This window comes from Eleginops maclovinus, chromosome 8 (genome assembly GCF_036324505.1).
Source record: "Eleginops maclovinus isolate JMC-PN-2008 ecotype Puerto Natales chromosome 8, JC_Emac_rtc_rv5, whole genome shotgun sequence".
In the NCBI taxonomy this organism is placed as follows: Eukaryota; Metazoa; Chordata; class Actinopteri; order Perciformes; family Eleginopidae; genus Eleginops; species Eleginops maclovinus.
This window is the reverse complement of record NC_086356.1, coordinates 19,286,112-19,412,567: the sequence shown is the minus strand read 5'-3', so window position 1 is coordinate 19,412,567 and position 126,456 is coordinate 19,286,112. Positions and strand designations below refer to the sequence as shown.

General features: G+C 39.8%; 11 protein-coding genes, 4 non-coding genes and 2 pseudogenes across 28 annotated transcripts in view; 4 read left to right on the top strand and 13 right to left on the bottom strand.

Moving 5' to 3' along the window:
- Positions 1 to 15,609: 15,609 nt before the first annotated feature.
- On the bottom strand, positions 15,610 to 21,715 carry dolpp1 (dolichyldiphosphatase 1). The gene is made up of 8 exons (XM_063890190.1): positions 21,509 to 21,715; positions 19,767 to 19,867; positions 19,535 to 19,619; positions 19,148 to 19,247; positions 18,735 to 18,833; positions 18,152 to 18,280; positions 17,943 to 18,032; positions 15,610 to 16,858 (listed from the first exon to the last, which is right to left on the bottom strand). The coding sequence occupies exons 1-8, from the start codon at positions 21,582 to 21,584 to the stop codon at positions 16,822 to 16,824; spliced, it is 717 nt and encodes a 238-aa protein (XP_063746260.1). The 5' UTR covers positions 21,585 to 21,715; the 3' UTR covers positions 15,610 to 16,821.
- A 1,097-nt stretch (positions 21,716 to 22,812) lies between these two features.
- On the bottom strand, positions 22,813 to 37,202 carry miga2 (mitoguardin 2). 2 transcript variants are annotated; one of them, XM_063889262.1, is made up of 16 exons: positions 37,107 to 37,202; positions 35,823 to 36,101; positions 35,466 to 35,676; positions 35,245 to 35,360; positions 35,017 to 35,137; positions 32,151 to 32,278; positions 31,799 to 31,916; positions 31,432 to 31,565; positions 31,227 to 31,339; positions 30,554 to 30,626; positions 29,749 to 29,835; positions 29,540 to 29,638; positions 27,222 to 27,356; positions 27,027 to 27,080; positions 26,816 to 26,932; positions 22,813 to 26,471 (listed from the first exon to the last, which is right to left on the bottom strand). In XM_063889262.1, exons 2-16 carry the CDS (start codon positions 35,916 to 35,918, stop codon positions 26,262 to 26,264), a joined length of 1,812 nt encoding a protein of 603 aa, XP_063745332.1. In that variant the 5' UTR covers positions 35,919 to 36,101; positions 37,107 to 37,202; the 3' UTR covers positions 22,813 to 26,261. The 2 variants fall into 2 exon arrangements, with proteins under 2 accessions (XP_063745332.1, XP_063745333.1); XM_063889263.1 differs by having other exon boundaries at positions 31,432 to 31,538.
- A 790-nt stretch (positions 37,203 to 37,992) lies between these two features.
- st6galnac4 (ST6 (alpha-N-acetyl-neuraminyl-2,3-beta-galactosyl-1,3)-N-acetylgalactosaminide alpha-2,6-sialyltransferase 4) lies at positions 37,993 to 42,884 on the top strand. Of its 2 annotated transcripts, XM_063889266.1 has the most exons (5): positions 37,993 to 38,373; positions 39,016 to 39,162; positions 39,431 to 39,840; positions 40,292 to 40,399; positions 40,491 to 42,884. In XM_063889266.1, exons 1-5 carry the CDS (start codon positions 38,362 to 38,364, stop codon positions 40,675 to 40,677), a joined length of 864 nt encoding a protein of 287 aa, XP_063745336.1. In that variant the 5' UTR covers positions 37,993 to 38,361; the 3' UTR covers positions 40,678 to 42,884. The 2 variants fall into 2 exon arrangements, with proteins under 2 accessions (XP_063745336.1, XP_063745335.1); XM_063889265.1 differs by lacking the exon at positions 37,993 to 38,373 and having other exon boundaries at positions 38,461 to 39,162.
- A 186-nt stretch (positions 42,885 to 43,070) lies between these two features.
- st6galnac6 (ST6 (alpha-N-acetyl-neuraminyl-2,3-beta-galactosyl-1,3)-N-acetylgalactosaminide alpha-2,6-sialyltransferase 6) lies at positions 43,071 to 49,401 on the top strand. 7 transcript variants are annotated; one of them, XM_063889271.1, is made up of 6 exons: positions 43,071 to 43,155; positions 43,556 to 43,634; positions 44,392 to 44,586; positions 45,318 to 45,730; positions 46,383 to 46,490; positions 46,638 to 49,401. In XM_063889271.1, exons 2-6 carry the CDS (start codon positions 43,611 to 43,613, stop codon positions 46,828 to 46,830), a joined length of 933 nt encoding a protein of 310 aa, XP_063745341.1. In that variant the 5' UTR covers positions 43,071 to 43,155; positions 43,556 to 43,610; the 3' UTR covers positions 46,831 to 49,401. The 7 variants fall into 7 exon arrangements, with proteins under 7 accessions (XP_063745341.1, XP_063745342.1, XP_063745346.1 ...); XM_063889272.1 differs by having other exon boundaries at positions 43,085 to 43,155; positions 43,538 to 43,634; XM_063889276.1 differs by having other exon boundaries at positions 43,146 to 43,301.
- On the bottom strand, positions 49,210 to 53,655 carry spout1 (SPOUT domain containing methyltransferase 1). The gene is made up of 12 exons (XM_063889270.1): positions 53,494 to 53,655; positions 53,372 to 53,411; positions 52,466 to 52,579; positions 52,229 to 52,388; positions 51,556 to 51,645; positions 51,429 to 51,478; positions 51,216 to 51,346; positions 50,827 to 50,899; positions 50,619 to 50,717; positions 50,197 to 50,299; positions 49,633 to 49,780; positions 49,210 to 49,505 (listed from the first exon to the last, which is right to left on the bottom strand). The coding sequence occupies exons 1-12, from the start codon at positions 53,539 to 53,541 to the stop codon at positions 49,419 to 49,421; spliced, it is 1,143 nt and encodes a 380-aa protein (XP_063745340.1). The 5' UTR covers positions 53,542 to 53,655; the 3' UTR covers positions 49,210 to 49,418.
- A 256-nt stretch (positions 53,656 to 53,911) lies between these two features.
- Positions 53,912 to 60,156, bottom strand: kyat1 (kynurenine aminotransferase 1). 3 transcript variants are annotated; one of them, XM_063889268.1, is made up of 13 exons: positions 60,061 to 60,156; positions 59,831 to 59,889; positions 58,117 to 58,264; positions 57,851 to 58,000; positions 57,247 to 57,333; positions 56,539 to 56,658; positions 56,338 to 56,458; positions 56,186 to 56,262; positions 55,880 to 55,969; positions 55,246 to 55,432; positions 55,076 to 55,152; positions 54,654 to 54,740; positions 53,912 to 54,567 (listed from the first exon to the last, which is right to left on the bottom strand). In XM_063889268.1, the coding sequence occupies exons 2-13, from the start codon at positions 59,881 to 59,883 to the stop codon at positions 54,508 to 54,510; spliced, it is 1,257 nt and encodes a 418-aa protein (XP_063745338.1). In that variant the 5' UTR covers positions 59,884 to 59,889; positions 60,061 to 60,156; the 3' UTR covers positions 53,912 to 54,507. The 3 variants fall into 3 exon arrangements, with proteins under 3 accessions (XP_063745338.1, XP_063745339.1, XP_063745337.1); XM_063889269.1 differs by having other exon boundaries at positions 58,117 to 58,176; positions 60,061 to 60,076; XM_063889267.1 differs by having other exon boundaries at positions 59,831 to 60,069.
- Positions 60,157 to 60,671: 515 nt separating this feature from the next.
- surf6 (surfeit 6) lies at positions 60,672 to 63,305 on the bottom strand. Its single transcript, XM_063889812.1, has 4 exons — positions 63,081 to 63,305; positions 61,981 to 62,175; positions 61,821 to 61,903; positions 60,672 to 61,522 (listed from the first exon to the last, which is right to left on the bottom strand). Exons 1-4 carry the CDS (start codon positions 63,172 to 63,174, stop codon positions 60,845 to 60,847), a joined length of 1,050 nt encoding a protein of 349 aa, XP_063745882.1. The 5' UTR covers positions 63,175 to 63,305; the 3' UTR covers positions 60,672 to 60,844.
- Positions 63,285 to 66,787, top strand: LOC134868573 (surfeit locus protein 1). Its single transcript, XM_063889813.1, has 9 exons — positions 63,285 to 63,457; positions 63,579 to 63,645; positions 64,279 to 64,406; positions 64,507 to 64,589; positions 65,013 to 65,204; positions 65,289 to 65,361; positions 66,100 to 66,262; positions 66,406 to 66,487; positions 66,568 to 66,787. Exons 1-9 carry the CDS (start codon positions 63,395 to 63,397, stop codon positions 66,632 to 66,634), a joined length of 918 nt encoding a protein of 305 aa, XP_063745883.1. The 5' UTR covers positions 63,285 to 63,394; the 3' UTR covers positions 66,635 to 66,787.
- A 1,236-nt stretch (positions 66,788 to 68,023) lies between these two features.
- On the bottom strand, positions 68,024 to 68,089 carry LOC134868990 (small nucleolar RNA SNORD36). The gene has a single exon (XR_010166356.1). It is a non-coding gene; the product is annotated as a small nucleolar RNA SNORD36 (small nucleolar RNA).
- Positions 68,090 to 68,428: 339 nt separating this feature from the next.
- On the bottom strand, positions 68,429 to 68,499 carry LOC134868999 (small nucleolar RNA SNORD24). The gene has a single exon (XR_010166364.1). It is a non-coding gene; the product is annotated as a small nucleolar RNA SNORD24 (small nucleolar RNA).
- Positions 68,500 to 70,504: 2,005 nt separating this feature from the next.
- Positions 70,505 to 70,574, bottom strand: LOC134869004 (small nucleolar RNA SNORD24; annotated as a pseudogene).
- Positions 70,575 to 70,794: 220 nt separating this feature from the next.
- LOC134868998 (small nucleolar RNA SNORD24) lies at positions 70,795 to 70,865 on the bottom strand. Its single transcript, XR_010166363.1, has one exon. It is a non-coding gene; the product is annotated as a small nucleolar RNA SNORD24 (small nucleolar RNA).
- Positions 70,866 to 72,243: 1,378 nt separating this feature from the next.
- On the bottom strand, positions 72,244 to 72,313 carry LOC134869003 (small nucleolar RNA SNORD24; annotated as a pseudogene).
- A 220-nt stretch (positions 72,314 to 72,533) lies between these two features.
- On the bottom strand, positions 72,534 to 72,604 carry LOC134868997 (small nucleolar RNA SNORD24). Its single transcript, XR_010166362.1, has one exon. It is a non-coding gene; the product is annotated as a small nucleolar RNA SNORD24 (small nucleolar RNA).
- Positions 72,605 to 77,814: 5,210 nt separating this feature from the next.
- On the bottom strand, positions 77,815 to 89,882 carry hexb (hexosaminidase B (beta polypeptide)). Of its 2 annotated transcripts, none has more exons than XM_063889542.1 (14): positions 89,564 to 89,882; positions 88,682 to 88,833; positions 87,804 to 87,869; positions 87,069 to 87,115; positions 86,854 to 86,964; positions 86,660 to 86,761; positions 83,354 to 83,486; positions 82,954 to 83,134; positions 82,773 to 82,859; positions 82,604 to 82,676; positions 81,191 to 81,371; positions 78,834 to 78,924; positions 78,638 to 78,742; positions 77,815 to 78,135 (listed from the first exon to the last, which is right to left on the bottom strand). In XM_063889542.1, exons 1-14 carry the CDS (start codon positions 89,830 to 89,832, stop codon positions 78,072 to 78,074), a joined length of 1,662 nt encoding a protein of 553 aa, XP_063745612.1. In that variant the 5' UTR covers positions 89,833 to 89,882; the 3' UTR covers positions 77,815 to 78,071. The 2 variants fall into 2 exon arrangements, with proteins under 2 accessions (XP_063745612.1, XP_063745613.1); XM_063889543.1 differs by lacking the exon at positions 81,191 to 81,371 and adding an exon at positions 81,877 to 82,051 and having other exon boundaries at positions 89,564 to 89,879.
- A 14,516-nt stretch (positions 89,883 to 104,398) lies between these two features.
- On the bottom strand, positions 104,399 to 108,006 carry LOC134868826 (52 kDa repressor of the inhibitor of the protein kinase-like). 3 transcript variants are annotated; one of them, XR_010166321.1, is made up of 3 exons: positions 105,188 to 108,006; positions 104,726 to 104,837; positions 104,399 to 104,583 (listed from the first exon to the last, which is right to left on the bottom strand). XR_010166321.1 is itself a non-coding variant. In XM_063890141.1 (2 exons), the coding sequence occupies exon 1, from the start codon at positions 107,696 to 107,698 to the stop codon at positions 105,221 to 105,223; it is 2,478 nt and encodes an 825-aa protein (XP_063746211.1). In that variant the 5' UTR covers positions 107,699 to 108,006; the 3' UTR covers positions 104,399 to 104,837; positions 105,188 to 105,220. The 3 variants fall into 3 exon arrangements, 1 of the variants encoding a protein (XP_063746211.1); XR_010166320.1 differs by having other exon boundaries at positions 104,726 to 108,006; XM_063890141.1 differs by having other exon boundaries at positions 104,399 to 104,837.
- A 10,611-nt stretch (positions 108,007 to 118,617) lies between these two features.
- Positions 118,618 to 126,456, top strand: part of enc1 (ectodermal-neural cortex 1) — an 11,588-nt gene continuing 3,749 nt past the window's right edge. The window contains exons 1-2 of the mRNA XM_063890139.1: positions 118,618 to 118,908; positions 123,608 to 125,424. Of these exons, the coding sequence (XP_063746209.1) occupies positions 123,614 to 125,389 (1,776 nt within the window). The 5' untranslated portion in view covers positions 118,618 to 118,908; positions 123,608 to 123,613 and the 3' untranslated portion in view covers positions 125,390 to 125,424. The remainder of the gene's footprint in view (positions 118,909 to 123,607; positions 125,425 to 126,456) is intronic.

Here is a 126,456-nt window from a genome sequence, read left to right as displayed (position 1 = left end):
AAGTGTATGACTCAGAGTAAACAGCAGCTGCAGCAGGCACATACCTGTATTTAAGTTACCTGAAGATGCAGACATTTGCTTAGAAGAAGAACAGCTAGGTCTCAAAGAAAGTGACACAACACACTGTCTTGTTTTTTGGGGAAGGGAAACAATGCAGTAAAAGTGAGTTGCATGCTTGCTGTAAGCAGGAATACACAGTTAAAGACATCTTAACAGCAATGATCACAATGTTTTCAGAAAATGGATGTAAAGCAGCTAAATATCTAATAATATGACTGCCTTCAATGTGTTTAGTTCCTGTCACTCTAATTTTTCTTTTGGTTCTGGCAAGAATTATATTTATCTTCTCTACACATTCATATCGAAGTAGACCAGCCCCTCAGGCACAGGCCAAGGGGCCCGCAGTATCAGGGGCTCGAGAGACACAAACTTATAATGAAAACTAAAATGACCATAAAAATATTTTAAATGACTTTAAAGAGCTGCACATCAGCTACAAAGATACACCAAATAACTACAAAAAGGGGTGAAATAACTACAGACACTTAAAAACTGCTAAATTGACAAAAAAAAAACACAAATGTTAAAAAGTGGCACATATAGACCAAAGACAAAATGTCCACATAAACCACCATAAAGTGGCACATAACGAACAAAAACACACAGTTAAAGAGACATAAAGCAACTATAGATTTACATATAATGCCAAAAAGGGACACAAAAAGACCATAAAGAGACACAAATTAACTACACAGAGATGCATTACAACTACTTAATGACACAAAACAACCACAAAAACCCATGTAAAGACCACAAAGAGGGACAAAAGCCCACACGAAACCACTACAAAGTCTCATAACTCATAACTACAAAAACAGACACATGACCACAAAAATATACAGAACCACTACAAAGAGACAAAAAACCACAACAAAAATTGCAAAAGCATCCTGCGTCTGTGTGTCTTGCTCCTGTGTTGAAGAGCTGGTTTTGAATGTCTGTGCCCAGAGGCTCTCCGACACACAATCCGCCCATGGCTTCGCTCTGCAGCACAAGAAGAAAATGATAAACTTTCCACCCTTTATGATATCTTGAACTTGTGGGGATTTTCTTTATTTTTTTAAGTTGTGCAAAAGCCTCTCCGGGTCGCTCTCTTTTTGTTCACTCTGCTATGAAGTATATTTTCTGCTCTTTTGCGGCCTTTGTTCTTGTCGGTCTCTCTCAGAAAACTGCCTTTCCTTCATGGATGGCAGAGCACCGTGTCAGCTGCTGTCACACGTCTCAACGTTCGGCCTTCAGTTATCTATTTACTGTAAACTGATGGAAAAAAGAAACTATTTTGGGAAGCAAGGAAACAAAAGATGGGTACTTTCCTCAAAGGTTGTCAGATTTCCAAAACCTGACAGTGAGACGTGCAGCTAGTCATTCAAATTTGACATTTAAAGTAAAAAAAGAAGCTACATTAAAATATGCATATAATGTGGATACATACAGACAAGGAAATGAGATTGAGATGGAAACAGGATTATGAGTCAGGAGATCAACAAATGCTTATAAGGATCCATCCTCTTGGAACCATAATTCATTTTGTATGATAAGTTACATAAGATGCCACACTTTATCATTACTGTTAGTGCATATTTTGCTTAGGTAGTTAACCTTTGACACAATTAATCATTTTCTTTCTGCGTTCCCATGGCGTAGGTCTTCCGGCCTTAAGGAGGGGCAGTTGTTGTTGCCAGTTTCTGACCGAGCACAAGCTGATATGAGATATGAGTTTATTGTTTAGGGACGTCTAGGAACGTGATGAGGAATGTTGATTATATACACTGAACTAGTTAAATCCTTGGACTGCAGTAGAGACCTTCAGAATTGGTCGGGCAACAGCTGTGTGAACTCGTGGCTGCAGCAAATGTCTTGTCAATTTTCCAGCCGTTAACTTCATAATAAACCTTCAGTGTTTGCCATCAAGTTCCAGCTCTCGCCATGTCTCCATTGCTTCAGAAGTTTCCCTCACAATAACAGCCTCGAAAAGAACATCCAACAAACATAACAAGCGTGGATCTCACAACCTGATATCCATTAATTATGACCCCATCCCAATCACATTACAGCAGACCTTCCTGATGATACCCTAAGATCAACTTTGAAATTGTTCCCAGCATTGAGATGGGACATAATCATGTACACTTGTCCTGTAAGGGATCCAATCATTGTTCATCCTGAATGGCTCGTGTCACGTTGACCTGTTCAGCACTGGTAAAGGGAGACAAATTCTCCCACAGTAGCGAAAAGTCATTTCAAATAAACTGACAAAACAATTATGAAACAGACCAACTCTGCCAACAATGACATAATTGCATCGTTTTTTAAAAACTGCACCGCATTTCTCCTAATGGAAGTCAAAGGATCAAACAACTCAGAACGCTCACAAGAAGGATAAATAAACAAAAAGGATCAACTATCTTGAAGAGGTCAAAAATACAACAAAAAGAAGCTATCAAGAAATAACAGAAAATCACTCAGTATGAGGAACAAAAAACATCCACAAAACTCAGGAGCATGGGACAGGTTTTAAACATGAGACAAATGCTGGTACGCTGGCTACTGACGCAAGAAGACGAACTGGCACAAGACAAGGGGAGACTGGACTATTTTATCGTGAGGTAACTGGGAACAGGTGGAAACAATCAGGGGGACAAGGGCAGGGTTGAAATGATGTGGTGTTTTGTTTCTAAGAATTCACCAACATTCTGACACCAGAGAAATAATTGTGCCGGTAGAATAGTAAGGTGGTTAAGATGGCTGCAGAAACAGATTCGCGATTGAGAGCTGCAGGCTTGGAGAAAAGAATAGAAAAAGTGTGCACGCAGGCCAAAATAAAACAAAAGGTCACTTTCTCTGGGTCTGCTGCTTGAACCCCGAGAATTTCAGATACTAGTGGCAGAGTGTTGAAGATATGCAGCCTCTGTCCTCTGTGGAATCGCCGGCTTTTAGAAAGCTTGTCAGCTAACGCTGCCATAGAAACTTGTTCATATACAGCAGGTTACAGGGCCGTGCAGAGGCTCCACTAACATGTTATTAATAACACACAGAGACGTCATGTTATCGGTATCACATATTATTCAGCCCACTTAAACAGAGCATGAGTTTAACTTCTAGCTCTTTTCCTAATTATCAGCATGTACTGCCATAGATAGCTTTAATTAATGAGCTGCAATAAATACATTTTAGCATTTAAAGCCAAACTTTTGCAGTTATTTTGGTGAAAGTAATGCAAAAGTAGTGTTACGCATTACAGTTCAGAGACAGTAATAATGTAATATGTACTGTATTACATTTTGGAAGTAACTTGCCCATCACTGGAGGTGAGTACCGAAACAAAACAGGAAGTGGGAGACACGACAAAAATGACTAGACAAAACATGAAACATGACTAACCATTAACCTGGAGCATGATAGGACAAATAAGAAACATGACGAGGCCAACAAATTTGACGAGACACAACACTGTTTGACTGTTGACTTGCAAAATCATCTCTGAGATTGACAAATATGATACATGAAATTCACGACACAATTCAGAGAAGTAAAAATAATATTTGTCGTACCGTACATATTGTTTTAAATAAAGTCCCATAACGCTAACGATGTCTAAAAACAAAGAAAGGAGGAACAGCAGGCGTTTTCAAATTTCTGTGATGCTAAAGAACGGCAAGGCCTTAGGGAGATCTGCTATAAGCCTCTTTAAGATGTAACGTGGAGCTTTAATGAGATCTGCCAAAAGCATTTTATCACAAGAAGGAGACCGAGATGGAGTCAATAAGGTCATTTAGAAAGAGCAGGAAAGTGAGCCCTCTCACCATCTCCCTGCAGACCTGGGAGCACAAACTCAGGAGTAACAGCACACAGCAATTATCTGTTGCACAAAGGGTTATAGGCTTCTCGATTTTCTATATTTACATGAAATCCTCAGAAAATGGACATAATCTAACCTAGCATTTTTGATCTTTTGTACATGAAAGAATACAAAAATATTTATGAGTCCTATTTTTTTATCCTGTTGTTAGAGTTATTGCATGTACTCCACCTCAGGACATTAAAAACGTGTTCACTACAGTCACAATTGTTTTAAAGTAAAGGAGTAAAATGTGTCAAGTATAGCACCTTTGAAAGAACAAGATCATAAATGCTTGACAAGAATGACACATATATATATACAAATGATAAAAAATGACTTGAAAGATGTTCAAGCAGTGACAGCAAGACTCAAAAACATGCAACAGGCCGTGCATGTGCAGTTACAAAAAGAATATATTAAACACAAGAAAAAGACATAATAAGGGATGTGTTTTAACTGCATCATAAAACTTAATACAATAAACATTTATTATGCAACTTTCATAGAAGAAATGTAGCTCCAGGAGCTTTACATTGAAAAGAAAAAACTAAAACAATAAAAAATATTTCTGAGGAGTTTTTATATTATATCATAAATGTGTTATTACATTTTAAATATGTATAATAGCTCATTGCAATATTGTAAACACAAAAAGGCAAACTAAAAACAAACTTATTTTTAATTTCTCAGAGTTCAAAAACAGTAGTTGTTAGTATTAAGCTTGGTGACTTGTAAATATCAATTTTACACAAAATTCCAAAATAAAACTTGTCACACAAGAAAGCCCTCAACGTTGACATAGTGTGGAGGATTACAGTCCATCATAACATTATCAGGCTTCTTAAAGAAAAACAATGTAGCTCTTTGGGGAAGTAAATTCATTCAGATTAAATAAATAAAATATATACTTTATAGTGCAAATGAAAAATATATGTCTCACTTTTCACACACAGGATGCAGCTTATAAAGAGTGTGTCATGTTTTTACAGGAAGACCTGCCGGAGGTGTTTGCTGGTGAGAGTCTGAAGCGGAAACAGAGGCCTCTTACAGGGTTTTTGCTGTAATGTGTGTGTCCTGTCAGCAGGCAGCCTCTGGGGCGCCTAAGTGTACCATCTGTGACCGGTCCGCATGCCATCATCCTCTGAACCTCTGCCACTGAGGGTGAGGCCACGCTGGGTCACATGACTCCTGCCTCACTGCCAGCAGCTGTGGAGAGGAGCCAACAGGAAGCACGCTCTCTCTTTGTCTTTATCATGTACTGTAGGTCCTGAAATCATAATTATGTACAGCACATATCAATAACAACACAATCCAAAGTGCTTTCAGAAAACACTAAAAGCATTAAGAAGTGGTGCAAAAAACAATTAAACATTGTCTACTGTATATATGTATGTATTTAATGATGTTTCTAAATCATTTAAATAATAATAATAATACATGTTTTATTTGTAAAGCACCTTTCATAGCGAAAATCAATTGTTCTGCCCTGACAAAAAACTAAAGTTTGACTCATCTAACCTAATCCAAACTAATACAATATAATACAAAACAAAATATTACAATATAATATAGAACAATAAGATATCATTAAAAAAAAACCTGAGATCATGTAAATTCAAAGTGTAAAGTATAAAATACTAGAATAAAAATGAAAGTGTAAGCAATGAGTATGCATTTCCTTTAATAAAAAGCAGTAATCAAAAGATCTAAATCTCATTTAAAATAAGAGTTGCAGTTTTCTGGGAGCAACATAAATATAATGAGCATACTAACTCAAAACTGCTTGTCCAAGTTTAGTTTTTACTCTGGGGACAAAAACTACACCTGTATATGTTTATGCAGCAGAACATCAGAAATGTATTTTGGCCCTGAAACATCACACATAAAATATGTTGTTTGCCATTAATAATGCATCTCGACAGAGCTAAGCTAACACATAGAGTAGCAGCTGTGGTGCCAAACAGAGCCAGACACTTCTCTGTAGAGGATGTGTGGAGATTAAATTATTATCGATCTTCTGCTGTAAATCTGTTTAAGACGGCAGACGAGGAGTACTCCTTTAATACAATCAGCTGTGATCCACTGATGTCTGCTGATTATCTGTGAGCTACTCTGCACGTGATGCTATTTTATAGTAATACTGAATAGGAATGTACCTACAATGTAGACTATGGATTTATTTAATAGGAGTGAAAGCATGTGCAGGCCGCACAATCAGACAAAGTATCATGACGAGTTATTACACAAAGAAGATGCGCTGCGAAAAGATAACTATTTGATGAAATCACACCTGTTGAACCAAGTGTAGAATTACATTTTGTTTATAGATGTTGAATATATGTTATTTTTGATGTTTTCTTACTTCTGCAGTGGTCACTGTTTAAAGAGGCCTTATTATGCTTTTGGGGGTTTTCCCTTTCCTGTGGTGTGTTATATAGGTTTTTGACCTTGGAAGTTTGATTAACCATAACTGTAAATGTAAGAGGCACAGGATAATTTGCACGATACTATCATGTTTGTTTTATTAACATTATGTATTATATAAAATGTCAAAGTTATCATCCAAACCTGTATAATGAGACATACTTGTCTACTTGTATCCGTGCATCAATAAATGAGTCTTGCTATAACACATTTTTTGACAACAGCATGAGGATGAACATTTTCTCTTTTTTGATTATTATTTAAAAATAAAATCTTGCCTTCTGCTGCTCAAATATTTTTGCTTAAAAATGTACACACCCTGTGGGTTTTTTTTACAATTTAATGAGAGTCAGGAAACATCCAAAAGGAAAAGAAAACACAGAAATGTTGCAGCAGTGAAGGTTGACAGTGTGGGCAAATATTCATGATGCTGTCAGAAAGCTCAGGAAATCAGAAAAGCATGTGGACTAAACTCCTGCAGCTCTCCGTGGATCCCCGCCGTCCATCACTGCACACTGCATGACACGTCCCATCAGTTAAACACAAAGCATGACAAGCAGCCATTCATGAATAACTTACTGCTAAAAACTGTGTCGCACGTCAGTCACATCATCTGTGTGAGCTCACAAACTCTGTCTGTGCTCACTGACTTTTACTTATCTTATTTAGTTACGTTACTACCTGGAAAAGTGTGTTAAGACTGCACGAAAACACTGATAATATAAACGTTTTATCATGTTCAATATTATTTTCTGTGTACATCAATGGAATGACACTGCACAGCAACACTTTTAGGTTGCTAAATATGCTTATAAAATGGTTTTAGTGTGTTTTTTCCACAAAAAGTATTATTTTGCTCAGGTTATCAAGCTAGACACAAGTTCAGCTCAGTAAATTTGACTAAAATTGAACAACATTTATACTTTAAAAATATAACCTTTGGTCCCAATCTATATAGAGTAAAATCAACTCTTCATTCACTGTTCCTTTTTCAGAGTTCCACTCTAGTGTTTTTATTTTTAACTCTACTTAATGCTAATTTACCCTTACCTCCTGTAAACCTTCTGCCATTTCCCTCACTATAGAATATATGTTTACTCAATTTAGAAGTGCAGGGAACATAGAAGACAAACTAAGTTTTATAGACAGTGTTTATTTTATATGTAAGAAGGCTAGACAGTATCTTTTTATTAGAAGACTGAACACATTTGGGGCTAGACGATGTTTCAGAAGAAGTTTATATAAGCCTCACAGTGAGCATCCTTGTTTTTAATATCTGTGTCTGGAATGGACACTTCAGTAAATAAAGGTGAAGATTGTTACGACAGCAGGAAAGATAGCAGGCTGCAGACAAAGCCATTAGCTTGACCTCTACAGCTGTACACAGGAAACCCCTGTCAATCATTAATGACAGAAACAACCCAAGGAGACAGGATGCTACAGTAAGAAGCTGGCTCAGAAAAAGAAGTACCAGGGGTTCTTGTTTCCCAAATGCAATTAATGGGGTCAGGATAACTACAGAAAACATATATGGTCACAAAAGATCATTTAGAGAAAATGTTTGGAATGTATTAGTTGATTGATTACTTAGTTTTGTGAGTGTACTGACCTATAGTGCCCAGCCATTCTGTGCTTATAAGACCATGCCTTTTAAAAAATACAGTTCTATGAGATTCAAAGTAAGATAGAAAAGGAGGCATATCCGGGTAACCCTGCACTTTACAAAAGGTCTTGCCAAGCCTAACATCTCCTTTCTTCATGAGTATAAGCGTATAACTGAAATGAGTTTTATCTAATATTTGTGTTGCTTTGTACAATCTTTGTAAATGTCAAAGAATATAACATATTCTGTCTCTTGTGAGCGATCAAGTTTATTCTATTCTCGCCTCCCAGAGCAGGATGTAAGATCACAAATCAAGCGACATGCAACAATGCACCTCAGTTGCAGAGTTGACTAAAGGATCCAAGAATCTGTCTAACTAAATTACAGAGTTCTTTGGCTCCTAAAAGAGACTTTTTTCTGGAGAGACAACAGTCTTTGCAGCACTTCACAAATCTGGACTGTGTGGGAGAGTTGCCAGATGGCAGCAGACATCGAGCCTGGAGTTGCAAAAAGGCGGTGAAAGACTTCGTAGTGCACAATGCAAAATGATTAAATGATCACTGAAGACTTCAATCAGAATGCAAACTGATATTTTTGTGTAAAATAAGAATCAGCATCCCTGCTAAGGTGAAGCGATGAAGAAGCATGCAGATGAATCAATAAAACAATATTAATAAAGAGATTCAACATTTTTATAGGTGTATATTCGGTGCCTGTTTACCCATTCAGCAGGCAGTGTATCATTAATGTGGAGTCTGGATACCTAATGAATGAGGCCAATATTTACTCTTCTTTATAGGAATATCTGTCTCTTAGCTCCTAAATTCTCCACTCTCTTTCACTGCTCCATCAATATTACCTGCCAAAACCAGCACCATGATAAGAAGCTGAATAGTGGGGAACATCATCATCCCTATTAAGATGAAGCAGAAGCATAAACAGATGACAACACACCAGAACATTAAGTGAGGATCAGAGGCTTCTCACTCAGACTGTGAGGATTAAACAGATAAGGGAGGCCGTGCAGGAACACCTGCAGCTCCACCTACAGCTCTTCCTGCAGCTCCTCCTGCAGCTCCTCCTGCTGCACCAGAGCTCACAAACACAGCAACATACAACAGCTAAATACTGATTACAAACATTTACCTACAAAGCATGAACAGGAAGGAAAAAGGTCCCTCTTGTGCTTTCTGGGGTTCCTCTTCCACCTCTATTGGACTCCTTTATTTACTTCCTGAACATACTGACATCCTTATATAACACTTCTGCTCCTATTGGCTACCGCTCAAACACATTGTACGTCATAGGCTGTGGGGCGGGACATCTCTAAGTGGTTGACCAATCAGGTTGATCAATCACATCAGAGCAGAATGGGCTGTGGTTTCAGACAGAGGGGGAAAAGAGGTGCTGCAGCACAGGCAGTCTGGTAAGGAGAAGTCGTCAAATATTAAAGATAACGCTACCTGTCTCACTACAAGCATTAAGCAATATTTTCTTAATTTTTTTTTAAATCCAAGAGTCTAAAATCCCACAAAGCTGGATTGACGTTGTTACTATTCAGTTATTAAAGTCAAGGCAACAATTTGGGCTGCAAAAGTTGTTTTGAAACACTTCAAGGATGACTGCAGCACTTGAGTTTTTAGGAACAAAAAGGAAGTTAACCCACCACTTCTCACACAACCGTGTAGACATTCACACACTATGCAAGCTACATAGTGTTAATCATTACAAAAGTTATACCATTATTCCAATTGCATCCAATTGTTGTTTAGAAAATGCACAAAAAATGCAAAATGTCTCTCATGGCCGGAACCACACATACACAATTGTGTGTGAGTGTGTGTGTGTGTGTGTGTGTGTGTGTGTGTGTGTGTGTGTGTGTGTGTGTGTGTGTGTGTGTGTGTGTGTGTGTGTGTGTGTGTGTGTGTGTGTGTGTGGGAGTGTTCACACAGCTTTGTTCATCTAAAGGGTCTTAAGTATGTATTTATATTTATTGAGGGATTTATATTCCTTTGCAGTGTGAATGTAATAATTCCACAAATGTGATCCTGCACCTGATAGAAAATTGATAAAAGATAGCTACAGCAGGAAATGGAAAAGCAGGAGGTTTTATATTTCCACCTTATGAATCTAATCAGAGGATGCAAAAGCACAAACACAGAAACTGTCAGTCATGTGACAGTTTTTATAAACACCACTATACGTGCTGTTTATGCAGCATGTTGCTCTCTCATACTTTAAACTCAGTTCTGCTTCAAATGGTCATTTTGTACGTGAGTTATCCTTCAATTAATGCCTATATAAGTGTGTTATGAACTCTAAACTCTGTACGAAGAAGCGTCCACACCGCAGATTGTATTCCCATCTACAGTGCAAAAGCCAGCTGATCATCTGGGATGACGTTCTTTTATGAAAATATTCATAAAACTATAAATCAACTAATGGCAATTAAACCCTGTGTGAGGCTGGAAGAGACAGCGAGGGATTTTTACCAGAGCAGGTGTACAGAGGCAGATGTTGTGGTTCATCGGTACAGATCTTTGGTATAAATAGTGCCGGGCCACAGCTTGAGAGTTGTTTATGTGTTGTGTTTGTTTGTTTTCTCCTCTGCAATATTGAAATGAGTGCAACATAAGCTCAATATTGTGTAAAAATAGAAGCACGTGTTCACCAGCTGGCCTTGGATCAGGACCTAACAGAGACTATGTTTTCCTCACTGTTCCCTCAGTGTCTAAATAAAGAATAACACTACTGCAGGTGAGAGGCCAGAATTAAAAACATCTCTGTAATCAAAGCTTTAAAACATCTTGTAATTTTAGGATAATAGAGTATAACTATTCTGAGACAGTAGTACAGTTTTTAGAGTTATCAATGGATCAATCTTACTCAAAACAGCCCTTTAAAAAATCAGCTATAAGGAGAGGAAATGTATCAATAGATATTTTATATTTTACATTAGATTCATAAAAACCAAAAATTATTACTATAATTTGACTCAAAAATCATGTCGACCTCTAAATATGAGTTTGTCCTTGAACCAGCCCATGTCACAGGGAACTTCTACGTCTGTAAATCTGATTCCAGGTCAGTGTGTGCTGCCTCCAAGTGGAGAAACTGGAAAAACACAGAGTGACAGTAATAAAGATTAGATTATTTATTGTATTTCATCAGTTGTTGGTCATTTTTTTCCTTTGATTTCTCATTATATTTGTTTTACCTTTTGAGTGCACTTTCTTATTTGATACGTTTTTTTAAAAGTTAATTCATCTTCTATTTTATTTTATTCTAAAACTGACATGTAACTCAATCTCCCCTAGGATAAATAAGGTATATCTGATTCTGTAAGTAGTTAGAAGGAGCATGTTGTTTTCTGTGCCTCTGCTGGTTGTGTTGCTACTTTTGAATCTGTGGAGCTTAGCAGGGTTTCACTCATATACAGAACACATTTGCACAAAAACAAAACAATTTACCGACGTGTGAGAAGGGGTTATTTGACAGAAAGAGACATCTGCTGCCAGAACACCTGAGGATTTGACTCTCAGCTAAAATTCATGCAAATGTAATCAATGTACTGATAGGAATAATGGAAAGTGAAATATATTATGTGTCCTATTAACTCATAAACATAGGTGAAGAAACAAGTTCATTGGAGCTATTTTAGGATTTTGATCAGATCAGGACAATCTTTTGCAAATGAACAATGCCCAGTTTAACTCCAAACGATTAAAGACATGTCCATAAAACAAAAACAAGAATATGAAATCAGCGGCGGGGGGGGGGTTATTTAAATGTGGCGTTTCAGCCAAGACACAAAAAGTGTGCGGGCGGCAGTTTGAACATGCTTAATGCCAGCTCTCTTATATCTGCTGTAACACACGTGTATCTGTTCAACCCTGAGTTTCATGTTTCAGCAGACACTAATTATCATACACTCTTCAGATAAGATCAGCTGCCAGAGTGGATATGAAATGCTCAATTTGTAAAAAAATTCCCTGATTTATTTGGCAATCATTTATATACTGATTTATTTATTTTACTTTTTTGATATTTAAGGTTTTCTTGGTTTATTTCTAAACTCATAAGCCTACTGTAGGTATGTCAACCATTCTGTAAAACTTGAAAAAAATAAATAAAGTAAGATAATAAAATAAATACAGTTGAGCATACATTTGCTTTGGTCTCTGAGAAGGATAACATGTGTATTGTTTGCTTGTTTTACTGTGATCCTAATATTTCAAACACAATTAAATGATTATTTTGTTTATGATAAACGTCAAAAATACTGTCCACATGAAGATTATACATTTCAGTTTTAGTGTTTATTGAGTTTTTTGGTATTAAGTGTTATTATTAATCACAAGGTTTTGTGTTGCTCTGTCTATGGAATTTTTGTTTTTACTTTTGGGGAAGAGCTTTGTTTTTCCTTTTATGTACGGAGCGGTGGTGGCAAAGTCTATATGGACTTGGCTTGGGAACTGGAAGGTCACCAATTCAAGTCCCTGAAAGACCGTCCCCTAGCTCTTCCTAACTCGAGGATGGGTCAAATGCTGAGACCTTGTATATTCCCTGTTGTGGGACATATAAAGGATTTCTGATTTCTGATAAAAAGCGCCATTTAAATAAAGTTTCATTCATAATTAATTGAACAAAGTGATTTCCTGTACTTTAAATATAGGTGACCTGTGTATTTCCATCCTGCATTTCTAACGTCCTTCAGTTAATGAAAACTCAATACTTCATTTCAACCAACCTAACAGTTTTTAAATGTTGATCTTCTGCCAAACACTTGAGGTTTCCATTTACAGCCAAAGTGCATTTTCAACAATCAGCATTGTTTTCCCCTGTTGCAGTGAAATAAAATACTTTCTTTTGAGGGGAAAGAGCAACATGAGAGTTGTCATATTGATAAAGTTTATAACCCTTAAAATGTGTATACCATGGGAAGAAAAGTGTTGAGACTACTTTTAACATTTTTAACTGATTCATCAGACTTCGATGGATTGTATTACTTTATATAATTATGTTCAGTTTAATCACCCCCGAAAAAGAAAAGTATGACCACATATAACCATAAACATGCCATATATTAATGAATTTGTCTATATATATCGTCTTCTCTTTAACATTGTGACAGTTTAAAATCATTCAGATGGGGGCTTCAAACAGGTGGGTTTCCTGCTCCTGAATTGTAAAATATTTGTTATGTATGTGTATTTTAATAACACAAATAGTGCAAGTAAACTAAAACTAAGATAAGATAAACTGATATTGATCCCCATATGGAATTCACCTAGACTATCAGACCACATTAAGTTCAACAAATGTCTCGATCAGGTTAAGTTAGGTTTTAAATAACATAATGCCACATACAGCACTTTGATGAAGACTTAGAGGTAAATGCATGGTGATGCAACGCTGTGTGTGGTGGTCTGAGTTACAGTTAGCCTGCAGTTCTACAAAGAAACTACACAAAGCTGTCACACAGTTTCACTGTACGGTGTGTTGGCGTCATCTAGTGGATCAATAGCAGAGACACTCACACGGACTCAAAGCTACAGACTCTAAACAAGCGAAACATCACTGCTCAGTTAGAGGTGGACTTTAGACCTGTCCAGGCAAAGCTCGGTTTCGATTAATATTGATCAAAGGTCAGGTCAGTGGTTTCACAGAGACAGAGAGGTTCCTCCCTCCTAACTTAAAACAAAACAAGGAGAAAAAATAGTGCCCACGATCGAAAAGTCAAATGAAACCTATTTCATTTCTCATTTATTTACTATAGCTACTGTACATTTTATTGTCAGAGAAAGAAATTCAAATTGTTGTACTTGATTCCCAGAAGTGTAGACCTTTGCATTAAGCTGCGTTTAGTTTAGTTTTTTCTACCTTTTATTCGTACTACACATTTATTTTAATCTATTCATCACATGCTTGTTTTGTTTTTTTTAACCAAATTAGAAACACAATATGTGCAGATTTGATACACTAATGATGCTGTGCACTGATATGTTCCTAAAAAATCATCAAACAGGAAATGATCTGTTTATGACTTCCTCCTGGCTGCTTACATTGAGTTTGACATTGCAATTACAGCCTTCATCCAGTGGATGTCAGCCCTCCTATGTTTATTTCAGAGGACTTTAATATCCCATTAAAGGACACCTCTGTAGAAGTCTGTATGGCCTGTACTTCTTAAAACACAGACAGTTAGAGATAAGGATTAAATACCTGTTCAGTAAACACACATCTGACAGCCAGCTCTAACCGTCTCCGCTAAGAAAGGGAGAAACAGAAGTAGGCTGAGGTCTTTCTCATTTCTTATGTAGGCTACGGCCGTTCCCGACGGGTGTTTGGGGATAGCCTGAGGTTAGACCTGAAAAGTGAATCAAAAATGGAATAGGTCATTTAAATAGGACAGATGTTTCTGTAGGAAAGGCCTGAAGTATTTTCTCCAGCAGTGTTCAGCACAGAGAGACTTTATCCATTGTTTGTATAGTGAACTGAGGAAAATATTTTGTTTACTCCTAGTTTAACCTAAAAATGCATTATTAAATAATGGTGTTTCTGACAAATAAGGCTATATTAACAAATATGCTTTGCATATTTTCCATAAGTAGGCTTTGGATTAAATGGATTGTGCACATTTTGTCACATCAGCACATTTCTATTGGGCACAAAATACTGCCTTTTGTGCTTTTTTAAATGCAGAAAATGATTTATGTTTTTTTGTCTGACATTACATTTTTTTTAGCCTTGTTTGCGTTGTGGCAATGTCAACTTTTGCTCGGTTTACTGTTCTAGAAATAGCTGAACAGATATTGAAAGGACATTAGTTGTTTCGTTGAGGACTATTGCTTAAGATGTGATTTTCTGACGTGAAGTACAAAGACATTGATATTTTTGATTTTGTATGACATTACCCAGGATGGGTTGCGAGACAAAATACGCCCCCAGGCACAAAAAGGCGGTCTAGGAGGAAGAGACAGACCACTCTGAAGTCATTCTGCTTAGCATGCGGTCCATTTGTCTCGTTAGTCAGTTTTTAAATAGTTGTTTTTGTGGTTGTTTGCCCTCTTTGCAAAGTCTTTATGGGTCTTAGCATCTTTTTGTACATGTTTTCATAAAATGTAGTGTAGGCTAACCTCTCAATTCCACCCTAATCCTCAAGATTTTTTTTTTTTGCGTTACAGGATCAAAATGTAAATGTTTAATAGTTGGATTTATTACTAAAATCCTTCAAAATGTATGGCATCCAACCAATCTCAGCTAAACCTTTTTTAGTTCTCAAATTTACAATCAACATTTTAATGTTTTACTGCATATATGATATCTTTCTGCAAGCAATTGTTAGTGCGTTAAACGCTTACTGCACCGCTGTAATATTTCTAAATGGTGGTGACAGGTGCCTCATGCAAATCTTTCCATCACTATTTCTATCACTTTATTTTATCTCCATCCTCACTTTCAGAGACGGTAATCGAGCAGAACCGAGACACTGATGGGATTACAGCCCGCTGCCATCAAACTGACTGATACTGATGCACATCAGAGGAAAACACAGCCAGTAGACGATCAGCAAATCTGATAAAGTGCCACATTTGCTCAACAGCAAACACTCTAAAAAGATAAACAGCATTTGAGAAGATGCAACTGTATTTCAAAGCACCAGACTTGAACCATCTGCTGTACATAAACACATTTTTATTCAGCCCGATATAGGTTACACATGAAAAACAAAAAAGTCAAACTAAGAGAACTACTTCCCTTTGCGGAGCTAATATGACAGTTTTAAATCAGCTTCAGTCCCCACATGACAGCTGTCAACATTAGCTGCCGTGAGCTGTGAGGATTTAAGCATGATCACATGCTAAGACTGACCTGAGGCTTTTTTTTTTTACTCCTTTCTTTAAAAATAATACAAAAAGAAAACATATCCCCTCAGCAGTCTGTATGAATGTTTTGTCACTAAGTGATATGGAATGTAATCTTGGAAAGGTAAAAATAAAACGAGATAAGAAACTGACGGAATAAAAAAAGGAAATCCTGTTTCCAGGCTGCTACTGTGTGCGAGGCGTCAGATACAAAACTCCACCTCAGTCCAAAAGTGTCAGACAAAGGAAAAAGAACTGAACCGCTGTGAATCAGTCTCATAGTCCTCACACGTGGATATGAATAGAAAGCACAAACCTCGATGCTCAATAGTACAAAGGAAATCAGCTTTGGAGTCATAGACACAAAGCAAAGACTGAGGAGGGAGAAGAGGGGGAGGGTCTTAACATTTAACTAGTGTTAGTCAGGGGTTTTCTTAACTTGTAAATTTCACAAAGTGCAAATTTTCATTTATATTACATCTTAACCAATTTTTAGTAATTGGTCATTTTCTATGAAATAACAATGAAAAATGGTTAATTCCACACACTACCAACCTAGTCATAGCCACCCCCCTCCCCACCTGCTATACATCCGAATATATATTTAAAAAAAAGGAAATCACTAAATACATGCTGCAATGACGCCCACCATTTTGAATATTTCTTTTTAGAACCCCTTGAATCTCTTACAGTACACCGTTACTGTCAGCGTGCGCTTATAGTTAAAATATATATATATTAATCTATCATTAAATAGTATGCCTCTTGCACAGTCTTGCATGCATTGAGGAGCATTGTGGGGGCAAGCTGTATAAGAAGGAGGCGTTTGTGGACGGACTCCAGGTCCAGGCACTCTGTCGCCGCCTGGAAACGCTTTCCGCCCTTTTCTCCTCGCACCCACGTCAGTCCAAAGGATGGTTCTCCAGTGTGTTTCTGTCGAGTGAGCATTCTGTTTGTGTATGGGAACATGAGTGTGTGTTTGTATGTGTGGTCCTAAACTCAAGTTTCAAGAGGAGCTGTGCACATCACTGAAGTTTTGTTCCAAGCTTTCGTTGTCTGTTCCTACAGGAAATCAAAAACAAAAAAAGGATTGAGTCACAGAACAAATGCAACAGCCTCAAACATGTTCAAAGCCTGGTCAAATCATAAAGAGACAGAAATTAGGTTAATATCAATCACAGCATACAGTGAATTTGTTAACAGGGACAAACTATACCCACCCAATGTGATGCAGAAAGGGCCTCCCGTGAACTTAACCAGTCTAAAGTGGAGAAAGCTAATGCAGCTTATTCAACCTCCTTTACATAGCCTTTAATGCCATTCATTTTAATTCATGCGACTTGTGCTAATTGTGCAAGTTGCCCAACATATGCAAGTTAGCATTCAGCAGTTTATATTTGCTGGGGACCCCTACTATACATTTCCCTCGTAACACTTTGGGGTCCTCAACATTTTAGGGATCACTATGCTGGCCGCTAGACTAAAAGCTGATATTTGGAACACAGCTACAGTCACAACTTGCAAGGTTAGTTTGTAGCCTGCAAGCTAAGAGCTAACATGTTTAACAATGTACTCTGCATTAACGGCAAACTGCTTATGGACTGAATTAACCATTCATTATGCCAATAACAGCAGACACTATACTATTTTATTTTTATTCAAGAAATAAAACCTGTTTTCACTCTCTGGATCAACCATAACCAGGCTTCCCATAAATTAAATATTACTAACAAATGTAAATAAACGTTACTTTGTCGTCTCAATTTAATATTTTCCATTATTATTTTAAAGTAACTACAATGTATTCATATTGGCTAGTGTTTATCCTGTTTCTATCGTACATTAGCTATTTCCTGCCCTTTTTTCCCTCTTTTTGAAACATGGCATCATTAAATATTATTGTAAACTCCCCCCGGTCCCCCATTGGACAGTCTGGTGAGCTGCAGTGGATTTTTGGGCACTTATGATCACTAATCTCACAGTATTTTTGTATGATATATCTGGGGAATTCAAGCATGCAGATGGAACCAAATACATACTCAATGTTCATTATAGGTAGAATACTTTTGACATTTTTAACAGAACTTGTGTGAGCAGGTTGTGGTGATGGTGATGATGTGGTGTCGGGTGTTTTTAATGATCTTACCTGGCCTCTGATCTGGTCACTGTATACTCAAACCATAAGATGTTGGGGATCAGGCTTGTGTCTCGCACCAGGAAGTACTCTGATATTGGCCTACAAATTGTGAGAGAACAAATGAACAGACCGGTTTCATCTAGTTATTCAGGCTGCAGACGGATCGTCTTCCCCTGTGACAGAAGAAGGAGGCTGAGAGAAATGAGAGCATTACTCACCAGGCTGCTATTTTGGGGAATAATGGTGTCAGCACCTCTTGTGTGAAAAAGAACCACACTATGCCAATTGTACTACCGGCCACTCCGCCATAGAAAACCTGGCTCCAGGAGTGATACAACAGGTAGACCCTGAGGAGGAGCAAGAGGGAAATAATGTTGAGGAAAATACAAATTGTGCCTTGATTGTTAAACTAAACTAAGTCCAGCAGCATGCACTTTAAATAGTTTCACACTTGCATATATATTTGCACAGGAAATAGCACAATTTTGCTTTCACGTGAAATTGTAACACACAAACAATGATAAAGTTATTTTCCACTTGCCCTTACTGGAAATGATCAGCAATGCCATAGTTTGACGAGCTACATAGATTTTTTAAGCTTAAAAAACAAGTTTACTAAATGTAGAAAGTAACATGAATTTGGATAACCCATTAATCATTTAACTGATTGATATATTACAGTTTGTTATGAGTTTTTGTACATTTTTTGAGCCAAAACAAATATCAGGAATATTTGTATATCATAGACAAGAAAATAATAGTTAGTTCACTTGATATTAAAATCATTCGTTGCAGCCTTACCGGCTGTATGAGACTGATAAGGCCACGCCCAACAGGATGATGGAGAGTATGTGTCTCCACAGCAGGTCCACACATCGAGCATTGTTCGTTTGATGCATTCTGGGGAAAAAAGAGTTCAGCATGAGTTCACACCGAACCACCACCAGGGGAACGCACCTAACGAGTGATAATCAAAAACGGCATAATCAAATACATGCCCTGCTGGAATAAACCATATATATATATATACATACACACATGCTCACATCATATTTATTTTTTGATTATTTTTTTTAATTATTAACCTAAATGAAATTCTTCAATTGTCGAAATTAAGCAAAGATATGAGTTTTTGGACATGAATATTAGCAAGTTGCTACACTTTTCACAGCTTTGACCCTTTAAATCTCTCCAAATACAAAGACAAAACTCACCTTAAATAAAGGAAAAGGAAGAAGTAAACAACAAAGAACCACATAAACTGGGAATGATTGGAGGGCATCCCATACTCTGTGTGCAGCGTTGTGTGAGCTCCTGCAGAAAAACCACAACATACATTTTCAACATTGATTACAAATACATATAAAGGAAACACCCAAGTTGAAGCTTAAGTGTGCGTCTCTTACTATTTTACTTTATCCAGCTTGGACACAATTTAATCCATTTGGAAAATATTTGCATATCATTGTGTATTTGAATTATTTTGAATGCCACAAGAGATTGTTTTCTTTGACATTGAACACATTTCACATTTGATTTATGGTTTTCAGTGTTGCCCAACGCTAATAAACAAAAAGTCAACAGCTTGTTCTTCACTTCACCTGCACATGGGCGCGGCTCTCTGAAAATGTGCTTCAGCACCCAGTTCACCCCTTCATTCAGGATGAGCCCACCGAAGAAGGAAATCTGTAGAAAATAAAAACAAGTTCACCACATGACTTCTTACAAATGTTTGGCCTGCCTGACACCATATTTCAGGCTCCTTTGAGACAATTAACAGTGTGACCAAACTATGTTTAAAAGGGATGCTAAAAGTGCATGTGCAGAACTCACCGTGTGCAGCTCCCGTTTAAACACTATGAGTGTGACAAAACCCACAAGGATTGCTATGGGTAAGAGACTGATGTAGGCCAGTATGCGTCCCGTCAGATCACCTTAACAAACAAACAAACAAACAGATGATTATATAATAGCTAACACGTTTTTGGAAATAGTCAGACATTTTTCCTGCAACACAACAGCTCCATTTGCAATATCAACACACAAAATATTTCAGACCCTTCATCGTGCATTTCATCTAGGATTATGGTCCATATTTACTTTTAGGATTGACTGGTATACAAAAAAGTGCCTTAAAGTCTAGGACAAACCCTTGTACCATGAACTTTAATACTGTAAAACACTCATAGGCAAATTTGCAGCAGTGTAAAGTAACAAAGTACATTTACTCAAGTACTCTACTTAAGTACAATTTTGAGGTACTTTTACTTTACTTGAGAAATTAAATTTAGCTACTATATACTTGTACCCGACTTCTATTCAGAGGTTAATATTGTACTTTGGCTTCACATCATTTATTTAATACCATTAGTTACTTTTGAAAAGTTGATTAATTATTTGAATTATTATCAACTCTTTAGATCAGACTTTAGTTCACCTGGAGTAAATCCAGCAGCTACCCTGCAGTATACAAAGCCATTAAAACTAGCTGCACCTTTACCAGCTCTGAGAACACTTTAATGATCAATAATTATAACATAAGAATTACTTCATTAATCCCAGACTGGGACATTTTTGCAATAATATATAATAATAATCATCATCATCATCATCATCAAAACACATCATATCATATATATTATTCTGAAATGAACCAATCTGCACAATGTCTACTTTTACTTTTGGTACTTGAAGTATGTTTTTACTTTTGTACTTGAGGAACATTTTGATTGCAGGACTTTAACTTGTAACCGAGTATTCCTACATTCTGGTACTTCTACCCAAGTACAAGATCTAAGTACTTTTCCCACCTATGCAAATGTGTCTACTCTCCCCCAAAGATTGGTAAAAGTAAATTATCTACTTTGCACTTTTGCAGACAGATTCAGCGTCGTCTCCGAGATGTTAAAGCGTATCATAAACCCCAGTAAAGTGAAATTACACTGGTGGGAGTGACACTTTAAGGCACTCGGTGAACCCGGATGGTTGAAATATTCAGCAGTAGGAAGCTGCTGTGGTTGAAAAGCAAAACCACAATTTAGATTACGAACACACCACATTATTATATTTGCTTAATTCAAACATCCCTGTGCAACGTGGTAAAAGCTAGCTAACGTACTAATCTGTATGAGGCCAAAGAGCTAACTACGTTAGCCGCACTACTGGCTACAATTATATAGGGAGAAATAGGTTATTATTCCAACCACAGTCAGTAATTATATTTTAGCATTTAGTATGCTTGAATTGTGTCAAATAATTCCTACACTACGCGGAATATTCGCCTAATCCTGTGGGAATATATCAAAACCGATATTAGGGCAGCTAACAGGCTAGCTAGCCTTCATTGTGGACATTAGCTCCGATTGCGCATGCGTCGCTGTCTCACAATTTCGCAGTCCGGGTTTACATTCCCCGCTGTGCTCGACGTTCTTCACCGTCTCACTATTTGGCAGTATCACCAACGGCCGTGTTCATTCAATAGCGCGCATAAACACACGAAAATCATGGAAAATTATACAAATTCGCACAGTGGTTAGCATGCCCACTAGTTAAAGAAAGATGTTTAGTTTACTTACCTTCCGCAAACTCTACGTGTGTCAGAGATATGGACCGCCATTGAGATGGTGCCGAGCACTGCTCTTCCAACGCCATCTTACCCGGACACAACCCGGCAAAGTGAAAAAACGCCCCAGACACGTGTCGCACCAATCCGGGAACGGAGCTCTGAGTCCCCGGCAGAGGAGCCGCCGTCCAATCCCCGCAGATCACCGGAGAGGAGATACTTTACCCATAGAGAAGAATTATTGAATGAACCAAAAACATTATAGTCCAGCACTTTTAGAGAACTGTACTCATTCAGAAAAAACTAATATTTATCAAGTTACTGATTTAATCAATATATATTTTTACATTTGTATTATAGTAATCATAATGCAGTTTGATTGACAGATCATTCTATTAAGTGACCCAAAAATAGCAAATTAAATTACAAACAATTGGTAGAAAAAAAAAAGTGGCCTTTATTTTTTCTTTATTTAAGCAGGTTAATTGTGGTGTCTGCATATCACAAACACCACAAACAGACAATAATAAGACAAGATAAGATAAGATATACTTTATTGATCCCAAATTGGGAACAGTTTTCATTGCACATCATAATCAGGGATGTTCAGCCCAAATTCATTATAAGGGATTTTTACAAATAAAAATATACATCTGATAAAATACATGTTTTCAATAAACCAATGATTACTAGTTTACTATATGTAATGCAAGTAGGCGACTATTTAAAAAAATAAAAATAAAGCCATGATCAAGGGGATAGTTTTCTTTTAAACTCTGGGGTGACGGACATTATAGTGTCAAACTCTTCATTTACTGAATTCGTTTGAATATGTATGCTTCAATATGGTCTGTTGTGCATTCATTTATGGTGGAAATGTCTTAAAAAGCCCATGCCACCTGCATGAGTTACAAATAGCAAATAGCCAGTAGAAAAAGTAAAAAGCAGAGACTGATACTGACCCAGGCTTTTTCCAAATCACATTAAATTAGCCAAGAATAGCAGCACACAAACTGACCAAACAGGGCGCACTAAGTCCTGCATGTTTCAAATCGGATCAATACATACTGTTTGAAATCTGATGTATGCATATTTTCCTAGAGATTTAATGTGTTTTTGGTACGTGTATTTAAAATAGGGTGTATATTTTGATTGATCCCCTGGATAAACATGCGCCTTGGCAAATTTAAGGATATTGCATAAAACGATTTCAGAAAATAATTCACAAAAGAGTCGGGCACCCTCCACTGGCCTAACAGTGAATCACTGGAGAATAATCGTATTTTCTCGTGAGACACAAAATACAATGAGTCGCCATCAGTTGGGAAAAGGCATCATAAACATATTGTTTAATAACAAAAAATAACATTTAATAAGGATAATCAAAATCAATTTACAGTTCAGTGTGATGGCATTGTAATTTAACAATAGAAAAGACAAAAGGCATGAATACAACACTTATCATATACAGCAGTGAATTTTGAAAGAGAAAAAAAATATTACTTCCACATTCTGGCCGTCTGATATCCTCGTTTCACTCTATAATCATGAATACACACGAAAGGAGAGCCCATGCCTGCACTTTTGACGTTCAATTGGTTATAAATTAGCTTCTAAAACAACCAGCCTGGCTCTAAATCTTGCAGGGATACAGTGATTGATGCATTTTAAAGAATCTACACTGTTAACATGCAGGGTATTAATTTCTGCAGACCATAATGTGAACACAAGACTAAACATTAGCATTTTCTTTCTGCAATTGCATTTGCATGAATTATATTTGAGGGACTTAAGCATGGGAGAATGGATTGGACGACACGCAGTCAAAATAAAATAAGGAGAATTTAAACATTTTAAAAGATAGAGACTAAGATTAGCACTTTGGAAAGTAAGCTGAAAAAAAAAAACATTTCAATGGTCAAGTTTTCTGGGAAAGATGTTTCTTCTAATACAAAGCATTTATGCTCTTAATAATATGTCAGTTCTATGATGCAATAAATAATGCAGTTTGTACAGTTAAACTCTCAAAGGGATTATTAGAAAAAAGGGTTGTTGGACATTCCTGCATCTTTCTGTTTCTCTGATAAAGTGCAAAATGCTTAAAACACAAAGCTGCACATTTGCAAGAACATAGAACTAAAATAATTTCATTAAAAAGCTCTATATAAAGTTGGAACTAAACCTTATATCAAATATAATCCCACAATGCTTCAACACAAAGCGCCATGTGACATTTCTGAGCTCTGAATTTCAAAGAGGTGTTGCAACAAGAGCAAGATTTGGATTATCAAGACCACGAAACACACATTTATATGATTTTCAATAAAGACTTGCTGATTTGTATGGTAAACTATTAAAGATCTGTGGAACTAATATATTTTCCAACAGGAATGTCTTCCCTTTTATCATTCACGCAGGCAACCATAAGCATACATACTGTGCTTTTACTGCAGATAACAATAAATAACCTTTTCAATCACATTTCATTGAGATCATTTAGTATTTGACGGTTTAAACAAACAATTTAATCTGCATAACACATATCTGCTGTTGCAGGAGTGGAGTTACCCATGTTGGCATCTTATGGCCCCTTCAGTGTCTCTGTTCACAGGAAACAAAGTCAGGGTTATAATCAGTGCACTTATAGCTTACAGTCTGACTGCACAAATCCTGCTTCTTCATGAAACAAACAACTAATGCCTCACTAACACTACAACATGGCACGGATTGATTTACAGCGTGTCGATTTTAAAAACGTGTATAGTGATGGGGAATGCCCACGTGTTCTTAATCAATTACAACAAGGAGAGTGTGTTTTCTTTCCTAAATCTCTGAAGGTGTACTCATGGAGGACCATTTGACATGTCACAGAAGGAAAGGCACTAATGTCAATAGTACAAATATAAGGGAGAGAACCACCAAGCAAGTTGCCTAAATAACCTCTTTTAAAATGCTATTCAATAATGTCTGATTTCCTTTTAACTTCTTCAGTTTCAGCATCTTGATATAATGCATCCTGTGTCTCGGCTAAATAGCACATGTGAATAAAATACAGGTATAGTTACTGTTTTACGTGCTCTCCTCTCTATGACAAGTCAAAATATCTGCTGGGAAAATGAGTCCTAGTGAAACCAGCTGATTGGTTTATAATCTGCTTCCCCTGATCTTATTCACATCCAGTGATCTGAAGAACAACCTTATGCAAGAATAACTATTGTTAGCCATTTCACAATCAAAACATTGATTTATATCTTCATATAACTTCCTAAAGGGAATTACATTTTAGGCCCACATATTTGAGATCAATTAAAAAAATACTTAGATTATAACATTTTAAGAAAATAAATCATAAAGCTATTGAATTTTGATTTGAATTTACAATTTTACTCATTGTTTCCTAAGGTCACCGATGTGTTTGAGACATTTTCTTTCTGGCAACAAAGAGGTCCTGTCACACCCGCTATTGTGTTATTAGTTGTGGGATAGTTTTTTAACCCCTCTGTGGCACGTCAACATTAACAACTATTCATCTGTTGCCAGGTCAAATCTGAGGGTAACACTTTACAAAACCTTTTGTATTTATATGTCCAATTGCATTAGAAGACAGCTTTGATCTGGGGTCACAATAACACTTTGGGATAATTCAACTTAGGGAACACGTTAATGCCCTTAATTATTTTTACATGATGTACTTTTACATGTAACAGTCTCTGGGATATGTGACATCTTAGCCTGCTAGATGAAACCAAATTGGAATAGATATTTATTTTTAAAGAGGGATTCAAGGACTATCCGTGACAACGTTTACATGCACAATAATATTCCCAATTGGATAAGGGTCATGTAAATGCAATTAGGACTTAATTTGAATGTAGATTTTCTCCACAAATTATTGGGAAATGTCGATATTCAGGTTACAGAACCTACATTCCTGGATGGATAAAAGAAACTCACCTACTTTTAAACATGATGAAATCCTTACATACCAACAGGTTTTTCTGAATATGCGCAAATAAACAAAAAGCCTTCCCTTTCAAGAAGGTGGTTGAAGGATTGAAAGACGGAGGCTGCCATCAATTGAAAACGTTGTAATAATCCTTATTAGACAGCTGAGTGTAAATGGGAATACTCCTTTTCTTTAGCCTTGTAACAGCTTTCCAGGAATGTTGTCTTTTAATGAATAAGGGCAAAAGAAATTAATATGTTGTGCATGTAAATGTAGTCAGGATTTATCAGGCTTTTAACAAACATCCTTCCACCTTTAATATAGAAAACACATTTGCGGACAGACTCTCACGGCAATTCTTTAAAAAAAAAAGACGACCATGATATCCCACTAGTCAGATGTATGGAACGTCTAAAAGCAACCACTGGTTCTCCGTGGAGACTCGACCCATGTGGAGTCATTTAGCAAAAGCCCTTGCTCTTCACGTGTTGGGAGCGCTTCATTCTGGTGTTTACAGGAAGTATCCATGTCCCCAAACAAGGCAAAGACACGTCCTCAGACAACTGACATTACTTAAGTACATCTTGAAACGCAACACAGCAGCTGGTAAGGAGGGAATCATGTTATCCAACAGCTCACCCTCATCAGTACTAGTGATCTGTCTATGTGAGATACATCCTCTCACATTAAGGTGGGTTTGATGAGCACAGATGAAAGAATGATGCTGGTTTATCACAGGACAATGATTAATCCTTGATGACAGAATGAGCTGCGAGTTTATGCCATTCCCTATCCGGCCTGCATGAGCCCGGTGAAGCACTTAGTTTTCACAGTTGGGCCCTGAAGACTCCTCCGTGTCTCTGGGCAGGGCCCCATTAAGCTCCACAAGGCTGTTTATTCCTAGGTACCCCAGTAAAATCTCACTCCGGCGGTGGGAAAGGTTCAGGAGGTCCTCGGCCAGACACTGAGCGGAGGTGAAGCGGACCTTGTCGTGATCAAACATGTCCTTCAGGTACTGCACGATTTGTTGCTGCAGAGGCAAGGAGAAATACCAAATACATGTTGAGACTCACTTTTAAACTTCGTTTCAAAAGAGTGGTTGCCCTCACAAGTCAGTTAGGAAAAAAAAGCATGGGAAGATAGGGTCCAAGCTGAAAAATATTCTTCGACTTTAAAGACCCAACTGATTTTAGATATATAGTTTAGTTAAGTTTTCATTGTTCTCACCTAGCCTATGAAAACTTCTGTTTAATACCTAAGCTTGTAATCAAAAAATGAGACTTTATAGAAGTACAATACTGTGCTCTTATAAAGATTTGCACTTGCTATCCAAAATTGTGTGAAAGTGTAAACTTCTTCTTAGTTGTCTCTCACCTTGAAAATAGTGCACACTTCACTTAGGTGTTGCCTCGGTCCCAAAAACCCAAACGCTAAAACTGGGCTCACGTGTTCTGATATGGCATAGAAGTGGGAGATAAAACCATCGGGAACCTATGGAGAGCAGGACAAGATACTCAACTTTTAAAGTGAAAGAAACAGGTATGCATTAAAACATGAAACTATCTTGAAATAAACTCAAACTCACCATTAGAAGACGCCTCTTTGCTTTCAGTACAGACCAACAAGCAGTTGCTAGAGCCTAATGCAAAACGACATTTATGTTACTTGAGTGACTTGAATTAACTGGTGGCATAAGCAAGGAATTGGTGTGTGTGTGTGTGTGTGTGTGTGTGTGTGTGTGTGTGTGTGTGTGTGTGTGTGTGTGTCTGTTTAAATTAACCGTTTCTTTAAAGCTGTCAGAGAGCCAGCGGTTCCTCAACACAGCCACCACAGAGGAGGGGGGGCTCTCCAGGTCTTCAAATGCGTCCATCAGGATGAAATCCAGCACGATGTCGAAAAAGTTCATACACACCACCTGCAGAGACCAACATCAGGACATTGTGTTAATTGTTTGCTCTTAAAATCAAATCAGCCTTACTATATACAGTGGGGCAAAAAAGTATTTAGTCAGCCACCAATTGTGCAAGTTCTCCTATTTAAAAAGATGAGAGAGGCCTGTCATTTTCATCATAGGTACACTTCAACTATGAGAGACAAAATGAGAAAAAAAAATCCAGGAAATCACATTGTAGGATTTTTAAAGAATTAATTATAAATTCCTCGGTAAAATAAGTATTTGGTCACCTACAAACAAGCAAGATTTCTGGCTCTCACAGACCTGTAACTTCTTCTTTAAGAGGCTCCTCTGTCCTCCACTCGTTACCTGTATTAATGGCACCTTTTTGAACTCGTTATCAGTATAAAAGACACCTGTCCACAACCTCAAACAGTCATACTCCAAACTCCACTATGGCCAAGACCAAAGAGCTGTCAAAGGAGACCAGAGACAAAATTGTAGACCTGCACCAGGCTGGGAAAACTGAATCTGCAATAGGTAAGCAGCTTGGTGTGAAGAAATCAACTGTGGGAGCAATTATTAGAAAATGGAAGACATACAAGACCACTGCTAATCTCTCTCGATCTGGGGCTCCACGCAAGATCTCACCCCGTGGGGTCAAAATGATCACAAGAACGGTGAGCAAAAATCCCAGAACCACACGGGGGGACCTAGTGAATGACCTGCAGAGAGCTGGGACCAAAGTAACAGAGGCTACCATCAGTAACACACTACGCCGCCAGGGACTTAAATCCTGCAGTTCCAGACGTGTCCCCCTGCTTAAGCCAGTACATGTCTAGGCCCGTCTGAAGTTTGCTAGAGGGCATTTGGATCCAGAAGAGGATTGGGAGAATGTCATATGGTCAGATGAAACCAAAATAGAACTTTTTGGTAAAAACTCAACTCATCGTGTTTGGAGGAGAAAGAATGCAGAGTTGCATCCAAAGAACACCATACCTACTGTGAAGCATGGGGGGGGAAACATCATGCTTTGGGGCTGTTTTTCTGCAAAGGGACCAGGACGACTGATCCGTGTAAAGGAAAGAATGAATGGGGCCATGTATCGTGAGATTTTGAGTGAAAACCTCCTTCCATCAGCAAGGGCACTGAAGATGAAGCGTGGCTGGGTCTTTCAGCATGACAATGATCCCAAACACACCGCCAGGGCAATGAAGGAGTGGCTTCGTAAGAAGCATTTCAAGGTCCTGGAGTGGCCTAGCCAGTCTCCAGATCTCAACCCCATAGAAAATCTTTGGAGGGAGTTGAAAGTCTGTGTTGCCCAGCGACAGCCCCAAAACATCACTGCTTTAGAGGAGATCTGCATGGAGGAATGGGCCAAAATACCAGCAACAGGGTGTAATAAACCTTGTGAAGACTTACAGAAAACGTTTGACCTCTGTCATTGCCAACAAAGGGTATATAACAAAGTATTGAGATGAACTTTTGTTATTGACCAAATACTTATTTTCCACAATAATTTGAAAATTAATTCTTTAAAAATCCTACAATGTGATTTCCTGGATTTTTTTTTCTCATTTTGTCTCTCATAGTTGAGGTATACCTATGATAAAAATGACAGGCCTCTCATCTTTTTAAATGGGAGAACTTGCACAATTGGTGGCTGACTAAATACTTTTTTGCCCCACTGTATATATATATTATATACAGTTACATAATATACATAAATAAGTCTACCCTGTTTAAAGAAATCCTGAATGTTTTATCAAAGATTTTAACCACAATTTTAACCTGAACTGAACACCCTTTATGCATGACTTCTCATGCATTGCTTCTCTTGTTTAAAAAGGTCCTATTATGCTTTTTCAAATAATTCCTACTAATATGTCTTCTTTAAAAATGGTTATCTGTATGATCGATGTAAAAGAAAATGTACCAAAACAGTAGAGATTCACTCTCTTAAATCAATCCATCTTTGCTAGCCAGAAAATATTGTGCAAAAAAAAGAATGTTCAAGTTGGGTTGGATACCAGCGGCCAGACTCTAACATGAGCTTTACCCTGGGTAAAGTGCAGAGTGATCTCACTGCTGGCTGATCTTCAGTTAAAGTTTGATTCAGGTTAGCCAGTTTACATAAACCCTGTACAAAGTATCCCTGAGTAAACTAATCAATGCACACTGAGATAAATGAAGGGATTACTCACCCCCCGACCCTCCAGCTCCATCTTGGTGACGGGCCATGTTCCCTCTCTCTTTGTGTAGAGCAGCATGTCCTCGTAGCTCTCCAGGAAGCCTTTGGGACTCTGTGTTAACGCAACAAACAACACACGCACTTATTGGTGTGCAAATATGTCCACAGAAGTAGAAGATTGCCCGTTTAATACATGAAGATGTAAAGGAGTAGTCTTTTTACCTTGTTTGCCTTCACCATTAACCCTGCAATCATTTGCTTGCCGGTCTCCATGAAGAATGTGCGGTGAGTTTCATCCAACAACAGGAACTGGAAATAAAAGCGTCATCTGTTTATTTTCTGGGGTCATTTCTATACATCGGTCTATTTATACAATAGATATCTGAGTTCTACATATCTCTGACTTATTTTTAAGTGTAATACATGGAATTTGCTGTAGTTAACAGCTCCACCTCCAACAGATATAAATGCTTGCTTCAACTTCAGCTCTGCAATTGTTAATGCTTGTAAGTGTTTTTTTGTCCTGAGACTTAAAATCAAAAGTTGTAAAGAAAAAAGTATCATGCGTTTATGTTTTCTTTGTATATATCTTTTTTACCTTGCCAAAGCTTTTGTCAACAGATGGGAGAAACCTGACTACCTGCCTGTGGGTGCTAAGATGGTTGCATATTTACAAACTCAGGTATGCTGGAGTCTGTCTACAAGGTTTCTACTAAGGTGTTTTACATTGTGTATGAGATCATAGATGGGGAATCCAGCAAAAAAAAAGACAGAAAAGACAAAGCAATCTACATTAGAACAGGAACTAAAGAATGCTAAGGCTAACCTAGCTTGTGAAGCTCATTTAGAACCACATTGATTGGGAGCACTAGCAGTGCAACAGAGCAGTAGTTGGAGAAGGACCAACTTTTAGAAATGGGTTAAAAAGGCTGAACAAAAGGGGTGGGGATTATGACAATGATTGCAATAATCCAAACAAAGACAATGATCCGTGCAACATGGGTAGGGTTTAGGAACTGAAACAGACCTGGAATGCTTGGCGCACACATTGGAGCTTGGCAAGGAAGTCTTGGTCCCCAAAACATTCAAGTAATTCAGTCCTGGGGAAGAAAAGGCAGACATAGACAAAGAGACGTAAGCTCAATTAAAACCTGTTTTATAAGGTTGAAAGGGCAAATGTGTAAGCAGAGAATCTAGAATACAGATGATGAAGTCGTATTTGACTGTGTTGAAGACTTTTTCTTCCTCTTTTGATTGCTGAAATAACGTTACGAAGACCAAAGACTGACATGTATACAGAGAATGTAAATAAGGAATGTGTGTGTGTGTGTGTGTGTGTGTGTGTGTGTGTGTGTGTGTGTGTGTGTGTGTGTGTGTGTGTGTGTGTGTGTGATACGCAGTGATATGTTCCCATGTTTAGATGTGTTGGCTAGTTGATGTTTGTAGGGTTCATGACTCCTCTTTAGCTCTGTTTTGGCCAGCTGCTCAGGGAAGTATCTGGGTGTTAAGCTGCTAAATGTTCCATTATGTTCTTCACCAGCTAACTTTCTGTGTGGTCAGGGTAGGTATGTGCAGTGGATATTTTATTTAAAAGTGCAGAATAAGTGATAGTGTGAATGAAACATTTAATCCACTAGTATAAAACATGATTTTATACAGCTTTTGATGCAGTATTCAGGTGGATGTTACACGGAAGTTACCTCCGGGACCTATAGGGCACTTTGCCCTCCCGCACCAGACACAAGGCTTCTTCATAGAGAGCTGCAGGCCTCAGGGGCTGGTAGACGCCTTCTAGAGACATGGCATCAAACAGCTGGACAGAAAAAAAACAGGATGTGAATAAGTTTGGTCCAAACATAAGGACAAATCTCTGTCTGAATCTACTCCAGTTATTTGAGAACTGACCTCTGCAGCCGAGAAGAAGGAGTCGTCAGAGGTAACAGTAGTGGCATCATCATCCTGCAGTCTGTGGAAACTCTCCACTTGAGGCAAGATAAGAGTTCCTTCACTCTCTGCCAAAGGAACACCACAAACTCTGACTGATAGGGCAAGAATCGAAACACAGGTCAAAACAGAAATATGAAGAGTGTATCCCCAATGTAAAACCACACACTGTTCCTACTGATACACACCAGGACCGCATCAATCCTATGGGAACACGTTATTTTTTTCATTAAAACTCTGTTATTCTTCACAAGCCTGTAATCCAAATGTGTTCCCCTTGATTAAAGACATTGTTGCTTGTCATATACGAGACCAACATGACTCTTACCGAAATCTGCCAGCACGCTGTCTGTCGGGATACTGCTGCCGAAATCCTCCTGTAGGTGGTACGCCCTGTGCAGAAGTGTCTCTAACTTCTCCGCAAACACGTTATTACGGGATTCATCCTGTAATAAAAAGGGAATAAAGCATATAACATTCTGTATTTGTATGTAAAAAGTGGCTTTAGTCCATGGTCAGTTTAATTTCTGCATTGGTGCTGCGTCACAAACACTATTATGAGTACAGCAGGTGAAATCCCAACTAAACTATAAAATACTGGTCTGTATGCGGGAAAGTAATTCAACCATGTAGAAAAGTTTCAGGCAGTCTATGTTGGTAATAAGTGTTAGCTTGGTTACCATAGGAAGCTCTCCACATGCGGCCCCCTGCAGAGCGAGGCTGTTGTTGCTGGAGGACGAGCTGGGTTGATGGCGGATATTCAGGGCCTGCTCCCACTTTCGTAGAGCTTCCTCAAACAGCTCCATCCCTTCAAGCAAAAGAGTGATAACACATTAGCAAACTGTTTATTTGCGAGCTTGAAAATAAAGGTTTGAGGTAAAAATCACTGCAAGTGGCACAGAAATAGTTACAGAGTTTGGAGTGAAAAATGCAGCTAATTTCAGATTCAATTGAACCGAGTTTGTACATTGTGAAGAGCAAAGAATTCAAACTCTTCATGCAGGCTTATCCAAATACCAACCCACAGCACTATGGCTCCAAGAGGCCAACAATAACCCGATTAGACCCTAGATTTTCTTGACTTGTTCTACATCAACAACAGCAGAAATGTAATGCTGCATTCTATTCATTTGTGGGAAAGCTGTGTTAAATTATCACTATTGTCAGATTAAGACCACATCAAAAAAGACTAACATTATACTCAAGTGTGTGAAAGGAAGACGATATAAACACACACACTGACGCGGTCATTTGCTACATCGGCAAATGCATTGATGACGTCGTACCGCCGATTACTGTACGGACATTCCCAAATGAGAAGCCCTGGATAAACGGCGAGGTCCGAGCTAAACTTAAATTACGGGCCATCGCGCACAGCGGCGGTGATTTGGATGAGTACAGGAATTCCAGGTATGCACTCCGGAGAGCTATTAGCAGTGCGAAAAGACAATACAGGGACAAGGTGGAGTCGAACTACAAGGGCTCCAACGCCAGAAGTATGTGGTCTGGACTAAAAACAATAACAGACTACAAAAGGACAACGAGTGGTGCTGAGGAAGTGTCTGCATCTCTCCCAGATGAACTGAACACATTTTATGCACGCTTTGAGAGGCCCCCGGCTGTTGAGGCACAGAAGGCCCAGGATCCCTGCTCACTGGTTTTAACCAGTGCAGATGTGTGTACATCTCTGAAAAGGATCAACACACACAGGGCTCCTGGACCTGATGGCATCCCTGGCCGTGCTCTCAAGGTGTGTGCAGTTCAGCTGGCAGATGTGTTCACAGACATTTTCAATAGGTCACTGCTCCAGTCTGTAGTCCCCACATGTTTTAAAGAGTCCATCATTGTCCCTGTCCCCAAAAAGACAAAACCCATCTGCCTCAATGACTACCGCCCAGTTGCACTCACCTCCATCATCATGAAGTGCTTTGAGCGGTTAGTCAAAACTTGTATCACCTCCTCCCTCCCTGACTCACTGGACCCCCTGCAGTTTGCCTACAGAGCAAACAGGTCCACGGATGATGCCATCTCCCTCACCCTCTTCACTGCCCTCTCCCACCTGGACCAGAGGAACACTTATGTGAGAATGCTGTTCATTGACTACAGTTCAGCATTCAACACCATTGTGCCCTCCAAGCTCATCATTAAGCCCAGGGACCTTGGGCTCAACAGCGTCCTCTGTGACTGGATCCTGAGCTTCCTGACGGGCAGATCCCAGGCAGTGCGGATGGGGAACATCACATCCTCCACCTTGACCCTCAACACTGGAGCCCCTCAGGGTTGTGTGCTCAGCCCTCTCCTCTACTCTCTGTTCACGCACGACTGCGTGGCCACACACAGCTCCAACACCATCATCAAGTTTGCTGACGACACGACCATCATCAGCCTGATCACAGACGGCGACGAGACGGCGTACAGAGCGGAGGTCAGAGCCCTGACATCTTGGTGCCAGGACAACAACCTCCATCTCAACGTCAGCAAAACAAAGGAGCTGATTGTGGACTACAGGAAGAGGCAGAGAGAGGCACACACACCCATCACCATCGACGGGACTCCTGTGGAGAGAGTCAGCAGCTTCAGGTTCCTCGGGGTAAACATCAGTGAGGACCTGACATGGACACATCACACCAGGGTCATATCCAAGACGGCTCGACAGCGGCTCTTCTTCCTCCGCAGGCTGCAGAAGTTCAACATGGACTCCAGGATACTCTGCAACTTCTATAGGTGCACCATCGAGAGTATCCTGACTGGCTGCATCACCGCCTGGTATGGCAGTTGCACCGCCCTCAACCGTAAGACTCTACAGAGGGTGGTGAAAACTGCTCAGCACATCACCAGGACGGAGCTGCCATCCATGGAGGACCTCTACACCCAGCGGTGTAGGAAGAAGGCCGGTAGGATATTAAAGGACCCCCATCACCCCAGCAACAATCTGTTCTGTCTGCTGCCGTCTGGCAGACGGTACCGCAGCATCCGGACCAAGACCACCAGACTCAGAGACAGTTTTATACCACAGGCTATAAGACTGCTGAACTCCTGAGCTCTGTGAATGTCTACTCACATCTTTTTATAGTACACATATATATATTATACATATCTGCCATACATATCTGTTTATACGTAATATATGCATCTGTCCATACCTCCTCATTCAACAGTGTAAAGTATTTCAATACTCTCAATGTATTCCACATATGTATATATTTCACATCCTCAAATCTTTAGTGTTGTTATTGTAAATATTCTTCTCTCTTTTTACACTATTTTGTTTGTCTTTTTTGCACCATGTATGTTGAGTTGTTGGAGGAGCATGGGATATAAGATTTTCATTGCCAACATATACGTTGTATATGCTGTGCATATGACCAATAAAACCTTGAAACTTTGAAAATATGCAAATGTTCCAAGTCATCTAAACCAACTGCACATTTAAAAAATTGTCCCTCCTAGTGCCAATGCAGCATTTGTTTTTTACCCTAGTCACCAAAAAAAGAAGTAACTTATTAATACTACGAGGTGAAATGGAGCAATTTTGTAAATAGCTACCCATTATATAGAGATTCTCTGCATTTGCATCCTCCATTGCTCCCGACTCTTCCACCACTGGCTCCGCTTCCCAGGGGATGGGCGGATTGGCAGACTGATTTGGAGAGCTTGGGACTCGCGTCTATGACAGAAGCACACAAACAGATAAAAAGCATATTAGAAATATTTAGAAAAAGGGGAAAATTGTCAGCAAAATTTAACAAATATGTTGTAACTGGTTAAACTTACAGATGCCAGGCTGTGTGAGGAGCTTGAGTGTTTGCTGGGGCCCAGGGAAGAAATTCCACTCATGGTGTCGTTGCTCCGATTGCCAGGACTCATCATCTGTCGGCCAGTAAATTGGCCTGTGGAGAGAAAAACATTCTCAATAGATGTTGATACAGTGACCACAAAGCATTTTTTCAAAACTTCTAAAATGACTCTTGGTCCAAACGCTGAGTCATGCAAACCTCTCTTTAATGACGAGGGTCTTCCTGTCTTCATCAGCGCTTCAGGTATTCCCACTGTCTTCTGGCCATCTTTCCCTTGTGTTACCTGCTTCCTTTTTCTCCCCCGCCTTTTCAGCTGATGTGCGGTAAGAGCCAAAGCGACACTGCCCAGCGCCGTAGCAAACAGCACCTTCTTCAAGCTCGGGGTAAGCCTTAGCTGAGAAAATATGGACTGAAAGCAGAAGAGAAAAACATAAGGTGTTGATATAAAGGACTCTACAAAACATTAATTCAGCCATTGTTACTGGAGTTTTAGTTGCAAAAAGATTCTGAATAGTGCTGTGTTTACATTATGCAACTGTGGAAGTGGTGGTTTACCTGCCCAAATGTGGAATAGAGAAACACGGGTATCTCTGCTACAGTCATGGCCAACGCCTGAGCGATGGACATCCCGTCTGCTCGTTTGCATGACATCTTAGAAATGTAAATGCCTTTACGGCACAGCTATCCCAGACTCCTTCAAATTCTCCCTAAAAGAGGTGTCGTCTCTGTTCTGAGATCAGCCAGCTCAGGGCTTGCTGATGAACCGGCTGTCCTCATCCACTCCCCGAGCTATGGCTCCACACTGGTCCAATGTGCGATTGTAGATTTATTACCCTTTAATAGATAAGAAGTGAATTATGGAAATGATTGGGTTGTTTCAGTTTCCTCCTTACAGTTCAGAGCTTAAGACAAGTCATCAAAAGACAGTTTATCATCACAAGACCTTTACTATTGACTCCACGGCAAAACACTCTAGACACATAATCAACATGCAAAAGTCCATGATTAAAGCTGGGGAAATACACGTTGCATTATCTGTAAAGCAACAGAACAACTTGTCAGTCTGCCAGCTACCTAGCTATCTACTGTCTGGTATGCAGACAGTTGACCAGCGTGCCCCACACCTGCTGCACATGAAAAACACCAGGTGTTAAACATGACAGACTGGTTGGCTTTTCTTTCTCTATTTGGTGCAAAACCGACAAATACAATAAGAAAATAGGCTTCTGCTTCTTTTATATAGCACCTTCCATAAGAATCATGCAGCCTCAGAGTGCTTCACAAAGCAATATTAAAACAGAACACACTATATCAATGTAAAATAGACAATAAAACACATTTTGCAACTATAAATTACAATTAAAAAAACTATTAAGAGGTTGAAAATGAATAAAATTCACTATCATAATTTTAAAAAGAGGAGGTTTGCAATGAGAAATAAAGAAAGCTAAATCAACAGAGAGGTTGCTACAGTAGCTGAAAAATACATGAAGCTAGGTAGCATACAGGCAGCTGAGACCAGAAATCAATACAGCCACCACTTTATTCAAATAACACTTCAAATACACAGCAAGTCTGTGATTTGTTTTATCTAAATTGCTAATGACAAGTTAAAAAAGCAAAAGCCTGCAATCTCACAAGCAAGAATGCAAATGTTAGCTAGCATTTAGGCTAGCCTAGCTCAGCCTCATCTGTCACTTCACATCACAGCATCATGATCCGGTCAACCAGACACCGTGGGCTGTGGTGCTTTTAAACTGACACATCGGAGGCTCCACCGGCTCTCTGTACAGCTAACCAGCGGTAACTAACAACATAATCCCTCACACAGGTACATACCGTGAGCATTCAAGGAGCCAGCAGGAAAGGACACTCCTGTGTCACAGTTAGTGAAAGCCGCACACTAGCTTTTTGCTAGGGGGCGGTGTTTTTGGTGCGTAACGATACAGACGCAATTCCCCAGCCAATGGGAGGAGGATTATAGAGGTTCACTTTTTGTATTGGCCAATCGAATAGAAGGTAGGCGGGATAAAGTTATTTAACAGACCAATCAGATCATGGATCAAAGAGCATCGTCCCTGAATGAACAAAAAAATCACAAGGTAAATTGTCAGAAAGTTTACCACACGTATTTGTAAAAACATACAATCAAATGTAATTATTTGAATTGAATGAGATCATAAAACATAACTTTCAATTTAATATAATTAACTATGATATAAAATTCATGTTACACGTGTTTTGAGATGTAAACCCTATATTTACGTAACTTTACATGCAGTTCCTCTGAATGGAATGTGATTATTTGGCTGGTTGTTTTACTTTTAGAGAGTAATGTTTGACAATGCTTATTAAATATGTTTAAAAAGATGATATTATAAAGAAAGTAAAATCGATGTGTTATCTAAACATAGAGTAGATTAAACAAAGGGATACATATATATAACATATTACATCATATGAAATATATACTGTATATAAAGAAACACAACTCATGAAGTTACAGCAAGTTAATAAATTGAATGCAAACGAAAATGTTGTAAATGAAGGATATTTATGTATTTGTGGTTATTAATCAGAGTCTTAAGTTTATTTTAAATAGGTGTATTGAATTTATAATTGTAGTCTACGTTTTGCTTAAAGGTATTTAATATGTTCCGGCCTGAGCGTTTTGTTTTTTTATGGGCTCAGATGGCACTTTTATTTTGAAAAGGTCAGCCCGGAAGCCTTGCACAGAGGAACAGTTTATCAGGCAGGCCCTGTAATGAGAGATCACGGTAAACAACTGGACGCATTTTAAGATAACAATTTATTCCAACATGCAATCGATTAAACAACAACAACAACAACAACAACAACAACAACAGTGAAAACGTTTATCTGCCAGAGGATGAACGTTGTCCTGAAAAGAAAAGGATCCTGTAGTGGAAAACAGACCGGCAGCGGCCATTAAAATCTGTAAATATGAATCCGTTTGATCATGACATTTCCGCGGATGGGCTTGTCTCCTTGGCCGCTTCTGCCTCGAGTTAATCGGCTGCGAAAATGAGTGCAGTGGTGCTCTCTGGAGTGGAGCTTTCTCAGGGGCCTTGATATGAAATATCAGGTACAAGCCGGCTGTAAAACTTCAGTTCACTTACTGAACATATTGCAGATAGTGTACAATTTTAGGGTGTGCCAGTGTTTACTTATATTACACTATATTTTGCATGCAATATTACTTTTTAATGCACTGCATTTATCTGTCATTTTATATACTTGTTTATTATTATTTCCAACAGTAAATTGGGTAATTAGAATGAGCTCCACCTTAACCCGCTGCATTATACTGTATGTGATGCCTTCACACGCATCAATTATAATATCACTACCATAATTAGTTACTTTGTAAATCAGGAAAATTAAAAATAAATTACTTCAGAATAAGCCAAAGGGGCACATGCACTATGCTGGTCTCACTATTGTAAGAGATTCTAAATTATAAAAAAAATATTTTTAAAAAAGCACAAAATTCAAACATCTGTGAAATGTTTTTGCAGGAAAAGTGAAGATTATAATTGTTTTTTTCTGTGGTTTATGTACATTTTGATTACAATACTCTTTGTACATATACTTTTGCTATTGAACAGAGTATTTTCACATTGTGATATTACTACTTTAAGGCCTGCCTCAGTTAAAGATCTGAGTACTTGTATGAAAACATGACATGGATGAGCATCCTCAACACTTTCTCTCTTTTCCCCCTCAGATGCTTTGCTGGCTCGGCCTGCTCAGCCTGAGCCTTCCTCTCTTGTTCTGGTTTGGACATGTGATCACGCGGGATGGTCAGACGGCCATCCTGCAGGGCAGCGTGCTCCAGGGCTACAGGAGGATTGGCCCCAGCCAGAAGGACCAGGTGAGAGGAACCCAATACATACATCCGAAAATTCACCTGTTTTTGGTCTGGGTCCAAGTCATAGCTTGTTTTGTTAGTTCTGAGATGCACATTCACAGACTATTTACTTTTTTTTTTTTTTAAACCCTGCAAAGCTGCTCGTCTCAGCATCAATGCTTTTATTTGATTTTATACTTATTTAGTTTGCCTTTGATATGTGTTGTCTATTTGCTGTTGTCACTGTAAATAGGTTTTCAAATTTTGATTTTCCCTTCCTCGTCCTCAACAGTTCCTGTACATGCACTGCAGCCAGTGTGCCTTGGTCTCCAGCTCGGGTCAGATGATCGGAGCCGGCGCTGGAGAAGAGATCGACAAAGTGGCCTGTGTGATCCGGATGAACAATGCACCCACGGGGGGCTACGAGAGAGACGTGGGGAGTCGCACCAGTGTCCGGGTCGTCTCTCACACCAGTGTGCCCCTGCTGGTAAAAAAAGAGCACTACTATTTCCAGCAGTCAGCCGACACCACGTACGTGTTCTGGGGTCCTGAGAGGAACATGAGGGAGGACGGGAAAGGAAGGGTCTTCAATTCTCTGCTGAAGATGGCCGAGAAGTATCCAAAAGTCAAACTGTACGTTGTGACCAAAGAAAAGATGCAGTACTGCGACAGTGTGTTTCAGAATGAAACCGGGAAAAACAGGTACACATGAGTTTGATGTCTCAGTCCGGGAAATCAATGTTGTTTATTTGTTTCTGTACAATTCATCAAATGTATGTGAGAGCCAGTGGTGGAGGAGTTATTCAGATACTTAAAGTAAAGGTACTATAACCATAATGTACACACCTGGTCTGAATTACCTGAAGTTAAAATTGTATATATCCATCCTGTCCTGTGTCCCCCAAAATTGGGTTTCATACATTTCAAATTGTTTGCCAAGGGGGATATCTTCTTTGATCCACGTTTGCATTTTATTTCTTACAACATTTTTTCATGATTTACACACACGCAATTCAAACATACCTCCTTGAATGATTGTAGAAGTGTTTGAACATTATTTTGAACCGATCATTAATGTTCTCACACCTGCCGGCCTTTGTTTTAGGTTTTTATTTTGGTCATTTTAAGAACAGATGTTTGGTTTCTCACTCAGAATGAAGACCGGGGCGTTTCTCAGCACCGGATTCTTCACCATGATCCTGGCTTTAGATATGTGTGACAGCATCCATGTTTATGGAATGATCGATAACAACTACTGCAGGTGAGACATGTTGCCTTCTTGTATGATCAATACTGGAGCGTAATCTTATTTTACTTATCTTAAATGACCTTCTATGAACTCCTCCCGACAGTCAAGCCAATCACAGCGCTGTTCCTTACCATTACTATGAGAGAAACCGAGTGGATGAGTGTCGGATGTACAAGGTCCACGAGAACACGCAGCGGGGGGGTCATCGCTTCATCACCGAGAAAGCCATCTATGCCAAATGGGCAACACGACACAAAATGGAGTTTAAACACCCCTCCTGGAGCCTCTGAAAGAGGTCTTAAAAATGAATTTTGCTGGCTTTTAATTTCTGTTGCTGAAGATATTTTTGTTAATTTTGGACTCCAGATTACATTTCAAATGTTACTTTTTTCCATGTTTAAGTAGGAATAGCTCCTACTTGATACAAGTATTAGCCATAAATATGAAATAATGGTCAACATGTACCAGCATTCAACTGGTAACCCACTCTCAGTATTACTTATTTATAGCCATATATCAGTATAGATGCTGATAGAAAAAACTAAGCCACTTAACTAAATACTAAAACCAGTTCATACCAAAGCTTACAGTTTTCATTTGGTCATACCTGTGCCTTGACTTTTTATTTCATTTTGCACAATGCTTTTTTTATGCTGCAGCTTCAATTTGCACCTCTACTCTGTGAAACAGGAAGTGTATTGTTTAGGGCTGCAGCTTTTGACTCATTTGGCACTTATTATCTCAATTAATTACATTTTTGTTGTACCAGAGCTCTAGACTTGTTTTTGGTCAATTTACAGTCATAAAAGACAAAGAACACCAGAGAACAATGATAGAGAGTTTGCCTAACTAATGATTTCAATGATTATTGAATCACAAATTATTCACTAACATTATTCAGGGTTTGACAAGTTTAGAAATAGCTGAATTTCCAGGTTCTGTATTTAAAGGCAAGGAATATGCTTGAATTTGAATTTACTTTTTGAAAAAAGGGTGGATTTTAAACTTAATCTGGTGTTTCAACTGCACGATGAGTTGTGTAAATCGTAATGTTACGTTTGAAATTCTGAATTTAAAGAAGAATTCTGTAAACTTGCATTTTTTGTAATGTAAACATGATAACGGCTTTTAGAGTCTGAAAAAATGTTGGTTTTGGTACCTTGAAGGTACACCCAGTTTCAGTGTTTTAAGGCTTTAAGTTGTAAGCTTTTAATTTACCTTGCATTTTGTGAGCAGTGTCTAGATATTTCCACAGTGCCGTTTAACACAAGGAGAGATTTTGCAGTTACCACTGGTGACAGGAAGCAGCGGCTCTATGTAAATGTGAAGGGCAGACAGTATTACATGTTCCTGCCGAGGTTACTCTTCACAGACAGTATACAACAAAAGGCCAACAAACAGTATTAAATGCAGGATAATACACACAAACAGACTTTGTGCTTAGTGTGTATTATCTGTGTTTCAGGGGTATGGAGACCCAGGCTAGTGTCTTTTTAAACTTTGAATGTAATTGGTCCACTACCATTAACACAACATGAGTAACATCCTTTATATATTCCGCTGCTTGTTTACTGTGAAAACAAGGCTGCCTTTTCAGTCACATAATGCTCATTTTGTGACTAATTCCAAAGACTGTAATAATACTACTGAGCAAACTACTGTGTCAAAGTGTTTTCCTGTAATGTACATTTCAGACAGGAGTTGTTTGAATTAAAGCGTATTGTTAATGATTTTATGTTAAGCAAACTTGTGTTGTGAAATGTACAAAGTACAAACTTGAATGTAAACTAAACCACTGGTTACTGCAGATATGAGTGTCAATGTGTGTGAGCTTGACATTTTTAATTGCACATGTGAGTGTTTTCACTGATAAGACCCTGTAGGGTCAACACCTTCTTAAAGTCTGTTTAAAATATAACCCTTGTTATCTGAACATATTCTATCCAGCAAGAATAGGTAGTCATGTATTTTTCAACAATAAAAAAGGGGGTTTGATAGAATAATTAAATGATTTTGTATTACAGTTTTTTCTTTATGTACAATTTGCCAAAATATTGTGATTAATTTTCTAATTCTGATGCAAACCAAGGGTTTAATAGATGTTTGGAAATTAATGTTAATATTCTAAGCCTAAATACACACACATACAGGCTAAAGACATATTTATATATTCTAAAGGTCATGATGGGAAAGAACTTTTTTTTTCAAGTAGTTCATTTTTATTAATAGGGAAATTCAACACCCATAACAATATATGGACTTCAAACCAAATGTTGGAATACATCATAATGGCACCACAAATACAAAAAAATATATATATGAAAAGGAAAACAATATTTTAAAACAATGTCAATAAAAACAATTCCTTTTCATCTGTATGACCTTCTATTCGATTTTTTTCTCGTAATTTGGTTTTAAATATTTGTTTAATTATTCCGTGTACAATTAATGTCAACAGTTAGATAATAATAAAAAAATAAACAACACTTTTTATTTATTTGATCTGTATCACCTTTTGTTAGTCCACCTTTCTTTTCATTTTTTCTCACTTTTGTTATTTTTACTTATTCTGTGTACCCTTAGTGTGAACAGTTCTGCGTGTATATAATAATAATAATGTAAAATGTATATTTTCTTTGATTGAAAATCCACACACTGCTGCAGTGAGATACGTGATGATGACGTCAGCTGGTGGCACAGGAAAATGGGGGCGCGAGAGAGAGCAGAGAGACATCACAAACCGAAACAGACGCAAAGAGCATGAGACGGTAATGTGCGGATTAAAATCAGCTGTACATTAGGACCCTGGGACATGCCACTGTGGATCATATTTTAATCACATCAGCGGGGTTTTGTTTAAAACTGAATTTAATTTCAGTGGATGTACGTCAACAGGGCTGGGAAATATGGCTGCGTACGATGTTGCTTTTTCTTCTACAGTATAATAATTGCCTTGTGTTTTATGGGATTTAAGGTTAATGCATGTAACATATAGCTTTTTATAGCGTTTGCACTGCAAGTAGCATATATTAAGTGAATAACTGTGTATGTTTTTGTTGGGAGCATCGCCATAATACTGAATAATTTATCTAAAAGGAGTGATAGCAACAGTGGACTGATATTTGAATGTTTGATTTGCACCAACCGCAGGTTTTCATATTATTTCAGATATGATGACAGACAGTCACTGGCACTGTGTTGGTACACAGCCTGATCTGACAGCATGGGACTCAAGCTCAGTGCAAAGGTAAGACCAACCAGGGTGTGGCCCTGAGTCCTAATGCCCTTTAAATATTATTACCATCATCTTTATTATCATAGAGAAACAGTTTTATTTCGTCCTTGCAGGTAAAACCATTACCGTTACAATTTGTGGAGGAGGTTTTCAGGAGATCTAGCCTATGTTTGCAGGGTCCTATGTTCCGAGGTTTAATATCCTCTTAATATTAGACCTGCTGTGCAAGCCAATTTCCGCCGTCCAAAGAAATTAACTATGAAGTATACCAGCCTAATGATTGAAAAAACATCATACAAGTCCTATTAATAGCAAGTATTTCGAAATATATACTTCATAAAGGATATTTAATCATTATTTTGAGATAGTAAGTCATTATCTTTGCAATATTTTGTCATTATTTTGCAATAAGTCGTTGTTTTGACATATGAAGTCGTTATTTTGCAATACTAAGTCAGTATTTTGAGAAAGCTTCTTATTAAGTTCAGTTAAGTAGTAGTTTTTAAATACAAAGTAATGATTTGCAATGTTATGTCATTATATTAAGATTCTAAGTCATTATGTTAAAACATTTTCAGATTTTTGTTAAGATAATGATTCATGATGTTGCAATTCCAAGGCCATATTTTGAGCTACTATGTCATTATTTGGGATTCTTATTCATAAGTAATTTTTTTGAGAAAGTTTCCAGATTTTTGTCGATATTTTATAGAATGTTGGTCAAATTAAGTTTTTGATTTAATGTTAACCTCTATTTTTTACTCTGCAGGCGCAACAGAGCCACAGGCTGGTGATCTTCGCGGCCATCTTCGTCCTGATGACACTCCTCATCCTCTATGGCTCCAACAATGTCAACGATAACATCTACTCTCCGCTACATCTGGCTATAAATAATGCCATCAAGGCCACAGATCTGAAGAAGTGGTCTGGGAAAGACGGATATGTGCCATTTCATGGGAACAAGGTACTCAACAGCTCATGCACTGACAAAAGAAATGTTTTATGATGTGGAAATTAACAATAAGTTTCAGTGAAGAATGCAAAGGAAGGGAAATGTCATTGATGCAAAGGAGCACATGTTAACTTCAATAATCAGGAAGTCAGTAAAGATTCCAAAGGAAGTGGTGCATTCTTCAAAAGAGTAAAGACGCACGGACTTCCCCAGCAGTGGGTAACTGCAGCTCATGTAAGACATTACCAGGGGATTATGTTAAATATCAAGAATACACTGAAAGAGATGAGTCACGTAAAGCAAACACTGTGAAAGGTGAGCTGTTTTGTTGAATCCTCTCCAAACCAGCTACATCCTGTTCATTTCCTGCCTGTTTCTATCTCATAACACAGGCCCTAAAACTGAAAAGGTAAATGATTGTCAACCACTTTTAATGTAAACAAAAATATGAAGCTGTAAGAAGCTAGCTGGACACTGCGATAACGATTGTTCTTCAAATCACGACTCAGTATTTCAACATCAGGACTAAGTCATTTTGCCAAACTACATCATTATTTTGAGATACTTAGTTATTATTTGTTATGAATATTTTAACTATTCATTATTTAGAGAAAGTTGTTTTATTATTTGAGTACGTTTCTTATTTCGAGATTGTAGGCCAGAATCTAAATTCTAATTTTGGGATACTTTTTTTAATCCTTTTACCATATATTAAGTACTCCTTTTTTTTCTTTTCTTTTCAGACAATGAACCTGCGCTGTGGTAACTGTGCTCTGGTGACGAGCTCCAGCCACGTACTGGGGAGTCGTGCCGGAGCAGAGATCGACCGGGCGCAGTGTGTGATCCGGATGAACGACGCCCCCACGCTGGGCTTTGAGGCGGACGTGGGGAACAAGACGTCTGTGAGGGTGGTGGCTCACTCCAGCGTGTTCAGGGTGGTCCGCAGGCCCAATGAGCTCCTGCAGAGGCCTGACAGCAACCCCGTCATCATCTTCTGGGGACCCCCCAACAAGATGGGGAAGGACGCCAAAGGGACCCTGTACCGGCTGATCCAGAGGGTCAGCATGACCTACAGCAACATGTCCTGCTTCAGCATCACCGCCAGCAAGATGCGCCGCTTCGACAGCCTGTTTCACCGGGAGACCGGGCGGGACAGGTGAGTGTTTACTGAGGGAATCATCCTAAGGCTGGGCCCTCTAGAGATACATTATCGATAAACTGATATGACACTGAATTTTGTCTTGAGATTGGAAATTGCATTATCGTAAATGTTTTCTATTCTGGCTTGATTCTAAATAATTATTTCAAAGATGGTTCTTAATTATTTGAGAAACTACGTAGTTATTTTGCAATTGTAAGTCAATATTTTGTGAAATTAAATCATTATCTTGCTATGAGGATGGATGTCTTTTACTATCTTAATACTCAGTATTACTCAGTCAATTTCTTACGATGTTAAGTGATTATATTGAGGAAGTGTCTCCTTGTTTTAAGATACCAAGTCATTTTTCTCATGTTTTGAGGTTTCTCATTATTTTGAAATAAGTCATTGTTTTGTCAATTCCAATTATTATGTTTGCAATTTCATGTCCTTATTTTGAGAGACTAAGTCATTTTTGCAATACTTAACTACTTCAATAATATTGATGATTGATTATTTATCAAAACATTTAGTGAAAGCATGAATGAACAACCCTACAATATATAATAGAGGTATTTGGTCAGAAAAAATGTTGGTATATATCTTTTCCAGCCCCATATTGGGTACATTTCACTTTCACCAACAGATGTTTTTGTTTTCTGCTCAGACAAAAATCTCACTCCTGGCTAAGCACAGGCTGGTTCACCATGGTCATCGCCATCGAGCTATGTGATAGCATCAAAGTGTATGGGATGGTCCCATCCAATTACTGTGGGTAAGTATAATGTTGATATTGAAGTGGAATTTTTTTAAAAGCGATACACAAGGGTTAAAACACTACAAACCCAGTACTTGCTTCAGAATTAGAAAATCACAAATAATCTGGTTGTTCAACAAACTAATAAAACCTTCATTTTTCTAGAAAATCTAAACCTCCTGCCAAGAAGATGCCCTACCACTACTACAAGCCCAGGGGGTCGGATGAATGTGTAACTTACCTGCAGCATGAGGGCGGCCGCAGAGGGAACCACCATCGCTTCATCACTGAGAAACAAGTGTTTGGCCGCTGGGCGAAGCAGTACAACATCACCTTCTCTCACCCCAATTGGGTTTAGACTTTTGTAAAAATAGAAGAGAGAAATATCCACACTAAAAGCGGCTTGATTGAAAGAATGAGCCTTCATGAAGCCACATCATCATAAACACGCCATGGGGACGAAAAATCTTTTGGTCAAAACAGTTTGGACCAATTGAGAGGAAAGAATATATAGTGTAAATCCCCATTTTTGTAAATAGAGAAGAAATTGAATTTAAAGAGGAATTTTTTGACATGTTTATAATATTTTTGTTATTGAAAATGCACTTGTGTTTCCCATGCTCAGGGGGGATTATATCAGCAAGCATTCTCATGAAACATCTAAATGGACTACAAAACTATGTTAGCTCTACATAAACCGTCTCTTATACAAAAGTCAACCTCTAAAGTAACTGCAGTCAGATTCAACTAAATACTTTTATCTGCATGTACATTTCAGTATACTTAGATGTAGTATGGGAGCAATATGACGTACAGTACCTTATACTTTTCATTATTTTGGTTCTAATAAGTTCTTCATACATTTTGAAACAAAGACTTACATTTTGCCCCAAAAGGGATTTAAAGCGGCCCCATTATTCTTTTTGGGGTTTTCCCTATCCTGTAGTGCGTTATAGGTTTTTGTGCATGTAAATGGTCTGCAAAGGCTAAAATCCCAAATTCCATTGGACTCCTTTGTTTACTTATGGAACATAGTGACATCACTATGTAACAGTCGCTCTTCTATTGGCTAGTGCTCCCACTAATTGTACCTGAAAGGCTAAGGAGCAGAACGTCGTTAAGCGGTTGAGCAATCACAACAGAGCCGGCCAGCTAAGCAATCACAGCAGACTGGGCTCTGGTTTCAGACAGAGGGTGAAAAGAGGTGCTGCAGCACAGGCAGTATGAGAAACATAAAGAGCTTTTTGAACGTTAAAGCATGGAGACATGTCACAGTACTGCTTTGGAACCTGACAATGAGCAGAGTAGAGCCCCTCTATAGACACAGGACACATTCAGATTCTTGAAATGATGTGGCGAGAAAACTATTCTACAGATACAGATTGCCACTTTCACAGAATACTTGAGTCTTAATACTAAGATTAGTTTTTCCCAATCATAACAAGTTGTCATATCCTCGATTTGTCTAATATAGTACTTAATTGTAACATTATTGATGTTGATTTGAATGTTTTCATGAAAGTGAGAGTTAACATAGTTGTTGCCTCATGACCTTCTTACCTCAGTGGCATTTCAGCGCATGCATCTTAAATTCACAAAATGCATCCTGCTCGAGTTATATATAATATCAGTACGCTCTTAGGAATGCACCATTCAATTAAACATGACTAAACAAAACAGGATGCAGAGAAGGGTACAATATCTTAAACTGTGATGCCTTTTGCAAACAAGATGCTTCTTCATAATTAAGGGAGCAATGTGCTTGATCAGAAGCCAGTATAATCAATATTTTCAGAAAAAGTGATTCATAGGACTTTACTGATATTAAATTGCCTGCTAAATATATTTAGATATTACCCAGAAAAAGTAACATTTCTATAGAGTATGATGCAAAAACTGTGAATATCTTACCCATCAGAGTTATATAAACTAACTAAGTTTAAGAAAGATAAATAAAACTAGATGCAATTCAGCAGCACAACAAACTACAGGCATTAAAATATTGAATTACTGGTACTAGTTTTGTAAAAGTTTAAACTGAAAATGTATAAAAGTATGTTTTATTGCAGGAGTTGTATCAAAGTACATATTGCCTTGTTTACCTTATTATCTGGGAACTGAGTGTATAACAAGCTAATCCACAAATACTTAGACGTCCTATTCCCTGTAAACCTGGCATTCAAATTAAATATTTGCCTGGCTGCTTTTGTATTTATGAGAGAATAAAATGCTCATACATATGGGTAGATTAATGCACGTAGCATGCCTGGCAACTGGAAAGTGATCGCATCGTTACACAATCTGTTGGATGAACTGCTTAGGAACCTGAAGCAGACTCATTGACGAAAATATTCAGTGCCATTTGTACGGTGGCTAACGGGTGCAAACGCGTGACAACGGCACGAAACCTTTCCATTTGGACAAACGGGCTGCAGCTTCAAAAACAATGCAAATATAAAAATGAAATGTGCGAAAACATACAAATGAAGAAACATCTTCACCACCGTGACACACATGCGCAGGGTTTACTAAAACACTGCAGATACAGAAACACTGCAACACTGTTGACGTTCAGGACTATAAAGTCCTTCAGTGTTTTGGGCTGTTGTAGCGCGTTTGCACCGGTCTGCCTCCGTACATTTATCTGTACATGTTGTGCCATCTCAGTGCAGTTTTTTCATTAAAAGTACTGTAACAAAAGTCATTATATGCTTTTAAATCTACATTACAAGTCAGCTCAAGCTTGTGGATAGTTTTTGTATTTAAATATGTACAATATGTTTCGGCTTTTACAAACAATGACATACAGAATGAAGAACGAATGACAAAGATGTTGAATGTTTGAAACAGCTGCTTTTACAGTAAGCAACACTCTGATAATGGAAAAAGTACATCTTGATGGTGATTATAAACAGTCTGCCAGCCTTTGCTCACTTCCTTCTTTCATCAATTCTTTAATGAACCACTGGAAACATCTGAAAATGCAGCTGTGATCTTCTGTCTCAGCCCCGCCATGGAAACTAAAATAGCTTCCTGTTGAAAAGAAGATAAACAAAAGCAAATAAACACATGATGTGCATCCAAATGAAAAAGGCCTTTGCTTATACAAAGAGTGTGAATCTATCACACAAAAGTTCATCAAATATTAAGAAGCGCTCACCTCAGTGCGAATGGTCCTGCTGCCCTGGTTGGGGCATGTGTTGAGGTAAAGGTCAAATAAAACACTCGGGTCGGTCACTTCCAGGTTTTGGTCGGTGTCTACACTGGCCTCCAGGCCCTGAAGACCTCCAAAAACGACTAAAAGATGCCTATAAAAGTGGGAAAAAGTCGATTTAAACGAATGAAACGCCGTTATTTTTAGACCAAGACTTAACGTTTTGTGTAAGCATGCATTGGTGGAAAGTGGGTATATTGAGTACCTCAAAATTAGTTTTAGTTATGCTGCTTTTAACTTTACTCCACATTGCAAGAGGAGGTATTGAGCTATTGTCTGCAGCCAGAAGACTTTATATGTATGAAGTGGGAAAAGATTTTTTGTATCATAGGTCAACATTTCACAAGAGTTACAGGAGTCCGTTCACTAACTAGCCGTAGGAAATCTCTGGCCAAAAATGTGCCTTAAAAGTGAAACTGAAATGCATACATATAACTACTGTTGCATGATGCACTTCGGTGCTTCACTGAGTGCATTTGGCGCTAATTATCCTTTTGTTTCTGAACCTACTTGAATGGTGAGAGTGTTGTTTGGTCCATGTTGTTGCCTCTCTCTGATGTTCCAACAGTCAGGTCGTATCCATCTTCATATGGACTTTCGGTAAACACTGCACCTGCAACAACACACCAACAACAATAAGGATAACGCAATAACAGCATGGTAGATATTCATACTGGATTATTACATACATTAGTAAGTGGTGTGGAAGAAAAAGCTATGTCTGGCCTGTCAGGATAGATACTTTTGTTGGACGATACATTGTCCCAGAAATAGTTGAGATAAAAGATAAAAGAGAGAAGAATAGTGGATCATGTAAAAATGATGGTGGTTATGTGCTTATATCGCACTCTAAGCTGATAACGTTAAAACCGTGACAGGCCTAGCTATACATTAATTTAGATAGAAGTGTATCATAGGAATAAGAAACATACTGAGACACGATGCCAGGCGGACGCTGTACCCCCAGTACAGACCTCCTTCAGTGCGAGGGAGGTGAGGAGCAACCACCGTTCCTTTATGCATCTTACTCTCTGAGGAGGAGACACAGGAAGACACACTGAGCTGATGTTTGCAGAATCCAGAGCGCATGGGAACTTCAGGAGAGAAAATATAAATCAAAACAATAAAATGTCTTGTTACCATCGTTCTGTGTCTTATTGAACTTCACTGTGACTCGGAGTCCAGACTGCAGCTGTTTGTCAATCCGAACATCCTGTAGGAGCAGAGCGGATAAAATCAGTCTATGGCAGAATCATAATGATAGGCAATTATATTATTTTACTGTTTTCTCTTAGAGAAGAATAGAAACACAGAAAACAAAATAGTTCCAGTCTCTTTAATGTCAATAGTTTAAGTTTTTCTTTGTCTTTATATTATTTAACTTAAAACACAAGATATTTGGGTTTAGGCTACTGGAAAAAAACAAGACATTTAAAGACATCAGCTTGATCTCTGCATTTTGTCCACGTCATGATCTCATTAACTTTGACTGTCCCTCTATTTGTTATTATCGGTTTAAACATGCTGACCTTTCTCATCCCACAGTTGACCAAAGAGCCTTTCCCTGGTTTGTTCGGCCGATCGAGGACGATTCCTTCCCGATACTCTGACTCATCGTCCATCCTCATGTGGTGAGGGCTGTCTAAAGGGTTCAGCAAACCTGCAAAGAAAAAGAGTAAGTACACTTATAAAGAAATGTATCTTCTCAGATTAAGGTATGAAAATGAAATACAAACACTTACCTGCATACTGTAAATCTTGATGCTTTGGGAAAAACCACTTGCGCAGATACCTGGGTAATAATAAAAGCAGTAATCAGAATCAAATGGCTGCTCCTGCTGATCTAAATATAATACATTTACTGCTTACTGTGGACATTCCAGGTACTGGAGTATTCTGGCAAGCTGAATACAAGCGTGTCCTTTCTTACCGACACCTTTAAATTCGCCTTCGACGCTCCTGAAGGAGAAAAGAACAAATATTTTCTATTGGTTTTCTGATGGCTTTGGGGGTGATTAACATGTATAAATAGAACCGGACACATGACAAAACAGAGGAGGGATAAAACTCTATTCTAAACAAATGATTATTAGGTTATATGCGCATTTACAACTTTTAGGAACTGATAAGATAAGAATTACTTTATTAATCCAAAAACTGGGACATTTTTGTGTTGCAGCAGCAGAAAAGAATACAAAGCATTGCACATAATTAGAAATGAATGAGAATCTCAATCCGTTATTTGTCCCACAGTGGGACAATGTACATTTTTACAGCAAATGGAACAGTGCGAGGTAGAATAAAATTAGTACACCAGCATTTAATGAGGAAATGAAAACACGTTATTATAAAATGAAGCAGTGAATGGTGTGTGTACTGGTCGGTTGGTTGGTTGCTTTAACTAAAACGTGATACGCTGCCACATGTCTTTCTTAATGTAGGGAAAGGGAAAAATATTTTGTTTGCACTATTGCATCAAATTATGATTTTTTATATACAGCTTGGTGTTCACAGATATATTGCACCCCTTGATTTGACTTACTTGACATCTTCTCCGTACTCATCAAACACAACGATCTCGTCGACACAGAACACGACACAGGCCCGCGCAATCTGTCCCGCCAGGTAGGTACGGAGTTCAGTGGACTGAGCGTTATCCAGCACAGAACCAGGCAGAGCCACACTCACCGTGTACCCTCGACCTAAGAGACACAGATCAAACATTACAGCACGCTTTTCACAGGTATAACAACAACATATGAAAGTATGACAAGGTTACCTTTTTTGTCTTGGCTCTGTTCATGTTTTGCCTTCTCCGCAGACTCAAGCTCTTTCTGCTTATCCAACTGTTTGATCAGCTTGGCCTCTTTCCTTTGCTTCTTAGACTCCTTTACTGTTTTGAAAGAAAAAATATTGATATTGGCAAGTGATTAAGACAAATGTAGATAGACTGGGGATATCAGAATGGAGAGTGTAAGGGTTTTTTGGTTTGTGGCGAGGAAATATCTACTTTTGACTGAATCTGGGTTTACTAATTTTACTATTACTCTCTAAAAAGCAGAAGTAGAAGAAGTATTCATATACTGATCAATTCATTTAGTAAAAGGAGCAATACCACAGAGTACAGATACTCGGGTTAAAAGTCCTGAGTTTAAAATCTGTCTCAAGCAGTTAAAGTAGAACTAAAGAAAAGGTCAAAAATATTCATTAAGCTGAAAAGTCTGTTTCAGAAACATGTGAAAGTATTATTGATTTGAATGATTACACTGTTTGGTTTATTATTAATTAAAGTATTACAGTAACGAATTTGTAAACACTATATGAATAGTGAACAATAGTAAAGACAAAACAAATTTAGTGGAATAGAACTATATATTGGCATGGAATAGATATACACCAATAAACAACAAATACTTCGAAAAAGTACTTGAATGTACCTGTCTGAAAATATAGATTACCATAGCCTATACATTCAACATATCAATGAAGTGGCTAAACATGTTAAAACATCATATGCAATTCTTTATTGTAGCGTTAGGTAAAAAAATAAAATGTCTCAAACAAATACACTTTAAAACATACTTTAACTTGGCTTAATAGCGATGTAACACTTTAACTGTAACGTAACGTGGATCCATCTAAACTGCTTTAGCATTTAGCTAACTGAAGCTAGCTGTTTACTCACCATCTGTTTTCTTTTTCTTCCAGTCCAACTTGTCCTCAGGCTGTAAAAATAAACAAACACATTATAGGTAATATAAGAAAATTATAGTGATATTTTAAAGCAATATAATAGTTTAAAAGTACCGAAGAGGGCACAATTTTGGGTCTTTTAGCTTCGACGCCGGTAGACATTTTCACACACACCAACACGTGAGGTATATTTACGTCCGGGTCACAGCATGCGTTTCAAAATAAAGCCTGCTGTGGAATTTTAACAAGACTTTTTACCACAATTTAGACATAACAATATGTCATTGTTTTTAAATAAAATGTGAACACTTGAACGTCATTATTATTATTATTGAGACGCATGGTAGTCCCATTGAGATTAAGATATCTTTTCAATTCAAATGTCCCCTCTGTGGGACAATTAAAGGTATTCTGATTCTGAATAAGAAAAGATAAGACTTGTGTGCTGGGGGCTTGGGGCTGGGGGGTCCTTCAGTTAATTACAATGATATTCAGTTGAAGCATAGACTGACTGCAAGGGAGAAGATGTGTATTCATTCAAACCTTTATTAAACCTTTTGGATACTTACAAATGTTTAAAATTACATATTGAAATATCTTTTCAAAAATATTCTACAGATTTAGTGGAAAAGTCATAAATGAATGTTTACATTTTCTTCATCATTGTGAACAATTGTGAACACTGTTTTCTCTCATTTTTAATGACATACAAAAAGGTGGCCACTATATGGAGCAGTTTACAGACAGGCTGATTACCTTTTTTTTGTTATCTATAAATTAAAGAGCAGCTCAGGAGTCAAGTCCACCTGTGTCATTTATCTTCACCACACATCTGTGTCCACACACTCAAAACTTCAGTGAAACTTTGCACATTTAATAAAATGATTTCTACTCAAATGAACCCAGCAGGGACATACAGAATATGTGTTCCCACTTCTAAAACCTGAGTGTCTTTGCAACAGCAGTAAAAAGACAAAATTAAAGTGGACATGGTTTTACAGTACATATGTTGCCATAAACAAAAACAAACACTGAAAATGGCTTATTTTATCTAAAGAGACCCAACCCGGTTTTAAGCAGCCTTGGGAAATCTGTAATGGACGGGTATTGCTTCTTACTTTAGGCATTTTACTTTCCCTGACTCCACTTTCTTAAGATTTCCTCTGCTGCATCCAGGGTGGCATCCTCCTGTTGGACAAACATGAGTAAGTGTTAGTCAAAGAGCGAGTCAGGAAAAGGATTAAATGAATATCAGGTATTTAGGTTACATTTACCTTGACGAAACAGAATCGGACATATTTGTCAAACTCCTTTCCGTGCTCTGGGCTGTAGAAAGCGGAGACAGGGATTGTTGCTAAACCCTGCAGGAAAACATTTAAATGATACAGTAACAGTAAAAAGTCTTAAGCATAATATCCTAAAAATGACATACAAATGTAAAAGAGACACAAATCCAATCCTTATTCTTTCAAACATAATGCAAAAATTGTGTTAAAGCTTCCAAAAAAGATTTCTATAATGCTTTTAATTAAAATCCATAACATAAATGAGCACAATATTCTAAATACATCAGACAACTAAAGTAAATGTCAAACAAATATGCTTTTGAAGCAAATTATGACACTGTAACAGCTTTAAAAGGGAATTCATTAATCCGTTTTAATAAAAAAGTATGAATAAAATGCTTAATATTTACCTTCTCTTTAGTTAGCCATTTTACAAATCTGTAGTCATAGGATTCATCCTTCGAGCTCTCATCATTAAAGTCTACCTCTGTTAAAAAGAAAGATTTAAACTTAAATTAGACAGCCCTTATTAAAGAAAATGTTACTTCAGTTAAAGCAGTGTTGGATATCCTTCACTCACTGATGGAGGAGATGTCTGCGATCATGAAGTACCCTCCCTCCGGCATGATGGGCTGCAGACCCACGCTCTGCAGGCTGGAGGCCAGCTTCATCCTCTTGTGGTGCAACATGGCAGGCAGCTGCTGGAAGTAGCTCTCCGGAGACCCAAACACCTCGTACTCCCTCTCAAATCCACAAGCTACTGCCTCCTGGAGAAGAAGAGGTGAGGAAAAGAAGAGTTTCTCTGGTGCCACAGGAGTTCACCCATTAGGGGGCGGCCTAAAACACATATTAGTAAGATAATCATAAATCATAAGGATAACTAGGATAAATTAATTAATTGATAAAAACTGTCTGAGTTTTTTATTTCTACTTGAAAATGCTTGTTTTTTGTTTGTCTCTATTTTTCAGAAACAACACCGATTTTCCAAGACCCTCAGGGAAGGATTCCAACGATAATGTAAATTCACCACAATCACCTTATTGTGAGTGTTTTTATCTCAGTCAATAATAAAATACTTTATCGTCCATCCCTATCCTGGAATATGGATTGCTCACCAATCAAAGTACAGTCCCATATTTCTAACTGTAACTTCTGAAACCAAGTTTTATTTTCTAAGAACGTTTCTAAAATACACAAGGTTTTGTGTGTTTACCTGGGCGGCTGTAGGACAGTGGTACACACAGTTCTGAAAGATGGTTTTCATGTGTTTTATGATATGCCCTGAGCTGATGACCCAGCCAACCTGAGAGAAAAAACAGGTTATTATAACACTGTGTGACAAAAAATAATACAGTGTTGCTTTCAAATTCAATGGGCTCTTCCTTGACCGACGTTACATTAAAATCAAGCCAACAGTTTTTCTATAATTCCCTTTAAAGACATCTGAATACAAAAAATAACCTTCTTGGAGGAGATAATAAAGATGAATCTGTTATTTCAAAAGACAATCCTGCTTTACCTTCCAGCCGGTAGCACTGAACGTCTTTCCTCCACTGCCAACAGTGATGGTACGTTCCCACATGCCGGGAAGGCTGGCTGTCAATAACACAAGTAACATTAATACTGCAGGTATGCTTTGTGTGCATTTTGTTAGCTCTGTGTGTATCTCACCTATCTTTACGTGCTTGTTTCCATCATAAGTCAGCCACTCGTACACCTCGTCGCTGATGCACAGCACGTCGTGTTTGATACACAGGTCAGCGATCACTTGGAGCTCTTCGGTCTTGTAAACCTGGAATGTGTTTATTATGAACAAGATTCCATTTTATTCAGCTGGTGTTAAAAGGGACAACCCAAAGGTAAATGTCTTACCTTGCCCAGTGGGTTGTTTGGAGTGTTGATAACGATGGCCTTTGTGCGGGGAGTGAATTTACTGGCCAGCTCCTCAGCAGAGAGGGTCCAGTCTGCACTGGACAGGCTTCCTTCCACTTTCTGAAATTTGAACAAATAGTTCATATTTATATATTTTGAGTGCACACACAAATAGGCACAAACTCAATGCCCTCACTAAGGCCTCTGAGTCTCAGAGGCAAGATGTCATTTACAATTGTGGGTTTGTAGTTCATTCTTTGTTGTTATTAAGCAGTGTATTTATTCATTTAAATGGTGAAAAGACCATAAAAACGGTGTGACATGATATATAACATATGTCCAATACTTGTGTCCTGTGCTCTTAAGAATAAAAAAAGTATTAAAATAAAAAGCAGTTTACCGAGAGCATTTTACATGTTTTAGTGTAAATGGGTGTAATTTAGCTTTCCACAGATTTCATGTGTTTTGAATAGACCATCTTAATGTTTCTGTGTAATTTTCACAGGCCAGAATGAACACCTCTGTGGCATCCTCTCCATTTATTTATATATCTTTTACAATTTTGGGCGTCCTGAGGTAACCCCATGTTAAGCATCACATTGCTATGAATAAAAGGCAAGTCTCTGAAGTTAAGTCTTCAGGGAAATGTACATAAAACGGATCCAAATGTCTGCAGGAATATTTTGTAAAAAGGTATAAAGCACTCACTGGCCTCAGAGGAACGTACACTTCCTTTCCTCCGACCATCTTCACCATCGGCTGGTAGCAGTCGAAGAATGGCTCAACAATTATGACCTGAAACACAAAATATCTGTCAGCTGTTTTGTAAAAGTTATTAACAAGAAAGCACAACCTGTAGTACTTGAACATACATAAATAACTGTTAGTTTATAAAATGTGGCTTATGGTATTAGTTTTTCTTTAACTGTAAGTATCTTTTAACCTGTGCTTTACGCTCATTATTGCTGCTGCATGGGACAACATTTCCACTTGACTGGGGTTGAAACTCATCCCCATAATTGTGTTATATTATGTTGTCATTCATTATCTGATTTTAAACTACATGAATATATATCAGATAAGATATCTGCTTACAGCCACATTATGGGGTGTTATAAAGAATTCAATAAATGTTTGTGTGCAGCCTCTCAATGCTAAATAGGAAGAGTTAGAATATAGTGTAGCCAAATATTTATAATTATGTGTCCCTCTTCTGCCAATTAAAATGAGAATTACAACAAAGACTCTCTACTAAGCAGTGCAAACTTTGTTCAACTTTTGTAAAAACCCTGTTTTGGTTTCATTTCCCTACCTCATCCCCTTCATCAATGATAGCTTGAAACGCACAAAAGAGAGCCTGATAAGCTCCCACTGTGACCAGGACGTCTTCCAGAGGATCAATATCATGTCTCATAACCCTACTGAAGAACTTAGCCAGACTTTTTACAAGACGAGGATGTCCCTGTGGAGAACAAACAACATATACATATTATTTGAATATCATTGAAGTAAACTCAAGAACCATTTTGTGGCATTTACAGAAAGGTAAAATTGTTCTTGGTGTGTGAGTGCACTTACAAACGCTCGGGTGTACTGGTGCATCTGCGGTCCTCCATTCACAGCATCACAAAAAGCCTCCTGGACGAATTTGGGAGGGGAGAAGTCAGGAAAACCCTGACCGAGGTTCACTGCTTTATAATCTGCTGCCAGCTGAGTGAATTCAACCCTGTTGGTGTGAACGCATACCACACAGTGGTGCAGTTAATGAAATGATCTATTAATATCAAATATCCACATGTATATGACCACCAATCATGTCTTTAGTTATGTTATGTTCCCTGCCTTATGAGCTACCTGCAACCATATTAGATTATCGATCCAAAATTGGGAAATTGTTTTGTTCACAGAAGCATGTTTACGGAACCCATAAAGGGACATGGGGATATAAAATAAAAACTTAAATGTTTCTCGTGAGCATGCGAAAGTTTCTCGTCATCAATGAACTCAACTACGCGATCCAAAGTGGTGTAGTTCTTGCGCCGAGAAAGACCACACGACTTCAGAATTCGTTTTAAATGTCTCTGAGACACAACATAACGGTGACGACTTGCAAGTAAGGTAACCATGTCTTTATGATGAAGTCCCAGGTCAAAATACAGCTTAACTCATTCTTGAACTGTCATACTGTCCTACATAAAGAAACACAATCCGAAATGCAGGTCCTATCTCATGCAATATTTTGTTGCAACACCCTGAGAAAATACTTTCTCGTGATCACGCAAAGCAAGTTACGAAACACAAGCTTACACTATACAGTTATACTGTTCAGAGAGGACTGCTTATGTTTGTGTAGCCATGGTCTTCCTGAGTTACACAAAATCCATATGGGTTTATGCGTCGATCATTTTCTGGATTTATCAGTACGAGCAATTTTCGCGTGAGCACGGGAAACTTTTGAATTTTTTTTTATTTCCCCATGTCCCTTTACGGGTTCCGTACATGTTAACATAGTGTTGCACATTAATTAAAAATAAAATAGAAAATAAACATAAAAAGCAGAAAAATACATAAACAGTGAAAAATATATATACCTATGGAGTCTCTCTATCAAACATACAATATAAATACGTTTGTTTCCGCTACAATTTACCAAACTACTACTAACAAAGGATATTTATTTCATTAACTTTGATTACAATAAATGTACAATCAAGTAAGTAAGAAAATAAATCTATTAAAATGGCATATGCTTGATAATACTTTTTGGGTTATTAAAATCATAGCTTGAGTCCAAATTCTAAAATGTGAGTTAAATGACGACTCAGTTCTTCAAAATACAAACAATGCTGATTTTGCAAATCTTTTTGGTTTCAATTTCAGTTTAAAAAAAAAATACATTTCAACATCTATCATCTGATTTCTGATAGGCAAAATAATAAGCTGTATTTATGAATTATCTTTCATTATATTTTTTTGTAATTGTATTGCACTTTGAGAGACACCTCTGTATAAAAGTGCCTTCGTTATCATCTGTTCTGTAATGACTACAACTTCTTAATACACCACATGATTTATCCCATGTTTAAATGCATTGAACCATACATGTGTTAATGATTTATAAAGGACTTGGACCCAAGCTGTCACCATGCTATACCACCCCCCATGGTCCATATATAGGATGTTATATGCAGGTTATTATGATTGAAACACGTGAGCAAGGTTCAGTTTAAAGTCTTCCTGAGCAGAGACTAGCACTCATTATTAAAATAAAAACCCCTTTTTTATAACTTACCAAACGTTTTTATCGACGCCTTCTGTTCTTCGTGCATGAAGCCTTCGGGACATGATTATCTGTAATAAAGGGAGGTTTATAATTCGCTTCCTGCACCTTAAACTTACTATACTTAACATCTTTAACATCAACTTGAATACTATATTTAAAAAATAATCCAATGCATTAAACGGGTTTCTAAATGTGCATTTTCGCCCTGTGGGTATTTACTTTGAGGGGAAATCACTTACTAGTATGCGGGAGAAGAAGTTAAATAATGACCTCCCTCCCTCCTTGTGTTTTCATTTCTACTTCCTGGATGGGCGGGGCGAGACGGCAACGGGCAGTTACCCGGATGTAACTCCAGCGGACGCCGGAATACATAAATTATAAGATAAAAATCAATAATAAATATAATATGTAAATAAATACAAAAACATTTTTAAAATGTTTTAAATTTGCACAAGGAACAATTGTACAAATAAATGTACTTTGAATGTAATAAAATTAATGTAAATGTAAAAAATGTTATATGTATATATTGGATTGTGTACATTACTTACAATTAAATATTATTTCTTGGTTTGTTTTTTCTTTAATGCTGCTTAGTATCAATTCTCATTTAACAGAAAGTGAAAAAGCATATCCCCAAAACATAGAAAATATGATTATAATTATTTTTTTGGACCAGAGGGACATTATTGGAGAACTTAGAGCTTAAAGGGGGGGACAGAGGGGAGGATATTGCCTAACATGTTCGGGATTCGAGCTTAGATTTAACCACTGAGCTGTCTGGTGGCCCAAGAAATATTATTAAAATACACAAACAACTTTGATATTCAACAAAAACAAAAGATTATACAATGTTTTCCTTCATGTCTATCTTGTGAAGATCACATTTTATTGACCACAACAGACATCATACTACTGCTTTACAAGAATGAAGGTACAACATGTTTTATGTATCATGTTTACAAATGATACTGCCATAAAAAGAGATTATTTAAACCTATGAAACAGCGAACTCGCTGCTGCTCATTTCAAGTCCCCAGGCAGCACTCTGCCTCTCTTCCTCGCTCTATCCTTCTTCTTCTCCGTTTTGGCCTTCTTCTGTTTCTGGATGTTCTTCCGTCTCTTGTCCTGCCTTTTCTGCATCTTCCCCACAATGTTCTCGCTTCGCTCGCCCCACTGCTTCTTTATCTTGGCGCCCCTCTTCTCCTTCTTCTTTAACGAGGAGCGCAGCATGTTCTCGTCATCTTTGATTTTGAGTCCTTCGGCCTTGTACAGCACGTTGGTCCACTTTATCTTGTTCTCCATTTCTTTGGCTTTCTCCTCATCCTTCTCCCTCAGCTGGTTCACTTTTGCTTTGCGAGCCTCGACGCGGCCCAGCAGCTGCTTGTAGTTCTTCCCCAGCAGGGGTGTTATCTGGCCCTTTACGCTCTGCTTCTTCTGCTTCTTCTTCTTCTCTTTGTCTACATATTCCTCCTCCACCATGTCCACCTTGTTGAAGACGATAGCTGATACATTTCTTTTGCTCGCAGCGGGACTCGGCTCAGGTTCCTTTTTGATCTCCGCCGGCGGTTCTTGGGCATTTTCTTCTGCCAGTTTCTTCAGCCGAAACTCTTTCCTCTTCCTCTTCTTGCGCTCCCGTTCCATCTTTCGTTTTGCTCGCTTTGCCTGCACGGCTTCTGACGCTGCGTTCTTCGGGGCTCCCTGATAAAAAAATATGCAACATGTTTAATCAGACAGACATTTATCTTAAGCGTTGCACAGTGTTGCAGGAACACGCACACACTTTGAATTGATCTCTGGCAAGGTTGGCATATAAATGCATCCGCTTGAGCAGTAAAAGTCAAATCAACTGTTAAATTATCATCTTTTAGGTAAATACTGACATTTCAACTGGATTGAATAACATGGTTGCAGTAAAGTTTACCGTATCAGCTAAATTCAGATAATATTACAGAGATGCTAATGAGTCATGTCAGTCATCATCTTGAATGCTGCATACCTGCCCTCTGGACTCCTCAATTTTTTCATGAAGTCTCTTGCGTAAAACATCGACGGTGGAGAAGTTGGACGGTACAATTCCTCCTTTAAGAGAAAAAAATATGTGACCTTCAATTGTTAAACAACAGTTAGTACCAGAGTAATGGACTCACTTGCGGTACCTTTAGGCGCTGGCGTTGTAGATCCATTTATTTGAGTTTTTGGCTGTTTTGCCGCGGGGGGGCCTTTCTGTGCAGCCGTTGAAGGAGAGGGCTTTTGTAGGGATTTGGGATTAGGCTTCTTCTCATCTTTAAAACTTTTCTTTTTACACTTCTTCTTCTTTGGAGGACCAGTCTCACTTTTACCCTTGAAATGAGCTACACAGAGACAAAATACCTATTAATGATCACATTTATCCGACAACATGTCAATGGGACTGCCACGGTCCTGAAACTGTCATTACATTAACAGACTAGGAACTTAAACATGCTTAGGCAATGCAATGAAATTGAAACTCAAAAAGTCAGATGCTTTTCTGTGAACAAAAAGGAAATGGATAATCATTACCTTACATTTTTATTTTCCAAAAGACAAATTACAAAGTCAGCTGCTTTAGAGGCTGAAACTTACCCTCAGAAAGTCATCAGGTTAGCTGTGAGATTTTATATTATATGTTTATATTGTATGTTCTTCAATGTTTGCTCAATGTTAGTAAAGTAAAAAATGCCTTCAGTTGTGTATAAACAAATGAAGACCAGTGGAAAGCAGCTTGGTAAATGACCCAGATGTTATATTCATTTTTTAAAAAAGGTATATATTTATTTTGTAGATCTATTACAATTGCCTTGAATGTAAATAATCATCACAGAAAACGGAACACACACTGTAAACAGAATTGTAACCTTAAAAAATAGAAATTAATAATATTAAAACAATAAGCTAAAGGGCATTTTCTAACTACTCTCAGGCTTTAATTAAAGCATTTTTGTCTGTTTTATTTATTTCATTGATTCACAGCAGGGTGCTCATAAGAACACTAATAAGCATTACATTTATGGATAAAAAAAATACTTAGAATAAATAACGCACTCAACAGAAACTCACTATTATAAGTGTAGTGTCTCCTTTAGTCACACGCAGTCATAACCACATGTTTAATGACACCTTATAAGCTTAAGTCCTTTACTACAACCAATAACACATAACATATAAAACACACAGAATATATACAGTTTTAAAGCCAAGTTTTATATCGCCAATAAGGTGTAAGGTAAAAGGTTACCAAACGGTCTCTTCTTCGGCTCCTGTTCTTGCTGAGAAAAGACTTTAATCGCAAACTTCTGCATGTACGAGTCTTTAGCCGCGAGGTCCATCATGATGGATAAAGCGTGAAGCTGTCTCTGAAATTATCCAAAAAGACACAATAAAGACTGACAGAAAATATCAACACACTTCTGAAACATGTGGCCAAACACACCGGGGCGCAGCGTCACAAACCGGAAGTGGTAACACCATAAGCGGTCCCCTTCTGATCATTATGTAGCTGTTATGTAGTCGGACCAGTTTTAAACATATAACATTAGTATTTCACTCAGAATGGCTTCTTTAAAATCAGCTCTTGTTTATTCCAACCGGGTGTTAACGACTCTGAAGAAACAGGTAAGTTATTTGTTTAATTTCCGCAGTTATTCATTATAAAGAAACTACAATGTGCTGTTCTGAATGTCACTTTCCAGTGGCAGCAGATGATTCCTCATCTAATTGTTGTCATTTATTTTAGACACATGTTATTTATATCAAGAGGACTCTCCTCCTGCCCAGACTGCCTCTCTTTCGACGTGCAGAAGGTAATTTATTGGACAGCACATTTCCACACAGATCTACTACTTTTTACTACAAAAAAAACAAAAAACTGCACAGCATCTCCACTCTAAATGACTAATTATGTAAAGACATGTCAATAATTTGTTCTGTTGTGAATGATGTGTTTTGTATTCTACTCTATATTTTTATTTCAATTTTTTTTTTTTTTTTTTTTTGCAGTAGCTTCTACGTGCATATGTACCAGTATACCGAAACGAGTTGCTCTTATGTAAGCCTGACTCTGATCATGATACTAAAACCAGTTTCTTAAAAAATAATAATGGACACATTTAAAGACATTAGAATGTATGATACTAATCTAGAAAAAGCAAAGAAAAAAACAATCATACAATAAATAAAAGAAACAAGGAAATATGAGTCATACATACAGACTGACATTTTTTTCTTGGTTTACGTTTTTGTTTTTGTTTGTCTTTGTTATACTTGGATTTTATTTATGTGTAAGTAAACTGAGAGCCGATAAAAGAAAATGTGTAGATAATAATTTTTCTATTGCAGCTTAAAGTTAATAACCTCATGATGGTACATCTCTTTTTATATGTGTGGGGTACCATCCCTATATTCTTAGAGAGTAAATGCATTGTGTGAACCTCCAGGCAGGTTGATCAATTTCGGGCGACAGTCGGGCTCCACAGCAGCCGAGGTGCAGAAAGGAGAAGACTCCTTCCTCAAATGGTTGCTGCTGCTCATCCCGGCCTCCACCTTCGGCCTTGGTACATGGCAGGTATGTCTTATTTTGTGTCATCACACTGTTTAAAATAATGCTGATGTATCTTTGGATTGTTGTCGTTGGATGGACTCTGGATATTTGTGTTTCTGTGAAGGTGAGACGGCGTCAGTGGAAGATGCAGCTGATAGATGAGCTGAACAGACTCACGACTGCTGAGCCCATCCCTCTTCCTCTTGAGTAAGAATGTGTTAGATACATTCAATGTTATACACACAAGCAATCACCCACACAATCCAAACCCTAACATTGCAAGCGGCAAGAACACAAATTATTTTACGTAAAAAGTGATTTGATAAGCACTCCTCTCCAATTGTGGTACTGTGAACAACATTACTTATTGTTCCTTGATAAAATGCACAAAATATTAATTCAAGCCTTAATTAGGAAGGTGATGAAACACGTTAATGGACTGCATGGGGGATTCAAACCTGCATCCGCCACAGCTGGGACTGAACCCTAAAACAGCACTTTAATAACTTGACAAATAACTAAAATCCTTCCTCTCACAACTGAATGTGCGACATGTCCTTGTCTCCCTCTCATTCTTACTATTTACCTGTATAAAGTATACATTTAGTCATTTTCCTCCCTGGGTCTTAGTCCTCATGAGCTGCAGAGCCTGGAGTACAGACGGGTGAAAGCACGAGGATATTACGACCACTCTCAGGAGCTTTACGTCCTCCCCCGCTCTCCTGTGGACCCCGAGAAAGAGGCCCGAGAGGCGGGCACGCTGTCCTCCAGTGGAGAGACCGGCGCTAATGTCATCACCCCGTTCCACTGCACCGACCTCGGGTAAGACAACATATAAATCACCAAGGGAAAAAATAATAACTGCATAGTCTTAAATCAAACAATCACTGCTTTGTTCTCCTGCAGCATCACGATCCTGGTGAACAGAGGGTACGTGCCGAAGAGGAAGATCAGACCAGAGAGCAGAACGAAGGGACAGGTTAGAGCTTCACATGATTTCACACTTCACTGCCTTTTTATTTTAAGAGTACATTTTCAAACCTGTAGTCCCCTACCAATGCGATCTCAAGTGACAATACTTTAGGAGGTGTTTCCGATTTTGTGCCGCTTCCTCTGCAGCCAGAGAATTTCCATTTCACACATCACAACACACTTGAACTTTTTGTAATTAAAGAAAATGTTAAAAAAAATGTTTTCTTTGGTCCTTATTTACTGTGTTATTTCAACTTAAAGACGTGTCACTAGGACAGATACAGGAGAACTTTCCTGCCCACTGCTATAACACTTTAGAATAATTCCCCTCTGACTGGCAGACAACTCCCTGCTCCGTCGCCTCTGTCCTCTGGACATAACATACACACTTTACACTGTACACTATTTAATATCTGTATATTTCTCATTTTTATGTCTAATGATTTGTTTTGCTTCATATTGTATTTTGCTGCTGTAAAGAAGAACTTTCCCAGTTTGGGATGAATAAAGTATTTCTGATTCTGATTCTGATTAATGCAAGTAGAAATTACATTTACCAATTCAATACAATTCGCATAACTCACTTCTGTAGCAAGACAATTGGTAATGTGCCATAATTGGTTCACTACACTAACTGTACTAGTAGTGATGGGATTTATGTAACATCCCAGCTATAACCAACCTCACATTTTATATACTTACATTTTTGACTTATTAAAAAAAGAATAATGACTATTGTGTGCAGGTGGAGGGTGAGGTGGAGGTGGTTGGAGTTGTGAGGCTGACGGAGATTCGTAAACCCTTCGTACCGAGCAACGATCTGCAAAGGAACCACTGGCACTACCGTGACCTGGAGGCCATGAGCGGTGTCACCGGAGCAGAGCCCATCTTCATCGATGCATGCTTCGGTAAGAACTACAAATACCATGATACACTTTGACTCAACTAGATCTTAGTCAATATGCCGGTGTTTATTTACGTCAAAGTTATTATTCCACAGAATAGAGAATTTTTAAACCTGCTTGAGTAAATATAACATTTTGTTATGCAGAGAGCACTATTCCTGGTGGACCAATAGGAGGACAGACAAGAATCACACTGAGGAACGAACACATGCAGTACATATTAACATGGTAGGTCCTAAATCCGGTCTCTAAAGCTACTGTAAATAAATAATTCATTTTTACTGAATTTGGTCTATTTTTCCTCTTAGGTACGGCTTGTGTGCAGCGACCTCCTACATGTGGTTTGCAAAGTTCATCAAGAAGATCAAACTGTGATATGTTCAAATGCAGCAAACCTTGCATTATGTATATTGCAAAGCACATATCTGATGTAGCTGATGTGCTGCATTGACTCGCTGATGGATTTGTAAATACTTGTGTATTATTCTCCTGAAACCTATATAAGAGAATAAATAGAAATCTAAGTTATCTTTGCATTCCTCATGTTTATTATCTGGAGACACTTACAAGTTGGATATTCCTTAAAATATTATACGTTTTCTGCAGTTGTTTTTAAAGTTAACAGATGATCTTCAGCATTCCAATGACAATTAGGAAACAGCTGGTGGGCCCAGTCAATAATCCTAATGTGGATATAGCATCTTAGAGGAAATGGTTTTTAGACAAGGTTTAAAGGCAGTATAGAATTTGAGTCATGTGATTTCTAGGTATGGTAAAATATTGTTATACAGATTATTCCTTGTGTTCTGAAAAAAATACATCTGCATTTTTAATCATGCAAGCAATGTTAATATCCCTTCTGTTACAGTGGGGGTTAAAGAATAATGTTATTTACATCAATATGATATGGAATACATTTACACTCCTAAAGGCAGCTAAATCTGAACAGTGTTTCCCCAACATTCCCTTATATATTAATGTAAAGTAGCATTTGGATTCCAAAATACAGAATATTTAAATGACAGACGTTTTTTTTTTAGAGGGTACACTTTATTTTAAAACAATTTAGCAAATCACATTTGGAGCTTTACAGTTTGTACAGAACATGAACGTCAAAATGTAAAGACATAACATTTAAACAGACAATCAAAGGACAAAAATGATAGGGAACTTAAATAAAGTAGAATGTAGGAGGATGTTCCTGTCTCGCCCGACTATGAGCTTTATCAAAAAGGAAAGTCTCCCAAACAAACAGTGGGAGCCGCTTTCACAGCAGAGGATCTCACTGAAGCCTCCTCATGTGTGATGAAGGATCTGGAAATAAAGTTCGACAAAGATTAAAACAAGGATAATTGATACATTTGTTTAGAGCTGCGACTAATCCATTAATTTCATAAATCTATTGGCCTTTTGTATACTATCTTGACTGTTCGGTCCATAAAAAGTCGACTTAGTCACTGCAGATCTATATTTGTAAGCAAATTTATTTGAACAAATGTAAGAATTTCTGCAGAAGTTTGATCCACACAGAGGATGCAGGTGAAGAAATTCATACATCATTGCTAGTGACTTTCTACATCCAACCGTTTCACTGCTAGAGAAATGAAGCACAATAGGCTTATCTCAATCGAGCCACATGGTGAGCAAAGATTGCTCTCCAGGGGTGACAGTGTTCACACCTGCAGATAAGTGCAAAAATACAATTATTTTCTTCCAGGAGAGCAACCTTCCCTTTTCTATATACATATTTAAAATATTTTGGCCAATGCTCAGGGTTAAAAAGGTCAAAAGCATCACGTATCAGGTGAAGAAATTCATACATCACTGCATTAAGGCCAGGTTAAACAGTAAAGACCAGTCACTGTAAATAATTTAACTTCTAATGAGCACCAGGGCTTTCTGAAGTTCAATCCACATACAATATATCCGTAAATCATTGCTAGTGACCACAGTCGTCTATTCCACTGCTGCTGAAAAAATAAAGACGAAAGCTTACCTCAATCAGATCCACAGTGTGGACAATGATGACGAGCTGGGCCTTCTCGCTCTCCAGAGAGGAGACAGTCTATTTCACACAAGTGTGTCAAGTCCAGTTGGCCTGAGAGAAAATAAAACACATGTTCAGTATCTGAAATTAAACTAAGCACTTTTTTCTATTTGAAGCTTAAGTGCATCAGCGATCTTGATTAAAGTTGTCCTCAGTGTTCTTAAGATATCAAATATTCTTTACATCATCTGCAAAGTGGTTACCTAACTCTTACAAAAATCAATAAAGGTTACTCACCGATCCCAAAGTTCTTTGGCCTCTTCTCAAAGAGGGGGTTGACTACTTTTTGGCCTCATGTTTCCTGGCCACTGAAGGGGCAGGTGCCACCTTCTTCCCCTTGGCCTTCTTCGCCTTCGGCTGTCCAAGAGAAATGAAGTGTTAGGATTAGTAATTAGTAATAGTAGCATAATGCAGACTGAGGCAGCGTCTCCCTTTAAGAGAGAGAGTGGGCGATAAGTGTGTGCATGTGTTGACAGAGAGAGAGGTTGAGCGAGCCATAGCATGTATCTGGAAGGTAACGGGAGTAGCAGCAGCATAACAAGTCACAAATATAAACGACGGCCTCCAGATGATATTGAATGATGGATTTAATTTACGGATCCTGCAGACACCTGCTACACGGGGCGGAAGTCCAGCAGCATGGGGACACTCACAGGGGAGAGGGGAGGAGACGCCCCCACTCTGAATGACTTTAAAAGCTATGGCAGACCCATAGTCACTGTTCTAATCCTTCAAAATGATGCCCAGATTTTGTCCGTCAGATTTAAAAACAACGCTAACGCGACTTCTCCCGGTCACCGAGCAAAACATAAACATCGAACAAATTCAAACGCTTCTTAGCGTTATCCTACTATGTCAAACTGATCAAGTTAAGGCAATTATTCTACTGTTGAGTCATAGTTTCTGCACTGATAACATGAAATGGAACATTGCACTTAACAAATTTACAAGCAAGCCTGTGTTTTAGCATGTATTCGACACACCGGAACAAGCACAAACATTCTACGACCACCACTGCATGAGGAGACTGTTCACAGATATGCACATGAAGACGGTTTAGAAAGGTATTTGGACATATGCACTATAACGGTTAGACTGTGGATCATGTATTATGTTTGTCGTTAGGGGGCCTCCGTAGAGATGGATAATACATTAGTTAAGATTAGATGCATTTGCAGTTTAAGGTGATGATAACCGGCAGTCTTCTTCATTTGGGGAAGAAGACTTGGGGTTGGGGGAATGGAGAGGTGGGTGGGAAGGATGCTGGGTAACCTTGAAGTCTGATTTCTTTTACTTTCATCATTGTTCCATGCTTTCATATTATGTCCCTTTATTTATTATCCCAATACCTTTACAGACAACAACTGAGTCACTGGTATATGGATACTAAACGCTCCTTTACTGTATTTTCCCTCTCAATTTGAAACATTAAACAATGGATAATACTTCAAACACATGTAAAGCAGACCATGTCAGGCTCTGCAAGTCCTGGATTGGACAGGTGGTTCATTCTTCCTTTGATCTTAAATCCAGAGGAATTGCAATACGTACAGGCTTTGACAACAAGCTACTATCCTCCATTCCTGGCTTAGATACCCATAGTAGGATCTTTGGGGGAGATCTTAACACTTATAAGTCAGACTTTGGACCGGGTACAATGTGTGAAAATGAACACTTTGCCCAAGCTTCTTTACTTATTTCAATGTCTTCCGCTTTTCATCTGCAAATAATTTTTTCCTGCCATTAAAGCTTTTATATAGGGCAACAAGGTACTTAGGATTGGCAGAACAGTGCTCTAGGGGAACCGGTCTTTAGGTGGGCTGGCCCTACCTAACTTGTTATATTACTAGGCGGCAAATATTCAGAAGCTGACGTTTTGGATGCATGCACCTCAAACCAACTGGTGCCTACTAGAGGATAAAACCTGCCGGTCGTCATCTCTTCCAGCTCTAATATGCTCGTCTCTACCGATGTCCCTATCTCGGTATACATCTAACCCAAAAGTCCTTTCCCTATTAAAATCTGGTCCAAGTTCTGATTTAAAGTCAAGACCCCAGAGGGCACAGCGCCCCTGTTACCCGGTCTAGACAAAAACCTGTTGCAGCTGATGCGCATATGGAAATAGCCTTTGATTCTTGAATCAACAGTGGCTTCATACATGTTTGTCCTACAGCAACAAAATTACCATTTTAAGTAACTGCATCAGTGACCTTGGTGGAAATGTCAGCACAGCTGTTCAGATAGCAAATATTCTTCACATCATCTGTAAAGCTACAAATCATACTGTTAAGGATGAATACAGCTTTCAACTCACCAGTCTGACGCTCCAGAGCCTGGGGGAATCGGTTGATTGCAGAGGGAACCCAAGACGCTGGTAGAAGATGGACCGCTGCCTCTGCAGGCGGATTTATCGAAGACTGAGGGAAAATACAATACATGTTCAGTATCTGAAATTAAACTAAGCACTTTTTTCTATTTGAAGCTTAAGTGCATCAGCGATCTTGATTAAAGTTGTCCTCAGTGTTCTTAAGATATCAAATATTCTTTACATCATCTGCAAAGTGGTTACCTAGCTCTTACAAAAATCAATAAAGGTTACTCACCGATCCCAAAGTTCTTTGGCCTCTTCTCAAAGAGGGGGTTGACTACTTTTTTGGCCTCATGTTTCCTGGCCACTGAAGGGGCAGGTGCCACCTTCTTCCCCTTGGCCTTCTTCGCCTTCGGCTGTCCAAGAGAAATGAAGTGTTAGGATTAGTAATTAGTAATAGTAGCATAATGCAGACTGAGGCAGCGTCTCCCTTTAAGAGAGAGAGTGGGCGATAAGTGTGTGCATGTGTTGAGCGAGAGAGAGGTTGAGCGAGCCATAGCACGTATCTGGAAGGTAACGGGAGTAGCAGCAGCATAACAAGTCACAAATATAAACGACGGCCTCCAGATGATATTGAATGATGGATTTAATTTACGGATCCTGCAGACACCTGCTACACGGGGCGGAAGTCCAGCAGCATGGGGACACTCACAGGGGAGAGGGGAGGAGACGCCCCCACTCTGAATGACTTTAAAAGCTATGGCAGACCCATAGTCACTGTTCTAATCCTTCAAAATTATGCCCAGATTTTGTCCGTCAGATTTAAAAACAACGCTAACGCGACTTCTCCCGGTCACCGAGCAAAACATAAACATCGAACAAATTCAAACGCTTCTTAGCGTTATCCTACTATGTCAAACTGATCAAGTTAAGGCAATTATTCTACTGTTGAGTCATAGTTTCTGCACTGATAACATGAAATGGAACATTGCACTTAACAAATTTACAAGCAAGCCTGTGTTTTAGCATGTATTCGACACACCGGAACAAGCACAAACATTCTACGACCACCACTGCATGAGGAGACTGTTCACAGATATGCACATGAAGACGGTTTAGAAAGGTATTTGGACATATGCACTATAACGGTTAGACTGTGGATCATGTTTGTCGTTAGGGGGCCTCCGTAGAGATGGATAATACATTAGTTAAGATTAGAAGCATTTGCAGTTTAAGGTGATGATAACCGGCAGTCTTCTTCATTTGGGGAAGAAGACTTGGGGTTGGGGGAATGGAGAGGTGGGTGGGAAGGATGCTGGGTAACCTTGAAGTCTGATTTCTTTTACTTTCATCATTGTTCCATGCTTTCATATTATGTCCCTTTATTTATTATCCCAATACCTTTACAGACAACAACTGAGTCACTGGTCTCTACCGATGTCCCCATCTCGGTATACATCTAACCCAAAAGTCCTTTCCCTATTAAAATCTGGTCCAAGCCCCTGTTACCCGGTCTAGACAAAAACCTGTTGCAGCTGATGCACATATGGAAATAGCCTTTGATTCTTGAATCAACAGTGGCTTCATACATGTTTGTCCTACAGCAACAAAATTACCATTTTAAGTAACTGCATCAGTGACCTTGGTGGAAATGTCAGCACAGCTGTTCAGATAGCAAATATTCTTCACATCATCTGTAAAGCTACAAATCATACTGTTAAGGATGAATACAGCTTTCAACTCACCAGTCTGACGCTCCAGAGCCTGGGGGAATCGGTTGATTGCAGAGGGAACGCAAGACGCTGGTAGAAGATGGACCGCTGCCTCTGCAGGCGGATTTATCGAAGACTGAGGGAAAATACAATACATGTTCAGTATCTGAAATTAAACTAAGCACTTTTTTCTATTTGAAGCTTAAGTGCATCAGCGATCTTGATTAAAGTTGTCCTCAGTGTTCTTAAGATATCAAATATTCTTTACATCATCTGCAAAGTGGTTACCTAGCTCTTACAAAAATCAATAAAGGTTACTCACCGATCCCAAAGTTCTTTGGCCTCTTCTCAAAGAGGGGGTTGACTACTTTTTTGGCCTCATGTTTCCTGGCCACTGAAGGGGCAGGTGCCACCTTCTTACCCTTCGGCTGTCAAAGAGAAATCAAGTGTTAGGATGCATTAAAGAACAAAGTACAAACACTTCTTGACAAGAAAGCCTCAACATTTTCCTCTACAGTGTAATTATAGTGTTATCCTACTATGCCAAACTTAAGAGGCCCTTTGAGTTATCAAGTTTTAAAGGCAATTATTTTTCTTTTGAGATTAATAGTTTCAGCACATAAAATGGAATATTGCACCTACCATTTTACAAGCAAGCCTGGGCTTTAACATGCATCCTACTTTCCAGCCTTATGAGACTCTGATTTAAGGACCCAAAACCCTTGGAAAACGTAAGTTATCCCCACTTTGGGAGCGACTTACTTGGATGTAACGAGGCCCCTTCACACAGCATGTCACATCAGAGGACTGATTATCCCGACCTGTGCAAACAGAAAATACGCTTTAATACAAACAGCAAATCAAACTGAGGGGAAAACACGTGTTGAAGTGCAGAGGAAATGTAGGTGATAAAACACATCGCACAACAAGCTGCACTTTCATATTAATTAAGCCAGTGTTAAGTTACCAGGTTAAGTGTTTCTGAAATCAAGATCGTTTAAGAACGTTAGCTTCAGCTTCTGATAAGAGTAAGGCTGCTACTCGTAACGGCAAAACTACCTTAAACTTAACCACGTTTATCCCAAAATAACTCAATATCGACATTATTAACAGGGAAAACTTCACTTAAATCATGGAAACATTTTAAACTGTGAAAAAATAGTCACACATTAGAGGATGAACACAGATTACACAGGACCAGATGAAACAGCGGTTTAAATTTACCCCAAACTTTGCTGCTTCTTCTTCTCCTTCTCGTTACGGTTTGCGAGTGGTGGAAACACATCCGTGGAGGCAACCAGCGTTAAGGTGCACTACCGCCACCTACTGTATTGGAGTGGGGACCAGAATTATCTACCCCCAAAGAAATGTACAAAATAATAATAAAAATACAACAAAAAGTTAAATTCTCTTTATTAACTCAATGGTCTTCCCGAGCCAATGTTTAATATCTCTTTGAGAGTTGGATGTTCCACTCCAATTTTTCCTGACTGTCTTTCTTTTCTGTTTGTCACAAAATACTGTTTCCTCGACCTGGCAGTGTTCACATAATCCTGATGGATGTTTTAATTGTAGTGTTGTGTTCAGTCGTTTATGTCCTTATCTAAGCTTTGTCACATTATCCTCCTTAGTGCTCATTTTGACTGTCCTGGCTCTGCTGATTTTTGTCTGTATGCAAAGGTGTCACGCTGTGTTTCCCAATTGTGTAACCACTCCTTGAAAACATTAATTTCTGCATTATTTCCTCATGTTTGAACTCACAATTAAATGTTCCTTAATTCCTGTGAGCTGGTATCCACATACATCTAATCTCAATATTTATATTCCTTAATCTGTATAGTGCTTCATACATTTCATTAACAATATCCTATCTACTGTAGGAAATGTTCTTTTATTTGAAGTCCAGGAGTCGATTCAAAAGAAAACGAAGTGAAGCTCATCATATAAGTTTTAAAAGGAGTATTTAATAAAAGCATGCAGCAGTAGGTTTTACAAAAGTTTCACAGCTGTGGCTCAATAGCCCGGTACACGCGTCCACAGGCCGCTGAATGAGTGGAGCTCATCAGTAGTTACTGTCCGGCGGTCCGGAACAAAAGAGAGCTCGATTTCACAATACAAACATGTTTTATAGAACCACCCCTTTCAGGTCATAAAATAAACAACTTCAAAATAAGAGGTGCTCCGGTCTCGTGCTCTCATTGGTTGGTAGCCGGGGGCTGGATCCTGTTGGCCGCTTGTCACATGGGGTTCTCCGGACTCTTCTATCGTCGGGGGCGGGTCCTCCTATGACGTCACCGTCGCCATCTTGTTAGTGATGTCCTGAAGCTCTCACCTACGATATTCTATTATGCAATCCTTCTGAGGTTTATCAGTTACTAAACATGCAATAGTATCATTGCAGCATCAATGAGTAAGAGGTAGAGGCGGTGTGTTTAGTATGTAACTCCACGCGTCCTTCTCCCTCTACTCATATATACAATACAATATTAGCAACATGCTATCTGAGGCTAAAAACAACATCCGGTAATACTACCGGAGTTGGACAAATATGGTCCGTCCAGAAACAGTGAATTATCTTTTAATGTTCCGCTCCATTATATTGATTATTTCTAACACTACCCCATTCAGATCCGGTCAAACATCTCATTGCACTCAAGATCTTTTTGTGATCATCTGAGGGGCAAAAATAATTTTCATTCTTTACTTAAGTAAAAGTACTAATACTACACTGTTAAAATAATGAATTAGAAGCAAAAGCATTGCGAATAATACATACGTAAGTATAAATACAAACAGTAAAATGCACTTAAAGTATTTGGATTAAAAGTAGTTATTGCAAATTTATTGAAATAAAATCTTCACTTTGAGAAGCTGAATCTGTGAAATATTTCTTCACAAAAAATTGCCTTAACAATTAGCTACATTGCTGCCAATTAACATTTCCTCAAACCTACTTAATGTTTCAGTTGCTTTAAAGGTGTTATAGAATATAAAACTGTATTTCCCTTGGCATAGTTGAATAAGGAGAGTTCGGTACATTGAACTGACATACCGTGAACCTCAAACACCATTGTTTCCTCCTTCACATGCAAATCATGAATATGCATATAACGGCGGTAAAACGGGAGAATTACATCAATCCCTGTATGTGACGTCACACACGGTAGTCCAGCCCCAACATTTACATACACCAGCTACTTGAAACACTAACGCTAACACTTACCACTCCGTAACATTGCTCTCCAATCTCCGACCAACTGGCTGTTCTTCAAATTCATCGGTTTCCTCCTCCGATAAAGGCTCAAACATGTAAGGTTGGATGCCGATAGCCTCCATGGTTAATCTCTCACAGATTCGCAAACTGTACTTACTTCTGTGGGTTCTGAGGCAGCCATGGATTGCTCCTTGTAAACCAGCCAATCAGAGCAGAGCTCGTCATAATTATTTAAATGAGCCCAAATAAGGCAATTCAGCTTGTTTCATTCTAGGACCAAATCATAGAGTTGTAAATGGGCCTGTAAAACCACATCTGGACATTTTTCGGATCAACCAAAGTTATATACCTTCTTTATCAGAGAACAATTTAAAATACCAGATAGATGCTTTCTATGGCACCTTTAATATAATGTTGGATAGCATCATGTTAGACAAGTTTTTCCAAAATTTGTATAAATCTGAACTTACAAAGTATGTAGTGACTACATTTCTAAAATAAATTAAGTGAAGTAAAAAGGACAATATTTCCCTTTGAATTGTATTGAAGTAGAAGTTTGTGGCACTGAAAAGAAAGCTTAGGAAAAGCACATGTACTGCAAATTTGTACTTCAGTACAGTATTTGAGTTAATGTTCACTTTCCACCACTGCCTGTCATAGCCCCATAGAGAAATTAATAAATGATTATAATGGCACATAAAATAGACTATGATAGAGAACCTACAAACTTTTTATTTACATGCAACGTTACAGGTGGTTATTATTAGCATGGCCGGTCAGAGTAAAAACAAGTCACCATTACCGATATACAACAACGCTCTCAAAAAGAAAACAAATGAATTTTAAAATATATTCAGTGAATTTCATGATAGATCAAGATCATGGAGTTATATTTAACAATATGGTTCATTACTTGAAGAAGAAACACTTTATTTACTGTACAGAATGAGCCCCCCTCTAGATGTTCACCTGCTGAGCCCATAGTGAAATGCTTTTTTGTGCATTAACTAGATGGGAACAGCAACACCAGTGTGATTTTAGTGACTGTATGACTGTCCTGGACAAAGTTATAGGGAGGTTGCCAAATCCGGCAGTTGAACTACTGTCATGATCCTGGTTTTGTGTTTATAGTTTCCTGTTTTATTTTGAAATGTTGTGTTCACCTGTTGCCCCTGTGTTCCACCTCCCCTCCCCAGCTGTGCCTTGTCTTGTGATTACCCTTCCCTGTATTTAGTCTTGTCTTCCCTTTGTGTTCCTTGTTGTGTTGTCATCATTCCTTTGCTCGTTGTTTCTACCTGGTGTTGTCCATGTTTGTGCCTGTTCCTGTCCGTCCGTCTGTCTGTCTGCCTGCTCCCGTGTCCTCTGGTTGGTGTTGCAGTTTTTGTATCAGCTTTTTATTACACCCCCGTCCTTGCCTTCTATGCTTTCACTACTGCACTTGGGTCCTGTTACCAAACCCTGACAAATACCTTCTCTGCCATATATGGAAGCCCCCCTTAAGATTTTCCAAGCTTTTTTGTGCATGAACAAGAGGGGAACAGCAAACACCAGTGTGATTTTGGTGACTGTATGACTATCCTGGACAAAGGGGGGTGCCAAATCCGGCAGTAGAAATACTGAAGCTCCTCTTTAGATTTTCACTTGCTGAGTCCAGAGTAAAATGCTTTTGTGTGCATTAACTACAGGGGAACAGCAAACACCAGTGTGATTTTAGTGAGAGTATGACTTTCCTGGACAAAATTATAGGGGTGGTGCCACATCCGGCAGTAGAAATACCTTCTCTGCCAGATATGGAAGCCCCCCTTTAGAATTTCACCTGCCGAGCCCAGAGTGAAATGCTTTTTTGTGCATGAATTACAGGGAAAGAGCAAACACCAATGTGAATTTGGTGAATGTGTGACTATCATGGCCTAAGTCATAGGGGGGGTGCAAAATCCGGCAGTAGTAATACATGCTCTCCCAGATGAACCCCCAGGACCAGAATGCCCTCCTTAAGAAAGTGTCTGGTCTGCTGTGATCTCAATAATGAAAAAGTCTTCAGCAGCGGAGACCAAAGGCCTCCGAAACAGAAGCACGGAAAAGGCTTTGCCAGGATTTACAGCATATCAGAATGAGTCATTATAATGTAATTTATGGGGTGAATTCCCACTGCAGGAAAGAGGATGAAACTGTTATTGTAATTATGAACCATGTTGTTAGCTGGAAAATAAATGTACAGAAACAGAATTTCATTGCCTTGTTTTTCTTCCTTTTTCATATGAAACTAGACTCATCTAAAATGTCAACATTTTATTCACAATCATTTATACAAACATTCATAAAAAACAAAGAGTGCAATTACAAATTCAGGATGTTTACGACGTTAGGTGATGATCGACAGTTCTGTAGAGCTGATTTAAAAAGCATGACGTGTCTCAGAGCGTCAGGACAGTGAGATCTCTAAAAAGGCAGCATGATTCCTCAGTTTGAAATACAAACATGGAGTTGATGGATTTCCTTTCCCTTTGCTGTTCCCATGTCTCAGATTTCTTTCAGATACCTTTGTACTCTCGGGGACAGTAGCTGGAAAACAGCGGCTCAGCAGGAATCCCACGCCTTAAATAGGAGAAGAAACGTAAATACGTTTGATATTAAATGAGCATTTGTGAACTTCACAACTTTTTATGCCATATTATACAATTCATTTTTAGGATTTTTGTTTTTATGACATGCTATAGTAAAAAATATATCATGGCAAACTACAAAAGGATTTTTTATGACATTCTTTAATCGTAGAAAAAGAATGAGAGTTCAGATCAACAAAGCAGGACTGTCCGAGCGGCCATTTTTATTTGTGCAGTTGCAATAATCGCATCTGGCTAACTTTCATATACTGCTTGCTGCAAGAATGGCAGAGTAAAATAAAAATGTAATAATGTTTTAAATCCAGTCATGCATTACTTTCAGAGCAGTGCGCCCAAACAGTCCTCTAGATTTTTCTTCACTTGTCAAATAACCACAGGAAAAGAGTTCAATCTCTGGTCTAATCTCATCCCATTTATTGTTTTTTTTTAAATCATCTGAATGTTATTGATCGTTTAGTGCATCAGGTACTCACTCCACCATGCGGCAGCGGTGCACAGACAGTCTGTTGAAGGCGTCGTTGATGTCCGTTACATCCTTGGCGCTCCACAGACGCTCTGCCACAGCACTGGCCCGAGGCCTGGGAGACAAAAGACAATTAAACCTGACTGTACACTCACGTAGTGGGTTATGGTTAAAAGAACATAATAGTTTATTACTGAATATCATACCAGAGTCTGGGTGTGAGGTTGGTGGCATCCACATACTCCCCCCACAAACAGGCTTCTCCACCAATCACAAGCTTCTTTTGTTCATCAGTTCCTGTTTTAAAATGAAATAGTTAATGAAATAAGGCAACCAAAGCAAGTGGAAGTCTACAAATATTTGTAATTTAATTTAAATCATTTTAATGATATAGTTATGTTCTCTCTTTTGATCGCCAAATAGTAAATGGGACATATTATGAAAATGTCTTTTTTTTGTCATAATTTGTTTTGCAATAAGACATACAGGCTCATTGGAATAAATCACCTTCGGCTTGAGAAAACCCTTTGCAAAAGGTACAGCATGTTTTTCTCACAAACCAATTTGAGAATACTTTTACATTTTCAGTAGGGGGAATTACAGAAACAATTGCTAGTGTTTCAGGAGGATAAGTATATGTACATTAAAGCATGTTGAAATGTTCGAGAAGAAACTCAAAGTACATGTATGAATATGAAAATGATCATAATAGATCCCATTAAAACATTTTCTCTTTGTTCATTCAACAGGCTTACACATACAGTGGGGCAAAAAAGTATTTAGTCAGCCACCAATTGTGCAATTTCTCCCATTTAAAAAGATGAGAGAGGCCTGTAATTTCTATCATAGGTACACTTCATCTATGAGAGACAGAATGAGAAAAAAAATCCAGGAAATCACATTGTAGGATTTTTAATGAATTAATTATAAATTCCTCGGTAAAATAAGTATTTGGTCACCTACAAACAAGCAAGATTTCTGGCTCTCACAGACCTGTAACTTCTTCTTTAAGAGGCTCCTCTGTCCTCCACTCGTTACCTGTATTAATGGCACCTTTTTGAACTCGTTATCAGTATAAAAGACACCTGTCCAAACAGTCATACTCCAAACTCCACTATGGCCAAGACCAAAGAGCTGTCAAAGGAGACCAGAGACAAAATTGTAGACCTGCACCAGGCTGGGAAAACTGAATCTGCAATAGGTAAGCAGCTTGGTGTGAAGAAATCAACTGTGGGAGCAATTATTAGAAAATGGAAGACATACAAGACCATTGCTAATCTCCCTCGATCTGGGGCTCCACGCAAGATCTCACCCCGTGGGGTCAAAATGGTCACAAGAACGGTGAGCAAAAATCCCAGAACCACACGGGGGGACCTAGTGAATGACCTGCAGAGAGCTGGGACCAAAGTAACAGAGGCTACCATCAGTAACACACTACGCCGCCAGGGACTTAAATCCTGCAGTTCCAGACGTGTCCCCCTGCTTAAGCCAGTACATGTCCAGGCCCGTCTGAAGTTTGCTAGAGGGCATTTGGATGATCCAGAAGAGGATTGGGAGAATGTCATATGGTCAGATGAAACCAAAATATAACTTTTTGGTAAAAACCCAACTCGTCGTGTTTGGAGGAGAAAGAATGCAGAGTTGCATCCAAAGAACATCATACCTACTGTGAAGCATGGGGGTGGAAACATCATGCTTTGGGGCTGTTTTTCTGCAAAGGGACCAGGACGACTGATCCGTGTAAAGGAAAGAATGAATGGGGCCATGTATCGTGAGATTTTGAGTGAAAACCTCCTTCCATCAGCAAGGGTACTGAAGATGAAGCGTGGCTGGGTGTTTCAGCATGACAATGATCCCAAACACACCGCCAGGGCAACGAAGGAGTGGCTTCGTAAGAAGCATTTCAAGGTCCTGGAGTGGCATAGCCAGTCTCCAGATCTCAACCACATAGAAAATCTTTGGAGGGAGTTGAAAGTCCGTGTTGCCCAGCGACAGCCCCAAAACATCACTGCTTTAGAGGAGATCTGCATGGAGGAATGGGCCAAAATACCAGCAACAGTGTGAAAACCTTGTGAAGACTTACAGAAAACGTTTGACCTCTGTCATTGCCAACAAAGGGTATATAACAAAGTATTGAGATGAACTTTTGTTATTGACCAAATACTTATTTTCCACAATCATTTGAAATAAATTCTTTAAAAATCCTACAATGTGATTTTCTGGATTTTCTTTCTCATTCTGTCTCTCATAGTTGAGGTATACCTATGATAAAAATTACAGGCCTCTCTCATCTTTTTAAATGGGAGAACTTGCACAATTGGTGGCTGACTAAATACTTTTTTGCCCCACTGTACTTGCACAGAAGTGACAAACAAAGGGGTATTTGTCAAGAGTCAAAGCAATACAGCTTATAAAATCTAAGTCAGACCAACTAAACGACAATAAAACTGAATTTATGACTGAGACAAAGTCCTGTATATTTAAAAAAGCAATGTTGCACAAGCACCAAATTACCAGTCATTGCTGAAGGCTTGCCAAGCAAAATAATCATGCAGACACGAACCCTCAAAGTCCTGCGGGTCGGCCTGGTAATGGGCCTTCCAGTCTTGGCCGTAGGAGATACGGTTCAGGTACCAGGGAGTGGACAGCAGGGTCTGGTACCCTGACGAGGTTACATTAGCCATCTCACTCTGGTACTGCTGCTTGTTTCCTTTCCAAACGTGGATAAGTGTGTCTTGTTTCAGCTACATAGCACACATACATACAAGTGTCAGTATGAGAAAGATAAAGAAGAAAAGATGGGGGGGAGACCAATGTGCAAGCCTTCTGTGAAAGACTGCTGCAGGGATGACATGACCCTGAAAGTAGCCATCTCTAGGATTCCACTTTAAAAAGCCAATGGTATCTAACCGAAAACGCATAAAAAATGCACAAATGTACATTTATTTCCAGGGTTTTCTGAACCATTCCTGCAGCACTTTACTTTGACTCCATTAAAGACATTTGTGCCAAGTGTTGTTGGTCCTTCACAGCATTGATCTGAAGCAACCAATAACAAAAACCACCAACCAAACAGCCCCAATATTCATGTCATGTCTGTCTCTGACTCTCTCTGTCACAACTGTGCAAGTGTAAGCCTGTTGAACAGATTCCAGATTTCGGTTGTGCCTCTGATTAAACATGCCCAAATGCTTAATTTCCTTCACCAAAACTGATTCGACAAAGAATGTCACTTTTATGCTCACTGACCGTTGAAGTTGAGTGGCTCAACCTTGTAGTACTTCTGCCAGTCCTGTGCGTAGCTAATGTAATCTAGGTACCATGGGGCGGAGAGGATGGTGGTGTACCCTTCTCCTGTGACTTTAGCCATCTCTTCATTTGCTCCGCCGCCGATCCACACATGCACTACTGTGTCTGCCTTCAACTGCAATAGTTACAGACCAAGCTACTGAACTTAGATTACATACTACATGACCTGTGGAGGTTGGTTAAAAATAATTACACATTTTAGGAAATACGTTTATTTTCTTTCCAGCTGAGACTTTGGCGATTAGATTGATAGCACACAAAATCTAAAGAAACCACAAGAGGCCGATTAGCGCAGCTTAGAAAATGGAAGAAAATCTGCCTAACAGTACCTCTACAGCTAATTAGTTAGCATATCTTGTTTGTGTAATCCGTACAAAAAAAGGACCTTATAAGAGCCGGAAGGTGGGTTTTGTTATTTTGGACGGGTTAGCAATTTACCCCCAGTTTTCAGCTTTCGCATCACGCTGCAATTTATTTAGCAGACATGAGTGGTATTTATCTCTTCATCCAAAATGCGATAGAAGAAAGCAAATAAGTGTATTTCCAAAAATGTCAAACTTTCTCTTTAATGACACAGAATGAAAAGCAAAAACATACATTATTAAAAATGATATAAAAGCCTTATATTATATTGGTATATCGAACATGGAAATTACTCTTTAGTTACCTTAACACCGTTGTCAAAGACCTCCTGCCAGATCATGTAGCCCTTCTGGGTAGTGGCAACGATATCCAAGAGTCTATAAAACACAAAACAGCACAAAATAATTGAAAATCATATATTTTTTAGAATGAACAGAACGTACATTTTACCGACTATAAAATGATTAACACACCTTTGAATATAGAAGGATTCCAGTTTGGTGAAGTCTTGTCCGAAGCCTTGCTGCTCCATGAACTTCTGAATGTCCGGGTTGGATCTCCTGCAGGAAAAGAGCATATACATCCAAATGTTACCTGCCATCTAATCATTGATGCTGAGGAGAAGTGTTTTTGACATTGTGCAGACAGTTTTACCAGCAGCTGAAGTCCACCTCATCCCCTCCCAGGTGAATGTAGGCGTCGGGGAACACGGTGCTGATCTCCTTGAAGAACTGGCTCATGAAGTCATACGTTGTGTTCAGGATGGGGTTCACTGGTCCGAAGGAGCCCGAGGGTTTGGAGCCAGAGTAACACGGAGTGAGCAGATCTTTCTGCCCTGAGAAGAAAATCAGAAGGAAAAAAGGCTAAATGGTTTTCAGACACACATCTGCTAAAGTCTTCCAGTTTTTGAAAGAAAGTTTTATTCGTGTCACGTTTTACACAGTAAAGAGTCAAATGTGACTAAGATTAGGAGCAAAACATGCCATTGGACTCGAGAGGGTAAAATAATAAATGCTGGTGACTCTTTCTCTCCACTAACATTGGCTGAACTCACCTTTGCCCCAGGACTGTGTGTGTCCAGGAGTGTCAAACTCTGGGATAACACGAATGCCTCGCAGACGTCCAAACTCGATCACCATCTTCACGTCGGCAGGTGTATACACATGTGTGTAAGGGTGGTAGGCTCCCTGCGAACAGAGTAATGAAATTGTTAATCAAACAATGTCTCTATATTAAGTTGTGCGCCACAAGGGATTCACGTGGCTTTTTATTTTTTTTCGGTCATTTTGGCTGTCTTTATACATGTGGCATACATTTTGGCAAGGGTCTGAGATTTGTATTTCTAATTTTGAATTTTGGAAGAACAACCTCAGCTCTTATAACAGGTCTATTAACAAAAATGTCCCAATAGAAACCCATTAAAACCCACTCATCAGTCTTTTGTTCTTGTATATTATATTATGACAGCTCTCAAATCTCATGTCCCTGGATTCTTTGTGTTTTGGATCTTTTTTGTGTCATATAAAAAAGGCAAAAACGTGCCAATCTCCTGGTTTTGATCTATCAACACATGTTGTTTCTAAGTGTCAGCACTGTTCAGCTCCTTCACTGACAGGCTGCTTCACCCTCTGTGTCTCACAGAGCGATACCGCAGGTCCTTCCTTCCTGCAGCGGTTAGCCTTTGCAACAACCACGGCCTCTGGCAGACCACTTCACAATATAGAACGTTGAGATCTTGTATAATAAACGTGACGTGCAATATAGACACTTTTCTTGAAATACTGTGCAATAATCATCATCACCTTAAATGACATTTGTCACTAAGTTCTGAAGTTGCTGCTCATCATTTTGCCATTTTGGCTGTCTTTATACATGTGGCATACATTCTTTTATGTGAGATACAGTGGGGCAAAAAAGTATTTAGTCAGCCACCAATTGTGCAAGTTCTCCCATTTAAAAAGATGAGAGAGGCCTGTAATTTTCACCATAGGTACACTTCAACTATGAGAGACAGAATGGGGGAAACAATCCAGAAAATCACATTGTAGGATTTTTAAAGAATTATTGGTAAATTCCTCGGTAAAATAAGTATTTGGTCACCTACAAACAAGCAAGATTTCTGGCTCTCACAGACCTGTAACTTCTTCTTTAAGAGGCTCCTCTGTCCTCCACTCGTTACCTGTATTAATGGCACCTTTTTGAACTCGTTATCAGTATAAAAGACACCTGTCCACAACCTCAAACAGTCATACTCCAAACTCCACTATGGCCAAGACCAAAGAGCTGTCAAAGGAGACCAGAGACAAAATTGTAGACCTGCACCAGGCTGGGAAAACTGAATCTGCAATAGGTAAGCAGCTTGGTGTGAAGAAATCAACTGTGGGAGCAATTATTAGAAAATGGAAGACATACAAGACCACTGCTAATCTCCCTCGATCTGGGGCTCCACGCAAGATCTCACCCCGTGGGGTCAAAATGATCACAAGAACGGTGAGCAAAAATCCCAGAACCACACGGGGGGACCTAGTGAATGACCTGCAGAGAGCTGGGACCAAAGTAACAGAGGCTACCATCAGTAACACACTACGCCGCCAGGGACTTAAATCCTGCAGTTCCAGACGTGTCCCCCTGCTTAAGCCAGTACATGTCCAGGCCCGTCTGAAGTTTGCTAGAGGGCATTTGGATGATCCAGAAGAGGATTGGGAGAATGTCATATGGTCAGATGAAACCAAAATAGAACTTTTTGGTAAAAACTCAACTCGTCGTGTTTGGAGGAGAAAGAATGCAGAGTTGCATCCAAAGAACACCATACCTACTGTGAAGCATGGGGGTGGAAACATCATGCTTTGGGGCTGTTTTTCTGCAAAGGGACCAGGACGACTGATCCGTGTAAAGGAAAGAATGAATGGGGCCATGTATCGTGAGATTTTGAGTGAAAACCTCCTTCCATCAGCAAGGGCACTGAAGGTGAAGCGTGGCTGGGTCTTTCAGCATGACAATGATCCCAAACACACCGCCAGGGCAACGAAGGAGTGGCTTTGTAAGAAGCATTTCAAGGTCCTGGAGTGGCCTAGCCAGTCTCCAGATCTCAACCCCATAGAAAATCTTTGGAGGGAGTTGAAAGTCCGTGTTGCCCAGCGACAGCCCCAAAACATCAGTGCTTTAGAGGAGATCTGCATGGTGGAATGGGCCAAAATACCAGCAACAGTGTGTGGAAACCTTGTGAAGACTTACAGAAAACGTTTGACCTCTGTCATTGCCAACAAAGGGTATATAACAAAGTATTGAGATGAACTTTTGTTATTGACCAAATACTTATTTTCCACAATCATTAGAAATAAATTCTTTAAAAATCAGACAATGTGATTTCCTGGATTTTTTTTTCTCATTCTGTCTCTCATAGTTGAGGTATACCTATGATAAAAATTACAGGCCTCTCTCATCTTTTATAATGGGAGAACTTGCACAATTGGTGGCTGACTAAATACTTTTTTGCCCCACTGTATGAGTCTATTGTGACGACCCCTGCTTTAGAAGATAGAATCAGAGGATGAAACCCTCTTTATTGTCACATACATGCACACAGCAGAGCACACACAGTGAAATTGGTCCTCTGCATTTAACCCATCCTAGTACTAGGAGCAGTGGGCAGCTATTGTGCAGCGCCCGGGGAGCAATGGGGAGGGGGGATTGGAGGTGTCCGGTGCCTTGCTCAAGGACACCACAGCAGGGCCTACGAGGTGAACTTGTTTTTTTCAAGTCTGTTTGGGGACTTGAACCGGCGGCCCTACGATTCCCAGTCCAAGCCCCTACTGACTGACCACTGCTGGACACCACTTACTTCTCCCTGTAGTGTGTGTGTGTGTGTGTGTGTGTGTGTGTGTGTGTGTGTGTGTGTGTGTGTGTGTGTGTGTGTGTGTGTGTGTGTGTGTGTGTGTGTGTGTGTGTGTGTGTATGTGTGTGTGTCTTTAATGATTTTCCTTTTTCGTCTTAGCATTGATTGAGGGCTGTTGAGAGAGCAGCTCCCGTTCCTCTTTTTACTTTTGTTCGTCATTGTCTTGGTTCTGCATACAACACTACACCATGCTCACACATCTACACTATTGATATTACTGACTATTGATAACTCACCTCAATATGGTAGCTCCCTTTGTGTGTTGGGTTAATTATAATAGATACCTTTCTTTACATTGTGTCCTCTCCGCATTCTTTTGTCATGGCAAAGAGCCAGGCCATGACAATATGTGACCGTTTTTTTTTTTACAATGACATTTTCAGTCAGAGCAGCTTTCTAAAGAGAGGTATAAGGACTGAAAGTCTACTTGTCAGTGCTGAGATATGAACCGATAACCAGTCTGACCTGCTGACTCAGCTGCGGGAATGTTCGGCTCAGGTAAGGGAAGGAAGGATCGTCCACGATGTGCCAGTGGAAAACATTGAATTTGTTCATTGCCATCGTTTCCTGTATGAATGGACAAAAGGAAAATATTTAATTCAAGCTGTGAATACAATTAAACATGAGAAAACATAATAAAGAAGGTGTTTGTGACGTACCAGATTAGCCAAGAGGACTTTAATGGGCAGGAAATGCCGAGAGCTGTCCAGTAAGATGCCTCTGTGAGCAAATCTGGGGAAGTCGCTGATTGTTGTTGAGTTGATGCTTTTCTGAAAAAATAAAAAGTGAAAATCAACCCAAATTAAACATACAGTTGACCTTTGATCCTGAATATGAATTAAACAGTAAACAATCCTCTTTTTTTTTTACTTACAGCTCCATTTTCATCTCCGTACACCAACTGGCTGAATGTTTCCAGACCTGCAAAGATTCAAAATAAACACAATGTCTTTATGATACAATAAAATGAGTAACTGTCATTTGATAGCAGCCCACAGAATTGTGATGAAAGTTGATAACAATAAAAAAACACTATCATTTTATATAGCAGGAAGTGATGCTAACTTTGCCACAGAACTTTCTTGCAGACTCAGCACTTTATAAACACAACACCCTTTTATTATATTGCATTGATGAAAATGTGGAGATATGTCTCATGCAAACATTTTGAATCTGTGTTTTAGAGTTTATAATGGTGCAGGATAATGCTGATTCAGTGATTATAGTAAATTCATTGATAGAAAAATACTTATTAACAGTTGTGGTAACTGACTAATCATTTTAAATACTAAATAAATGCAGAGTCAGAGTGATATCATTCTCATGTCTGCTATTAAATATCAATATTTAACAAAATACTGAAAAAATCCTTTGAGCTACAGTATTCATCAAGCCAAATGTATGTTTACAGCTTGTCATACCAAAGAATTGTGAGCTTTTTTCAGTTTTTATATAATTTTTAATGTAATATCTTTAGGATCTTGACCAACATGAGGTTTGAAATGATGATGTACTCATTAATGGATACATGAAATAATTGTTGATTGCAGTCGTGATGTAGGAAGTCTCTGAAATGATGCTTTCAAGGGGAAATAAACTCAATATTTACCATGCAGGGCTCCCCAGACCTTCGGTGCTTTGAGGACAGCGTACGGCTGACCCACTGTCAGCTCATCTGTGGACACAAAGAGTTGTGCAATGCATGCGTCGTCAGTGTTACCAAAGCTCAGCATTTGGTTATTATAGTACTAAAGTCAGGGTCTTAAACAATCAGAGGGGGCTTTAAACAATTAACTGTGTTAATCTGACTCTGTACCCTCCAGGTGATCTCTAACTCCACCGGTAAATCATGAGTCATGACCTTTCTTTAGTGTGAACTGTAGCCTGAAGAATCAAATGAATGCCCCATATTATGAAAAGTTGTTTTCCTTTATGTTAAAGTACCAATACAGCATGCCAAAATACAAGCCTGTTTTAAATCAGACATCTAAAATGTAAGAACTGGCTGCAGCTAGACAGAGCTGTTGTATATTAGAAGCTTATAATGTGTTTTTTTACACCAAGTTGGAGAAATTAGGACTATAGAGGTCAAATACATTTAGTAAATAGTACATTTACTTCGGGGGAAAAGGTTTAAAGTAGCACCTCACAATGTTATTAAAATAAAGTACTTTAACTTCCCTCAATCTCTTTACATTGTTTTTTTGAGCAAGGTATTGATTATAAAGTGTTATAAGTGCATTCAAAATGTAAGTAAAAGTCTAAGTATTAATACATTAAATAATAAACGTTCAAAAGTGAATGCACAGAATTGTTTAACTTTTAGAGTTTCTTTTAACTACGTTATATACCGTTGGAAAGTTTAATCTTTAAAACTTTATCATATTATTTCTATAAAACACACATAAAGTAAATTAGCCACTGAGGCACATGACCATCTCGTGATAATACATGTGATATAAACAATGAGGAAGAGCAGAGACTAACATGACTCATCAGAAGCCACACTGGGGAACGAGTCACAGTCAGACTCAGGAGAGGTGATCCACACCTGCAGCTCCGTCAGCTCAGACGGGCCGGCTCGTCGGCTTTTCCTCACCTCCTGCCTTTTAAAGCTGCCAAACATGTACTCATAATACCTGTAAGAGGGGCAGAGCAAGGGAGACCATTGTTTACCATGAGGGGATTGGTCCATGAATGCAACATAGCAAACACAGAGAAAGAGAGAGAGAGAGAGAGAGAGAGAGAGAGAGAGAGAGAGAGAGAGAGAGAGAGAGAAACTGAAAACAGAGCAAAAAAACAGACTTACTAAATGACAGTTGTACATGACAAAGTACATTTACTCAAGCACCGTGTTTATGTACACTTTTGAGCGACTAAACTTAAGTATTTCAAATTTCTGGCACTTTGTGTTTCTACTCCACTACAATTCAGAGGTAAATGGTGTACTTTTACTCCACTACATTTATTTAATCCCTTTAGTCACTTTACAGATCTGGATTAATGATGGTAAATATAATCAGCCCTTAAATCAGACTTTAGTTCGCGTGGAGTAAATCCAGCAGCTACCCTGCAGTATACAAAGCCATTCAAACTAGCTGCACCTTTACCAGCTCTGAGAACACTTTAATGATCAATAATTATAAAACATATCAGAGATATTATTCTGAAATGGACCAATCAAACAATGACTACTTTTACTGTCGCTACTTTAAGTACTTGATGAGAATACTTTCTACTTTTACTGGAGGAACATTTTGAATGCAGGACTTTTACTGTGACAGAGTATTCCTACACTCTGGTACTTCTACCTCTAGATCTGAGTAGCCTACTTCTCCCACCCCTGCTAAGTGAATTAAAGCTTCTGACCTCCTGTACGCATCCTGCAGGAGGCTGCAGCTCGGCCCCGCGGTGGACTCTTTGGCGTCGCTTATTTTGAAGCTGAAGCCGTTTAACTTGAATGAAACCTCAGAGATCTGCACTTTCTGCGGCAGAGGCCACAGAGAGCCATATTTTGAAGCCTGGACGACGCGCTCAGTCTGCTCCACTTCGTCCACTTCATCGAAGAGGTCGTTCTGAAATCCCTGAGAGAAGGAAAAGGCGAGGAACAACAGAGTAAACCTCACAGTAGTGATCATGTTGGTGGAAGAGAGGAGAGTCACAAGACCCGACGATCACACAGCAACAGTAAGGGAGGTGGGCAGGGCTTCTAATGCGGAAGTACTGGTTGTGCAAAGACTTAAAGGGGAACCACCTCCTGCAGAGACAATCATATATTTATGTATTATGAAAACAGGTGGTAGAAGTACTCACATCTTGTACTCAGAGTTGGGTGTAACGTGTTACAAAAGTAACGGAGTTACAGTAATGTATTACTTTTTGCTGTAACCCAGTAATGTAACGCATTACTTCTGAAATTTGGGTAATATAATACCCGTTACAATTCTCAGCAACGCAGTTACAACACATTTTAACCCGAAATGATGTGGTGTTTAGTTTCTAAGAATTCACAAACATCGCGAGACATTCCGACACCAGAGAAATAATTGTGCAGGTAGAATATTAACTCAGTAAGCCTGTTTACTATTGGTTAAGAGGGCTGCAGAAACAGATTCACAATGCAGAGCTGCAGGCTCACAATGCAGAGCTGCAGGCTCGGAGAAAAGAAAGTAACTTTCTCTGGTTCTGCTGCTTGAACCCTGAGAAGTTAAGAGACTCAGTGTTGAAGATCTGCAGCTTCTGTCCTCTGTGGAATTGCCGGCTTTTAGAAAGCTTGACAACCAAATCCCCGTTAACACACCAATGACAAGGTGAGCTAACGTTGCCATAGAGACTCGTTCATATACAGCAGGTTACAGGGCCGTGCAGAGGCTCCACTAACATGTTATTAATAACACACAGTAATGTTACCGGTATCACATATCATGCAACCCCCTTAAACGGAGCATAGCTACGTTTAATTTCAGCATACTGCAATAGATAGCTTTAATTAATGAGCTGAAATAAACTACATGTTAGCATTTAAAGCCATACTTTTGCGGTTATTTTGGTGAAAGTAACTCAAAAGTAGTGTAACCAGGGACGGATTAAGAGTCATTGGGCCCCTGGGCCTGTGACGACGAGAAAAGGCTCCTTCAATAAATTACTCACACAAACAGTTCAGAACACACGACTCACAAACACGTTTCAGAAGCAGGAAATGTTACGATTCAAATGAACATAATAAACATAGGCTATGCCATAAACTGTCCGCCTCCACTTAATACACGCCGCTCCATTTTACATTGACTTAACTGTTAGTATTGTAACCATCCCTGTCCAGACTGCCTGTCCACAGTTTTCTAACTAGCGCCCTCTATTGACACATCCAGCTATGTCATAGTAATAATAATAATTATTATTATTATAATTATTAGTATTATATTTATACATTTTGTATAACTTATTATTATTATAAAGAGAAACAATATTCTAACCTTTGAAAGGGGGGCCCAGCTTGCAAAAGGTTGAGAACCCCTCATAGCAGTGGGAAGTAGGGGTGCTGGAGGTCTGGTCCCGACAGTTGGAATATCGTAGCAGCCCCGCCAGTTGACAAAAAAAACCTAACGATAAAATACATAAACTATTAAATGCATAAAATGTCTAAAATTTAAAATTATGTTGTGTAATATGGTTTAATACAGTTTCTTAATTATTACAAAAATAATCTTCAAAACGTTTTCGATAGCGCTGTGCATTCTGGTTATATCAGATGTCATATGAAGTAGCCACGGGATTGTTTAAGCTAAAATGGCAGCCTGAACGTTAAAATGGCACAGAAACGAATTTCAGATTTTTTCAGTGGATTACCAATACCAGTGTCTAAAACCAGTAGGTCTACACCACCAGAGTGTCTCCAGATTGGAGAAACGGAAACAAATCCAGCTAGCAGCAGCAGTTCATCCTCCGTTTCAGAAGATGCAGAGATCACTGACACAAGTGATGACGGTAATAACGGCCCTCCAAAGCCCGCCACGTCTCTGCACAATGCTGCTGCCACTGACAGTGGATGTGTACCCACTGAGCCTTTCCAACCGTTGAACTTTAATTTTCCTGGTCGACGTTGTGGGAATGAAACGTACAGTCGTACATTTTCACCATCCTGGTTTAACAGGTGGAAGTGGCTACATTATGTTCCAGAGATAGATCGTGTCTTGTGTTTTGCTTGCCTGAGAGCCAAAGAAAAAAGACTGATCAATGCTGATAGTGTTCGTGCAGACAACCCATTTCTGTCGGGTGGTTTCGGAAACTGGCGTAAGGCTACCTCAAAATTCAACGAACATGAAAAATCTAAACTGCACACAGACTCCATTCAGAGACTTGCTGCACTGGAAGGCACACCGATTAACGCTCTCTTATCTGATGCGGTTTGCAAACAACAGGCGACTGCTCGTCATGTTTTGGAACTACTGTTCAGAAGTATTCGTTTTTTGGGCAGCAAAGGTATTCCGTTCAGGGGAGACACTACACGTGATGGTATACTGTTTGGATACATGCTGGAGCGAACATATGATCTTCCGAAGGAAAGAGAGTGGATTATGAGACGAGACAATTGGATGTCAAACACCATACAGAACGAGATCATTCAACAGTTCGCGCATGCAATTCAGAGGAACATTGTCGCCAATTCTTCCGAATCCATGTTTTATGGACTAGTTGCTGATGGCACTACTGACATTAGCACCACAGAACAGTTCTCATGTTGTTTGCAGTTTGTTGACAGCAGCCTGGAGGCGCATTGCTTGTTTTGGGGTTTTTATAATGCTCCTGACTCTACCGGACAAACTTTATTTTCTTGCATCAAGGATGTGTTTTCGAGACTGAACATTCCGATTGAAAGACTTATTGCTTATTGTTTTGATGGCGCTAGTAATATGTCCGGCTGTTTCTCAGGAGTCCAGGCCCGTCTGAAAGAACTGTGCCCTCTGTCCATGTACGTTCACTGCAACAACCACGCACTTGATTTAGTTCTCCAAGAAGTCGCCTGCGAAGTTGGCCTAGTGGCCGATACATTAAACTTTGTGCGGGGTGTTGCTGGTGTGATACGAGAGTCGTCAAAGCGTAAACAGCTTTATGAATCGCTTTTCAGTAGTTGCGACGAGGTTGCAGTTAACATCCTAGGCCTGTGCCCAACCAGGTGGTGTGTGCGGGCCACAGCCATCAGGCGCATATGTTCATCTTACAACACTCTGCTGGCCACACTAACGTTGTTGAAAGATGACAAAACCACAAGAGGTGACAGCAGAGCAAAGATTGTCGGGCTGTGGAAGCAAGCCCGTAAAGGCAGAACTCTCTTCGGCCTGCTCTGTTGCCAGGCACTGTTTGAACCGTGTGAGGCTGTGGCACGGAAGCTGCAGAGCTCCACAATGAGTGCGCTTGGCACACTTGAGTGCGCAAATGTACTGAAAAACAGCATTGCGGCCCTTCGAGACGACCCAAATGTTGTGCAGATGTTTCAGAAGGTGGAAGAACATTCCTCAAGAATGGATCTCAAAATGCCAGAAACGAGAGAGAGCAGAACCCCGGCACGATTTAGGCAAACTGCAGAGCCAGAAGCACTCACTTGCAGCGCACCAACAGCCTCTTGGAAACGGGAATTCTATGAGGCTGTCGATCTAGTTTCAGGGGAGCTTCAAAGAAGGTTCGACCAAGAGACTTTGACGCTAGCGGGGAAAAGAGAGAGGGCAGTTATAGCAGCAGCACAGGGAGAAACAGTGGACTTGGACAGCCTTCAGCTTCCTATGGAGCTGGACAACTGCCGCCTTGATCTCCAGCTTAAAATGCTGAACACTGTCACCAAGGAGTCTCGGTGCACCACAGTTAAAGATGTAGCAGCACGTCTTTGTAATCTCCATCCACAGACGAGAGCTCTCTTTTCTGAGGTTGAGAAAGTCATCCAGTTATGTCTGGCTCTGCCAATATCAGTGGCCTCATCGGAACGATCGTTCTCCACTTTGAGAAGGTTAAAGACTTGGTTAAGGTCCACAATGACACAGAAGAGGCTGACGCATCTTTCATTGATGAATGTCCACAAAGACATTATGGACGATGTGGACATGAATGCGCTCATGAGAGATTTTATTTCCATGACGCCTGAGCGTCAGTCCGTGTTTGGAGTAGTACTGTGAAAGGCCCAACGGTAAGCGCTTGATTTGATCAGCTCAGCTGCCGCCGAGCAGTGTACTGTAAATAGTTCGACGCTGACTTTTTTGTTTTTCATGTCAGTTGAGATTGTTGAGATATAATAACTGTTCTCAGTTGTGTGCGATTCTAAGGTACAGCCTATAAAAGGTTGAACTAAATGCTTGTTCAGTAGTAGTTGATGCCGTAGTAGCTCTGACCGTGAGACTGATGTGTCAGAGCACACCGAATAAATACGCCAAGTACGGCTAAAGATAATTCACTCTCCGTGTATGCTTTTCCTCCGAATGCAACGTTATCTGTGCAACAGTAGTGCACCACAGCTCAACAGATACTAATAGACATATTGTGCATTCTTCCCTGCCCCTGAGAACACTGCAGGTTTCTGTTGATGCTTGTTTGGTTTAATGTTTTTTCGGAAGTCGCTCATTTACAATACCGTCTTTAAAGCTGTAAACATTTTTTTATTGAAATAAGTAGTCTTTTGTTTTAGTGTTCACATCACAGTAGCCTATCTGGTTTACAATGAAATACATCGTGTGGTGTTTAAATATTGCGCACACGTATGCCTGTCTTTTATTTAGCCTATCGGAACACCTCTCAGTCTTCAGCACCCCCAACCCAAATCATCTTCCCACGGCTATGGAACCCCTGCCTTATGGTATATCCTACCCCATTCTAACTGATTTAAGGGCCCTTTTCTGATATAAAGGGATGAATAACATTCATAAGCTGTGGTTCAGGGGCCCTATATGACCTATCATATGCCATTCTATTTAATTTAAGGGGGGGAGCTTTATCGTATGAGGGATGAATTAATTACACAACCCATGGCATATGATTGAGGGGCCCTATTGAGATATATTACATAATATAACCAATGTTTCCGAGAACCAGCACCTTATCGTGGTGGAGAGGTTTGTGTGCCCCGATGAACCTGGGGGCTGTGTTGTCTGGAACCTTGTGTTCCTGGTAGGGTCTCCCATGGCAAATTGGTCTCAGGTAAGGGGCCAGACTAAGATTGGTTCAAAAAGACTCCATGAATAACACACTTGGAAGCGAGGATACCCGGCCCGGAGGAAGCCCGGGGTCCCCTTCTGGAGCCAGGCCCAGAAGGAGGACTCGTCAGCGAGCGTCTGGTGGCCGGGCTTGCCACGGAGCCCGGCCGGGCACAGCCCGAAAAAGCAACGTGGGCAACACCTCCGCTTCTCCGTCCCGCGGGCCCACCACCTACGGGAAACAACTATGGGGTCGGGTGCGCTGCCAGAAGGGTGGCAGTGAAAGCAGAGGTTCTCGACGGACCAGACTCAGGCGACAGAAGCTGGCTTTGGGGACGTGGAATGTCACCTCTCTGGTGGGGAAGGAGCCGGAGTTTGTGCGGGAGGTGGATCGTTACCAGTTGGATCTGGTGGGGCTCACCTCTACGCACAGCGTCTGCTCTGGAACCTTACTTCTGGATAGGGGTTGGACTCTATTCTTCTCCGGAGTTGCCCAAGGTGTGAGGCGCCGAGCGGGTGTGGGGATACTCACAAGCCCCCGGTTGAGTGCTGCTTTGTTGGAGTTTACCCCAGTGGACGAGAGGGTCACCTCCCTACGCCTGCGGGTCATGGGGGGGAAAACTCTGACTGTTGTGTGTGTTTATGCACCAAACAGCAGTTCAGAGTATTCGGCCTTCTTGGAGACCCTGAAAGAAGTCCTGTATGGGGCTCCTGAAGGGGACTCCTTAGTCTTGCTGGGAGACTTCAACGCACACGTGGGCAATGATGGAGACACTTGGAGGGGCGTGATTGGGAGGAACGGCCCCCCTGATCTGAACCGGAGTGGTGGTTTGCTACTGGACTTCTATGCTAGTCATGGATTGGCCATAACAAACACCATGTTCGAACATAAGGATGCTCATAAGTGTACGTGGTACCAGAGCACATGATCGATTTTGTTATCGTATCATCGGACCTGAAGCCGCATGTTTTGGACACTCGGGTGAAGAGAGGGGCGGAGTTAACTGATCACCATCTGGTGGTGAGTTGGGTCGAGTGGCGGGGGAAGCCTCTGGACAGACCTGGTAAGCCCAAACGTGTAGTGCGGGTGAACTGGGAATGTTTGGAGGAGTCCCAAGTCCAGGAGGCCTTCAACTCACACCTCCGGCGGAGCTTTTCAGGCATCCCTGTGGAGGCTGGGGACATTGAACCAGAGTGGGCGGTGTTCAAAGCCTCTATTGCCGAAGCTGCGGCGGGGAGCTGTGGTCTCAAAGTCTTAGGTGTCTCAAGGGGCGGTAACCCTCGAACCTCGTGGTGGACACCGGTGGTCAGGGAAGCTGTCCGACTGAAGAAGGAGGCCTTCCGGGATATGTTATCCCTGGGTACTCCTGACGCAGTTGCAAGGTATCGACTGGCCCGAAGGGCAGCAGCCTCAGCCGTGGCCGAGGCAAAGCAGCGGGTGTGGGAGAAGTTCGGAGAAGCCATGGAGAAGGACTTTCGGTCGGCACCAAAGTTGTTCTGGAAAACCGTCCGACACCTCAGGAGGGGGAAGCAGGTAACCATCCAAGCTGTGTACAGTAAGGATGGGACGCTGTTGACTTCAACTGATAGTGTGTTAGGGCGGTGGAAGGAACACTTTGAGGAACTCCTGAATCCGACAACTCCACCCTCTATGTTAGAAGTGGAGCTGGAGTATGAAAGGGGATCAACTCCAATATCATAGGGGGAAGTCACTGATGTAGTCAAACAACTCCACAGTGGCAAAGCCCCGGGGGTGGATGAGATCCACCCAGAAATGCTGAAGGCTCTGGGTGTTGAGGGACTGTCATGGTTGACACGTCTCATCAACATTGCGTGGAAGTCGGAAACAGTACCGACGGAGTGGCAGACCGGGGTGGTGGTTCCTCTTTTTAAAAAGGGGGATCAGAGGGTGTGTGCCAATTACAGAGGCATCACATTACTCAGCCTCCCCGGGAACGTTTCCTCTAAGGTGCTGGAAAGGAGGGTCCGGCCGATTGTCGAACCTCAGATTGAAGAGGAACAATGAGGTTTTCGTCCTGGTCATGGAACGACGGACCAGCTTTTCACTCTCGCAAGGATCCTGGAGGGGGCCTGGGAGTACGCTCATCCGGTCTACATGTGCTTTGTGGATTTGGAGAAGGCGTATGACCGGGTTCCCAGGGAGATACTGTGGGAGGTGCTGCGGGAGTATGGGGTGAGGGGGTCTCTACTCAGGGCCATCCAATCTCTGTACTCTCAAAGCGAGAGCTGTGTCCGGGTCCTCGGCAGCACGTCAGACCGATTTCCGGTGAGGGTTGGCCTCCGCCAGGGCTGCGCTTTGTCACCAGTCCTGTTTGTGATATTCATGGACAGGATTTCGAGGCGTAGTCGTGGGGGAGGGGGTCTGCAGTTCGGTGGGCTAAGGATTGCACCACTGCTTTTTGCCGATGATGTGGTCCTAATGGCTTCATCGGTCTGTGACTTTCAGCACTCACTGGATCGGTTCGCGGTCGAGTGTGAAGCGGCTGGGATGAGGATCAGCACCTCCAAATTGGAGGCCATGGTTTTCAGCAGGAAACCGATGGACTGTCCACTCCAGGTAGGGAATGAAGCCTTACCCCAAGTGAAGGAGTTCAAGTATCTCGGGGTCTTGTTCTCGAGTGAGGGAACAATGGAACATGAGATGGGCCGGAGAATCGGAGCAGCGGGAGCGGTACTGCAGTCGCTTTACCGCACCGTTGTGACGAAAAGAGAGCTGAGCCAGAAGGCAAAGCTCTCTGTCTACCGGGCCATCTTCGTTCCTACCCTCACCTATGGTCATGAAGGATGGGTCATGACCGAAAGAACGAGATCGCGGATACAAGCGGCCGAAATGGGATTTCTCCGCAGGGTGGCTGGCATCTCCCTTAGGGATAAGGTGAGAAGTTCAGTCATCCGGGAGGGACTCGGAGTAGAAGCGCTGCTCCTTCGTGTTGAAAGGAGCCAGTTGAGGTGGTTCGGGCATCTGAAGGATGCCACCTGGGCGCCTCCCTAGGGAGGTGTTCCAGGCACGTCCAGCTGGGAAGAGACCGAGGGGTAGACCTAGGACCAGGTGGAGGGATTATATCTTTGGACACAAAGAGTTGTGCAATGCATGCGTCGTCAGTGTTACCAAAGCTCAGCATTTGGTTATTATAGTACTAAGTCAGGGTCTTAAACAATCAGAGGGGGCTTTAAACCATTAACTGTGTTAATCTGACTCTGTACCCTCCAGAGATCTCTAACTCCACCGGTAAATCATGAGTCATGACCTTTCTTTAGTGTGAACTGTAGCCTGAAGAATCAAATGAATGCCCCATATTATAAAAGTTGTTTTCCTTTATGTTAAAGTACCAATACAGCATGCCAAAATACAAGCCTGTTTTAAATCAGACATCTAAAATGTAAGAACTGGCTGCAGCTAGACAGAGCTGTTGTACAGGGTTAGGTTCCAGGCACGTCCAGCTGGGAAGAGACCGAGGGGTAGACCTAGGACCAGGTGGAGGGATTATATCTCTTCGCTGGCCTTGGAGCGCCTTGGAATCCCCCAGTCAGAGCTGGTTGATGTGGCCAGGGAAAGGAAAGTTTGGGGCTCTCTGCTGGAGCTGTTACCTCCGCGACCCTGACGGAAAAGCGGGAGAAGATGGATGGATGGATGAATATAACCAATGTTATATAAGATAAGATAAGATAAGATTCAACTTTTATTGTCATTGCACAGAGTACAGAGGACAACGAAATGCGGTCTCTGCATTTGACCCATCCTAGTGTTAGGAGCAGTGGGCTGCCATTATGTACGGCGCCCGGGGAGCAGTGTAGGTAACCAGTGTCTTGCTCAGGGACACCACGGTGGCACTAGGTCTTTCGGGGACTTGAACTGGTGACCTTCCAGTTCCCAGGACTTCGCTACCACCGCCCTACTTCGCCACCACCGCCCTATATGGCTTCAGGGCCCCATTAATTGTATTATGTTGTAGAGACAATGTTGAAATGGTAGCGCAGAGGCTTGGGCTTCAGGGTCCCCTTGGCCCTTGGGCCCCAGGCTGGCCTGGGCCTGGTAGGCCCGTGTAGTAATCCATCCTTGAGTGTAACCCATTACAGTTCAGAGACAGTAATAATCTAATGTAACTTATTACTTTAAAAAGACAGTAATAAGTAATATGTACTGTATTACATTTTGGAAGTAACTTGCCCAACACTGCTTGTACTTAAATAAAAGTAAAAGTACCAGAGTGTAGGAATACTCTGTGACAAGTAGTCTGCAATCAGACTGTACAACCACAACAGCCCCTGGTATAAACCAGTGGTGGGTAGTAACGCGTTACAAGTAACGCAAATGAGTAAAAAAGTACTTTTTTCGGGTAACGAGTACTTTCCACGTACCTTTTTTAAGTCTGCACTTTTACTCTTAATCGAGTAAATATTTGAACTAGAATTCTACTCTTTTTACTCGATTACATTTTCCATTGTGCCTTCATTAAAATGAGTATTTTGATAAAAGTACACATATCTTCGTTAACTGGAATACAAGCCTACAGGTTAGAGATGCGCCCTCCCCCGGTTGCAACATTGTTGCGATTCCAAAGCCGAGGAGATGAGTCCACCGTTAAATTGGGAGTGAGGACTAGAAACGCCGTGGATACAGAGATTGACGGTAGTAAAACTGGAGCAGCTCATTACTGTGGTCAACCCCTGGCCACATCTGGCCACACTCTTCCTTCCCATGTGAAGGAAGGGAGAAAACTTCATAATGAAGTGCTTACTATGTCACCCTAAGCTGACCACGATATCAGCAAACACGTTGAGGTTGCATTGTTTTCTATCAGTGGCTGGCTAGCGCGAGCTAGTCCTAGCTGCATTCGACCCAGAACAAGCCTAGCTAGCAGTAGTTTGCTATTGCTTAACAGTATAACTTTAGTTGAATATATGCTTCAGGAAGTGTGGACAACAGAATGTAACTGAATAAATGCAGCAATTATGTTGCAGGCCAGGGAATCCCAAAGTGTGGTGCGCGCACCGATGAAACATGTAATGGTGGTTTGGTGTAAAAATATTACACAGTGTTGTTTTTTAAGTGGGATTTTTCCATAGGCTACAATAAAAAACAGGAACAATAAACATTTCCTTTGTAATCCCTTTTATTTTAAATCAAAAAACTATAATTTATTAGTTTTTTATAGAAACGTAGAAGACTCCGTTTCACTGTAGTCTTGGATATATGCGCGCCAACTCGTTTCATTCATTCTTTCAAATATGATTAACTGGCTGAAATCAGGGAAACTGTCAAGTGGAACGTCTCTTGACAAAGTTATCTATATGGCGATAAACAAAGCTTTGTTGCGTTTTTTTGGGGGGTGCGTCAACCCGGTTGGGACGTAGAAGGGGGTGCGCCGCAAAAAGAGTTTGCGATCTGCTCTTGTAGGCAATTTTGTAGATTGCTGAACCAAATGTGATGGTTGGTAACTTGTTCTAGCTATCATGTTCTGGTCGTGCAACAAACTTGTTAGCTGGAGACCTAGCAGCTAGTTCTACCCTAGCAAATAACACTATTCTCTAGGCTTGTAGGCTATCAAGTTAAACCAGTCAATGCTAGCGCGATTGTTTCAAGGTCATTTTAAAATAAGGCGCCAAATTATCAATATGCTATAATGTAACTTAATATTTAGCAGGACGAATGATATTGCACATACCAGGGGTACATTAAGTAAAACGAAAATTGTGCAATGAAATACTTTTGGAGATTATCTTTTAATTTTGCAAACTTGAGCAGCATGAGTTTAAGTCAGCCCAATGTATAACACGTCTGTTATCTTAGCCTATAGTGCTATCTGATATAACTAAAGTCAGTCTCCAGTCAGAGACAAACACCTACATGGGCTGGCTACTACCCATCATTTACTTTCTGGAAGAGAAGTTGGTGAATATGGATCAAAAAGTGAAGTGAAGGTCTGCCTCCCACTCCTCCATTGTCTGCACCATGGTCTGAAAGAGCACTTTCAGGAAATAACAAAGGACCCGGAGCTTATCGCTGCGGCAATACTGCTGCCAAAATTCAAAAACAAGTGGACAAATCAGAAAAACATCCTCAGGCTCGGTAAGGTTTGTTAAACACTAAATACAAGGATTGATGTTACATTTTAGAGATGGCCAGGGAAAATATATGAGTATATAATATATAATAATAACTTAAACTTATATAGCGCCTTTCATGGTAAGGTCACTTTACAAATAGGGATATATATATATATAATATAATACTAATATATATTAATATATACTCATACTGTATGTCCTTGTCCATTTCTACAGGGCTGGACTACATCAGGCGACACACTGAATCCGAGGCAGAAATTGAGGAAGACCCAGAAGAGGATGACGACTTCTTTTCCAGTATGAAGGTCAAGAAAACAAATGAATTGGAAGGCTACCTGTCCTGTCTTCTGAAAAAATGAACCTCTTCACTAATTTTCTGCTCTCAAGAAACGGTCCATAAAAATAAACACTGCACTTCCTGCTGACCGACGACTGACCGACCAACCATAGACTGTATAACCGACTGTATAATGAGCAAGAAACAAGTTTGCTATCTTCACAATAAATAAAATCTTTGTTCAAATGACTCGCGTTCCACGACCACCGACCAATCATAAGCAAGATAAACCACAGCCCGCTTTTTTACCCATCGGTCCCTCTTGGAGTGGAGTGCTCAGTCGTCAGCGAGTGGTTCTTCTGGACAATTTTCGGGATACGTTACAGATACAAGTTTTGAGGTAAATCTAGTAGCAGGTACTCTGGCAAAAACATTGTATGCTGTATCATTTTAACGTTGCAGAAGTAAAATTATTTTAGCCAAATAAAGTGTATTAACATGCTTAAGCTTATCAGCTTGTTAGGTTGCTAGCTAACCTCAGTGAATTGTGTTAAAGTTAGCCTAGCTAGACCAGTTCTACGTCACCTCGTTCAATGCGAACAGAATGCGTTTGTGAAGGCTGATCTCCACAGCATCCGTCCTGTTACTGATATTACTGGCGGCTGTCATTGTGGTCAGATATGAGAGGGATGAAAACGAACACGTAATGAACAAATACACATCCGTGTGTGGTTTAGTGAGTAGCTAGTAGTGGTGCAACAGATCATCATTGATCCGTGATCCGTTCGGATCAATTATTTCGGTTTCGCATTCATCAACTTTTTAGTAGCTACGAAAAGTTTGGAGTTACGAACAAACTCTACAAACGCTGGCGACCGTGTGTAGAGTTTGTTTAAAGTAAGCACATATAACGCTTCACTGTTGGAAATGACAGTATTCATATTGCGCTGTGTTATGTACACAAGACGCAGATGACTTTGAAACACGCGCATAGCCGTGGGAAGTAGGGGTGCTGGGGGTGCTGCAGCACCCCCTGCTGGAGGTCTGGTCCCGACAGTTGGAATATCGTAGCAGCCCCGCCAGTTGACAAAAAAAAACTAACGATAAAATACATAAACTATTAAATGCATAAAATGTCTAAAATTTAAAATTATGTTGTGTAATATGGTTTAATACAGTTTCTTAATTATTACAAAAATAATCTTCAAAACGTTTTCGATAGCGCTGTGCATTCTGGTTATATCAGATGTCATATGAAGTAGCCACGGGATTGTTTAAGCTAAAATGGCAGCCGGACAAACTTTATTTTCTTGCATCAAGCAACACATCTTGCATGTGTTTTTGAGACTGAACATTCCGATTGAAAGACTTATTGCTTATTGTTTTGATGGCGCTAGTAATATGTCCGGCTGTTTCTCAGGAGTCCAGGCCCGTCTGAAAGAACTGTGCCCTCTGTCCATGTACGTTCACTGCAACAACCACGCACTTGATTTAGTTCTCCAAGAAGTCGCCTGCGAAGTTGGCCTAGTGGCCGATACATTAAACTTTGTGCGGGGTGTTGCTGGTGTGATACGAGAGTCGTCAAAGCGTAAACAGCTTTATGAATCGCTTTTCAGTAGTTGCGATGAGGTTGCAGTTAACATCCTAGGCCTGTGCCCAACCAGGTGGTGTGTGCGGGCCACAGCCATCAGGCGCATATGTTCATCTTACAACACTCTGCTGGCCACACTAACGTTGTTGAAAGATGACAAAACCACAAGAGGTGACAGCAGAGCAAAGATTGTCGGGCTGTGGAAGCAAGCCCGTAAAGGCAGAACTCTCTTCGGCCTGCTCTGTTGCCAGGCACTGTTTGAACCGTGTGAGGCTGTGGCACGGAAGCTGCAGAGCTCCACAATGAGTGCGCTTGGCACACTTGAGTGCGCAAATGTACTGAAAAACAGCATTGCGGCCCTTCGAGACGACCCAAATGTTGTGCAGATGTTTCAGAAGGTGGAAGAACATTCCTCAAGAATGGATCTCAAAATGCCAGAAACGAGAGAGAGCAGAACCCCGGCTCGATTTAGGCAAACTGCAGAGCCAGAAGCACTCACTCGCAGCGCACCAACAGCCTCTTGGAAACGGGAATTCTATGAGGCTGTCGATCTAGTTTCAGGGGAGCTTCAAAGAAGGTTCGACCAAGAGACTTTGACGCTAGCGGGGAAAAGAGAGAGGGCAGTTATAGCAGCAGCACAGGGAGAAACAGTGGACTTGGACAGCCTTCAGCTTCCTATGGAGCTGGACAACTGCCGCCTTGATCTCCAGCTTAAAATGCTGAACACTGTCACCAAGGAGTCTCGGTGCACCACAGTTAAAGATGTAGCAGCACGTCTTTGTAATCTCCATCCACAGACGAGAGCTCTCTTTTCTGAGGTTGAGAAAGTCATCCAGTTATGTCTGGCTCTGCCAATATCAGTGGCCTCATCAGAACGATCGTTCTCCACTTTGAGAAGGTTAAATGAATGTCCACAAAGACATTATGGACGATGTGGACATGAATGCGCTCATGAGAGATTTTATTTCCATGACGCCTGAGCGTCAGTCCGTGTTTGGAGTAGTACTGTGAAAGGCCCAACGGTAAGCGCTTGATTTGATCAGCTCAGCTGCCGCCGAGCAGTGTACTGTAAATAGTTCGACGCTGACTTTTTTGTTTTTCATGTCAGTTGAGATTGTTGAGATATAATAACTGTTCTCAGTTGTGTGCGATTCTAAGGTACAGCCTATAAAAGGTTGAACTAAATGCTTGTTCAGTAGTAGTTGATGCCGTAGTAGCTCTGACCGTGAGACTGATGTGTCAGAGCACACCGAATAAATACGCCAAGTACGGCTAAAGATAATTCACTCTCCGTGTATGCTTTTCCTCCGAATGCAACGTTATCTGTGCAACAGTAGTGCACCACAGCTCAACAGATACTAATAGACATATTGTGCATTCTTCCCTGCCCCTGAGAACACTGCAGGTTTCTGTTGATGCTTGTTTGGTTTAATGTTTTTTCGGAAGTCGCTCATTTACAATACCGTCTTTAAAGCTGTAAACATTTTTTTATTGAAATAAGTAGCCTTTTGTTTTAGTGTTCACATCACAGTAGCCTATCTGGTTTACAATGAAATACACAGGCCCGTAGCCAGCATTGTGGTGGGGGGGGATCTTTTCCCCCCGAAAGTGGACTTCATTTGGCTCCCTACTCCAATGCCCCCTAAATACACCAGCACACTTCAAATCTTTTAATTTAGACATATTTTATTCATCGTCAAGTTTGTTGTGAGTCTGTTGTTGCTGTCCTTCATTTTTTGTCTGTTGCTCCCCACTGTTAACATAAATGGACATGAATTGCTTCAATTGAGCTATCTCTATAGTCATTAAAACTTTAACAAGAATGAAGAATTTGATATAAATGTAAGTGTTACTCAAACTTCCTACATCTGTGATTGTCTGTCTCTGTTGCTCACCTCAGTTGTCTGTTGCTTTCTTCCATTGCCTGTCTGTTGCTGCCCTCCATTGTCTGTCTCTGTTGTTGTTCTGTCTGTCTGTTGTTGCTGTCCTTTATTGTCTATCTCTCCACTGTTGACATAAATAGATAAGAATTACTTCATGAAGTACACTATCGGTATGGTCATTAAAACTTAAACATGAATTAATAATGATATAAATTGAAGTGTTCCAGAAAAGAGCTTTCAAACAGCATCAAAACCATCTCTTTGTAATTTAAATTGACATAATCAAGGTTGAATGTGTAGTGCCCTACCCTCTTACTTAAAACATTCTTAGTCCATTTCTCCCTTATATTAGTGCCAGATTCATGCAAATGCAGTTCTGGGGTTCTACCTTACCACTAAGAAGGCACACAAAGTTTGATTAAAATCTGTGTCGGTTGGGCCCCAAAGTGTCTGATTTCACGTGAAATGACCCACCCCCCATGTCTCCCTCTTCTTCTTCTATGGCTTCTATTGCATCAGAACGCTCATCAGCTCCAATCGTCTTGGGTGCATTTTTGAGTATAGATCGACAGCTTCATCCAGATCCAGAGCCATGTCGTAGTGGGTATGGATGAGAGCCAAGGATGACATGCGGTCCTCTCCCATGCTGCTCCGCATGAATGTGTTGAGTCTCCGGAGAACACTGGCAGACCTCTCACATTCGCAGGAGGTCACTGGCAAGGTGCATGCAATTTTCAGGAGTTTGAAGATGTTCGGATACATCATCTCATCACACTCTTTGATAGCTGAGGCACATGAGCTTGGTCTTTGGTGTAATGCTTTGACCTGCCACTTCAACTTCCACCGTTTCAGCTCCTGGTCAATGACCTCTGGTGATGGCAAGTCATCTTGGTACAGAGCGACTGCTTCAGAGATGTCCACCGTTACATCTGAGTTGCACTGGACAGATGGAATTAGGCCCATGAGCCTTGATGCGGTCACAGAGAGGGGACTAAATCTGGACTCAAACTCTGAAATGACATGGTCTAAGAAGGGTATCGTCATGTTCCGGAGATAGTACTCCTTCACTCCTTCAGCGGGTACATTTTCCCTGTGTTTCTGCCTTCCAGCTGCTCTCGGCTGGGTTGGTTCCACGTTGACCTGAGCAGCCATCCTAACTGCTTGTTCGTAGATTTGATTGAAGTCGTCGTCGATGGTCTCGCGGAGCTCCTTGTAGACAGACTTCACCTCATCAACCATGCTAAATGCCTCGATGATGTCGAGTGAGGTGCTTTGCAGTTTCACCGTGATGCCCGCCAGGTGGGATAAAACTTGGTATACGGTGAGGAATGTGAGGATGAATCCAAAGTTTTGTAGCCCACTCAAGAGACCATAGGCCTCTGCTTTGTACTTGCCCTCCCATCCACTGGTGACATCTTCACTGTACTCCTCTGTATGGAGACCCTGTGCCATGACTTCCAGAGCCTTAATAATGAAGACAAAGGCACTGTAGAAGTGACTGTAGGCATCATGCCGTGCTGCCCATCTTGTGCGGCTGAGGTCAATCAGGGGCTTCCGCTTTCCGGTAGAATGTGCCTCCTTATCTACAACCTCCTTGAGAAGGTGTTCCCTCTTCGGGCTGCAGGTGAAGAACATGACGATGTACTTCATCTTATCAATCATGTTGCGCACAACTGGAAGAGCACAAGAGCGTGCAATGACAAGGTTCAAGCAATGCCCATTGCAGTGCATATAAACTGCCTTAGGCGCATCCTTTTTTATCAAAGCTTGAACGCCAACATTTTCGCTGCTCATATTGCTGGCGCCATCGTACCCCTGGCCTCGACAGTCAGCAATCTCTATGCTTAGATGACTCAGCACATCTTTGATCGCGCTTGCAATGTGGCGACCTGTGATCCGTGGCAAAGTACAAATCTCAAGCAACTCCTCTCTGATATTTAAGTCTTTGTCCACGAAGCGAACACACATTGGCATCAGCTCTTCATTATGGGATGTGACCTCATCAGCTAGGACTGTGTACATCTGAGCATGCCTGACCTCTTCCACGATCTTGGCCTGAATCATGTGCTTCCCTATTACATCAATCATTTCATTTTGGCTTTGAGGTGATAGATATGTGGCATTTTTTAGCTTTGGTTTCTCCAAATGCTGCTTCAGCTTTTCATCGTGATTTGAAAGCAGTTTCAATAGGGCCAAGAAATTCCCAGGATTGCCACTACAATGCTGCTGCTCAGCTGATCCTCTCAGTGCAATGCATTGACGGCCACAGTAGAGAACAGCCTCTGCAACGCACTTGAGAATGTGCCTGTTCTCTTTGATGTTGGTCTCCTTTGCACTGTCCATACGGACTGATATCCGGGTATTGGGGTTTTCATGTGACTGTCGAAACAGTTTTGCTCTTTCAAATGCCACTAAATGGTTTGCTTTCGATTGGTGGCTTCCAATTATCTTCGTTTTCTTATGCCATTTACTGAAGGGCGCATTTATCAGTGAAGTTGACTGTTTCCTCTCTGTGGCATTGAGAAAGAGAGCACAGCATATGCAGAAAGCGCCATCGAGTTTCATGCTGTAAACCAGCCACCATCCATGCTCCTCAAACCAATCATACCTGAATGCCCTGTTGCACCCACCAATAAATGTAGTTGGGAAAATGAAATGTTTCGAAGGTCTGACGTGGTTTTTCACCAAATTGTACTTTTGGCCATCAGACATCTGACACACAGCCTGTGCTATTTCCTCAATAGATTTGGTTGCATCTATGAAGAAGCCAAGGTCACTGTCAAGTACAGAGCTCGGCTGGGCTACCTCACATTCTGCTGCCTGTCTCACTCTCACATCCTCAGCCACTTCAGGAGCTGCTGCATCTCTCTGCTCTTCCACTGCACTGTTACCTGGCAAGGCTGTTTCATTGCTGCTACTACTAGCTGCTGGTAGCTCACCCTCCACATGCTGACTCACTAAATAAATACAGCAAAAGAAAGACATTTAAGTCAATTTTAGAGTATTTCAAACCAGACATAATAATAATTTTATTCTCTGAATTATTTTATTTTCTATTGTGCACATAGAATTGTGAGGGTTTGGGTAATTTCATCAAGCAGATATATTGCATTTGTCATAAAACGGTTTTAACAAAAAGCACACACAACAAACGTCTGACAACAAACATCTGCACCTGAAACACAAACATCAGGTGCAGGGAAACTACACTGATTGACTCACATACACCCTATCCATGTTTAACCCCCTTTTTTTTTTACACCTCTATACTGTATTTTATTTACTATGGCCTTAGGAGCAACAGGCATGGTGACAGTAAAATACAGCCTAGCTGGAGCAACAGGCATGGTGACAGTAAAATACAGCCTAGCTTGATCATCAGCATTGCAAAGTGAGTTACTGAATGTTATTGTCACTTACATTTCTTAAAAATCAACTAATGGGCATAAAATAATTTGGCTTTAGTGTGGGGGGAACCCCTCATAAAATCCGTTTCACTTTCAGGAAAAGGTGGAGAGGCACCAATAGAGACCGAGGTCGAAACTGCACATAATAAGTTCTGTCATAGACATCTGAAGCCGCGAGCACAAAATGGTAACACTCTGCGTCAAGACAGTAGACTCAGGAGACAGACACTAGTCTAAAACAGACGGGGGGAACTGTCAGCTATGTGGCACTTGCAGAGCACAAGCATAACGAGATGGAGGGGGGGAGACATTGAAGCACCGAAGTCACGTTAACACGCCAAGCAATACACTTTTAACAATCCCGAAAATAGTTACTGTTACGTTCGCTATGTTTCCTACAAAATTGACAGTGGTATTTTCTGTGTTCGGCGAGGGATGGGGCTAGCATATAGCCTAATGGAGCTAGGCAACCACTGACAAGTAGCCTAGGTCAGTGAGTGTTCAGATGCAGCTAGGTCTAGCAGCTAAGTAGTAAAGAAATAGAAGCCCTGCACTCAGCAGCTTACCGATTTTGGTCCTTTTCTGGAATAAGTCACCAATGTTTTGGGACAATGTTGCCGCCGACTTCTTTCGTTTACGTTCCTTGTCTTCTTTTTTACCCATTTTCGCTATTCTTCTGATTCTTCTTTGTTCCTATGTAATAGGCGATTAGGCTAGCTACCAACAGAAATGGGGGCATTACCGCCACCGACTGGATTGGTGTAAAACAGTCTGAACAAAATGTGTAAACAGAAATATTAACCATTTTTCTTACTCGTCACTTCTCTGAGTCTACTTTTCTTTTTTATTAGTCTGGATTTTGATATTGTAAATTTAGATTTGAATCATGTATATTCACCGGAGATGAACAATTCATTCATTGAATAGCCCACATATCTTGAGGGGCGTGTCTGTGTATGGGGGGAGGGGGGGGGGGGGTCGAGTGCGGGAGGGGGATCGAACGAACCCTTCGATCCCCCCTGGCTACGGGCCTGATACATCGTGTGGTGTTTAAATATTGCGCACACGTATGCCTGTCTTTTATTTAGCCTATCGGAACACCTCTCAGTCTTCAGCACCCCCAACCCAAATCATCTTCCCACGGCTATGAACACGCGATCTAAAAATGAAAACATATTTTATATGTAGTAACAATTGTTGGCAATTGGCATGTTTAAGATCCAGATTAGGTTCATGGTTGTGAATTATCTATGTTAATCGACTCTATAGATTACACGTTCATTCTACATGTTGAATGATGATAGCGTAATAAAAATATAGGCTATACATACAATGACAAAACTGCCGTGGGCTATATGTTATCCGTATCCTTTGTTAAAATTAATGTTCAATAGCTCTATGCCAATGGGAACAACAGAACGTGCGCATTACATATGGACCAATGCGACACGTTCATTACAGCCGTGGACCGATAAACACTCAGTACCGTACGCACACCAACCGGCATTTGCGTGTTTAACACCTTGTTTAACACTGGCGTTACCGCCGCTTAACTTAAATAATGAAGAACTGCTTTTAATTACGACTTGGCCGAGATCTTAACGTGCTGTTCATGCGTTTCCCATGAATAGCCTACTACTATAACTCGGAGTGGAGCAGGATATAATGCGCATGTGCGGCGTTGCTGGGCAACGTGTACAAAGGCTGGGGGGGATGCCCCCAGACCCCCCTACAACGGTTTAGTTTGTCACCTTTTTCAGCCCTTCTGAGTTTGCAGGTATGAATATAGACACTTTTTTTTAATGTCGCAACACCTTTCATTACACATAAGTTCTGAAGTTGCTGCTCAATACATTTTTTTTGCCATGGATGTGTACTTATTTACTTTAAAAAAATTCTAGTACAACATAGGCCTATGTGCTTTTCTTCTATATATTAATATGTTAGTTTATTCTGTGTTGTTGCATGCCTTTCTTACCTGCAATGCCTCTTTTGCGTCTATGCCACTTTTTCTGTAACAAAATGTAAATTTCCCCGCTTTGGGACTCGTAAAGGATTTCTGATTCTTATTCTGATCAAAAAGTACTGTAGTCAAAGTACAAAAGTGTGGTGGGGTGGTGTTACATTTAAATTATAACAAAGTGGGATAGACCGACAACGCCACCTGGGGACTTGCACCTCAGCATATAAACATAAAAAGAGTATAGGACACAGGTGCAGGACTGAGGGGCAGAGACGCGTTTCAGAATAAAGTCACTTTTATTAATTGTAAATCAAAAGAAAAAGGAAACTTAGGAAAACGGTTATAAAACAAGAATTGCTCAGTTTTAAAATTATCTTTATTATATAATGGGATTAAAATCTTTATCTAAAATGTAACATTTAAAAGTCTATACAAAAAAAGAAACTAAAGCTAAAGTGAGCCGAGGCCAGTTAATGGGGTGGCAGGCTACTTCTCGTGACACTAGGGTGCAACAAAATACCCACCAGGTGCAGCCACAGCAAACCACACACAGCAAACAGGTCCTCACTCGTGCTCCCCGGTGATATTCACCACAACAGATAGTGAGGGTGACTAGCCCCCCCAATGACGGCACTTAGCTTTACTAACGGAAAAAATAAACAACTGAAAACAAGGTTAGGCCTAAACAAACAAAGGGGAATCCCAGTTGGCGAAACAAAAACTAATTCAAACTAAACTGGACTAACCAAAATTAGCAACTGGTGAACCTAAAAGCAATGGTAAAAGCAATCTGGTTGAAAATTGACTACCATGAGGCACAAACAATTGAGGTTCTTTGCTCTACTCGCCACAGGAAGAAAGAGTCACACAAGAGGCACAAACTGCAAGGAAACAGCAAGTGAGCTTAACAAAAACTAGAAGTAACTGAGACATATTTTTGAGAGAGACAGCCTACCTGCACCCCCAACCATGAAGGCAGAGGCAAAGGAAAGAACTAATTCAGCAGGTGCAATTTATACTCTGCCCTAATTAGGGGAGTGGTTGGGGGGAGGAGTCAGGCCCTGAGCTGCATTCCCAAGCACCCCACTACATAAGCATCACAATATACTTAAAGTAGCGACAGTAAAAGTAGTCATTGTTTGATTGGTCCATTTCAGAATAATATCTCTGATATGTTTTATAATTATTGATCATTAAAGTGTTCTCAGAGCTGGTAAAGGTGCAGCTAGTTTGAATGGCTTTGTATACTGCAGGGTAGCTGCTGGATTTACTCCAGGTGAACTAAAGTCTGATTTAAGGGCTGATTATATTTACCATCATTAATCCAGATCTGTAACTAAAGGTGTTAAATAAATATAGTGGAGTTAAAGTACACCATTTACCTCTGAATTTTAGTGGAGTAAAAGTATAATGTAGCAAAAAATGTAAATACTCAAGTAAAGTACAAGTACATAAAATTGTACTTAAGTACAGTACTTCTATCAATCTACTTAGTTACTTTACACCACTGATTATTTGTTTTGTACAAAGCAAATGCAAAGCAACAGCGAAGAATACATCTTAAGTTAGATTTGTTTAAATATTAAAAAGATCAAAGATTTTTAAGTCAAGATTCAGATTTGTTGTCATATGCCGAGTAGCTCCAGTGTAGAAATGTCAATGCAAAGCTTAAGACCCTAGATTCTCCAACATTGCAACATAGTTATATCTGACATACAACAAATAAATAAATACAATAAAAATAGTGCAAGAAGAAACAGATTAGAATAATATAGATTATGTTGCAGACCAATGTACAAGTAATGCAGAAGAAGTAAACTATACACAAGTCCAGCAAATAAATAAATAATAAATAAATACAATGAGCTAAATAATACAGAGGATGTTGAAAGTGACCAAGTAAATGCAGGAGTCTATATGTAAATTGAACAAGACATACACAAACAGAATTTAATGTTAAATATTGTACAGTCAAATTAAATTAAATACTGTTTGTTGTAGTGATAACTAAGCTACAGTATAGTTGTGTAAGCAAACAATGCAATATTCATATATATATAAGACATATAATAAATACATAAATAAAAATAGTGCAAGCTCAGGAGTTTAGCAGTCTTATATCAGTGCTGTTAAAAGCTTTTTAATGTTATATGTTGGAAGTAGAAGTAAATCAATAAATACAAATCTATTTATGAATGTATTCATAAAATGTAGCACTAAGGGAAAATAAATGCAAATTATGTAATTGAAAATAAAACAGATCAACAAAAAAATAAAACCCTGTTGTTTCATTTTCTATTTATAAGGATATATGACATTTCACTGCTTTTCATTTTAACACACTTATTTGACCATATTATCATTTTATTATTTTTAGTATTTTAATCTTCATATTATCTTTCAGAATAAGTAATAAAGCAGTTAATGAATATGTAAAATGCATAGACTAACTTGCACAATTCATGCATAAATACAAAGCCTTACATTAAAAGGAGGAAATCATTTTAAAAACAAGGATGAAAAAAATAGTTGATATACTGTAATATATATAAGTTATAACATACTGTACATGCCATTGCAAAGTAGGTGTTACATGTAACACATGTGATGATGCATTTACTTAAAATCTAACAGTTTTATACATTTCAAACAAACAAGGATAAATACCAACAAATATGGTGAATTAAAATGTTAGAAAGACCTGGTAAAAATGTAGTATTTTAAATATGACTCCCTGAGGGAAAAAGCAACGTTAAAAAGTGTTCTATTCTGTCATTATGTCACAGCCCGGCTCCAGGGAGGTAAAGCTTACTCTGCTAAACGTGTTTATCAAAGTAGGAAGAATGAAATGTGGATTACAGTGAAAGCTCCCAACTGGGTGAACCACAATGAGTGTGAGAGTTACTCAGTTGTGTCAAGGATCGTTATTGTGTTGTTAATAAATACATCTAACATCCAATAATCAAGGTATTTTTAAGTAGCAATAAAAAACAATTTTACTGTGTGATATCTGCCAGCATCTGTACATTAAATCACTGTCTCACCACTGAAGGAGGAACAAAACAACAACAACAACAACAACAACAACAACAACAACCTGTACATTGGTGCAATTAGACTAAACCTTAACCTTAGCTGAAACACATGGGGCTTACTATATATTGACTCACATTTTTGTTTAGTTATATGTTAGTTTGCCAATTTGAATAACTAAAATGTTATTAATTAATAAATGTTCTTAGTTTCCACGATTAATTTGAGATGATCGGATCTTCACTGACCATCAATGATACTGCTGTGGAGCAGGTGAGCAGCACCAAATTCCTGGGGGTTTCGGTTTCAAGGTTTCAAGGTTTTATTGGTCATATGCACAGCAGATACAGCGTATATGTTGGCAATGAAAATCTTATGTCCCATGCTCCTCGAACAACTCAACATGCATGGTGCAAATAAGATAAATAAAATAGTGCAAAAAGAGAGAAGAATATTTACAATATCAACAATAAAGATTTGAGGATGTGAAATATATACATATGTGGAATACATTGAGAGTATTTAAATACTTTACTCTGTTGAATGAGGAGGTATGGGCAGATGCATATATTACGTATAGCAGATGTATATGGCAGATATGTATAATATACAGTATATATATATATATATATATATGTATATATGTATGTGTGTACTATAAACAGATGTGAGTAGACATTCACAGAGCTCAGGAGTTCAGCAGTCTTATAGCCTGTGGTATAAAACTGTCTCTGAGTCTGGTGGTCTTGGTCCGGATGCTGCGGTACCGTCTGCCAGACGGCAGCAGACAGAACAGATTGTTGCTGGGGTGATGGGGGTCCTGTAATATCCTACCGGCCTTCTTCCTACACCGCTGGGTGTAGAGGTCCTCCATGGATGGCAGCTCCGTCCTGGTGATGTGCTGAGCAGTTTTCACCACCCTCTGTAGAGTCTTACGGTTGAGGGCGGTGCAACTGCCATACCAGGCGGTGATGCAGCCAGTCAGGATACTCTCGATGGTGCACCTGTAGAAGTTGCAGAGTATCCTGGAGTCCATGTTGAACTTCCGCAGCCTGCGGAGGAAGAAGAGCCGCTGTCGGGTGATAACCGAGGGCCTCTCCTGGAGGAACAACACCAGCTCACTGGCCGAGAAAGCCCTTCAGCGCCTTTACTATATCCAATGAGGGGCAGTTCTCTGGGTGTACAGGTGTGTATGTATGTATATATATATATATATATATATACACACATATATACTGTATGTATAGATGTTTTATATATTTTGATTTTATTCCTCGGGATTGTGAGAAAACAGCATTTCAATCTCCCTGTCTGTATCACACAAACAGAAGATTGACAATCAAGGTGAATTTACTTTGATATAAGAAAAGGTGTCTGCATTGGACCCATCCTAGAATTAGGAGCACATTTAATAGTTGAGTAGTATAGTTTTGCACAATATTTCAACTACAACAACTGGTAATTATTAACTTCAAATAAACTAGAGTCAACATAACCATGAGAAACACACATACATACAAAATAAATAAAAAAACAGGTAAGAAAATGGGGCATTTGTGTATGTAGTTTGCCAGTTTGGATTACTTCTGGAGTACTGTTTATCCAACATTGTGTCCACTAGGTGTCTCTGTTGTCTCATGGATGAAGCCTTTACTGCCATAAATAATACATTTTCTTACCTACCGCTTGTATTTTATCATCATATTGAATAATGTTCTGTTTATATAAAGCAATCAATTCAACTCGCTGATTAATTTGATCAACAAAACTATTTGGGTGGATATTTTCTCAGCTTATATCAAATAAGTAAACAACTGATACATAATAAAACATAACTTTGATAAATCAACTGTTAAATGGATTTTTTTTTAAACATTCCAAATCCGACATTAACCTGAATTTTACTTCATGTTTAAATTGGAGTAAGTTGCAACCTTACTTTGTACAATAACATGTTTTTTTATTTGTGAATGACATTTTTGGCAAACAACATGTGGAACATGTGTTCATGCAAAGCCCATCTGACACTAAACTTTTCTTAATTTGGTGCTGTTTTTTGTAATTCTTGTATTTTGTCAACATCATCAAGCGTGTTAAATGGTTTTAAGGTAATAGGGCTGAAGAAAAAAGAAAAATCAATTTAAAATGCAATTTATTTAAAGACTTTTTGAGGATATTATTGTTATTTTTTGATATACAGCATGTATCTGAGTCCCCATACAACAAAGAAATTGAGCCTATTCCAACCAAACACAATAGGAAATAGATAAATGAATTATTGTCTTTGGCACCCTTAGTCCCAAAGAGATGTTGTCCACTAGATGTCTCTCCTGTCACATGAATGTTTGCTGCCATAATGACTTTTCTTCACACTCTTCTCTAAGGAACACATTTCTGTGATCTCCTAAAAATGAAACTACAATAATAGAGTCATTTCTGTCTTCATAAAAGCAGCTGATGGGAAAGAAAACCGGATGAGAGTATGTTAACAATCACCACAGCACAAACAAACAAACAAAACAATAACATCATAGCCTCGAGGGTCCGCTGCAGTGTAGTCACAGCCAAAAGTCCCGACAACAAGAGACCGCAGATGTGACTCACACAAGATGTCCAGGGATATAATTGGACTTCCTGTTTCCAGCTACCCCAACCAGAAACCACAATGTCTTTATAATCCTATAGGATTTACTGTATGTCTATGGCATCCTGTGGTGAGTTTGCTTTGGCTCCATAAAAAAACAAGTCTCTTTTACACAATATTGTTTTTAAATGTATCAAAGTCATTTTTTGTTTGTTCTTGCTAAAGCATAAAAAACTAAACATTTATTTTATTTTAATAACCCACCATCAGCTACACTGGCCATGGGTTTGTGCATGTTTGTTTAAAATCTACCACATCTTTCAAAAATGGATTTAAAATAACAAATGCAACCTATTGAGATAAGTAAACTGTAAAAATGAATGGTTCAAAACTTTCTAAACTCTCTAATACTGTCTTTTTTTGAGCACAGAACTATAGTTATAACATTTGGGTTATGTATACAAACTTAAAAACATTATATGGTTGTGACTGTTTGAACTTACTTTACATAAGTAGAAGTAACACATAAAATATAAATACTCAAGCACCATACAAACACTTTTGTGTTTTCTTACCTACTGATCTGACACTATACTCAAATAAAATGCCTCAAGACTTTTACTACACTACTAATTTGACATTCTCATATACTTTGTTTTAAGACAATGTCTCTGCATTTGACCCATCCTATTGTGAGAGCAGTGGGCAGGATGCACAGTGCCCGGGGAGCAGCGTGGGGAACAGTGCCTTGCTCAGGGGCACCTCTGTCGTTTCAGGTCTTGAACCGTTGACCCTCCGGTTCCCAAGCCAAGTCCCAACGGACTGAACCACCATCAACCTAGGTGAAGACAATCATGGTATGATACAGTATTAATATTAATAATAATAATGAGAATAATAATAATAATAATAATAATAATAATAATAATAATAATAATAATGAGAATAATAATAATAATAATAATAACAATAATAATAATGAGAATAATAATAATAATGAGAATAATAATAATAATAATAATAATAACAATAATAATAATAATAATAATAATAATAATAACGATAATAATAACAATAATGATAATAATAATAATAATAATAATAATAATAATTATAATGATAATAATAATAATAATAACAATAATAATAATAATAATAATAATAATAACAATAATAATAATAATAATAATAATAATACACTTTATTTGTATAGCACCTTTCATGCACAAAGCAGCCCAAAGTGCTTTAGAGAACAAGAAGAAAGCACAACAACAATATTAAAATAAATAGAACAATCTTAAACATCAACAGTGATGTTAATGAAATGCCCTTGAATAGAGCTCCTGCGGTCACGTGACTTTTGGTTGGGAGCCACCATTTTGGCAGTCAACATGACCACCGGTGCCAGTGTTTTCTTACCGAGCGAGTATACTTCTCATTTTAATTCAAGTGAAATTCGGCTTTATAGTACAAAATTAGAGAGATTAAATATAAGCGACCCATATAATTCACCCGGTGTGCTTTTCAAGAGCATAACCTCCTGCTCTGAAGACGATGTACCCGACTTGCGCTACGCAGACATCCACAGCTATCTTGTAAGCTTTCCATCAGTGTACTCAGGAGACTCCCTCAGAGCGTACAAAAGCTTGGAGGCTTACAAATGGTGTCAGTCCGGCTTCGTAAACAACATTCAACTGTGGAGTCTTACATCCAAAAACTTCGGCATCATCACTGCAAGGGTAAGTATTAAATTATTCCAGTTTGATAGGCAGTGTCACGTTAGCATTGTTTGTTTATTAGCTTGGCTAGCTACGGAAGTGTCACGTTAGCATGTTTTTTAGCTTGGATAGCTACTGCAGTGCATCTGTAACTTGCTAGTTTGTATTTTTGATCGTACTCAACCAAAGTGGCTGGCGTTTTTTACCTTTATTTATCTGTTTTGGAACTTGCTAACTGGCTAGGCTGCGCCAGAGCCACACTTGTTGAGTTAAAAAGGGACATCACAGTGTCCGTTAGCTATAATAACTGGGTGCTACTTCTTAAATTAAACTAATTAAATTTAATTAAACTGACCAGAAACTTTTTGTAGCATTGTACTGTATTCCTTCACCCACCTGATATGAAGTGATCACTGCATAAGCGAAAGCCAACGGCCGGGGGGTCCCATCTTTCAGTCTTTTTCTGAAGGCTCCTGGCTCTTTTAATCGCTCCAATCCACTTCTCCCTCCTCTCCGCGTCTTTAGGAATGCGATAATACGATACACCTTTCTTTTTCCCACGCCTATTTGTGCAACCTGGTGCACAGCAGTTATCCACCATCCTTGACAGTCTGCCAGTGCCTGTCAATTTACTGCCGCGATGACTGCCAAAATGGCTGCCCCTGTCGTATCTCGTCACGTGACCAGCATATATGACATCATCTGCAGGAGCTCTATTGAAGCTGACAAGAAATTTGTATAATCTGTAGTAACGTTAAAGGTACATTATTCCTTCTGAAATGCAGTGAACCTTATATAAACAAGCACAACAAATGGGAATTTGCTACTCAAGTAAAGTAGTACAATTGTAGCTCCTTAAGTACAGCACTTTCCACTTTTGTATGGATATGGATATTTTGCACTATACTGCTAGAAAGTTCCTGTCAAATTTGAGTTGAGAGCAGGCTACGACATTACCTTATGTGTAGTGAGTACACACAGTAGTTAGAAAGGGAAATTCTTCAACCTAAAAAATCTATGAGACGGAGACGTTTTTGTTTGTGTGTGTGTGGGAGGAAACTCCTGCATTGAAGACCTCCACATCTTTTTGCATTCTCCCCCTCTCCCTCTTCATTTCCTGCGCGGTGCCGGTCCTCCCCCTCTCGTTGTAAACACACCCATTGATACAGTGAGGGAGGACTCGGAGCGCAGGAGCAACACTGTCACACAGGAGCAGAGTAGCAGCCTCCAAACAGCTCATCATTTACGCCAAAGCGCGTTTATTTTTACGCTTCATTTATCTATACTGACATCTCCAGATTTTGCTACACAGTGTTGCACGTTGTCTGTCAAAATAGTCCTCATCCTCCTTGATTATCCGCCAGCAGTTTATCGGAAATTACCAAGGAGTTGTGACTCCCGAGCGCAAGGCTTGCATCGTGGCTCTTTCAGAAGTGGCATGTCCGAGGGATACTGCGGACACAAATGAACTCCTGCTTTCACCCAAAGAGGTAAATTCAACAATTACTCACACCTGCTATCACAGCTTATTATTGTATCATTATATTATAACAGCATCCCTTTATAATGAAGGAAACACCGGTTCTGTGTCAGAGAAAGCGCAACAGAAAACAGGTTTATGGACAAAAGATTGTTGTTGACATTCATTTATTCTGACAATATGTTGCTGTCATTTAGTATTGATTGTTTTTATTTTCATGAGATGCTTCATGTCAGTCCTTTGTGCTCTCTTCGGCATCTTATCCCGGCATGCGTGCTCGAGATGTTTGCATGTTTTAAGGCGACATCAGGTGTGCCACGCTCCTCTTGGTGATAGTAAACACTATTTTCTCAGTGGAAGGGGCTTTAGTTCAAATGTTGCTCAGATGTGTGTGTGTGTGTGTGTGTGTGTGTGTGTGTGTGTGTGTGTGTGTGTGTGTGTGTGTGTGTGTGTGTGTGTGTGTGTGTGTGTGTGTGTGTGTGTGTGGACAGTTGGGGTTGGACTATAAATTTAAGATTAGGATTGATGCAGACATACAGATCAATAGCTGCTGGCTGTGTCCTCATGTTCTGCATCTTGTTTAATTATTTCTTCCCCCTCCAAGTGGCAGATGCACAGATCTGGCCCACATACGCCTGGTGTTTACTTTTGAAGTCTCTCCCACCAATCCCTCTCCCTGCTCCATGGTTGACTGTGAACACCTGGCAATGATTTTAAACAGACTGCAGCCAGGCCTCAGATAGAGAGACCAGAGGCGGCATGGCTGCTTCTTTTTTAACTGAGGGCTATGTGAGTGTGGCATGTTTGCGCTCTGTGCCTGTGGATCTGTTTTCTGTGAGGATGACAACTCTCACAGCCATCCAGCCAAGCGCTCGCTCTCACACTGATGGCATATTTTCCTCCTCTCAGGGCATGTCGGTGTGAATACACTCTGTTACTGGAACAGAAAATAGATAGGGGAGTTATAATACCATAAGCACTTATTTATAAATATAACAATGATTATAAGTATTGATTTTAGGTATGCAACCAAATGTAATTTGCATTGAATCACCACTTTCATCATTAATGATCAATTCATCTTAATTTGATTAATTAATTGGCTAATTTTTGGTCTAACATATGTTACAACTTAGTGGCTGATGTCTTCAAACTACACATTTGTCTGACAAACAGTCCCAAAACATAAAGGTAGTCCGACTGTTATGATATGTGACAAAGAGTAGCAATACATCCTCTCACTTGAGAAGCTGAGAAGAGAATTTGTAGCACTTTTAGATAATGAAACAATTGTCAGATAAGAAAAAATGACCATCGCATTTCTGCAAAGTCTTATTTTAGGTTTTTCCTCATAGAAGTTATGCAACATGTAATACCATTGTACAACCACATGTAAACCAAGGTGGGGTAGCCAAAATAGGGCATTACTTTTTCTATATCAAGATTACAAACTTTAAGTAAGGATTTTTTAAATTTACATCATTGGTAAACTGTCATCTGGAGAAGATATAGGACTGACAGCATGTGACAACAGTTGAGCAAAGTTGTCAACAAAGGTTTTCCTTTTGGTCCACAAATAACATCTCTACAGCACAATTATTTTCATTTTGCATTAATCTTCCAGGACTTAATCAAACAATCATGGATTTATGTGAGATAACAAAATGCTAGAAAAAAGGGGACATAGTAAAGTGAATTTATTAACTTTTTTGCCAAAATAGGAAAATATTCTCTTTACATTCACATGCATCACAGTTTAGAGGCTGATTAGAAACAGGATTATAGTTCTATAGGTTGCCGTAATCTGATTTCCCCAATAATCTGTGTTTACATGTGTTGAGTTGAAATGCAGAGAGATGTTATGTAGTTTGCAGAAAAAACATTTTTACATAACAGCCAATTGTCGGGACAATGGGGGAACCAGAATACAAAATAAACCAGAGTTTGTGTTAAAAAATGTATGATTTTAAACTCTGAAACCATTCAAGTTCCTATCAGATGCTATAGGTTTGGCATGTATTAATAAAACATGCCTACTGGAGGGCAGATGTTGTGGACAAGCACATTTATAACAAAGGACGATTCTAATTTAAATTACAAATAAAAGAACACAGGGTTTTCAGGTCCTACAGGTTTAGTTGTTAATCCTGGCTTTATCCTTTAATATGCAAATAGCATAAATCTCTGCTCTTCTTCTCTTTGTTCAGCTCCACCCGCACTCACTGTATGAATGAGTGAGCACGTTCATCCAAGGACAACTTTGTTATAACAAATGCAAAACACCTTCGGTAATGCAGAAATGTTTTAAATAAATGTTAAATCATTGTGTTTTCACTATTCCTCCTACACCATACTGCAGAATTCGATCACAACTGTTGATTTGTCCTCAGCTGTTTCATTGACTCCCTAATGGAGGTGTTTATCTGCCTGTCAGCTGGTGACCTCACGACTGGAGGTTATATCTGTTAACATGCTAATTATTAGTATCTGCAAAACCTCTTCCATATAGTGATGATATGCTGGGGCCACTTATTCAAATCAAGCCACTTAGAACTTACAATTAACAAACATGAGCTGCAGCATCAGTACTATGTGTGCGTGTGTGTGTTTGGGAGGTGATGTTTGCAGGTGTGAGAGCAGGCTAAGGTATTCTCATTATAGCTGAGCCAGAGCTGGAATGCAATAAATCCTGTTCAACCAAGGCTGCGGTTTGTTTTTTATTTAATCAACTTGTGATAAAGGATGATCCTGCTCTTATTATTATCACTATAGAGTGTTGGATGAGCAAACTTTTAAATGGAATACTTTCTTGCTTTTTTCTGAGAGGACTACATTTCAGTATGTTTTACCTGACTACTGCATGGCTTTAAACTGAATAATTACATTGGTGTCCTGTGTGAAAGATCAAATGTGGCTGGAGAAGAATGGATACAGACAGATACACACTTTCTTATCATAGCACTTCCCGATGGCTGCAACACAGACTTAAAAGAAGTTATCTTCTATTCGGCAAGACTCCTGAGCTGTTTTCAGTTTTGGCTCCTATTTTAAAGGCTGGTTTGAATACCTTTTGCTAACACAGGTTGTGTTTTCTCCTATGACAGCTGCAGCCAAACAGCCAACCTGGGTGTCTGGGTTGCAGCTGGTTTGGGAAGTGAGTTTAACTGGAGTTTCGTCATGTCCCAGGAACTTGTAACATTTAAAAATACAGTTCTGTGGAAGAGAAAGGGTTGAACAACACAGCTCAGCATTGGATTTTCAATTGTTAGTGCGGGTTACACCTGATTGTCTATTCATGAAACAGCATTCTGCGGATTGTGAGCAGCTGATGCAATGCAAAGTAAATGGAAACTCATTTTAGATCGCCTATGACATCTGGGACATTTTGAACACTTTAAATCTTGAAGTTTTAGTTCACAAAAACATATTTCTCCTGAAAATCAAACACTCTATGTAAAATAAAATGCCAAAGACAACAAGTACAGAAGTATACTCTTAAATGAAGCAAACTTCTGCCACTCCTTAAATCTTTTGGAGTGACCTAGAAGAAAACATAAAAAGTCTAAGTCTGGTCAAAGAATCAGACAGCTGTGGATTAACTAGGTCATTCAGGGACACAGTACCTGTCGAAACATAGTGCCAGAGGGTTTTGACAAGTCTAGAAACTGGGTGAAATGAATGTGAGCTCTGAATGAGGACAGGGCAAGGACAGTGAAGATAGGCTGTGACTTTCTGGAGCGAAGTGAAGTCAATTCTGTGCATTACTCAGAGGCTTAAAGGAGTCCTGCTGTCTCCTTCTCTCCTCGCTTTATAAAGACCTCTGCAAAGAGAGACTTACTTGTAAATCATGGTATCTCTAAAAGATTGGGATTAGTGCTGCTTGGGGTTTGGAGCAGAAAAGCCTCTTGGTAGTGCGAGAAGACAATAGTTATCTACTTGACCTTCATAACTCCCAGGCGTCTGCTGTTGTGCAACTTGTAATCAATTGATCTCCTGTTTAATGTCTCTGTTTCTCTGGGGAAGGATTGCAATACTCTCCAAAAATGCACACCATCATCATAATATGGATATTACAGCTGCAAAACGCAATATTTTAGCATCAATATCCCACTGTGTCACGGCTTCAGTGAATATAGATGGATCCAATATAGAAGTAATTTCTTATAACACTATAATGATATCATTCCTTTCTTTATACTGTGTCTTGACGGGAACAGATTCCTATATTACTATTGAAACTTTACGGGAAACTCATTATTATGGTGCTAAACTCTCACAAAATGTTCTTCACCTGGCAGATATTATTAATGTGCGTCATTTTTCATAGAGGAGTATACTCTCGTTGTGTTACTGACACTACAAAGGCAAACCCTTTATTGAATTGTGTGTTTGAAATTCTTGATGTTGAAGGGGGTGGTGCTCTTTGTTCGACTGTCTTTACTCTGTCAGTAAGAAGCACTCTTCTGATTGCTGTATCAGCCATATGATGGTAGCAACTTCAAGATATAAAACGTGAAATTAGGAGTAAACGAGCACATACAATAACAATCAACGAATTCATTTAAAACCGTTTATATTTGAAAAGACAAAAACAAAATGAACACAAATTTAAAATCAGTACTCATACCAATCATCTCGTCAGCAAAACATGGTTCATTCTCGTGTAATAGACTTTCATGTGTACAATAAATCTTGTCTTTTCTTTTCAGGATTCAATGAAAATGTCTGTGTGCGTCCATGAGAACCGGAAATCCCGAGCCAGCACCGGCTCGATGAACATCTACCTGTTCCACAAGTCCTCCTATGCGGACAGTGTGCTGATGCACCTCAACTCTCTGCGGCAGCAACGGCTCTTCACAGATGTCCTGCTTCATGCGGGGAGTCGCTCCTTCCCATGCCACCGCGCCGTGCTGGCCGCCTGCAGCCGCTATTTTGAGGCCATGTTCAGCGGCGGGCTGAGGGAGAGTCAGGCCAGCGAGGTCGACTTCCGTGACTCCCTGCACCCAGAGGTGTTAGAGCTCCTGCTGGATTACGCCTACTCATCACGTGTGGTCATCAATGAGGAAAACGCAGAGTCACTACTGGAGGCTGGGGACATGCTGGAGTTTCAGGACATCCGGGATGCCTGCGCTGAATTCCTGGAGAGAAACCTGCATCCGTCTAACTGCCTTGGCATGCTGTTGCTGTCTGACGCTCACCAGTGCACCAAGCTGTCGGAGCTCTCCTGGGGAATGTGCCTCAGCAACTTTCCCGCTATTTGCAAGACAGAGGACTTCCTCCAACTGCCCAAAGATATGGTGGTGCAGCTTTTGTCACATGAGGAGCTAGAGACAGAAGATGAGAGACTGGTTTATGAGGCTGCCCTTAACTGGATCAACTATGACCTGGAAAAGAGGCACTGCCACCTTCCAGAGCTCCTGAGAACGGTCCGCCTGGCCTTGCTGCCCGCCATCTTTCTCATGGAGAACGTTTCTACAGAAGAGCTGATCAACGCCCAGCCCAAGAGCAAAGAGCTGGTGGATGAAGCTATCCGCTGTAAGCTGAAGATCCTGCAGAACGATGGTGTTGTTAACAGCCCTTGTGCCCGACCAAGAAAGACCAGCCATGCCCTCTTTCTCCTGGGAGGGCAGACATTCATGTGTGACAAGTTGTACCTGGTGGACCAGAAAGCCAAAGAGATCATCCCCAAGGCTGACATCCCCAGCCCCAGGAAGGAGTTCAGCGCCTGCGCCATCGGTTGTAAGGTGTACATCACGGGTGGGAGAGGTTCAGAGAATGGTGTATCCAAAGATGTGTGGGTCTATGACACCGTCCAAGAGGAATGGTCGAAGGCGGCACCCATGCTCATTGCCAGGTTTGGCCATGGCTCTGCGGAGCTGAAACACTGCCTGTACGTTGTGGGAGGTCACACAGCTGCAACCGGCTGCCTTCCAGCCTCTCCATCGGTATCCCTCAAGCAGGTGGAGCAATTCGACCCAGTGGCGAACAAGTGGACAATGGTGGCTCCTTTGAGAGAGGGTGTGAGCAATGCAGCGGTGGTCAGCGTCAAGCTCAAGCTCTTTGCCTTTGGAGGAACCAGCGTCACCCACGACAAGCTGCCCAAGGTGCAGTGCTACGATCCACAGGAGAACCGATGGTCTGTGCCCGCTTCCTGCCCGCAGCCTTGGCGCTACACAGCCGCTGCCGTGCTGGGAAACCAGATATTCGTCATGGGTGGGGATACAGAGTTCTCGGCATGCTCGGCTTATAAATTCAGCAGTGACAGTTACCAGTGGACTAAAGTTGGCGACGTGACGGCCAAGCGCATGAGCTGCCAGGCTGTGGCGTCGGGAAATAAACTGTACGTGGTGGGGGGGTACTTTGGCACACAGCGGTGTAAAACTCTGGACTGCTATGACCCCACACTGGATGCTTGGAACAGCATCACCACTGTGCCATACTCACTCATTCCCACTGCTTTCGTCAGCACCTGGAAGCATCTGCCCGCTTGAGCCCCAAAACCCTCTTCCTACACCCTCTCAATGAGGTAAGTTTTACATCTCACTTTTCTTCATCTGTTTATAGGTCTTGGGGGGTAAATATGTCAAAAGAATTGGCATAAAGTTGGGTCTGAAGACTACAAATTTCGAAATGAAAACAATCTAGGGGTTTGAAAATGAGTTTACCAGACTTATGTAGCCCATTTCTCATCTCTGCATGTGGTTAGCCGCTCAAGGCTACATTTGACAAGTAGGAAGAATGGGATAAAAGCTCTATTCCTGCAGCCTTTTAAACTGCCCATAGTGAGTCTGTCTATATAACACCAAGGCAGTAACACTTGGACAGTTGCATTTTTTTTTCTTTAGCTAACGGTGCAACATTGATGTTCATTTGCATGTTTAAAGTGTGCACTGTATTCATCTGTCTGTTAATTATTCAGAGCCAAATCAAAGGGGTGTTTTTGAGGCAGATTCCAATATTAGTATTCCATATCTTAAATATATACAGTGTATATATATATATATATAAAACAATATATTGGCATATATTTCATTTTCACACTCTACATGAACAAAATCCTGTTGGCAGTGATGCTTCTAATCTGGCAGAGATACAGAGAGAAATAGGTCAAAAACATTTAAAAATGCAATCGATAAAACATTAATGTAGGCTGTATTTGCAAATGTGTCAACATATATGACAATCTGTGATACCCTGCGTTGATCAGTGTTAATATTCGTGTGTTGGTTGTCTCATATTTTCAGAATAAGAGAAATACTGACAGTACGTAAGTGGAGTGTTCTCAGAAGAAGCAAGAAAGGAGCTCTAGCGCGGGCAGGGTGGGGGGATTGATGGGGGCTTGTGTGCGTTAGTTAAGTGAGTTATGCTGCTGTGGGGATGGGCTGAAGGACAGAGAGGGTAATTGAAAGAGAATAGGATACTTTTATTGCCCCTGTGGGGGAAATCCCTCTAAGAGGGAAATGGGGGTCTACCAATTAGACAAGCCACACACCAGCAGGCTACAACACCCTGGCAAGGATAATCCACTCTCTGCCGCCTTCCTTTGACGAGGTTATGG

Bases quoted from the DNA above. Each gene is read 5' to 3' on its own strand.
- st6galnac4 (XM_063889265.1), top strand. From the start codon at position 38,974: ATGGATGAGCATCCTCAACACTTTCTCTCTTTTCCCCCTCAGATGCTT. The intron at 39,163-39,430 runs GTGAGAGGAACC...CGTCCTCAACAG, and splicing joins GCCCCAGCCAGAAGGACCAG to TTCCTGTACATGCACTGCAG. The intron at 39,841-40,291 runs GTACACATGAGT...TTTCTCACTCAG, and splicing joins AATGAAACCGGGAAAAACAG to AATGAAGACCGGGGCGTTTC.
- st6galnac6 (XM_063889271.1), top strand. From the start codon at position 43,611: ATGGGACTCAAGCTCAGTGCAAAG. The intron at 43,635-44,391 runs GTAAGACCAACC...TTTACTCTGCAG, and splicing joins GACTCAAGCTCAGTGCAAAG to GCGCAACAGAGCCACAGGCT. The intron at 46,491-46,637 runs GTAAGTATAATG...TCATTTTTCTAG, and splicing joins GTCCCATCCAATTACTGTGG to AAAATCTAAACCTCCTGCCA.
- surf6 (XM_063889812.1), bottom strand. From the start codon at position 63,174: ATGATGGACCTCGCGGCTAAAGACTCGTACATGCAGAAGTTTGCGATT. The intron at 62,176-63,080 runs GTAACCTTTTAC...GTCTCTGTGTAG, and splicing joins GCCGAAGAAGAGACCGTTTG to CTCATTTCAAGGGTAAAAGT. The intron at 61,904-61,980 runs GTACCGCAAGTG...TTTCTCTTAAAG, and splicing joins TACAACGCCAGCGCCTAAAG to GAGGAATTGTACCGTCCAAC.
- kyat1 (XM_063889267.1), bottom strand. From the start codon at position 59,958: ATGTTAAAGATGTTAAGTATAGTAAGTTTAAGGTGCAGGAAGCGAATT. The intron at 58,265-59,830 runs GTAAGTTATAAA...TCACACCAACAG, and splicing joins GGCGTCGATAAAAACGTTTG to GGTTGAATTCACTCAGCTGG. The intron at 56,659-57,246 runs GTGAGTGCTTTA...TTCAAATTTCAG, and splicing joins TGTACGTTCCTCTGAGGCCA to AAAGTGGAAGGAAGCCTGTC.
- miga2 (XM_063889262.1), bottom strand. From the start codon at position 35,918: ATGTCATGCAAACGAGCAGACGGGATGTCCATCGCTCAGGCGTTGGCC. The intron at 35,677-35,822 runs GTAAACCACCAC...TTCTGCTTTCAG, and splicing joins TCTATTCCACATTTGGGCAG to TCCATATTTTCTCAGCTAAG. The intron at 35,361-35,465 runs GTTTGCATGACT...TTCTCTCCACAG, and splicing joins ACCCTCGTCATTAAAGAGAG to GCCAATTTACTGGCCGACAG.
- LOC134868573 (XM_063889813.1), top strand. From the start codon at position 63,395: ATGGCTTCTTTAAAATCAGCTCTTGTTTATTCCAACCGGGTGTTAACG. The intron at 63,458-63,578 runs GTAAGTTATTTG...CATTTATTTTAG, and splicing joins TAACGACTCTGAAGAAACAG to ACACATGTTATTTATATCAA. The intron at 63,646-64,278 runs GTAATTTATTGG...GTGAACCTCCAG, and splicing joins TCTCTTTCGACGTGCAGAAG to GCAGGTTGATCAATTTCGGG.
- spout1 (XM_063889270.1), bottom strand. From the start codon at position 53,541: ATGTCTACCGGCGTCGAAGCTAAAAGACCCAAAATTGTGCCCTCTTCG. The intron at 53,412-53,493 runs GTACTTTTAAAC...TTATTTTTACAG, and splicing joins CCAAAATTGTGCCCTCTTCG to CCTGAGGACAAGTTGGACTG. The intron at 51,646-52,228 runs GTAAGTCAAATC...TTTCTCCTTCAG, and splicing joins GAGTACGGAGAAGATGTCAA to GAGCGTCGAAGGCGAATTTA.
- LOC134868826 (XM_063890141.1), bottom strand. From the start codon at position 107,698: ATGTCTTTCTTTTGCTGTATTTATTTAGTGAGTCAGCATGTGGAGGGT.
- hexb (XM_063889542.1), bottom strand. From the start codon at position 89,832: ATGATCACTACTGTGAGGTTTACTCTGTTGTTCCTCGCCTTTTCCTTC. The intron at 87,870-88,681 runs GTTAGTCTCTGC...TTGTGTCCACAG, and splicing joins TGTGGCTTCTGATGAGTCAT to ATGAGCTGACAGTGGGTCAG. The intron at 86,762-86,853 runs GTACGTCACAAA...CCATTCATACAG, and splicing joins AAGTCCTCTTGGCTAATCTG to GAAACGATGGCAATGAACAA.
- dolpp1 (XM_063890190.1), bottom strand. From the start codon at position 21,584: ATGGCGTTGGAAGAGCAGTGCTCGGCACCATCTCAATGGCGGTCCATA. The intron at 19,620-19,766 runs GTGAGTTCTGCA...TATTTTCTACAG, and splicing joins TTAAACGGGAGCTGCACACG to ATTTCCTTCTTCGGTGGGCT. The intron at 16,859-17,942 runs GTAAGATCATTA...GATTTCCTGTAG, and splicing joins GTGACCAGATCAGAGGCCAG to GAACAGACAACGAAAGCTTG.